This window comes from Ursus arctos, unplaced genomic scaffold (assembly GCF_023065955.2).
Source record: "Ursus arctos isolate Adak ecotype North America unplaced genomic scaffold, UrsArc2.0 scaffold_3, whole genome shotgun sequence".
Lineage (NCBI taxonomy): Eukaryota > Metazoa > Chordata > Mammalia > Carnivora > Ursidae > Ursus > Ursus arctos.
The window spans coordinates 61,832,076-61,959,450 of NW_026622985.1; the positions used below are offsets into that span (position 1 = coordinate 61,832,076).

At 40.8% G+C, this 127,375-nt stretch overlaps 1 protein-coding gene and 1 long non-coding RNA gene across 6 annotated transcripts; one reads left to right on the forward strand and one right to left on the reverse strand.

The window, feature by feature from the left end:
* Positions 1 to 58,558: 58,558 nt before the first annotated feature.
* On the reverse strand, positions 58,559 to 87,593 carry HERPUD2 (HERPUD family member 2). Its single transcript, XM_026509173.4, has 9 exons — positions 87,278 to 87,593; positions 86,702 to 87,101; positions 77,146 to 77,223; positions 73,999 to 74,112; positions 71,782 to 71,936; positions 63,780 to 63,902; positions 60,927 to 61,250; positions 60,101 to 60,218; positions 58,559 to 59,422 (listed from the first exon to the last, which is right to left on the reverse strand). Exons 2-9 carry the CDS (start codon positions 86,846 to 86,848, stop codon positions 59,261 to 59,263), a joined length of 1,221 nt encoding a protein of 406 aa, XP_026364958.1. The 5' UTR covers positions 86,849 to 87,101; positions 87,278 to 87,593; the 3' UTR covers positions 58,559 to 59,260.
* A 68-nt stretch (positions 87,594 to 87,661) lies between these two features.
* LOC123001538 (uncharacterized) lies at positions 87,662 to 121,270 on the forward strand. Of its 5 annotated transcripts, XR_007188110.2 has the most exons (6): positions 87,681 to 88,008; positions 89,014 to 89,148; positions 91,807 to 92,011; positions 116,698 to 116,826; positions 118,329 to 118,377; positions 118,978 to 121,270. It is a non-coding gene; the product is annotated as an uncharacterized LOC123001538 (long non-coding RNA). The 5 variants fall into 5 exon arrangements; XR_006410528.3 differs by lacking the exon at positions 118,329 to 118,377 and having other exon boundaries at positions 87,662 to 87,937; XR_006410526.3 differs by lacking the exon at positions 118,329 to 118,377 and having other exon boundaries at positions 87,674 to 88,008.
* The last annotated feature ends 6,105 nt before the right edge of the window (positions 121,271 to 127,375 follow it).

Here is a 127,375-nt window from a genome sequence, read left to right on the forward strand (position 1 = left end):
TTAAAACTAGGATACCTGGACCCCACCCTCAGAGATTATAATTTAACAGACCTGCAGAACCTACCCATTGATATTTTTTTTAACTTTCTGGAGAACTCAAGTGTGCATCATCTAATGTGATAACCAGTGCCCTCCAGGGCTGGTTTCATCCATGGGTTTGGAGCTGGCGAGCTGAGAAGTAGGGAGCTCTCCTGGTGGACATCCCCTCAATCCTGCCTGTGGAGACTACAACACAGCAGGAGACTGAGATATTTTATTTTCTAGCAGGGAGGCTAGGCTGTGTCAAGCCACCCTCAGTCACATCATACATTATGGGGCAGTGATTCCTTCCACCATTAGATTCCTAGGGCTGGCAAAGAACATGGAAACCATGAAGCACTAGGTAGCAGGCAGCCCAAACCAAGACTCAGAGTGGTTCTGTGACCTCCCCACCATCAAGTCACCAGGGATAGAACACACCAGGAATGGGGGGAAGGTCCTGTGACTCCTAACCCAGGGCTCTCTCCCTCAAGCCTGGGGGGACTCCCTTTTGACCCTCACATAAAAACCTTGGCAGGTACTCTCCAGGGGAAAAAACTACCCTGCCATGCCCTAGCTCACTGGAGCACAGGGAGAAGAGAAGACTAGACAGTGAGTCTCCTTGATTAGCTCTTCTAGATCACACACCTGGCTAGGAGCACTCACAAGCTTGTCTCATCTGACCCTCCCAGCCAAGGTCTTGAATGGTGGGTCTGGACATGCCCCCCAGATCTACCTGACTAAGGCCTCAACGGGACTCTCTAGTGTAAAGGTCAAAAGCCCAAGAGCTGCGGTTTCTATCTCTCAGTAGGGAGACGCACTCTGCCATACTTTGCAGCCCACCCACGACCGAGAACCCACCCAGTCAGGGGTTCTCCTCCAACTTCTGCCCCCAGTTGCACAGCAGCTTAATTTCATTTGGCCAACAGAGGACTCCTCGGTCCAAAACCATGTTCTGTGGCAGACAGCAGATTCCATTAGAAGGTCAAGATGAATTATCGGTTATTATTGGCAGCTCTGAAACCCACCAGGCTGAAAATCTGCCATCTCTCATTGAACATGAATTAGGTTTCAACAGTTTGGCAACTCTGGCCTGCCCTTTTGACCTGCCATATTACCGCCTATGTACTGATGGGGTTTGGCAAACAGAACAAACTTCTAGCCAATAGGCCACTGCCCCTCAGCGGGCATGGGACCCAAACCCACACCTGAAATCAGAGAAGCAATAATCAGGGCAAGAAAGTCCCCCTTGTTGCCAAGACAAGCACCACTTTTAGCAACTAAGGCCACAGCAGTATCTTACATGAAACCCAAACCGTGGAGAAAGAAACCTATCTCAGGTGAGGAATCAGAACTTCACAGGGCAATAAAAGCAAGTCTAGTGGGATGGCACCTTCCCTCCACACCCCTGAGGAAGAGTGGGAATTGAAGGGGTGGGGGAGGGAGGGAGACAACAAGTGATATTTATTGATCACTGCTCTAGCCCCAGTACTGAGAAGGACCATTTCATATATGTTACCTCAGTACATCTTTGGGCAAAGTAGATGTCCTAATACCCAAATAAGGCACAGGGAGCCTAAACAGCCTGCCCAAGGTCACAAAGTCACGCAGATGAAGAGCACATGACAGTTGGGAAGTGCAGGATGTGCTAAGGGAACCGGGTCAAATAGATACTCAGAAGCCTGAGGTCATGCCCGCTGGCCACCCAGCTTCTGAACTGCAGGGCTGAGCCATACCAGAACACAGGCAAAACCCACACACACGACCCAAAACCCAAAGAAACAAGAGGTCTGGGGTTGCAGGGCTGTTTTCAGGATCGCCTCTGGCTCTGGGCCAATGACCTGGCGGCAGGACATGGAGGACCACCCCCCCTCCCCCGCCCAAGGACAGATGCACTTTCGGAGGTGAGCTGCGAAGGCCCTGCCACTCCTGGGCCCGGTGGGGGTGGGGGGCACATCAGAAGCGTGCAAAGGTGGAGGGGGCGTTCGCGGGGCGGGGGGGGGCACATGAGCGCAGGTCAGGGAGTGTCCAGTGGGGCATGGGGAAGTGTCGAGGAGTGGGGGGGGGGGGGCTGTGGCACGTCCGGGGTATGGAGAGCGCGGGGGGCGGGGGGCTGCGAGCACATGGGGGACATGTGGAAACGTGTCGCAGCAGACAGAAGGCACACGTCGTCCACTTTTCCCACTAAGGGCTGCCCCTTTGCGGTACAGACTCTGCCACCACTTGTTGCCGTGTGAGGAGTGTCCAAGGGCAGATCAGCTAGACACTGACGCCATCTAGTGTTAGAAGCATTTTAATGGCCACTTTCCCAAAACTTGCATCTGTACTCACCAACTTTCACAAAGGCTCCCTGGAACCCTGCAGCTCAAAGGACATTTGTCCGAGGACACGCCAGAAGTGGGCCAAGAACCGGGTCTCTAGGGCCCACCCAGAGTTACCTGGCTGTCGGCTGTGGGGGGCTGCAACACCAAACACAGCCACCTTTCCCAGCAAGGTGAGTGCAGGTGGACTGCTCAGCCCCTTCCTTTGGTCACCCACTGCGCTTACCTTCTCCCTCACTAAAAATGTATCCACGGGTTACTTGAAAAGGTTTAAAAGAACTACTTGTAAAGTTTAAAAGAAAATAGAATTGAAAAGAAAATAAAACTCCCTACAACCTCACAACTGACACACCCTAACTGCAATTGGCACAACTAATGTTTCAGCAGTAAAATTGCTCCTGTGGACTCAGAAAATTGAAATGTCCGCAAATCGTGCATAGTTCCTGGAAGTCCTAATCCCCCCCCCTTGATCTCTAATTCTGGAAAGATGACCACGAAACAAGTGTGTAAGGGTGCAGTTATTATACAGATAGCTGTACGTGTGTCCACTTATAAAGCAAGTAAATCATCCATAAGCTTTGGTCCTTTAGCACCAAGGACAGATTGCTAGTGGCCCAGCTCATGGCTGAGTGCGTGGCCTGGAGGTGCCCTACTCTGTGCCCTGTGGCTCTCCCCCATAACACAGAGTTTCAAAAAACAGGCTCTGGGGACTTGTGTTAGAAGCGGTGGTCTGATAATTCCTTTCTTAGGAAAGTGAACGGTGATTCCCACTTGGTTGGCACACTACTCCCTCTTGGGAAGAGACAGCTTGAACCCAGGCAAAGAAACAAGGCTTTGCCACTGTGAGCCACTACTGGGGCTGGAGAGAGCGGGGTGCTCTCTCCCCAGGCCTGCCTCCTGGGCTGCCCACCCTCTTCCTGGAGCCCCCCTCACCAGGGCCCCTGTTCACCCATAGCATCTTGTAATAACATTCAGTCAAAACAGAACCCTCCATTTAAACCATCGTGTGGCTTTCTGTTGCTCCTTGGATGGAAAGCAAAGTCATCTACAAGGTTCTGCCTGGTCTGGCCCTTCCTACCTCCCAGCTCTTTGCACACACCATACTCCCCTTGCTCTCTGCTCTCCAGCTTCATCTGCCTTCTGCCTTCTTTCAGGTCCTAGTTTTTGCTTCTCCAGCATCACTGCACATTCCACACCCTCTGCCTGGAAGGTTCTTCCTTTCTCCTTGAGGAAGCCCTCTCTGACCTCCTTGACTGGCCAAATCTCTGTGTCAGAGGTTCTTTGGGTACCTTCATGGTACAGATTCTAATCTGACCAATGCCTCTCTCGCTGGCAAGACGGCAAGCTCCACGTTGGATTTTGCTCATCTTATACCCCACAGGTGCTGTGGCATTCCATAATAATAATGGTGACAACAACTACCATTTATTAGGCGCCTACTTGAGCTGGGCACTGTGGAAATGCTTCCAACTCTCCATCTTGGAGCAATCTGTGAGGCACACTAGCCTCACTACACAGACGGAGACAATGAGGCTTGGGAAGGGTAAGCAAGTTGCCTCACTGTTGTTAAGTAGAGGAGCTGGGATTTGAACCCAGGGACTTCTGCTTGTAAAGCCCATACTCAACCACTACTCTATATACCTGACTGACTATTATAGCGTGCACGTGCGCGTGCACACACACACACACACACACACACAGCCATACACCACACTTCTGCCGTCTCTCTGCCCTCTTTGCTCCATCCCCACCCACTCTGCATAACTCACGGCTGACCCGGAGCAGGGATTCAGTAAATGTCCGCTTGTTGAAACCTGCCCTGCTAATCTGATAGCAACGCTCCTTCTACAAAGGCACAGTCAAGTGCAGGATTACCATCGAAAATCACTTAACAGACACATTCAGTCAGCATCAGTCAGATCCCCCATCCCAGGCATTTCCTCATGAACAGGTATTAGAAGAAGGGACGGAATGACCCAAAACATTATTTGCCAAAGGCATTCTGGGGAACAGTATCCCCTTAGGCTGTCAATAAGCACAAAAATTGGGTTCTATCATCAAAGTTGGGAAGGCATGCATTGAAGAGTTCCACAGGGTCCCTGGTGGTAAAATTTCTTCTTCTTTCATGAACTAACGTGTACTGACAGTCCCCCAAAGGGGTTGGGTTAGGCACCTTTTCTTCAAACAATTCTGGTGCCAGAACCTTCTTTTTAGGGAGCCTCACAGCGGCTAGGGTTCCACAGAAATGCTTTGAGCATCACCTAACCCGTGGTACAATTCTCCTCTTCACTTTGTCGGTGAAGTCGGGATGGCTCTGACATCCTCAGTGCCGCACTGGTCCCTTGTACTTGGCAGTGGCAAATCTAATAAATACTTGAGTATTCAATAATGCTTAGCTACAGGGACTCTATCAATACTTGCCAGCTTTAAAGTCTGGTATATTTCAGCCAGAAACTCACATGGCAACTGCCTTTGTTATCTCCCTTCTCGGCAGTGGCTCTCAACTTTCTTGGTTTATGTATGATCCCCATTAGGTGCAAAAGTCCCCATGGGCTTCTCTTCCCAGGTACCATGGCCATCAACACCTCAGTGGAAGGTAATGAGAACAGGGAATCTGCTAAATGAAGCATGGGGGAGAAATATTAAGATAATATCTAGTTTTTAGGAAATAGTGAACAGATCTGCCAAATGACCATGGTAGAAAGAAATCTCTCTACTGGTTAACTGAGGGTCTCAAAGGCTCCTCTGACCTTGAGCCCACTGAGGGAAGAATTCATTCAACCATTCATTCAACACACATTTAACTTAGGGGATGACTATTTTTACATTGCTAACGTCCGCATCCTACCTTTCTCTCTTTCAGTATATAATTTTAAGAACTCTATGTGCAGGGTGCCAGTGAGTTGATTGTTTTCCATACCTGGCTTTTGAGAGCTTTGAAAGAATTCAGTACAATTTGGGGAATAAAGAGAACGTCTGGCCAAGAAACAGACTGTATTTCTAAGGAGGGTTTGTAAATTGTTTGGAGCTCGGGATGTACCTTTTGGAGGAAATCTCAGGCTGCTGCTGCTGCTGATAATAATAATTATAGATAATGGAAATAGTAATTGAGTGTTTATTATGTGCCTGGCTCTTTACTAAGCACTTAGTACTCATTTTCTCACTCCAGCCCTGCAATCCTGCTGAGTTCTACAATGGTCATCTCTGTTTTCCAGAGGAAGAAACAGAGGCTTGCAGAGATGGGGTAACTTATTTCGGGTCCACATTTGGTAAGTGACAGAACTGGAACTGCAGCCCAGACCCAGCCCAGAGCCACACCAGCAAAAGGCTGTGCAACTCCAAGGCTACGCTGACATACGGCAGAAATCTGCACAGTTACAACTGCAGCATCCATTAACAAGGAAATAATAGCATTTAGTAAGCAGGCCTCTTTTTTTATATTGAACATTAAGGATTTAAGAAGTCTTGGTTCAAGAATTTGGTTTTCTACCAAACATTTAACACATAGTTTGCATTTCCCAATTCCTGATTCCTACCACCCTAGGCAGCTTTTATTCCGGTGCACCATGGTTTATCTCAGGAGCTGTGAAAACAATCCAAATACAAGCAGACTGGCCAAAGGACCACAGGCTAGCTCTGCTCTCCACACTCACAGCCAGGTTCCTGCAGCCATAATGGGAGGAAAGGACACCCCCTCTGTCTGCACAGCCCCAGCTAACCAGGGGACGAATCAATCAATTAATGGATTCAAATTAATTGATAACCAAATGGATCAATCCAAATTATTCAAAGAAGAACATTGCAGCAGAAAAATAAACAGGGAACATGAAAAGCCAATCCACAAAAAAATAAACGTGAATGGCCATAAGCATATAAAAAGACTGCTAAATTCTCTAGGAATCACTGAGATACCAATAACAATGAAATACACTGGGCCATTACATTTATAACATTTGGATTTGTTTTGTTTGTTTTTTAAAGGTGGCAGTATTTCTGAGGATCCATGGGGAAAGGAGCTCCCATTTTCTGCCAGTGAACAGTGGTTCAACTTTTCTGTAGAGCAACTGGAAATGTGCCCCAAACACCATCAAAGTGCATATCCTCGGGGTGCCTGGGTGGCTCAGTCGTTAAGCATCTGCCTTCGGCTCAGGTCATGATCCCAGGACCCTGGGATCAAGCCCCATGTTGATTTCCCTGCTCAGTGGGGAGCCTGCTTCTCCCTCTCCCCCTGCTTGGGTTCCCTCTCTAGCTGTCTCTTTCACTATCAAATAAATAAATAAAATCTTAAAAACAAAAACAAAAAAACAAAACAACAAAGAAAGTGTATATCCTTTGCTTAGCAACTTCACCTCAAGGAGTCTATCCTGAAGAAATAAACGGGGATGTACCATATGATTAGCTGCAAGTGATGTGTCCTGTATGACCCCATTTTTTGTAAAAAACAACAAAAAAGTATACACACACACACACACACACATCTTTAAGACTATGTCTAGGAGAATATAAACCAAAAAATAAATTGTGGCTACCACTAGATTACAGAATAAGGACCAATTTTATATTCTTTATTTTTTTATTCAATGAATATGTACTAATACTGTAATTTTTCAGGTTGAATAAATATAAGTTATATATATGTATGTATATATGTATGTATATATATACATACATACATATATATATTAGGTTGTGTGTGTGTTTATATATATGATTCAAGCCAATGAACCCACTCTGCATTTTTTGTGGGGCGGGGGGGGGGGGGGGGCGGTGGTATGTTTTGTCCTGAGCAGTGGTCTCCAAAGTAGCTTATGTGCACACCAGGCTGTACAGAAGGTGATCCATTGAGATGTGGGGAGAAAATATGAGCGCTTCTATTTATATTGTATTTTTCATCAAAAACTGAGAAAGGGGTTAAGTGTTAGTAACATTTAATTACCTAGCTGACACTGGCCCCTTACTGGGTCTACAGGTGAGCCTGGCATGAGTGACACGTGACCTGAGGGGTCCCAAATGAGGTGGGGCTCCTGGGGCAGAGGCCTCACCAACTTCCTTGCTTGCCTTCAGTACCTATGCTGGGCCGCAGTTGACACAGGCCCAGTGACATCGATTTATGACTCTAGTATTCTGATTTAACGAAACCGGCCCTCAGGAAATAGACAAGTAGCTTTAAAAGAGTCCTGCCAAGAAATGGCAGATTGCAGACGATAATGATGATATTGCAAGCACAGCAAACGGCAAGAGAAAGCTCGCCGTGACACTTGTGCTCCCTGTGAGAGCAAGTCCTCAGCCACGTTATTAGATAAAAGTAATGACAATCTAATCAGATCTGACAAGAAGTCAGCCAGAAAGAGCCAGAGCGTATTGAGGTGGAGGTGATGCTTTAACAACAACGAGGATAAGGAAGACAGAAACCGAGTCCCAGCTTTGAGGAAATTATATTGCTGCGTGAAAAAGCGAAGTGCACAACAGGGAGTCATAATCACCAACCACGGTAAAACGGGAGGGAAATGCTATCTGTACTGGCTTGTACATGTGTTGAAAAACAACATTGGAAGGATAAAGCAGACACAAACGGTAGCGGTAACTTGCTTAGAAGAGCAAGACCTGAGGAGACTGGCAGGGAGGGGAGGAGATATTCCAGGGTTTACTTACAGCTTTTGAAGTTTGCACCATATGAATGTATTGCCTCCTCGAAAAAGTAGAAGTAATATTTTAATTCCCCTTTTCCTTAGGCCCTTTCCGAACATTTCTGAATAATATACTACTGAAAGCCTTCTACTCTTAGAGTCTGCCCTACTGGTTTATGAGATCTAGTTTAAAAGCTGTGAGAGCTGATGAGAAGTGCCTCATCCCTAACACTTTCATATTCACCTCCAAAAATCTATTCCTCAGAACATTTCGGAATGTGGCAAAGGAAAGAAAGGGAGGGAGAAGGGGAGGAAGGGAGGGAAGAGAAGGTTTGAATGGGTGCCACCCGCCTTCAATTCAGGGAGACACCAATCTATTCCCTCCCAACCTATTCCATCCACCACCATCTGTGACGAACTTTTGCCTCTGAGTTTTTGGCAGAAATTGTGCCACTCCCTTCTAAATGGCACACAGGTCACTGGATTAGAAATGCTACCCTTGGACAACAGAGCCCATCCCAGCCCTGGAATATCTGATTGACTGAATAGGCAAGCCTCAACCATCCACTTGGACAACATTTTTAATACTGTCTTAGGAAATGGTTTAAAACGAAAATATACTGAGACCAGAAGTCTTAAATCCCCAGACAACTTCTGGTTTCCAGTCCAGCACGTAAGGAGCTTCAAAGTTTTGTCATTGCTTGCCAAAGCAGGATCCAACCTCTACAAAATGGTCCCTCACCTCCAAAAGATTTCCAAGGGTCTTCAGGAAATTATAAAGAGGTCAACAAGTCCAGAACTAATGGAACTTGTGTCAGGTGTTCTAAAAGTTACAAATCAAACTCAAAAGAGATTCCCAATACAATCATCCTCTTTGTCCTTCTAAGCGAACATTGTGACTTTCTTTCTTTTTGAATGTACATCTGAATCTCTTTTCCATATCTATGTTGCCACTTTTATTGTGGTTGACAGTGTTCTTTAAAGGTTATACTTAAATTCCTTTTCAAACAGAATGGCTTTTACAAGCCCCCCACCTTTCCTATGGATTCCAAATCAGTTTTTGGAAGGAAGAAAATCCCCCAGGTTGACATGTTAAGAACTGAGGAGTGTACTCGACATCATTAGTCATCAGGGAAATGCAAATAAAACCCACAATGAGATACCACGTCACACCCACTAGGATGGTCATAATCAAATATATGGACAGTAACATGTGTTGGTGAAGATGTGGAGAAACTGGAAACCTGTACATGCCAGGTGTGAATGAAAAATGGTGCAGCCACTGTGGAAAACAGTTTGGCAGTTCCTCAAAAAGCTAAATATAAAATCACCATATGTGCAATTCTACTCCTAGGTATATATCCAAAAGAACTAAAAACAGATATTCAAACAAAAACTTGTACTTAGAAGTTCATTCAGCACTATTCACAATCACCGAAAAGTAGAAATAACCCAGAAGTACGTCAAAAGATGAATGGATAAACAAAGTGTGGTATGGCCATTCGATGGAGTATTATTCAACCATGAAAAGGGATGAAGTGTTCATACATGGTGCAACATAGATGAACTTCGAAAACATTTAGATAAGTGAAAGAAACAAGACACAAAAAGACACATATTTTATGATTCCATGTATATGAAATAGAATAGGTAAAATCCAGAAAGATAGATTAGTGGCTACAAGAGATGGGGTACATGGGCGAGAAGGGAGTAATTGCTTAATGGGTATGGGGTTTCTCTTTGAGGTCATGAAGAAGTTTTGGAACTATCTAGTGATGGTTGCACAACCCTGGAAATATACTAAATGCCATGGAATTGTAGACTTTAAATATGATTAATTTTATATTACATGATTATTTTGATTAAAAAAAACCCTAAGGGGTGGTTGTCCCCATCCTGTGGTTTGTGGTCTCCTCATTTCTTCTCCATGTGGATCTTGGGTAAATGACAAATCAATCTGCAAAAGCTTATGCCTGTGGTCTTGTTTCCACACCAGTTCCCACTTGTGACCAGGAGCAAGCCTGACCAATTACTGTGCCTGATCTAAACTTCACCCCCTTCCTATTCTAGTTCTTCACAGACACTGCTGATTATTCTGCTAGGTAATAATAACTTACACTGAGCACCTCCTATTTTCAGAGTCACTAAGCTGAGCACTTAGCATGCATTAACTCATGTAATCCTCATCATTGTCCCCACTGTACACTTGATGGAACAGAGGAGGACTTTTCTCAGGCAACTGGGCAGTGGCAAAACTGAGCCAGGAAGGCAGATGGCAATGATTCCAAAGCCATGACATAACTCTATTCTCTAAGATGTGAATGGTGTTCCTCAAAAAAATAAAGTGGGAATTTCTATTAGTATAATAAAGGCTCTGATAAAAGTCCTGCAGGAAAGAAACTTTTGAATGTCTTTTTCCCAATGTTCTCCAAAAATAGTTGACCAAAGGGCTCTCTCTCCCTCTCTCTCCCCTCCTGCTCCTCCTCCCTCTTCCCTCTCTTCATCGCTCTCATTCAGAGAACTCTTCTTAACATCCCAGGGGACATTCATGTTTCTGGGACCATAGAGTGGAAAACGCTGCATCAAAAGGGTGCACTGTCCAGCCAGAGCAGCCTTTCCAGTGAAGTAATGTCAAAGAAAACCCTAGTCATAACACTGACTAAAACAGCAAGGCAGACTTTATTGGATACCACTGGGTTGGGTATAGGGACCACAGCAATGGGCTTCTGCAGTACGGGACAGAGTCTGGGTCCAACTCCAACATGACAAGGAAAAGTGAGAAGGTATGGCCAGTGGATGGAAAATTACTAAAAGGAAACATCTGGGGTCAGGGGGGATCCTGACTAACCCGACTGAGCAGGATTCTTGCTAAAACTAGATGATGCAAGATAGACACAGAAGCCCAAAAGTCAAGTCCTAGTTGGGAAGAAGACTCAGAGGAGCCTGGCTAAAGTTTGGTCAAGGAGAGACTCTGTCAACAAACCACCAGCTGAACCCCTGTTCCAGACCCTGAAGAAATATCAGGGGGAAATGCAGAAAGACAGAGTAGGAGGCTAGGGAGCAGCAGGACAAATCAAGGAAGATGTTATAACCCAGGCCTCTGGCAGGGATTCTCAGCCCTAAAACACATGGCAATCCCCTGCAGAATGTAAAAACGAGCAAAGAAACCACCTCCCCCCTCCGAGGCTCTGAGTACAGATAGAGCTCAGGCATCCGCACTCTTGTCAGTCTCCCCAGGTGAGTCTAGAGTGCAGGTGGGCTGGGAACTTACTGCACCAGGCTGGGTATCCCTCCCAGTTATGGTCAGAGAGGTTCCCCCAGGAAGACACCCCTACAAGCTGCAGGTTTCTTGAAGAAAAAGCTGTCCTTGGCAGCTCTGACATCCAAAAGCTAAGATCCTGACAAGGCCAGGATGAGGAAGGAGGGAGGAAGCACATCTTTCCCATCTTCACTGGAGCCAGGGCCATTAAACAGAAATGGCTTCCTCTCCCCTGGAATCCCCACGCTCACCGTCAAAAGCCAGAAACGGGATGAGTGATTACAGTTCCTTACAATCAGTCCATTTCATAGGACCTCCCTTTCGTTTATTTCCTAAATAAATGGATTTTTAGAGGGATGGATTTATTGCCAATCAATCCTGTCAGCTCTCCATATCATAAATGTGTATTTTCTTTACAAAGAAAATATATTGCTATATTCTGATTTTTGAACGTGGCTTGAGATATGTGCATCCTGGAGACTTTGAGAAATTCTGTTTTATTTTGTTGTTTTCCTTCAGGCTTTCTGGTGCCTATTTCCCTCGTATCTCTGCCTTTATAGTAGAAGTTTTCAAAATGTGTCCCAGGACCACCACCACCAGCAGCACCAGCAACAGGAAGCATGTTAGAAATGCAGTTTCTGGGGCGCCTGGGTGGCACAGTGGTTAGGCATCTGTCTTTGGCTCAGGGCGTGATCCCGGCGTTGTGGGATCGAGCCCCACATCAGGCTCTTCCGCTATGAGCCTGCTTCTTCCTCTCCCACTCCCCCTGCTTGTGTTCCCTCTCTCGCTGGCTGTCTCTATCTCTGTCGAATAAATAAATAAAATCTTTAAATAAAAAAAAGAAATGCAGTTTCTTGGGCTTCATCCTGATCTACTGAATCAGAAACCCTTGAGGGTGGGGCAGCAATCTGTATTTTGACAAGCCTTCAGGTCATTCAGATGCACAATAAGACTGCTTTCCATTATTTTGCTTAATACCCTAAAAGCTCACGCTTTGCAGGAACTAATTTGTCATTAAGCACCTCCCTTAGATTTCTACGCTTCAGTTTAATCAGATGTGCAGGGGAAGGCAACAGCATCTATTGAGCACCTACATGGGCTGGACTTGGAAAACTTACAACACCCCAAAAAGGCTTGACTTCATTTTAAGATGGTAGTCAAGCCGCTGTCAAGGTCTCAGCTAGTGAGGAGCAGAGCTGGGTCTCAAACCACATCTACCTGCAGCCAAAGCCACAGCACCCCCTGAGCCCCTCCCAGCCTCCAGCTCCAGAGTATCCCAGCTCCCAGGGCAGGCCTGACAACAGGAAGATGCCCAACCGCAGATACTCCAGTTCTTTAAAACAACTGATCTTGGCTGAATGGAGGGTAAGTGGGGTGGTCAGCAGCAGTTGAATCTGTTCAGAGAAAAGATAGTACAACAGACCTCCTCCTGTTCTCTGTTAAACAGCAAGCACCCTTTCCCTTGAAAAGACACTTCCATGCATTCAATTCATGCTTCCTGAGGACCAGATGGTCTGCAGAGTCTCGGGGTAAGCACAGAGAACAAGACAGAGTTCCCTGATCAATGGTGATAAGAGCCTGTACTTGTTGACACTTGGCCCAGCCACTGCGCAAAACAAGTTCATTTCATCCTCACGCCAGCCTATGAGTTAGGTCACTAAGACTTTGAGTGAGGTCAGGTCTTTGTGGTGCACAAGAATGGCGATGCCCGAGGGGCCTGGAGGGCAGGGGTGAAGGTGCATTCATAGCTTGCAAAGAAAGAAGGGAGTTCGAAGCAGCAGGTACAGGTACATAGTCCTCTGTCCCGCTCTGACCCATGCATTTCCCAGTGGTGGGACTGTGAAAACAGGACATTTCTGAAGGCTTCAGAAGGGAGAAGGGTGCTCAAGTAGCTCTGGTCTGCAGAAGAGGACTTGGACTTGTCCTATCCCACTCCCCTCCTAGCCCCAGAGCCTTTTATTTATTTATTTATTTATTTATTTATTTATTTTATTTTATTTTTTTTCAAAATGGTGGTTTATTAAAGCATGGTGACAGGATCCCTGCGCAGAAAGAGCTGCTGCCCTGGGGTTGTCAGGGGTGGCTGATTATATACTATGGGGTTGGGGGAGGTAAGGGAAAAGGGAGGTGTCAAAAGAACTTTCATATGCTAAAGAAGACCTACAAGATACTGGAAGCCTTGCCATTGTCAAGTTAAGGTTGCTTTTCCTTCTAGTAAGGCATTAAAGGTAAGATAGTTGAACAACAAATACTGCTAACAGAGGTCACCTGCCCTCAGTGTGCAACACAGGCACCTGACCCTCCTTCTGGGCAAAGGCCCTTTCTCTCCAGCAGGCCTACACACCACGCCACCTGGGCCTCTCCCACCTCTCCCACCACCCCAGCCTCTGGGGTTCACAGCCCGGGCCACCTTGGCCTCCCACAGCAAGGGAAGCCCAAAAAGATCACAGAGCCATCTCTGGGGAGCAGGGGCAGTGAAAGCTAAGGGGCACATGCTTTTGGGGGGTCCAGCACACAATCCATCTTTGACAGATTTTGTTCCACTTTCGGGGTGGCAGTTACGGAGTACCCCTGAGGATGTAATTTTTAACTGATGCAAATTCAGTCTTCCCTGCTTCATTCCATGAGACACATAATACAATTTCAGGGGTGTGGAAGCATGTGCGTTATGATCAGAATCACAAACCAAGCCAGTGCTTGAACGGATGCCAGGAGACCAGCACCCTCTCCCCCCAGGAGGGCAGGGCAATAGTAGGCAGAAGCATTGGGTTCAGTCTCAGGCTTTTGTTACAGGACAGATGCCTCCGAGTCCACGGTGCTACTGGCATCGTCGGACCCACTCCTTCACTCGCTCCTTAGTGCATTCTAATCAGGACTGGAAAGCAAAGACCGGAAGCCTGTTCTAGGACATCTATGGAAGGGAAAGTTGGGTGGATCTGGTGGCCAGTCCTGGTGATCTACAGGCCCAAACCCCATGGTCGAGATGAGGCTGCTAGACCACTACCACAGCAGCAGAAGGGGTCTGGGTGGGGCACGCAGGGAGGATTCCTGGGTCCCGCCAGAGTTTTAGATCTTGCCCTGGGTGAGGTGACATGAGTGTCCTTTTACTTCCCCAAAGTTCATTCAGCTGTATATCTACATTTTATCCAGTGGAATGTTTGTCGTATTTCATAATTTTTTTGAAACATGGCTTTAAAAAAAAAAAAGGCATCCTGAGCCTTTCCAGTTTAATCACAATATTGCTGCCAAGGTCTCCTGAAAGTGATGCTGTGCATGAGTCAGGGAATGTCTGTGAAAGGGAAATGTCACTCTGTAAGCACCGCCATAGAGAGGAATTTGATTTCATTCTGTGGGAGGTGACAGACGGGAGATTTACCCCTTCGAGAGTGCAGGAACCCATGTCTCCAGGTCCAGAGGGATGCAGAGCTGCGGACAGCCTGGAGGAGGGGCCTCGGGGCACCCCGCTGGGAGTCCAAGCTGGTGAGTGCTGGCACCACCACAGAGAGAGGCAGGGCGGCCATGCTGGCAGCTGCTGAAAGAAGGAGCCGTCAGGGGCCTCCACAGGAGCCCGCCTCCCTGATCTCTGCTACCATCGCAGCAGATTATGCGAGGTAAAATGTGTTTTTATAAAGCCACTCCCAACTTTTCATTAGCTTGCTTTTTTCTTAACGAGAAAACTAATCAGGAGAAACCACAAGAAAGCCCCAGCTGGATCTGAGCTCTTTCCAGTGTGGCCAAATGTGGCTGAACTCAGACCAAATAAAGATGTTTACTGACAGCCTAATAAACAAATGGGCCCCTTTGGATGTAACCTTGATGAATGGAGCATCCAGGTGTTTTCAATAATGGCAATAAGCACTACAACTCAAAGTATTTCTGATTCAAGTATAATGCATTATTAGGCCATTAGAGGCTGAGCACGGAGGACCATTTGGACACAGCCCTATCAATAATGCTGCTTCCCAGCCTGCATTTAGGCCCAGGGAATTAGTCATCCTGATATTCTATTTAATAAAAACCTCAAGAAGAAGCATCAAAAATCACATTACATTTTAACAGGGTTACAGCAGCCCAGGAGAACCACAAGTTTAATTTTCATAAGAGCATTCATTCCTCAATTATGTCAGACATGAAAATGTAAATGGCAAATTTAATGCTAACAATATCCCTCAAAGCACATTGGCAGGTAAAGGCACATTATGTTGAGTAGATGCTGGCTGCATATCAAGCAGCCCCCAAGTGAGACTTGGGGTGCAGAGAGGAGGAGGGATTCAGGCTACTTAGCTGGAAGAGCTCCAGCCCTTTGGGTGGGGGGAGGGGAGGGAACACTTACGAGTCTTAGGGACATGGGCTCCCTGGCACCTACTCATGGCATTTCTAATGGGTGCCAAAAGCCCAGTCTGTTCAATGGCAGCAGTCAAAAGATGCCAATGAAGGGCATTCCAGGGCCTAAAAGTGAACAGAACTCCCAAGGGATGACCAGGAATTGCATGGAGTATGTGAGATGGGCGTCGGTATTTTCAACAAAAGCCATGTTAGAGATTCCTCCTCCTTCAGAAGACTAGACCACTTTTCTGGTCAAGAGTGTGATACAAAAAGGGGAGTATTATTTCTATTTTTAATGGAAGCCACTGACAACAGCCACCAAAGAGTTTCACTGCCTTTTTCCATAAAGAAAATTGCGTCTGCAAGATGTCCATGATATACTGATAAATTTTTTAAGAGGAATAATCTAAACAAGAAAATACCAGATATTAATTGTATAAGTACATGCATGGGAAATCATCTGAAAGATTATACACCAAATTAAAGGAATCTAATAAGCACACATTATTTTTATAAGCAAAAATAATAATGTCAAAATTTTTTTTAAGATAAAGACCCCATTAGAATGTCCTTTCATGGATAGAGCCATCTCTCCAGTGACAAGCAGTTATACCATTCCTTCTGAGTTTCCCTGTGTCTGTAATTAAATCAGAATCATAAACCGTGGTAGCAGAAAGAAGGCTCAGATGCAATCTGGTCTTATCCTTTCCCTCACTCTGGAGGAAGCTAAGACCCAGAGAGGTTCATTCCTTCAGCAAGGATTTGCCAAGAGTCCAAAATGTGCCAGGCAGGACTCGAGGCTCTGGGCTTCCCTCCAGGGCTTGATCCAAGAAGATCTTGGAGCAGATACGTCACTGATAACTGGATCCCATGGAACCTGATACATGACAGCAAATTTTACCATTCTTTCCCTTTGGGGAATGTTCTTGGAAATTGGCCATTCCAAAGATCTACTCAAATGTTTTTATTTCGAATAATGTAATGAGTCACTGTTATAAATATTCTTTGTTCTTTTCATATGAGAAAGGCTTTATAAAGATTAAAAAAAGAAAATTTTCAAACTGTTATTTTATATGTGAATGGTCCTATAGGGAAAACATAGGAAGGCAAAAACATAAGTTGATGCCAATAAACTTTGAATAGCCCAGGTAAGAAGAGATGAGGGTCCACACCAGGGTTGTAACCGAAAGGTGAGATGGGAGGAAACAAATGAAAGAGACGTTTAGGAGGTAAAACCTTCAGAATGTATCAACTGAGTGGATGTGGGGATGAGAGAGGGAAGAATCAAGGATGAATGTGGGAAGATATGGCTTTGCAAGCTAGGGAATGGTGATGTACCTAGGAAAAACAAGAGAGACGTTTGGTTAGGGTGGAGTAGGGAATTAATTTATCTTTAGGCAAGTTGAGTTTGAGAAGCCCTTGGTACATTCGAGGAAAGATTTTTGATGGACATGAAGTCTGGAGCTCCAGAGAAAATTCTACGTGGAGACATAGACTTGTAATATGATTCCATCATAGGACAGTGGTGAAAACTGTGATAGTGAATGAGTTTTTTGGCCCAGGCAGAAAGTGAATGAAAAGAAAAAGTGGTTGCCATTGTCTACTAAGGAACGAAAATGCTAAAGCCTTAGTCAGAACAAGAACTGATGAAGGTGACAGGGAAAGAATAGAGAAGAAGTAAAACACCAGGACAGTGACCAAATTACAAACACACAGAGCAGTTTCTGGGGAAGAGCTGGTGGGTCATGCTTCTCTAGCCAGGGGAGGACTCCTATTCTAATATGGGGCGTGAGCAATGGGAGAGGTGTCAAATTCTATAAAGGGTAATGGAGCCCCATGTCCAAAGGCCATGCAGACCACAAGAAGCCAGCAACCAAAGATGGGGGCATCCTTAGCATAATTGAGTAGGCATGGCCCTTTGGGTTTCCTCGAATAACTTAAAATTTGACAAGACTCACCAAATCATAGAAAATTCACCATATCATAGGAAATTTTATAGATGCCTGACTTCTGGCTGGACCCCAGGGAAGCTGAGGCAAAGTGTGTAAAGCCCCAGCTCCCAGACATTTTGAACAAGGCTTAATTCTTTTTTTAATTTTTTCAAAAGAAAACACTCTTCTCCCATGACAACACACCATAACCCACTCCCAATTCTCAGCTCCTCCCCAACACTTAACAACCCACACCCTTTGACAGGGGTAGTGAAAGCCTTGTCAGGAGAAATGGATGATATCTGCCGGCCACAGCAACCTTCACCTGCCTTGGCTATGTCTGCCTTCTCTCTGTCAGCACTGAGCACCTGCCACATGCTGATATCTTGACTCTTGGGTCCCTTCTCTACGTCCAGCAGCAAAAGAACAGAGGAGAATGAAATCACATAGATCCTACATGTCAGCTGGATGAGAGGGTAAAATATGAATATTCTAAGACAAAAAATGACACATTGTCTCCATGTGGTGGACCAGAAGACAACACAGGCAGGACAAGGCAAGAACCTAACTCGTGCCAGTAAATCAGTGGGGACATTTTAACTAGACGTTTGACTCTGGGTTCTTGCCACATAAGCACCTCCCCCTTCCTCCTGGAACCAACATTAACTCTCCCATGTATGACTGCTGAAGAGCGTGGTGAGAGAAGAGAGGGGTTAAGAACAAGGAAATGACGCATTATAATAGCCAAGTTCAAGGATGGCAAACCCCTGGTACTGGGCTGGGAGGTAACCTCGTTCCCTCTGGCTTCATGTTTCCACATGAGACCATGAGTGACTCTCTTGGCCACTCCTTCCTCCTGCGGAAGACAAGTGAACTATCACACTGCCTAATTGGAAGCAAACACTTGTCTGAGGCTGCAGCTGTGTCCCCAAGAGCCTGTAGAAATCCCCACCAAAAGAAGGCACTGCTGCTTTTGTGGGTTCCCTGCAGAAACACGTGGAGAAACAGACTGTGCTGGTGGCAATTTTGGGGAAGCGGCTAGAAGGGCTCCACTTTGCACAAAATAAATCCGCAATGCAATGTAAGTCGTGACATGCACCTAGAATTAGCTTCTACTGGCCAATACACTGATGTGGCTAGGACACTGGGTTTGCCCAGGAGAGACTGACAAAAACAACAAACAAACACACATTAACTGAATGAGAATTGGAACACCGAACGAGAGGAAGAAAATATGTGTTAGGCCTCCCTGTGTGCTGAGCCCTGCATTTTATATACGTTATAACCATCTCATCTGCACCATAATTCCCGTGCACAGCTAGGGAAACAGCATCAGAGAGACTGGGCAACTTGCCCGAGATCACACATGAAAAGAGGCAGAGCTGGCATTTGGAGGCCTCAGGCCTGTCTAATTCCAAAGCTCCTGGTCTGTCCACTCATGTGTACTGCCAAGAGGCAAGCAATGTGTTTTCATTTTCTCTTCGCTTATAGTTTCAGGCCTACGCCAGAGCAGAGAGCCTATTGTCCAGGCATGGCAGAGCAGAAGTGTTTGAGTTTGGGGTTTAGCTGCCACTGCAAGCGAGGTGGCAGGAGCATGGGCTTTGAAGAAGACAGGCCCAAGTTCAAATCCTAGCTGCCACTTCTCAGTTGAGTGACATTAAGCAAGATCCTTTAACCTCTGAGCCTCAGTTTCCTCATCTGGAAAATGAGGCTGATGATAGTTGCCTCAGAGAATTGTCGTAAGTGTTAAAAACATATTTAAAGTTAAAAGTGTGTGGCTTTTAACCACTGGGTGGCTCAGTCGGCAAAGCGTCTGCCTTCGGCTCAGGTCATGATCCCAGAGTCCTGGGATGGAGCCCAGCATCAGGCTCCCTGCTCAGCAGGGGGCCTGCTTCTCCCTCTGCCCCTCCTCCTGCTCGTGCTCTCTCTCTTTCTCTAGCAAAAATAAATAAGTAATCTTAAAAAAAATAAAGTTAGGGGCACCTGGGTGGCTCAGTTGTTAGGCATCTGCCTTCGGCTCAGGGCGTGATCCCAGAGTTCTGGGATCGAGCCCCGCATCGGGCTCCCTGCTTGCTGGGAGCCTGCTTCTTCCTCTCCCACTCCCCCTGCTTGTGTTCCCTCTCTCGCTGGCTGTCTCTCTCTCTTTCAAGTAAATAAATAAAATCGTTAAAAGGAATAAATAAATAAAGTTAAAAGTATACTTACGTGCCATCGTACACCTGCGTGCTACAGTGTACGTGCACCTGCAGCTGTAGTATACCTACAAGCTATGACACGCCTACAAACTATTGCACACCTCTATGCTGTATACTGTAGTCTGCCCTCAAAAATGTTAGTTCCCCTTCCTAATGTGAGAAAATGATAGGAACCAACCACAATGACAGGGGCTGCATCTTGAAAACAGTAGTTAAAAGATGACACTAACAGTTCAAAACTGTTAGGAAGAACTAAAGCCAGGCTTTTTTCATGGAGGCTCACATCCTGGTGAGAATCAGTTCCTCATCAACTACTCAGGAAAAGTCTATAGGATCCAAACCTCATTGGAAGTGCCAAGCACAGTAGACCACCTTCTGGGATGATCCCCAATGATCCCTGTCTCCCAGTGTTCATACCCTTGTGTAATTCTCTCCCCTCGAGTGTAGACTAAACTTGGTGCTTACTTATAACAAACAGAATACAGTAAAAGTAATACAATGTCATTTCTGAGATTAGATTACAAAAGACTGTACCTTCTCTTGTTGGCTTGCTCAACTGTTCTCCACCCTCCACTCCCCACTTAAGTAAAGCCAGCTGCCATGTTTCTCTTTTCCGTTTGTGATTATATTTGGTACAGGTATTTTTGAGCTAGAGATGTCTTACATACTCATGAATTACCTAAGGGTTTTATCCTACAAGCCACATTATTAAAAATAAGAATGTCTTAAAAATAAGAAATAAAATAATAATAATCGTAAAAAGAAGAATATCTCAGGCAGGAAGAATGCCAAGTTCTACCAAGACTGAATTTCTCAAGGCCTTGCTAACTAGCCAGTGTCTGGTTGAAAATTTGCTACAGCCTCATTTGGGGCATTCAGATAATTCTGAGTATACCCTGATAGGCTGTGCAGAGTCATTATCTCCCCTAAGTAGATCCAGTTCCAAGAGCAGGAAATTAAATAGCTTATTTTAGCCAAGAAGACTGCTGTAAATTAGCTAACTCCATTACCTTCATTGTAGTACTTATCTTGCCCTAAAGGACAGCCTTGGGGCAGCACAAGAAGCTCTTAACTGCTGAGAGCAGGCGTGCCTCGCCCTGTGAGAAGGCTGAGCCTCACAGTGTCTGTAGAGAGAGAATAGTGCCATTTGATGCCCCAAATGCCACCACTTTGGGTTCAAACAAGAACATCTCAGGCTATTTTCAACAAGACCGTGAGCTCTGTAAGGACTAGGATGGTATCCTTTATTTCTGAATATATTGTAAGATGCTCTGTTTTTAGCTAAACCAAAATTTTTATTCTCTAAAATGGGGGTAATATGTGCACACATTAGGAGCTGCAGAAAACATGACAATTTGTGCACATTGAACACAAATTGAACAGTTTCCGACATATAGTAGCTACTCAATATTAACGAATGGGGAAGAAAGTATCGCAAGAGGGATAATGGAAATAAAATTAACCATAAAAACATATCTTTATAATTACATATGCGCTTCGTCAGTCACCATTTTCAGACAGAGCGTCAAAATATATAACAGAGAAAGACAGTATTTTTACCATCTGCAAACTTAATATAGTGAAAATAACTGATTTTATAATTAACTGTTAACAATTTATTATCATGACCATTTTATGGGTAAGTAAACTGAATATTTCAGAGATTAAGCAATTTGCTGAAGCTATTCACAAATATATAATAAGGTTTTTATAATAATTGTACTTTTTGAGTACATACTATTTGCCAAACACTTGACATACGTTAGCTCTTTTAATATTTTTGGCAACCTCATTATTAAGCTAGAGACTATTAGCCCACTTAACAGAGTAGGAAACAGAGGCCCAGAGAAGTGTCAATGATCAGTAAGTGGTAGAGCCCATTTGCCTCATCCTGACAATATCCCTGATGATTATGTATACAAAAATTTTCAACAAAGTTCTAGCAAACCAATTCAAACAACACACTGAAAGGATCATACACTCTGATCAAGTGGGATTCATCCCTGGGATGCAAAGATGTTTTACACATATGCAAATCAATAAATACGATACACCACATTAATAGAATAAAGGATAAAAGTCATATGATCCTCTCAGTTGATGAAAAGAAAACATTTGACAAAATGTGACACCGTTTCATGATAAAAGCTCTCAATAAAATGGGTACAGAATGAAAATACCTCAACATAATAAAGGCCACATATGACAAACTCAGAGCTAATATCACACCAAATGGTGAAAAGCTGAGAACTCTTACTCTAAAATTAGGAAAAAGACAAAGATGCCCATTCTCACCATTCTTACTCAACAAAAAAAAAAAAGAGAGAGAGAGAGAGAGAAGGAAACAGTCAACCTGAATTGACATTTAACAAGGGGCCTAATGGGGGGGGTGGGGAATGTGCACTTATAAAGAAGGGTGACGTGGTGGAGAAAACAAAGAGCTCAAATGTGAGTCTTAGATCAAAATTCCCAAGGGCAGGTGTTCTGAGGATGCATATTTGCAGCTGGACTTCCCCTGCCCCTTAGGCCACCCTGACATTGTGATGAGCAGTAGCATGGAGTCTGTCAGTTACCAGGGGTAGAAGATCCTCTTTAACAACATAGGAAGCCAACCACAAAAAGGAGAAACAATTCCAGGTGGTAGATACCACAAAGAAGGAATGAATGAAGAAAAGGGATAAGTAGACCAAATCTCTTTTCAAGTCAGTGAATCAAAAATCAATCAGTTATGGTTCTTGCCCCCTCCCAATTAAATTTGTGTGTGTGTATGAGTGTGTGTAACAATTCTTAGGAATAGAATAACACTTGTTAGAGGTAACAGAAAGAAGGGTTATCTTTCTCAGATGATAGAAGGCTTGCAAAAGAAATAGGGTGTGCACAGGCACAATTAAAGCACATTTGTTAAATAATTTACTTTTTTAAAGATTTTTTAAATTTATTTACTTATTTCAGAGAGAGCATGCGTGCATGGGATGAGGGAGAGGCAGAAGGGGAAAGGGGTAAGAAAGGGACAAGCAGACTCCGTACTGACCAGGGAGCCTGACATGGGGTTTGATTTCACGACCCTGAGATCATGACCTGAGCCGAAACTAAGAATTAGACGCTCAGTTTACTGAGCCACCCAGGCACCCCTAAAATAATTTAATTTCAAGATTGGATTTTACATAGTTTTCCAGAGAAATATCTTGTCTGGGCTAGAAGAGAATTTTTCTGCCAGCTGGTAGATATTGCTTAATATAGTTCAGCCTGATCCCTCCTGATGGGACAGTTTATTGTCCCTATCACGGAGTTCTGGCAACAGGGGTATGACCGGAAGCTAAAGACTGATCAAGAATCTAGAATCCAGAGGAAAAATACCAATCAGTAAGATGCTTTGAATGACTACAGTTTCCAAGTTGCATTGACTACGTGGTATGTGCCAAAAGTATCATGGTTCTGTGAGTTCAGATCAAAGCTCTGAAGGGCATGTCAGAAGCAGTTCAGTTTGAGAGGGGTCTCAAAGGGCAGGGAGGGAGAGTAAGAACACTAGCAATTGTTGAGCTCCTGCCATAAACTTGATACCACGTGCTGATTTTCATGCCCACTGGGCACTTACTTCAATCTGTGGTTTCTCCAAACTGCCGTATCTTTGGCCTCCCCAGGAATAACCATCTTAAGGAAACTGAGGCAACACAATAGCAACTAAACAGCTGGGAGGAAATGAGTTCTTGCCATCATGGGATAAAGACCCCCGAAGACACTGGTTTGGTTGCTGGAAAATATGCAGCTCAGTTCAAGCCTAATGTGGGAAAAAAAACCCAGTATCAGAATGCTGGAAAGGTCAAGCTCTTTCCACAGTGGGAGCTGCTATGGTTGGCCGGCCAACTGTTAGCTTCAATTCAGTAACAAGAGATAAGGAAGGGACAGTCAGTGCAAACCCATAAATCTCTCCACCATCCAGCCTTTTATCTGAATATGTCAAAAAAAAAAATCTAGACAGGAAATATGTAACCCTAAAGCAGTAGCCTGATACATTTATTAGCTATAACTGGGTTTTCCAAACATGCAGCATAAGTTAATTGAGACTTCAAGGGAGGCCTTAAACTGCTAGCCTCTTCTACCCATTTAAAATTTAAAAAATCACAGTGTTCCTGATGAGAATCAGGAAGCAAAAGGCCCAGAAAGCACTCAACATGAGACATCTACCTGCAGACCCCAACAGCTGATCCCTGCTTGGGTACCATTTTGCAAATGGTGAGTCAAGTAAGTAAGACTAGTCCATGTGAAGGCACTAAATGTGCAAATTCATGTTATTCAGTGCCCAAATAAAGCCCAAGATGGCCAACCCTGACATATAATTTGTCTGCCAGTTCAGAACTCTCCTCTAAAGAGTTTCTTTTAACTTAAGAAACTTAAATACACACTATGCAACTATATACACATTAAACTACATGTCTATCTTTCCATCTTTGTATCTGTTATTGAAGGTTAATGTAAGCATAAATGTGTACATTTACAAATTCAAATACCATGTAAGTCTGATATGGTTCTGGAATTATCTACCAGTCCTTCTCACTAGGGAGTTTTGTCAGGCATGATTAGGCTAAACTGGTTCTCAACCAATGCCTCCTAGAGGACATTTGGCTATGTTTGGAGACATTTTTGATTGTCACAATTTGGGGTGAGGTGCTACTGGCATTTGTGGGTAAAGGCAGAAACGCTTCTAAACACCTAGCAATGCCCAAGACAGTCCCTCACAACAAATTAGCCAGTCTGAAATGTCAATACTGCTGACGTCAAGAATTAGGATACTGATCGTCTTTCCTTCATCATCCTCGTTCCACTTCCAATAGCCTGGCCCATCTGTGCCTCACAGCTCTACCATCAGTGAAAGCAAGCGATCAATTCTGAAATGATAGCAATTTCCCTGACTCTCCACCTGTCAGATTCTTAGTTGCAAACTTCTGAGTCCACACTACGTCATTTAAACACAAAATGAATCTATTCAAGACTATCAAGCAACTTGCAGAATTTCCTGGAGAAGGGAGTCGTGTCAGTGAATCGGTGTTGCGGGCTAGGCAGCTGGAGTAATTCCCAACCCACAATACAACAAAAACACCACACACACACACCAGAGGTGCCTCTGCTACCCCCCCCGCCCCCGCACACCCCCCCTCACCGCACCCCCCCCCCCACCGCACCCCCCCCCCCTCACCAAAAGATCGAGTCCAGCTAGCGCCAGCTTTCTCTTGTGGCCTACTTCTGCAGTAAAGGTTCATACAGATGGCCCTAGTTGGCAGAGAGAGATTAACACAACACCTAAGGTGCTCGATGACAGTATGGAAAAGATGGAAAAGCAGCTCGACTTGTGGATTCATAAGAGGATGACCAATTCCGAAAAAGCATAGTAGACAGCATTGTTGTCAGGCTGAAAGCCAAAGGAATTTGTGATCCCTACTATAATTAAAATATAGTTTCATTAGAGAACACCACATTTAATTCATTACGTATAAAAATATATATTAAATAGTGTTTTTAAACAGAAACCCATATAAAACCAGGTTATGGGTTGATCTGTGACCAGAGGCGTGCCTGAGCCCCACCCTGTATTTATCGCCCCTAGGAGCGATGACTCCATGCTCACTAATTCAGTATTCATGGCAACTATACAGGACATAATTGCCGCAAATAATGAGAGAATCGACTGCATCTTAGGAAGGCACCTCTCAGAATCAATGTCAGGAGGAAGTATAAATTCCTGATGGTATATACTCGCCTGAGGGCACACTTGAAAGGCTTGCTGACAGGCTGGTGTGAGGTTCGCTGCAGAGAAAGAAAGGCAGATCCAAAGGAAGGACAAACGGGAGGAAAAGACAAACTCCTCCTACTTCCTCATAAGATTATGGCTTTGCCAAAGATCCAAAAACTCAGCAGCTCCTGGAGTGAAAAGCCAGTGCAATTAAAATGATTTGCCAAAGACCAAATAGCTCAGTGACCATGGCGCTTGTACTTGGAGTTTGGTTCTGTCTTTTCTGCACTTGCCCCACAGGGTTACAGAAAGATTTCCTCATGACAACGAGTGAGGCCAACAACACAATATACACTCATGCCTGTGGGCACACCAGCCATGTCAGGACTGCCCATCAGCAGCTAGCCACCAGCCAAAAGTCCTGGAAAGGATTAGCACCACACAACATGATTCGGCCTAAGGGTATCTTATTAATTAATTAATTAAGAGAGATTTAAGATATCTTAGTAATTAATTAATTAAATTAGAGAGAGAGTGCAAGCAGGGGGAAGGGCAGAGGGAGAGAGAGAAAATCTCAAGCAGAGATTCTCAGCACAGAGCCCGATGCAGGGCTTGATCTCACAACCCTAAGATCATGACCTGAGTCGAAATCAAGAGTCAGATGCTTAACCAGCTGAGCCACCCAGGCGCCCCTAGCCTAAGGATATTTAAGAAAATAGCCAGACTGACAGATGAGCAAATCCCTGCCAGGGGGACTGGCTATTCTAGGGCTTAAGACCATTACAGACTCACTCAACAAAGACAGACATTTCTCAATCCCAGGGAATACACTCAAAAGTATATGTCTAGTAAGATTAACATCAACAAAAATGATAACAGCAATATTTATTGAGTACTTCCTCTGTGGGAAGCATTGGATTCAGTGCTTAACTTGTTACAAATTGTAGAGCTTAGTGTACATCAAAGTCACGCCAACTAGGGCAGCATTTTGAAGAAATGGTTTCTGTGGACATGGAAGTTTCTTTCATATTGATGTAAATTTAGGTAGTTGTCATTTCCGAAACCCTCACCTCAGAGATGTGTGTTCTGGCGGGAGATGATCATTGAGACCTTAGCAATGATCGTATTACATTATATTTATTCATGGAAAACTATTTCTGAAGCCCCCAATGTGAAAAAGGGAGCAGGCTGGGTGTCAAGCACATGCAGTACCACAGGGTCTCTGCCTGCAGGAATTACAGCTGGCAGAGGACAGGAGTCATGAACTGAAGTAACTGAAAAGGAAGCGATATGACTATAAGAAGCAGTAGACATGTAGACACGTTGCTAGAGAGGTTCAGAGGACAGAGCAATTTCTCCTGCATAGGAGACACTGGGAAGGTTCTTGGAGGAGATGATGTTTCCACTGTAAGTGAAGAGAGAGACGTGGGATTGGGGTGGGAGAAAGGCGGTGGGGTTCAAAGGCAGGCAAAAGCTAGAGAGAGTCAGTCTCTGGACAGCACCACACAGCAAGTGTAAAGAAGAGTGACCAGCATTCATCATGTTCCGGGCGCCATGATAGAACTCAGACCCAAAGATGGTTAGACTAAGGCTCCAGTCTTTGAGGCGCTCCTGCGCCAGAGCAGTGCTTCTCCAAGTGCAGCCTTTGGTGAGATAAGGAGCACTGACCGGAATGAAAAGCAACCCGCTGATTCTTTTATTAAGTCTGGTTGGAAACAAGTGAGCTGATACAGGAACAGACTTGATTTACATGTTGGCCCAAGGTCACTCTACCGCAGGCCAGCAGCTGATGTGCCATACTCGGAGTCATACTTCTCTAGAGCAACAGTCTCTAAAACGGGGCACATGCAAGCAGCCATCCTGGGGCACAGAAAGAAAATACTACAATTTCTTCTCATACAGGGCCATGATCTCTTAGCTACAGTCTTTGGGGCCAGATGTGTTTTGCATTTTCTTTTGGGTGCCAGAAAAGCAAACGTGCACACACTGTGTATTACATAACACATCCCACTGGAGCTAGGGCAACACAGCCACGTGAATATTTCTACAGCAGAATTTGTGACTGATTCTCAAACAGCATAAATACTGATTCCAAATAATCTTTTATCAGTGCAGGTCAGGTCTTGCTGATGTTGGGAGACAATTCTCCCCACATTTCCTGTCCTACACAGTCTGGTTCCTCTGAGCAAAGGCATTGACAAGCTCTGCTCAGAAATGACTGAACAGCAAACATGCCTTGGAAGCTGGAAAGAGTGAGCATGCATGACAAAGATAGAGAATATCTCCCTCCTTGAAGACATTCCAGGATTATAAAGCTTAAAGATGCCTCCTTCCTCAGAGAGGTCCCAGGGGAGTAAAGATAATGTCTTGTCTTCCTCAGAGGCATCCAAAAATAGCAGGCGCCATCATTACTCCACCCCAATGCCCCTTCCCTGGAGCTTGGGCTCAGCGAAGTTAATCCAGCAAGGTCACACACCCAACAAGCAGTAGAGCTGGGTTGGAACACAGTTCTAAAGGGTTCTGCAGGATTCCCAGCTCTGCTCTTACCCTCTGAACTCAGATGAGGGTGTGCGAAGAGCACTTGGAAAATCACGAGCTATTAAACCTTATATAAGGCATATCTCTTAACCTCTCTGTTTCCTCACTTGTAAAATGGGGCTAATACTTTCCTATTTCTGAAAACTGTATGGATGTGGTAAGATGATCATGAGATAGTGCAGGCTGAGATATTCTGGAAATTAAAAGGCAATGTAAAATGTAAGGGATTATAATTTATGTCATCGAAATCACTATGGTCCCAAAATACACAAAATGGAAATGAGTTAAGTGACTTAAGAGTCTTGCCACTGCCTCCCATTGCAGCCAAGGCCAGCACAACACCCAAGAGCCAGCCTTGGTGAGTGGACAGGCCTTGGCCGAAAAGACCTCCAAGAGCATGACCAAGAAATCAGGGGAAGGGAGCTTTGGCCCTGCAGAAACAGAATTGTCCTGCTTTCCATTTCTTTCATTCCAGAAATAGCAAGACCTTCTCAGTGGGGAACTGCTATGTTTTGATTTTACCCAGAAGTTCTCCAAGGAAAAGAGCAGTTCCAGAGCCCCTCTGAGCAGGAATGAGGATCGCGCACTTAATTCCTACTTAGCCAAACACTCTCCCTTGACTACTCTGACGGAGTTTAGAAAGAGTAAATATTTTTTAGAGGATTAAGCAAGTGATTTTGTTTTCTAAATACATGCTGACATACGGTCTGGATAGAAGAAATACAGAGTCAGATTAGGTCTAAGGAATAGGAACTCACATTTGAGCCGCAGCTGTGTATCAGTCACAGAGCTGGGCGTGTGCACAATCCTCTCCTTACTCTTCCTAGCAGCCTATGAAAGAATAACCGTCACCCTCATTTTATTACAGATGAGGGAAGAGAAGCTTGGAGAGGCTAACTGGTCTACCATAGACACAGGTGGCAAGTAACAGAACTGGGGTCTCAACCCAGCTTGCCTGTCTACAACACCCATGCTGTTTCCAGCACACTCTGCTTGCCTGACTTATTTCTGATCCCCCTTCATTGCCAGATGACCAAAGAACAGACACTGTCACACAAACACCTCTTCATCTGTCCAAAACCATAACTATTTTTCCCTTGGAAGATTAGAAAAATAGCTCAAGACAATAAAATGGTGCTGTTGCCTTTTCCATCTTACCCTAGAATAATAATAGGCAATACCTTTAGAAGTTGACAGAGATGGCCTGCTTTTTGTGATTTCATTTATTACTCAATTGCTAGATTTGATCTGCACGTGTGATTTTGCCAAAAGATGGAGGGTGGAGATATCAGAGCAAGTCAGCCAGTTACCAGAGGTGGTGCACCTGAGATAAGGTCCAGCCCCAGCGAAGGCCACAGGTCCCGGGAAGAAGCCAGGCTCCTCCAACAACAGCGATGGCTTACTGGTCCCTGTTCTTGTAACCTGGAAGCAACAGAGTTTCTCCTGCTCATGGTCACGCACTTCTGTTTACTGACACCCCCCCTCCAAATTTTCCTTGCTGTGACTTATACTGTAACCCAGCCCTAGAGGTTCTAGGTCCAGTTTAGACTTGAAAGGGAAGGAGAGATTTGAAAAAGTTCTGGAAGAAAGCATTAAACATTGTTAAAGAGTTTGAAAATCTAAGAGATGGAGGAAGAAAGAGATGGAGAAAGGGGGAAAGAAACAGAGAGAGAGAGAAAAAGAGGGGGGGAGGGAGGGAATTGTCACTTTGCCTAGAGAAGGGGGCTGCGGTGGAAACACAGTCAATTCTTTATTTTAGAGTGCATTGTTTTTGTTGCAGAAAATCCAAGGAGAGATCATCTTTGTTACATCATTGGGCATCTACTAGACAGTAGGACTGGTCTGGCATACTATCCACATTATCTGGAATAGGGTGCTCCTTCCAGCACACCCATACTACATATCCACTGATGCCTTTAGAGACAAAACAGGAATGGAAATGAGGAGGAAGAGGAGGGAAGGGAGGAGGAGGAATAGGGCAGGGGAAGGAGGGGAAGGAAAAGAAACTACTGTGGACGTGCGTGTTCCAGCACTATGCCTGGCATGTTACAGCATTTCTCCCAGCATTTCTCCTCACATCCACTCTGCAAACTGCAAAGTGGGCATGAATAGTGCCATCTGACAGATGAGGAAACTACAGCTCACGTACGGTCACACGGGTGACCAGCTAGCTGTCACTGAACCATTACACTAATTTGAGTCAGAGCTGATGAGTGGACCAAAAATTCTTCTAGGAGAAAGAGAGGAATAAAATTCCTTTGTTCCCAAAATAATCTTGTCACTATGGCCAAAAAAAAAAAAAAATGAGTTTTATTAGCTTATTGGGATACTTGACTTCATTCTAAACTTTATATTCATATTCTGTAGAGACAGTCCTATGTTTTAATTCCAGTGCCACATGGGACAGTTGTATCCAAAGCTGTACTACCAAGTCTAGTCGCTTTATAGCAATTAATGTTTTTTGCAGGTTTTGTTGAAGCATAACACACTTGAATCCTATACTATCAATGGAAGTTGCAACCAACCCCACAAGGCCGATGAGGCCTTGACCAGGGTTGCATAGTTTGGAAGGTGAACATCAAAAGGCTTCCTGGGGGAGGGTCTAAGATCAAAACCAAGTCCATGCTGGGGTCAGAGAAGCCCAGGCACCAAGGTCTAGAGCCAAAAGAAGGAAAAGAGGCAGAGAAATAGGGAAATGAAGGGCTGGCTGGAGGCAGTCTCAAATTACCAGACTGAAGATAAGTCTGCTCCTTGTGACATGTATTTTACCTGTTCCAAGTGCACAGTGGATGAATAAAGCACAATTATGTAAAGGAGCCCATCCCTGACACACTCTAGCCTGTTGAAGCTCATATTTTTCTTCACGTATCAATAATTTAACATTCTGGTTTCTATCCAGCTCTCAGTGTTATGCTTACTATATGGTAAGCGTACAATAAATATTTGTTGAAGTATATGAATCAACAAATTTTTTAATGTACCCAGCGAGTGAAGTTTCTAGATTTACAAACCTTGACCCCATCTGAGAAGAGACGCACCTGAGTGTTCAGTTGGCAGCTCATGATGATACCTCTGCCTCTTATCATCCATACCACTGTTTCATTTCTTAATCACATACCACAGCCTTGCAACTTCATTTATTTAACTGATTTATAGCATTACTTCTTGTTCAGGATTTTTATTTTCAGTGTGTGCCTTACAAGGATTGTAACAGAAGAGAAGTGATCACGTACATCAACTAACAGCTATTAAGCCGGGGCTATGCGTCTGGAGATACATTAGCCCATCAAAAGTTTTGTGTTCCCTATAGCTGTGCTATTGAATTTGCAGTTTACAATCAGTAATAACACCAGCTTAGCGGCCTGACCACCTTTTTTGTTAATGACATAGTATAAAACAGAAGAGACTAAAAAAGAATGGCAGATAGCAGCATGCTTCCCACATTTCAGGGTGAGTTCAATTAAATGAAACTTTTTTTCAGTGTGTGTGTGTGTGTGTGTGTGTGTGTGTGTGTGTACAGAGTGGTGGAGCCTTGGAAAATCAAACAGAAAAATATATGACAATGATTAACATCCTAAACTAATTTTTTAAAATGCACGTTAGTTATTTGCAGGACTAAAACTCACAATCTCTGATACTCAGGCACTTTATAACTCACTAATAGCCACTAACTGTCCTCTACACCTGCACCCCTGTGATCCTGATTGTGATTAATGAGGTCATTCATTCTTGCTGTTATCCATATAGTATATACAACCCATTTATGGCTTGGACTAACTGAAATGAGGGGAACAGGGCCACACTCAATGTCTGCAGGCAATCTACATAGTGGTTCAGTAAAATGAAGCATCATATTTCGCTACAACACACGCACAGTAGGAATGCTGAGAAGACACAAATAAAATGATTCAACCAATCAATATTTGGTAAGTACAAGAAAATTAAATATGCTACCATACGCTAAGTACAAGAAAATTAAATATGATTGTTTATACTATGGAATTATAAGAAAGTTCCACTTGAATCAGTGGTAAGTCAAAGGAGGTCACTAATTGTTATTTGGGTACAAAATGATGAAATTTGGAGCAGAAATTAAAGTAATTTGAACAAATTTTAAAATACTGAAAATTCAGAATGTCACAAAATGTGAGAAACCATTGAAGACAAAATTTCATAAGCCACCAACATACCTGACTCACATCAAGACAACAGACTTCAGGCAAGGTTATCTGGGGAACTACCTGCATGAATATGTATTGATGGATAGAATTTATAGACATGTATAATGTGTATCTGCATCGATTATGTGTCTTTCTCAAAATGTTTACAAGTGAAGGTAATAATATCTGGCATACCTGTTTCCTTATGAAGTCATTACAACATTTTCAGATAGTTTGCTTTCCAAATCAATCTTCACATGAGTTATAAGAAAATAACCTGTGTGCTCCAAGGTTTAAACTGTAGTGTGGATGCTCACTGGCCTTCCTTCAGGTAAGAGGCAATAATTGGACAACAGGCTTTTCTCACTGCAAAGGGAAGAGTACTGTCTTTGTGGAGTGTGTTTGCCATCCACTGTCCTCCTCTCTGCAAACTAACATTTGCCAAATCCTTAGACATAGCACGATAAGCAGGAGTGCTGTAATCAGAAATGAGCTCTGCAACACCAAAAAATAGCTTTCTTATGGAGGAATATCATCTTGCATTGAAAGACCTGATGAAGGGTTAGGAGAAAGATTTGATAATCACTGTCTAGGCTAGTTGAATTCTTCCTGGAAGAACCAACTTTGCTTTAGAGTTTTGTTCCTCAAAAGACAGGAGGTTTTATTCTTGCCCAGTATAATCATGGTCTTCCAGCTTTTATCTCCTTTCCAGTGAAAAGTAAGATACTGAGATACCAAGCACCCATTGGGCTATTTTATCAATATTTGCTCATGTATCTTGTTTTCAGTTTCTTCCAGAGTTTTTATTTCTTGTAACTATTGTTTTTCTGTTCTGATTATAATAATTATAGAAATTTTCAATAATATTTTGTAATTGCAGTTCAATTCAAGATCAATGTAAACTATAGTCCACATTCAGCATGTCGGTTCAGTGTCCATGAGAAAAGGCCACAGGCTGGAAACCAAGGGATCTGAGTTCTACTTCAGCTCTGTCATGCTACTATGTGATCCCAAGCAAGTCCTTGGCCTCTCTGGGCCTGAGTTGTCTCATCTACAAAATAAAGAGCTTAGAGGAGATGTTTTCTCCTCCTTTAGATGTTTAAACCTCCTTTAGTGCTAAAATTATACAATTTGGGCTTAGAACTGTCTCACCTGCAACACCTTTGTGCTAGACTTTGTGCATTGGCTATTCACATGCTATCCACAGCCCCCTTTTCTCTTGCCTTCCTCAGTCATGGGCTAGAAAGCTAACATTCTTGATTCCCAGACTCCTTTGAACTTAGATGGGATGGCCATGTAAGCAAGTTCTGGCCAGCGACATTGGCTGAAGTCTCTAATAGGAAATTCCAGAGTAACTTTTTAAAAAGAATAGACTTAGCTATAATATCCCTTCCTCCTCTCATCCCTCTTCTACCTTCCTGCTTGGATGTGGCTGTGAACCTGGAGCCATGGCATGTGACCACGAGGCACAAACATGAAGACTAAGGCCATAAGCTAATGCTAGCAAAATATGAAAGGAAACTGATTTGCGAATGCACTCCCAAACTATCATCCCAGACCCAGCTGGTCTACACTACCCTCTTGTTGCTTGAAACAAATAAATCCTTGCCCAATTAAAGCACTACTAATTGGGCTTTCTACGTGCTGCAAAAGAATGCAGCCATAATAAACCTTAAAAATTATCCTTCCCAAATAGTAATGATTTTAGAACATACTGCAGTACACTTTAGAATTAATCCTCCTCCTTGGAATCAGTGTCCACTTTGAGATGACTTCCCTCACTTTGTTTAGAGCTTCTATGACTCCTCCTCAGCATTCAACACCCTGCTCATCCCCTTCCTCCTATAGAAGTGCTCTCAGACTCTTCCGAGTAAAGTCCATCACAGCCATACCTGGCACTCTCCTCTGTCTTTGCCCCATCTCATTGTACTGGGATTTACTTGGTCTAGCTTTCCTCCTTACCAAACCATGAGCCTCCAGAGGACAGTCTTACACAGCTTCATTCACTCCAAGGATAGCTTTGAACCTGATATACGTAGACATTCAATAAATGGCAGTTTAATTATTTAATTTCGGATGAGTGCATTAATTTATTAATATCATTATCATTCGGCAAACTCATTGTTTATGTGGAAGTGGCTGGAGACAATTGGACTTCACGTGGATTGTTTCACGTAGACACTGGATATCCTATCTAGACTGTATAATTGACTGTATAATTCGCCTCTACATGCATTACAAACTTACTTTGAAGAGGAATTTCTTTTCTTTTTTATTTATTTTATTTTATTTTATTTTATTTTATTTTTTTAATGATTTTTTATTATATTATGTTAGTCACCATACAGTACATCCCCGGTTTCCGATGTAAGGCTCGATGATTCATTAGTTGCGTTTTTTTTTTTTTTAATAATGATTTTTTATTATATTATGTTAGTCACCATACAGTACATCCCCGGTTTTCGATGTAAGGCTCGATGATTCATTAGTTGTGTATAACACCCAGTGACCCATGCAATATGTGCCCTCCTTACTACCCATCACCGGTCTATCCCATTCCCCCACCCCCTTCCCCTCTGTAGCCCTCAGTTTGTTTCTCATAGTCCATAGTCTCTCATGTTTCATTCCCCTGAAGAGGAATTTCTTTCCAGCATCAAATATATGTCTAACGCAGCCAATCTCCCACCTTTTCTAATGCAGCAATAAGATTGAGCCTAAAATTGTTTATTAGTTTAAGGGAAATAAAAGATGTTATTAAGGTCCTGAGACTTATAGGAATGAAAAATGGGGGGCTTTTAACAAACAACAAGTAAATATTTATAATGTTACATTTATAACGCCTAGGAGGCATGCATTATGCCTTTTCTGGGACAGCATTATAACAAATGGAAGAGATGGCAAGACATTCATTCTTTCTGATCTATTGATTTGCTTGGCATAGCACGGGGCAGACATTCAGAACTACAGATTGTGTGTGTTTTTAAGGCAAAGACTACCCTAAAAAGGTCAAAAAAGTAATTGGGATGTAATAGGATTGTGTGAGATTACATTAAAGCCTACAGTTATTCAGTTTATTACATTTTGCTATGAACCACTAAAATGTCTATCTATCTAAGCAAATTGAAGCTGATTCAGTTATGCTTAAGAATGCTCAGATAATTAATATTTTAGTGGACCTCATTCACTAAAGCTATGGATAAAACATGTTTTCTTATAGGGAGTGATTTGTCTAGTGAAAAGCACCATGGTTGAGAAAAGCATTCCAAAACTTTAGTAATTCACATACCAAATTCATAATTTGGGTTACAATCTTTGCCGGTATTATCATACAACTAGTGTACTGGTTGTTTTACTTTGGGAAATTTACTCTTTTTCCTTTTCTACTTAAGTAAATTTATTTTAAAAGGAACTGCACACATTTAAATAAATATGTGTGCATACACACACACACACACACACACACACACACACACACACACACAGATATCCTTCAAAGCTCCCCAGCCTTGGATAATATATATGTATATACTAGAGATACTGTTATCTGAAGGCTCTGAACATGAGGACTGATCTTTCTTTACTAAGAAGTGAAATAAGAACACCATACAGACTCTATGTTAACTAAGTAGAATTTAAATAAAAACTTGAAACATAAAAAATTAATTAATTAGTTAAAATAAAAAAGAACGTAGTAAAAAGGTGAATGGCGTTCAATATGGGACTAACCTGAGACTTCTTCATTGACATATTAATACAAATAATTGAAAAGGGAATAGCTTTCTGTGAAAATGCAATTTAGTATTGTATCCACATGCCACATAAAGTCTGTTTAAATACCATCAGATGTACACACCCTACACCTTGGCAAGTATGAGTATAGTAGAAAGAGCACAGATTTTGGAGTCAGAGAGACCCTACGTACAAACTCCAGGCCCACCGCTTCCCATGTAACTTGGACAATTTCCCTTATCTCTCTGTGCTTCAGTTCCCTCATCTGCAAAATGGGCATAACAAAGTACCACAATGGCATATAGTTGGAGAACAGAATGTCATAATTTGCAAAAGCATTCTGATGTGTGAAGATATCTACAGTTTAGGTCAATAAAGAGTTCGCATGTAGGGGCGCCTGGGTGGCACAGCGGTTAAGCGCCTGCCTTCGGCTCAGGGCGTGATCCCGGTGTTCCGGGATCGAGCCCCACGTCAGGCTCCTCCGCTATGAGCCTGCTTCTTCGTCTCCCACTCCCCCTGCTTGTGTTCCCTCTCTCGCTGGCTGTCTCTATCTCTGTCAAGTAAATAAATAAAATCTTTAAAAAAAAAAAAAAAGAGTTCGCATGTAATGTTTGTTAGAAAAAAATTTCAAACCTCACCAAAGTAAAAAAATATGGTGAACACCTATGTACCTATTTCTTATATTCAGTAATGTGTTACCGTTTTGCCATTTTGCCATTCTCTTTTTTCTCTCTCTCTCTCCCTCTCTCTCTCAATCTATGTGAGTGTGTGTGTGTATGTGTCTTTAGAAATTCATGGATGGAATAGAAAAGAGTTTTTTGGGGGGAACAATAAGTTTTGCAAACCTCTGTCCTTAATCTTTCAAGTCTTGTAAATCCAACTGTTGACTCAGTTTTCCACTGGCTGTCTCATAAGCACCCCAAATGTAACAGAAATCTTAATTCATCATTTGCTATCCCAGACCTGCTCCACCCACATCTTCCTCACCCTAGGAAATGACACTACTATCCACTCTGTTGTTCAGCATGAAAACCTTGGAATCAACCTTGATTCCCCTCTCACATGGGACCCTTTGCAAAAAAAAAGATTTAGGGGGAAGACCCAGAACAGGGGTGACCCTGATAGCATGGGGATTATGAGTATGGATGACCTGAGTTCACTGTTGGGTAGACAGCTCATAAGCTTTGTGAATGTGGGCAAGATACTAACCTACTCCAACATTCAGGTTTTTCCTATGAAATATCAAGATCACAACAGTATCTATGACCCCACAGTTGCTGTGAGAATTAATGACCTCAGTGTGGCAGCTGTCCAAGGTCAGCTCACCCAGGGCACTAGAGAGTACGCCTGTTTCTGGTTCACGGTCTCCTTGCAGTGATGGCGGAAAGAATGAGAGCTACATGACTTTCCATCTACAGTGAGTTGAGCAGCATCAGCAGGGGCAGGACACATTGCCCCAGAACCTCCCTCTATAATTACACTTGGATTTACATACTTTTACCAAACCAAACCCTTTCCTTTGTTTATTTCCTCTTCTGTTTACATTTCCAACCAAAGCCTCTCTGGCGGTGGGATTCGTGGTGCCACCCCCTTCCATACTCACATTAGGCTTCAACACCCACCTCTCTGTGTCATGTGGCCACTATGATATGGACCCTAGTTTAGGGTCCTTTCCTGCCTCACTTGGAACCTGTGATGCCTCCTCAGTGGATACGATTTAATAGCCTGCTTATTAAAATGAGTGTATTCAGATGATAAATCCAAAATTATAATGACTTCTGGCTTACTCTCAACCATGCAAGAAATAAGTTTTCTAATTTGATTAAGTGTCAGAAGCAGATGTATTATCTTTTAAGGACCGAGTTTCATGCTATTTCACTCACTGATGAAATAATCATTTAAATATACATAAAAGACAGGAAAAATGTTTAAAATAAACCCAATATAATATATATACTGTTTTAAAATACACCAATGGGTTAATTATATTTTAAAGCTATAGTTAAAATATTTATATTTATCATTTATTTTTATATTTATATATCTGTATATATCTAAATACAGTCAGGAAAGGTTATTAATAAATCCTTCACTGCAAATTATTGCATGAATAATTTATAAAATGAGTAAAACGAGAAGTAGGGTTTTGTTATTCAATAAGGTCTGTGTCCCTTACAATATTACTTTCATGTGCACATTATCTCTACTCTGAAAACCAAAGAAAACTAGTTAAGTTTACTAGGCAAGGGGGAATTTATGCTAAGTTAAATACCTCTTACTTTGCCAGCATGAATACAATTGGTGAAATGAAACAGTCTGTGCTTAGACTAAAAAAAAGAAGTGTGACTTGGATCTCTGGAGCAGACCCACCTGGACTTTGGGGCATGTTTTCTTGGCCTGGGATTAGTCATCTGGCCCTGGCTTTACAGCTTATTACAAAAACTAATGTTGTCTTTCATAATTGCCTGTATCCCACTTGACTGGCGCATTCTGTACAGTCAAAAATGCACAAACACTGTCAGATCAGATCATTCAACAATGCGTCCTGCAAGGAAAGGAGCAAGAAGTACTAATTTGTGCAAGTACAAATAATGTTTTCTAGACAACCTCCTGATAAACAGAATCTCGGGAATGGTGAAAATCTCAGTATTGTGAATTAATGTCCTATGGCCTCATTTTATCCACCCTTGACCAGAATGAGAATTAGAAAAATAAATCTCTGAAAGCCAACAGCTGGCACTAACAGCAAGACCATGAGGTCCTACTAAAGATTAACCATTTAACAGAACACCAACATCAGATGAGGTCACTCTGGGAGCATGTCAGTGAGATAAAAGTGAGACTCCTTTGAAATTATTTCTGAGCACAGACAAGAACAAGGATATTGGGAAAACCATGAAAATAATCAAATGTCTCCCTCCTTCAGCTAGCATGAGTGACCATGGCCTCTCTGCCAATTTCATCTTTAGCTCCATTCCATTTCTCCTACCTCCTAGATAAAAAGTATTAAGTTATCCAAGCGTAGATTTAATTTGACTTCCTTCCAGTATCCAATCCGGAAGAGTACTCTGCTTCTCTGAACACTCCACAAAATCACCTAACACCAGCTCCGATCCTGAGTTGTTTCCTGGCGTTCTCTGTTGTAGTAAGTAATACAGGCAAATCTGTTCCACCACAGATAACATTCTTAGGGAACTTTGGCTCCGGACGGTGTTAACACCAAGAGCTACACTGAGTCATTTGACCCAAAAATGATCCAATGACAGGGGAAACAGGAGAAATTGGAAACAGAAATTGCAATTATCACTCACTAGATGTGTGCCAGAAAGAATTTTCACACGGTTGCCTTTATTTCACGCACCAACTCCGTGATTTTTTTCCTTCCCTCACAGCCTCTGAGCAATCCAGTGACAGGCGTCCTTAGCTCCCCTCAGAGCAGGTCCCAAACCTGACCAGGCCTCATCACCTCCACTGCACACACCAAGCCCAGCCAACCTCAGCCACCACCTGCCCTATTGCCATAGCCTCTGCCATAGTCAGTTGTGGCCCCCCGTCCCCTCCCATGGCCCACTTGTCCCATCACAGCCAGAAGGCACTTTACAAATAGGATATATATACACATATGTAATATTGAGTTTACGAAAAAGCGCTCAATGTCAACAAGCACCTCAACGTTTTCAAATTAAAGTAACACGATGCTCAATGTAGTGCTTGGCACAAAGTGACTACTCAGTGAATATTTATTGTATACACGAAGAACAATTTTTCATCTAACAACTGGCAAAGATTTAAAAATAGAAATTCACAGTATTGGCAAGGGCTCACAGAAACAGCACTCCATGCACTTCTGGAGAGACTGTGCATTTTATCAGAACATTTGTCTCAAAACCCTGAAATGTCCATACACTTTGAGAAAGCACTTTCATATTTAAACTTTTGATTTAGGGATTTAATTAAGATGTGCACAAAGCTGTATGTACATTCAGTAGTCCAGGCATTTTCTCTCTCTCTCTTTTTTTTTTTTTAAGATTTATTTCTTTGAGAGAGAGAGAGAGAGAGAGAGAGAACAAGTCGGGGGAGGGACAGAGGGAATCTCAAGCAGACTCCACGCAGAGCCACCCAGGTGCCCCAATTGTAGTCTAGGCATTTTAACTGGCTGTTTAACCTTACATGTTAAAGAAGGGATTTTTTTTTAATTCACCATGAAATAAAAAGATGCTGTTCTGTTGTTGAGCAGTGTATTCATTCCCTACTGCTGCCATAACTGTTTACCACAAACTTATGGTTTAAAACAACACAAATTTATTATTTTAAATAAGTGGAGGATGGAAGTCAGAAACGGATCTCACTGGGCTAAAATCAAGATATCAGCAGGACTGTGCTCTGTCTGGACACTCTAGAAGAAAATCCATTTCCTTGCCTTTTCTAGCTTCTACAGGCCTCCTACATATAGGATGCCTACATTGCTACATTTCTTGACTCAGTGGCCTTTTTCCCCCATCTTCAAAGCCAGTAGCTCATTAATTTCAACTCTTTGTGATTCTGACCTCCTCTTCTGCCTCCCTCTTCCACTTTAAAGTACCCTTATAATTACATCAAACTCACTTCCATAACCCAGAATAATGTCTCAATTTTAAGGTCAGCTGACTGGCAACTTAATTCTTTCTGCAATCTTAATTCTCCCTTGCTATATAACATAACATAGTCGGAGGTTCTGGGAATTCAGCTGTGGACATATTTGGAGAGCCATTATTCTGCCTACCACAGGGGGTAAGAAATTTTGATCGCACTTCTAAGAAAATGATGACCCTTCTGACCTAAAGGTTGGTTTTCAAACTTCAAAAGAAGGCTGGAGTCTGCAGCCTCAGGCTGCAGATAATGAACAAGACTTATCAGCACACTCCAAATACCTTCAATGATGACCGTAGTCATGGTGGTTGGGAATCAGCATTGCTCTTATTGTTTGAAATCCAAATATTCAGGCAAATAAGGAGGTCTGACCAGAGCCCTGGTGGGTATTTGAGACTCAGACCCCAGGTTCAGTCTACATGAAGTAATCGGGAGAGGAAGAAGGCCAGAACTCGAGTTCTTAGGCCATCTGAGAGTCAAAATTGAGGGAACAAAGTTCAAACACAGAATCCATGCAGCAAAAGTAGGGCTGATGCTGTGAGACCAAGCCAGTGGCAGAAGCCAAGTATAACTGGGATGGAACTAGAATTAAGCATCCAAAAATTGAGCTCATTCAGTTAACACACCCACTGTATGCCTATTTGCCAACTGCTCTCATGGTGTTTGGACAGGTCAGCCCGGCTTAAAGGTATGTTTGACTGACATCATTTTTCTGAGGAGAAATTAAAACTACACCATTGTTTTTTGATTAATTTTCCTTTTTCTCCCACAGATTGAAGAGTCTCAGTAGTTAGAAGATAACTTTGACCCCATGCCTAATAGTAATCCGAATGTGGAAGTGGCATTTGGAGCCACTGGCTGAGGTCTCCCCCCCTCCCTCACCTGGCACCTCTGTAGGTGACTCACTTGGAGTGCATATGAGCAGAAGGGTCACAAGATAGGAACCAGCATCTACTGCACACCACTCACACGTTTCCGAAGAATCCATACTGCACTGATCCCCCTTCCATCCAGGTTTATCATCACATGTTTTCTTTCTGGCAATAATGGAATGCCATTGGTGAAGGAAACAATGCATGGAACTTCAAGCTTATCCCACTGTGGTTCAGAGAAAAGAGCTTTAGTGTTCAGGCCTCTGACTAATGTGCTTCCTCGATTTGAATGAGTAAAGGAGAAAAAAAACTATAGCTAACTTCATTCTAAAACATGGAAGGTGGGAAGGATTATATAGGATAGAGATAAAGGAAGAAAGGCAGCTCGACTAATTCTATTTTTCGCAACAAAGGATCAAGAAAACAAAAGCCCAAATCTTTATCATAAACTACTGGGTGCCAGACTCGTAAAATTTTTAGGACTTTTGAGGCATTACTAATAAGCTAAAAGAAACCAGGTCAGTGTAGAACAGTCTTGAGACCCCATCACAAACAATAGTGTCCCTTCCTATACCCTCTGATGTGACTGGTTGGTAGAAAAAAAAAATTCTCTCCATTTGACTGCGAATGAAGCTCACAGAAGAAACATTTCCTTTGACCCCAGCCCCAGCTTCATCCAGTGCTTTTGATTCACTCAGGGCCAGGGCCCTGGGGCCCACCTCAGGGGTGAGACTTCTCTTCCCCCTGCATGAAGGAAGCAGTGTTGAAAGCAAAGTATTTGATTTCAAGAGAGTAAGGCCTGTTCTCAAGGCCTAAACATTTAACTGTAAAATGTGTAAACGGTGCCATGGAATTCTGGCTGTGGTATGTGTCAAGCTAAGAAGGCAACATGCCATCTTGCCACTCTGTGTTACACAGAGGTACAGAGAGGCTGAGATAGATAAACACATACAGAACATTGTTCATTGTGATATTCAAATAAGGGAGCCACTCGGAGAACTTCTCTGCTGCTGAAAAATTAGAGCTACCATTGTATAAAAGCCATAGACTTTTGGCTTGATATCATCATCAGTTAAGCCATGGTTATAATAATTTGTTGCTGGAAATGTATAAAGATAAGGGAGTACCTTGTTTTTCCACTTGACAAGTTTCTGAAAATGTGGAAAGTATTTTGTAAGCAAAGTCATACTAGGCATATCACTATTTTAATATTTTTTCTATAGCACTTACTACTTTCTAGTATATAATTCACTTATTTGTTGCATTTATTATTTATTGATTCTTTCCCTCCTATTACAACACACAGATCTTTGCCTATAGTGGCTGCTGCCCCCGCTGTGGTTGTTGGCCCAGGACCCAGCTAAAACTTCACACCCAGGGCTTCCTACTCCACATCTGCGTCTCTTTCTTTACCACTCCACCCTGCAAGCCTAGGTGCTAACCCTAACACTTCATTATCGTAAAGGCATTACAGGGCTATTTAGTCCCCAAACAGAGAGGAGGCTCTCCCTTTTACCAACCCTTCCCTGCAACCACCAGCCCAGGTTAGCATGATGTTCCCCCACACAGACATGCCCTGATTTACTATTTCAATCTCAAAATTTTTCAACAACTAATACTTATTGAGCACCTACTATGTGCAAGGTACTGTCCTGGGTGCTTGGGTTATAAACAGAAAAAGTAGACAAAAATTCTTGAATTAATTCAACTAATATTTCTTAAGTACCCATTGAAATTGATCCTGTATGCAATGTCTCTCTATAAATTTACCCTATATGTCTAACTCTGTGCTTATAATCAATCCCACATTAAAATCTCAACCTGACACTAATTTCTGATGTTTGCCTTTAAGATAAGCAGACAATAGGGCTTATAATACTCCATATATTTGTTAAAATATCTTACTTCACACTTATTATAAATGAACAGGTGCTCACCTCCCATACGGCCTTGAGGAAAAAATCATTGAGTGTAAATATCACAGGTTGTACAAATCTCATCATCACTTTAAGGAGACTCCTCACACTCCCAAAGTAACCAAAAAGCCAAAGTGAATTATTACAGAATTCTGGAATAAATTTCCTAAACCTTTCAGCAATCTCTGCCAGTCTGTTTCCATCTCACCATTCTGGTCCATGATCCACCCATACGGAGACTCTTGCCCAGGCAAACCATTGGACGTTTTTAGTTGGAGTGTAATTTATGTGCCAAGTCATAATAACTATCTCGAAAATATTATGAAAAGTCAATATAATGAAAAGCTTTCCCTTGTCTCATTCTTGAAATTCTTCTCCAGCTTAACCCAATTGCATGAGTCACTTAGAGGCCTTTAAACAAAATGAAATCCTAATGACGTCTCTGCCATGAATAATTAATTGTTCATGTATAATCTTCTCAACAAAATCCATTCTCATTAGATTAGAGGTTTCCTTGAGATGCGTGAGTTCATTATGGACATTTTTACCTCCTTCTTGTATCTTTCTTTCTTTGTCCATCTTATCTGTGTCTGTGATCTGAGATTCCATCACCCTGGCAGCCTTTCAAAGAGGAAGAGTTAGAAGGCATTTAAAGCCCTTTGAGAAGTGGTCAAATGTCTTACTGTTTCAGAACACAGTGGCTTAAATGAGAGAGTAAACAATAGATAGTGAAGAACTAAACTTACCATGGTAAGGAAGGGTAGTTTGCTCTTCCAGTGGGAAACAAGGGGAGCAGGGTAGATATGCTTAGCCATCTTCTTAGAAACTCAGCATTTTCATCCATGAGTCTTCTGTCTTCATGGGAAAATCTTGATGGTCGAAAAGCCTTGGGAAAAAAAAAACATAATAAAGTCTTATAATTTCTTTTCAGATGATGGAATGCAAGGTCAGAAACACAATGGGAGAAATTTTAGAGGTCATCTTCCACTCATTTGACAAAGAGCTGAATGCTGCCATCTGTTACAGTTCTAGCCACTGGACCATAATGAACCTTGTCCCTCACCCCTTCACAACCTTGCCTTTCCACTCTTCCCTCCTCCAGCTTCACACACAAATGGGTTCGATTCTTCCAGCTGTATTGCTAAATTGAATGAGATTTATCAAATCCATGTCTGAATTTTTCTAACTATTCTAGAAGAAGAAAAGGATCTCATCTCCAACTTCAAACACATACTATGTCTATTTTCCTCCTAAACATAAGATATACACATTGGATGATGCCTAAATTATCATTGTTGTTCACAGTAATGGTCTAAAGAACACTTAGACATAAGACAGACTTGGCAGATACTAGGCACAGGGCTTTTTGTTTCACAGTTTTTTAATATAACTATATTTGTTCAATAGACAAGATTTTGTATTCTGTCCTTTATTCAGCTAGCATATCATATGCATTTTTGAGGTTACGAACAGGCTTTACAACCATCATTTAGAAAAGCTGAGTGACATTCCTTGGGTGGACACACTGTACTTTAACAAACCATGTTCTTTTCTTTCCATTTTTCATTATTATTAATGATACTGCAATGAGCAACATCTTTCTGCATAAAATTTTTCCAATATTTAGTATTATTTTCTACAGGTTCAGCTCTTAGAAGTGTAACTACTGAATTAAAGGATAATATTTAGGTTGTTGAGATATATTGTGAAAGACTTTCCCAAAACACTACTCCAATTTATACTCCTACCTATCCTGTTCAAATTAACAGGATCAATTAACTTTCAATTCAAGGTGGTCAACAATGTACAGTAGGTGACTTTAGATGTTTATTGTGAAAGGCATCTTACATTCAGAAAAATATATAACATATATGCAGTTTAAAGAATAATAATAAAATTAACACTCATGTACCCATCACCTAGTTTAAGGAATAGAATATTATGAATACCTTAGAAGCCCCCTTCGTATATTGTAGCACCTACAGACAGATCTCATAATCTCATTCGCTTAAAATGTATATACAGACACATACCATTATATTCCATTCACATCACAGCCCATGCAGCCTAAGGAACTCTCCTTGATGTAATTTTGGGGCGTTTCCATTTTACAATTTTGCCATTTGGACTTTTTTTTCTGCCTCTAGTCAAGTATGACAAAGAAAAGAGACAGCATGGAGAACTCACATCTGTTTTTAACTGCCTTTCTCAAGAAGTGACACATCTCTGCTTTCTTTGTGAGAACTGCCACATGGCCTCAACTTTACCATAAAGGAGGTTGGCAGATGCGGCCTCTCTTTATACCCAAATGGTGCTGCCCATCGCATACAGCCTCCGCAACAGCACCCTTCCCCAAGAGACAACCCCTTCCTGACTTTCGTGGTAATCACTCCCTTGCTTTTTTTTAGAGTTAAAAAAAAAAAATGCCTGGGAAGCGCCAACCTAATTGTGTGAGAAAAGTACACAAAATCATATTCATTCTAGACAGTCTATTGTTGATCGAATTCTCAAATTCATTCCTTCTTTCATCATTTTTTTAAAAATTACTGCCTTCTATATGTAAAATCTAGAAGGAAAGATACAATTAATTTTCATGATAACATATACTATTGGCTCCATCTGTCCATCAGCAAACTTCCCTCATGAGAAAATTCTAACTGTAATCAAGGAAGTAACTATCTCCCAAGAACTCCTGGGAGAAAAAGCTGATTGTAGGGCTGGGGCAGGACACACACAAGATGAGCCTGCAGCACCTTGTTATGCCAGGAGGTAAGGGAAGAAAGAAAAGAAAAGAAAAATCCCAGTGATGGGAATATGTCAAAGGGACACAGGACCCAACTAAAGGCCCTCACAATGGTCAAAGCTGGAACAATTTGAGCAACAAAATAAAGTAGTATTGGATTAAAACCCAAAGTATAAAATAGGTAAAGATCCATGAGGCCAACGGACATAAATAAATGATTGGAAAGATAAATGGGAGAGAAGAGACAAATCTTCCATGTGGAAGAATTCTAAATAATTTATGTAGATACTCCATCTACAAAGTGGTAGGGCAGAATTCCCTACTATTTAAGTGTGAGCTGTACATGGTGACTTCCTTACAAAGAGCACAGTATGGAAAGGGAGTAGCTTTACAGTGAAGAAATCTGACAAACACTACCTCAACCAGGTGATCACAGTTAACGTCAAGAGTGATAAGTCATGTTGATAGTATGTACTCTTTTTTTTTTTTTAAAGATTTTATTTATTTATTCGACAGAGATAGAGACAGCCAGGGAGAGAGGGAACACAAGCAGGGGGAGCGGGAGAGAAAGAAGCAGGCTCATAGCAGAAGAGCCTGATGTGGGGCTCGATCCCATAATGCCAGGACCACGCCCTGAGCCGAAGGCAGACGCTTTAACCGCTGTGCCACCCAGGCGCCCCGATAATATGTACTCTTGATATGATGTGAAGAAAAGGGCAATTTACCTCTGTGATCATCCCCCAAAACACACATAACCCTAGTCTAATGAGAAAGACATCAGACAAATCCCAAATGAGGGACATTCTACAAAATACCTGACCAGTACTCCTCCAACTGTCAAGGTCATCAAAAACAAGTGAAGTCTAAGAAACTATCACAGCTAAATAATTATAATGTGATATCCTAAGAATATCTCATTTTCTGGAATAGAAAAGGGGCATTAGGTAAATATTAAGGAAATCTGAATAAAGTATGGATTTTAGTGAATAACAACAAATTAATATTGGTTTATTAATTGCAATAAATGTACCATACTAGCGTCAGCTACTAATAATGGGGGAACCTGGGTACAGGGTACATAGGAACTCTCTGCACTATCTTTGCAATTTTTTCTGTAAATCTAAAACTGTTTTAAAATTAAACATTCATTTTTTCAAGTTAAAGAAGCTAAAGGAAAAGATCAAAAGAAACATCAAGCAATCATGGCCACTTTTATCTACGTGCTTGAGTCTTAAACAGCAATAATTAAACCCCTGTAATAAGAGCTGAGGACTGAAGAAAAGTGTCTCCCAAGGGAACTGTGATGTAAGGCATGAGGCAGAGGGTGTTCTCTCACTACCAAAAACTGTCGTCTTATTGGTGGGTTTTCTGTGAGTTTGTCCAAAGTAGAGGCTGTCAAAAATTTAAATGACCCTTGCCTGAAAAATAACGGTCTGATTCAACCACCAGGAGTCAACTCTGGACACAGGAAGAGAGTGAGACAATGCTTAGCTCCCTCAGGAGCCACTCGCCTCTCTGACGCCCCCCACAGCACTCTTGTGGCATCTGCACAAGTGGTGGTTATCCTCTGTATTTTTCTGTATGTTTGAAATATTCCATAATAATATTAAGGTCATGTTTTTCTAGATTTTTTTTTCCTATTGAATCTTCAATTTTGAAATAATCCAGGCAACAAACTGCAAAACTAGTACACCCTTCACCCAGCTTCCCTAAATGTTAACATTTTACATAGCTGTAGTACAGTGATCAAAACCAAGACATTAACTTTGAAGGAATACTATTAATTAATCTACAAACTATCTTCAAATGTCACCAAGTGCCCCACTAATGCCCTTTTTCTGGTCCAGGATCACACTTCGCATTTGGTTGCCACGTCTCCAGTCCGGGCCAGTTCCTCTCTCTTTGTCTTTCATATCCTTAACACTTTTGAACAGAGTTTAAAACAGTTAAACCCATGGAGTTTATGGCAATCTCCCCAAAACAGTTTTATTGAAGGCAGCTCTTCAGACCATTGCCAGCACATCAGGGAAGACCCATAATATGCGTTCTTATCTGAGATGATTCTCTCACCTCAAGCAAATCCCCAGAAGGAGCAAGAGGAGGATAAGGAAGTGGCTGAAAGGGGCAGGACTGTCCTGCACCAGGATTACAGACAAACTGAGTTTTTAAATCAAAGTTCTCCTGAGCCTCTACCCCAGTGCCAAGTTCCTAGATGCCCACAAACCTCGCCTCATTTGCAGGAACTTCTGAGGTAGGGGGGCCCCACTGTGGGTAAGTGCGTGCCCAAGTCCACTCACCAGGGCTTGGTGAAGTTCAACCCAAAGCTGTCTGAGAGAGGGGCAGGCTGTCAGTACCGTGCATCCTGGAGCTGACTGGGGGCCACAGGCTCCAGCCTTCCCCGCGGTGAGCATAAAGATCAGACTGTCAGGGCCAAGAGAGGGGTTCCTCTCTCTCATGCTTTCTCATGCTACTGTGAAGTAACATCCTTTTTTTTTTTAATAATATTTTTTTAATTATATTATGTTAGTCACCATACAGTACATCCCTGGTTTTTGATGTAAAGTTCGATGATTCATTAGTTGCATATAACACCCAGTGCACCATGCAATAACATCCTGCCCACAGGACCCCCAAGCTCTGAGTAACCGTCCTCTAGGACTCACAGCAGCAGAGATATGCGGTGGGACATCACCATCTAGTGCTGAAATAAGAAAGTGCAACAATGCTAATCCCTGCCTCTGTGGTCCCTGTTATGGCGGGCATAAAACTAGTTATTTAGCAGAGGTTCACAACCTTGAAGAAGCAACATGCCAAGATTTAATTAGTTGACTAATTTCATAAGATGACAAGCCAATGTGGTTTATTGGGCAGAGAGATTTTGGAGTCAGATGGACCAGGAGAGATCCCTTCTCTGTTCGTCTTCAAGGTGGCTTGTTCAGCCTCTGAATGTTGCTGACCCTTATTTGCCTCATATTGAAAGTGAGGCTAATAGTAGTTACACTTAATGTTGTTATAACAGACCTCAATGAGCAATGGGTTCACAGTAGGCCCCCAATAAATATGTATTCCCTCTCATGCTCCTCTCTAACCCCTTGTGCACAATTTCCATGACAACCTTGAGTTATTGAAATGGAAGAGACAGTTTATGAGAGGTATGATAACATTTATCCAAAAAGCCAGACACGTTGTAAAATCCAGAAGCCATACTGCATAGTGCTTAGAGCAGACGCTGTGACAGGCAACTGCCTTGTTTTGAATACCAGCTCTGCTGACTGCTGATTTTTCCATCTGCAAAATAGAAACGGTAATAAACATACCTACATCCTGGGGTTGTTGTGAAAATTAAAAGAATACATGCAAGGAACTTAGATGAGTCAACATTTGAAGAGTGTGATCTATTATTAATAATATTTCTTAATGTTGCTGACCCAAAAATGCCGGGCTGGGAGTGGGGAGGCCCAGAGCCAGCGTTTATTTGATTTATAAAAAGAAAATGTTACATGTTACGTTTCTTGTCCTTTCGAATGCTACTACTCCATCCCGTGTTTTCCCGTAAAACACACACACACACACACACACCCCTGCACTCTATCTTCAGATAGTTACTTTGAGTCTGGTCCTTCTTGACTGTTAGCTTCCTGGGCCAGACCAAGATGCAGCAGGGCCTGGGCAGCCTATCTGGGCTTCATAAACAACCCAAACCCCTCAGAGAGCTGCACCTTCCTCGTAAAGTGAAACTTCTATCACTATGAAATATCCCTCTTACTCCAGTAATGCTTCTTACCTTAATGTCTGCTTTGGATACCAAATACACCAGCTTCCTCTTGGTTCATAATTGCATGGCAAGGCTTTTTCCACTCTTTTACTTTCAACCTTCCCATATCCCATACTTCAGGTTTGTTGTTTTTAAGTCTCATAGAATTAGGTTTTGTTCTTTATCCAGGCTGGCAATATTGTCTTTTAATTGTAATATTTAGTCCACTTATGCATGATGTATAAATATTGAAGCATTCAGGCTTAAATCTACCTTCTTACTGTTTGCTCCATTTGTTCCCATCTGTGCTATGCTCCTTTTTTCTCCTTTCTTGCCTTCTTTTGAATTTTTAAAATGTCATATTCCCCTTCCATCATATGTTTGGTTTACATTTTAATTATTCTTTTAGTAAATACCATAGAAATTAAAATATACACCCTGCTTTATTAATTCCTAATATAAATTAGTGCCCTCAACATTTCCATTTCCAAGACAATTTAAGGACCTCGGGATATTCAATTCCATTTACCTCCCATCAGACATATAGGCTACTTCTGTAGTTCATTATACATGTAAGACCCCATGAAGCATCAAATTCCTATTTTATGGCATTATCTTTTTAGATTTATACACATATTTACCTTTCCATTGCTTTTCGATTCCTTTCTGCACCTCCAAGTGATCTGTGACCATTCTCCTTAGCTCAAACACGCACTAGTATTTTCTTTTGGTACCTTTGGTACTTTCAAATGGTGACAAAGTCTATCTTCATTTGCCTGAAAATGTCTTTTTGAGGGATATTTGTGTTGCATATAGTCTCCCAGGTTGGCTGTTGTTTTCTTTAAGCTCTTTGAAAATATCACCTATTAGGCTTACTTACTGTTGCTTCCTCGAAAGTTTTCATCTGGCTACTTTTAAAATTTGTCCTTTTTTTTTCAGTTTTACTAGAAAGTAATTTTATCTTGCTAGGAGGTTAATAGCATTTCTTACATCTGTAGCTCAATATCTTTCATCAATTTTGGAAAATTCTTAGCCATTGTGTCTTCAAATATTGTGTCTGCTCTATTCTCCCCCATTCCCTCTTCAACGGTCTGGATATTTGCTGAGCTTTGGGTTCACTAATTCTCTTTTAAACCGTGACCATCAAAGCCATCTACTGATTTTTAAATTTTAGCTATATTATTTTTCATTTCTAGAATTTCCTTTTTATGTGATTTCCAGGTCTCTGCTGAAATTCCCCCTTCTTGTCATTTACTTCCTTGAACATTTTTTTATTTGTTTTTAAACGTTTTTATTTGAGTATAGTTGACATGCAATGTTACATTAGTTTCAGGTGTACAACAGATTGGTTCCACTTCTCTATACATTACACTCTGCTCACCACAGTGTAGCTACCATCTGTCACCACGCATTATTACAATACCATTGACTATATTCCCAATGCTGTACATTTATCCTTGTGATTTATTCATTCTATAACTGGAAGCCTGTGTCTCCCTCTCCCCTTCACTCATTTTGCCCATGCCTCTACCCACCTCCACTTTGGTAACCATCGGTTTGTTCTCCGTATTTATAGGTCTGATTCTGCTTCTTGTTTACTTATTCATGTCTTTTTAGATTCCATGTATAAGTGAAATCATATATCTTTCTCAGTCTGACTTATTTCACTTAGCATAATAGACTCTGGGTCCATCCATGTTGTCACAAATGGCAAGATTTCATCCTTTTTATGGCTGCATAATATTCCTCTGTGTGTGTGTGTGTGTGTGTGTGTGTGTGTGTGTGTGTGTTCCATATCCTTTTGTCTATCAATGGACACTTAGTTGCTTCCATATCTTCACTATTATAAATAATGTTGCAATAAACATTGCATATATCTTTTCAAATTAGTGTTTCCATTCTCTTTTGATAAATACTCAATAGTGGAATTATTGAATCATTTGGTATTTCTCATTTTAATTTTTTGAGGAGGCTCCATACTGTTTTCCACAGTGGCTGCACCAATCTGCATTCCCACCAGGAGTGCACCAGGGTTCCTTTTTCTCCACATCCTCACCAACAGTTGTTGTTTCTTGTGTTTTTTATTTTAGACATTCTGACAGGAATGAGGTGATAGCTCAATATGATTTTGATTTGTATTTCCCTGATGATTAGTGATGTCGAACATCTTTTCATGTGTCTGGCCATCTGGATGTCTTCTTTGGAAATACGTCTATTCAAGTCCTCTGCCCATTTTATAACTGGACTGTTTTTTAGTGTTGTGTTGTATGAGTTCTTTATATATTAGGATATAAACCCCTTATCAGATATATGATTTGCAAATAGCTTCTCCCATTCAGTAGATTGTCTTTTGTTTCATTGATGGTTTCCTTACCTAGGTTAGGGAAATTTTCAGTTATTCCTTCAAATAATTCCTTCAAATAATAGTTTTCTGCCCTTTTTTCTCTTTCTTCTCTTTCTGGGACCCCTATAATGTGAATGTTTGTTCACTTGCTGTTGTCTAAGAGATCCCTTAACCTATCCTCATGTTTTTTATTCTTTTCACTTTTTGTTATTTAGCTTGGGTGCTTTTCATTACCCTGTCTTTCAGATTGCTAATCCATTCTTCTACATCTGCTAATCTGCTGTTGATTCCCTCTGGTGTACTTTTTATTTCAGTTTTGTAGTCTTCAATTCTGATTCTTTTTTATATTTTCTATCTCTTTACTGAAAGTCTCACTGGGTTCTTCCACTCTTCTCCCCAGGTCCCAGGGCTCTCCATGCAGCGGGTGCCCTGAGAGGGCAGCTAAGGCTAAAGTGAGTGCAAGCCGGGGTGTTCTGAGGCTCTACACACATAGGGCACTTTGGCACAACAGCCGAAGCTGAAGTGGGTGTTATCTAGGGTGTTCTGGGGCTCTCTATGTAGAGGCTGCCCTGGCAGGTTAGCTCAAACTGAGCCAGGGGATAGGCCAGGAGGTCCTGGGCCTTTCTGCACAGTGGGAACAGGCAAAACAACTAAAGGTGGAGTGGGTGCAAGCCAGGGTATCCCGGGGCACTCTGCACGCTGGGCACCCTGGCAAGACAGCTGAAGCAGAAATGGGTGCAAGCCATGGTGTCCCGGGGTGCTCGGCTCAGGGAGGACTCTGGCCTGACGACAGGAGCCAAAGCCAGCGCAAGTGGGAGTGTTCCGGGATGCTCCGCACAGGCGGCGCCCTGACAAGGTGGCTGGAACTGATGTAGGCACGGGCTAGGGGCTCCCAAGCACGTGGCTCTAGGGGCACCCTGGCAGGGCAGCTAGATCTGAAGGAGACGTCAGCGGGAAGGTTCTTGAGCGCTCTGTGCAGGGGTTGCTCTAACAAGCCACCTGAAGCCCAAGTGGTGTGGGGCTGGAGCATGCCAGGGTGAATGGCGCCCCCGTCACCTGGGCAGGAAGGCTGGAGCCCTAGTGAGCACTACTCAGTGGCGTCCCAGTGTGCAGCGCCCTGGGGCCGCCCTAGAAGACGGCTGGGGCTGGGGCTGGGGCTGGTGCAGGCCGCGGACCCGGGCTCACGAAGCCGGCAGGCGGGTTAGGGCGCCCGGCCCGTGCACCGCTCTGCGCTTTCAAGGTGAAGAAGGAAAGCGGACCCACAGACCCCCTTCCACGCCAGAGAAGTCCAGCGGCTCTCCCGCCTGTTGGCGGAGTCCTAGAGCAGACTTTTCTATGCTAGTCGCTCTTTTAAACTCCTTTTTCCCTGTGCCCCTGGACAGAGGGGTCTGCTCCCAGTTCCTCAGGACTAGCCCTCCCCGTCGCCGTTAGCGGCGCTGTCGGCGTGGGGTTCCCTCCTTACCTTGTCTCTGGCTCTCTTGCTGTTCTCTTTTGCGTTCTCTCTTTTTTGTGCCGAACCTGTTGAGTGGGCCCTCAGTTCTTCCTCAGGAGGAGCTGCTCTGTAAGTAGGTGAAATTTGGCGCCTCCGGTGGAGTGAGTTCTGGTTCTCCCTAGGCCGCCATCTTGGACCGGAACCCTTAATTCCTTGAACATTCTAATCCTAGCTATTGTTAAGGTCTGTCAGATAAGGCTAAATATCTGAATTTTCTGAGGGTCTGTTTCTATTCACTTTTTCATTTTAGTCAAATCTTAGGTTTCTGTATTCTTAGTTAACTTTTATTCATGAAAAGACTTCAAAACAACTATAGAGAAATTTGAGAAACGCCTGATGTTATCTTCCTTCCGTGGGGATTTATTTTTGCTTCTGGCTGTTACTAGGTTTGGTGCAAATTCCTACATTCAGTTAGGGGCTGAGGTGATTTGAGACTGGGCTTCAGTCCCTATGAGAACAGGCCCATTTCCAGTTTGTGTACTGGAGGGGTAGGTAGCCCTTTTGGGTCCCAATAGAAAGCCTGGGGTGTTCAAAAGCACTTTCACTCGTTGCATCGTGGACTTTAATTTTTGTTACCTATGAGTCTCCCCAAAATTTTTGCGCAGCTTCCCAGCCACTATGCTTGATGAACAAGGCTTTGAGGTGGGAAAAAGTGGCACCAAATGTAGGTCGCATCTGTCTGGAAAACTGGCCTTTGCTTTCTTGATAGCTCTCTGATGTCTTAATAGATACACATGCTCTAATTTTTCTAGTTTTCTCAGCGTAAGGGTTGGTGCAGAACAGGCTAATCACCCATTGCTGGAAGCTGAAGTCTCCAGGTGCCTTACTTGAATAATTAATTTTAAAGAGTTCAAGTTCTGATGTAAAATAGACAAGTTCAAATCTTGACTCTGTCACTTACTAGCTATGTGACTTAGGTGAGCTATTTAACTTCTTTGAGTCTTAGTGTCCTCATCTAGAAAAACAGAAGTAACAGCAGCACCCACCTTGAGTTGTTTTAAGGATTTTTTTTTAGATGCAGGTAGAGCACAGAGCCAGGAATGTAGCAAATATTCAAATGTTATTCAAATGTAATAAGTTTTCAAAGTACTATAATAATTTGTATTATTAATTACATAAATTAACACAAAACAGCTGCTTTTCTCCAATGCACTCTCTGTGAGGAGTGGTAACTGGTAAAGACCCAACACAGATCTTAATTTTTCCAATTTTCCTGTGGCTTTGGAACCCTTGGATAGAATGGCTCACTGTACCGCATGAAATAGTTTACACAGGTATTGGTATGTTCGTTTTGGAAAGTAGATCAATTGGAGTAAGAGAATCGGAATTTCGCAGCAGTATCAAGGAAGTAAGCTTTGCAAAAAGACTCAGGAAATTAGCCCTCCTGGACTATGACCTCGAGGGTGTATCCAAATATAATGAGAGACAGTAACCACCACCATTTGCTCTGGAAAAGGGAGACAGATCTTTTGCTGTCCTCCCCATATTAGAGCTGAGCTGTCATTGTGCTGGGAAAAGCTTTCTGCTTACTATAACTCCTGGACACAGAGAAGCTCCAGGTGCTAAGGAACAAGAACCCGAACTAATTATTCTGGGCTCTCTTTATAAGAAAAGCCTTTATTTCAAATATTTCATAGTATTTTAATAAAAGGCTTACATTGCTTCACAACACATAAATTCAAGAAGCATTTTAAATGTCTTAAATGTTTTTAAATGCTACCATATTGTACACTTAAAAATCTGCTAATAGAGTAGATCTCATGTTCAATGTTCCTACCACATAAAAAATTTCAAAAAAATGTTTAAAGTACTTTTAATTGTTGAAGTATTGAAACATCCAAATTATATTTATGTAAGATATAAAATACCAGAAGCATGCTTTGTACTCACCATGCGGCCAGTTTATTTCACTTTCCCAGGTTACAGTTAGAGCACATGATGCCACATGGGGAGGTGAGTCCAGCCACATTGGGACTCCCAGGAAAGATTCTGTGGTTGAGAACACCACATTCCAGAGCCTGGTGCAGTTTTGCAGACCCAGCAATGCAATTCCAGATATGACAGTCTGACTTATACCAGACTTACAGAAAGCTGATCTATAAACCAGGACACCTTAGTCTTTCCACAGTGAAGCAAAAACAGCCACTGGAACTACAGAACTGAGGATCCAAACACAGTATTTTCTCCCCTCATTTGAAAAGCCAAATTTCAATAGTGATGATGGAGCCAGAAAACCCAGTTAGAATAATGATGAATGATGGCATTGAATAATGCGTCATCAAACGATGGCGAGAATGGTCTCCAACTCTCCAGTCCTGAGGATCACCCTTTCCTTTTACCCACCTGACATAATCCGACCCTCTCGCCCATACTGTTTGTACAAATTCTAGTCTTTATTGTGATGTGGAAGGAACAGAAGTCCTAGGAAGTGTTTATATCCCACAAATCCTGGCTGTCGCTAGTCAGCATTTGGCCTAAAGACCAGTGTCTGGGCTTCTGTGCTGCTCTTTTGCCATCTGGAAACCATCTCTAAACTACCACAGACCCCTAGGCACCATCTGGCCCCAGTATGGACACAGCTCCTCCCTTAATCCTCTAAAGCACAGCTGACACTGGGCTGTAGGTTTTCACAAAGACTTACCAAAATTGAGCCTAACATGAGGGAATTAATAATGTGGGGAAAATCATTAAAATCCAGCAACACATTCCAGTGTTCTTCGAATCCTTAGCCACACCCCTTCAGAGGGGGTGTCTATGACTAGCATTTTTCTCGTTAGCCCCAGTCTGCGACTAGGATACAGAGACCTGTTCATTTCCTCCACATGAGTGTCCCCTACAATGCTATTCCCTCTATGAATTCTATGGCTCCAAGTCTCCCATCTCTAGCTCCCAACAGAAGAAAGACCAATCTGTCTCATAATTATCTCTGCATTCTTACCCTACCCACCCATTCTGGTTTAGGATATGACCCATGAAGCATTTCTTGCAGCTTTGACAGTTTATTTATTTAGCTTTCAGGTTAAAATCCAGACCCTCCCTCTGGATGCACTCATTCTATCAGCCCTGAAACAAGCCATCCCTAATCATGACCCAAACAGTATACAAATGTACTATAGCTCACCCTGTTGAACATCTATCAGTTCTAATTCTTTCCTGTTAAAACAATGCAATGAATATCTTAAAAGCTAAATCTCACACATGCACCATACCCTTTCTAACTCTTGCTGATTCAAAGGTTATGCACATTTTCAATCACTCATTCAGTATCGAACTAATTACTGGGCACTCTTCTAGGACTGGGGATATAACAGTAAGCATAAATATGTCCCCAACCTCATAGCCCTCATATCCTGTGGGAGAGACAAAAGGAAATAAACGTAAACTGCAATGGTGTAATCTGCAAAGAACAGTGCTACCAGGGAAAAGCTTCTCTACAGAACTGGCCATTAGCTGAGATCTCATGAATGATTAGTAAGTGTTAACAAGGAAAAAAAAAAAAAAAAAAGGAAGAGACTGTGATGCAAGCAAAAAGAATAACAATTTTAAAAGTCCTGGGGCTGGAAGGAGAGAATACTAGAATTGGAAGACCAGACTAGCTAAAAAAGAGGCATTAATGGTGAGCACAGATTGAGAGGGTGCAAGGATCCAACCTTTCAGAACTTTGTAAACAGGTTAAGGAATCTGATCTTTATTCCAGAAACAATAGGATGACACTGAATGATTCTGTGCACACTTTGAAAATTTGATACTTGCTGGAAAGGCTATATACTATTTTATATTCCCCTAGAGCTTCACCGACACTGAGTATTATTATCTTAACAATTTGATAGTTTTAACTTGGGACTCATTACATCTGTTTCATATTTATTGCCCATATTTGTATCTGTTACAGACATGTTTGTGTGTGTCCCCCCCCCCCAATTCATGTTGAAATCCCAACCCCCAATGTGATAGTATTAGGAGATGGGGTCTTTGGGAGGTAATTAGGGCATGAGGGCAGAGTCCTCATGAATAGGATCAGTGCCCTTGTAAGAAGACATGGCAGAGAGCTTGCTTCTGCTCTGTTCTCTGCTGTGTGAAAATATAGCAAGATGGCCATCTACAAGCCAGGAGGAGGGCCCTCACCAGACACAGATTCTGCCAGCACCTTGATCTTGGATTTCTCAGCCTCAAAAACTGTGAGAAATAAATGTTTGTTGTGTAAGCCACCCAGCCCAAGCTGACTAGAGAGTATCCTTGCCCATTTCCTACTGGGATATTATCTTCTTTTAACAAAATTTAAGACTTACTTATCTTTTTTCCCCTAATTGTTTGCCTTTTTCATTATGTATGTCAAAATATTATATAGATAGCAACCTTTTCTTTTAGGGATTCTGCCATAAAGGCATTTTGTCACCCCAATATTATAGAAGTATTTGTCTGTATTTTCTGTTAGTATTTGAATGTTCAGTTGCTCATATTGAATCATGATCTCTTGATTGACATCTATAAACAGAAACCTAATTTTACTTTTCGAAGGGTTAACCAGTTATCCCTTGAAATGTCACTTTTCTCATTATAAATAAACAACTTAGAAAATCATTTATGAATGTTTTCTTAATCTTCTGTTTTGTTCTATTATCTAATCATATATTATCAGATCAGTACCACATATAACTTTACAAAACATTTCATGCGAGATAAAGTTCTTGCACACAAAATTCTCCCATCCTCATTTGTCCAATTTTAATTTTTATCTACCCTATGAGAAACTTACTACTTTCTTATAAAATACTAAATTGGCTTTCACAGGGATTTTTAAATAGACTGTCAAGGTTTCAGACTGAGAACTAAGAGATACCCATCTGGAACACAAAGAGGTGAAAATGACCTTGAAGACTTCAGTAACCTTTCCCAACAACTACTGAAATTTACATCAATTTTTACATGTAATGGGTACATTACTGAAGGGTCTGAACAAATGTCCCATAAGACAGTTTACCATAATTGACCTTTTATTTAAAAAAATCACAGGGAGCAATTTCCAGCATATTTTATAAAAGTACTGCCTGTATCAAACATTTATATCACTATTAATTCCATTGAAGAGCTGCCTTTTTTTTAAGGTACTAATTCCAATTGATGGGATACATGCCCTTAAAATAGAAAGTTTCCATTATTTATCCAAATGTCAAAATTAAGATTATTGAGAAGTTTATTGCTTTATGGCTGGGCAAGATGCTGCTAGCACATTTTAGGTAAATAATATTCTTTATTAAAAACTATGAGGTCATTCTGTTTAAAACTTTCAGGATAATTCACAGAAAATAGATATATTTATTCAAATTATACACTGAAGGGCTGGGCTATTGGCTATAGACATTTATATGTGAAGCAGCTCTTTAAAGAAGTAAGACACACAAATAGATCTGCCTTGATATAATACACATAATTGAAATTAACAAAACCTGGAAGACCAATATTGTTATACTATGTTCTGTTAGAATCTTAAAAAAGAAATCACACATTTAGTAGTCCATTTGTGCTTAAAATATTCATATGCATGAGAAGCTTAAAGAAAAAACACCTCTGTACATGATGATGAAAAGAAAGTAATAAATTTTTTTGAAATTGCACTGTTATTTAAAACACTTTCCTAAAGTCAGACCCTCCTTTGTAGCTGGCACAGTTTTTCAGGTCTAATTGGCAACCTGGGGAGGCCCCTCTGGTATCAGTGAAGTAAAGAACGTGGTAATGAAAGACCAAGCTGATGCCATTAATCCAGGCCTTTGAACCGCACTGGCATCTTCACCTGCATCTTCTCCACTCTCGTCTTCAAGCCCATCATCCATAAGACGCTCCTTTCAAACAAAGCAAGAAACATACTCCTAAGGGATTTGAACAGTTAGCATTAACTCATGACAGAAAAAAGAATTAAATTCTTCCCTACAGAAAGGAATATGAGCATGTAATAAGGAAGTGGTACATATCAGGTCATTAGAAATCTTTGTTAAATCCAAAATTGATAAATTCCTCAGTATTCAAGTTTGAAGGGATAACTGCCAATTTAATTGAATAAATTCTCACCAGGTGCATAATTTTCTTTCTGGGCTATTTTCAGGTATCTTCCTGCTTAATTCTTTTTGTTTTTTGGGGGGTTTTTTGAGAGAGAGAGAATGCACGTGCGTACAGTAGGGAGGAGGAGAGGGAGAGACAGAGAAGCCTAAGCAGGCTCCCCACTGAGTGCAAAGCCCGACGCAGGGATCTATCTCACGACCCTGAGATCATAACATGAGCCAAAATCAAGAGCCAGACACTTAGCCACCCAAGAGCCCCCTGCTTAACTCAAATATATGACTGACTCAGTATTATATTCTAAGTTCTCCCAGATAAAATCACACAAATTATATATGTTAACTTTTCCTCACGTGCCATTCCACAAAAACTTGTGGAATGCCCAAGATTCTTTTATCATATTGGTTCCTTACACTGCTGAGGAACATCTATTTTTGAAGTATACAAAAGCCTCATTAGCATACCATTTCTTCAAGTTCTAGGTTGTTTGCATTTTGCCCATCGTTGTTAACTTCGGCATTATTGTTGGGAGCCTGTTGCTGACCTCCTTCTTGCCTAAAAGGAAACCATCCAGCTTGGTGTCTGTTCAGTAAAATAAAGAGAAAAGAAAAGAAGTCACCACTGTTTTTATTTGTAATGCTGTAAAACATTAGTGTCCTACGACAGAAAAATTGTTTCAACTATAATAAATAAGAAGACCAAATTTTCTACTTTGGGCCAAGTACTGCCCCTCTCAAAGCAATGACAGCAAAACAGGAATGGTCTTAAGTCTAAAAATCTATCATAGGCTTTACCAGCTCTATGCTAGATATCTTAATATCTAATCTAGCTATCTTAATGTCCTAACATATTGAGAGTCATAACATCTTTTCCGTGATTTTTCAGATTGAAATTCAACTACATATTTCTTTGCCTCTTGGGGTAAAGGGGGCAAGAAAATGTCTACTTAGGAAAAAAAGTCCAACCTATTCCTATAGGTCTTACTATTGATAACTATAACTAAAAAGAACATCCTTATGCAATAGTGCATCAGACACTTCAAGTTCTAAATAATTGATAGAGCATATCTAAATGAATTAATAATTTTTACAAAAGACAGTAAAAGAAAAATCTGCTCGTAGACAGTTCCGATAACGTTCCTACTTTGCTTTTGGTACTAGATACCTGGAGTCCAAAACTCCTATTCCTTCACTCAACAGTCATGACAGACTACTATATGCCAAATTCTGTGCTGAACAGTTTTAGAAAGTAATTAAAAGAAACCACAGAAAGTTAACAAGCAACACTCACAAATAAACCAGCAGCATGGCTCCCATCACCATGATAAACCGACTAAAAGAAGAATAGAAGTATACAATGCTAAGGAGAATCGCAGCTCGTGAAAACGTGTACATCCAGTCTAGCCAGTCTCGATTGAAGTCTTCTTCATTTAGCACTGGACCTCCCTGTGCATTCATTTGAACATTCTCATTCATGGGTCGATTTTCTTGGGCCACTAGGTTTGGAGCTGGTGGGGGTTCTTCTCCAGGAACATGTGCCAGATTTAGAGGCTGTGAAGCAGCAGGCTGGGCTGGGTTGGCATTTGATGTGGCTTGAGCTGAAACTGCAGCTTGACTGAAATAGTCACCAAAATAAATATTAAAAAGAAAAGAAAACTTTATTATATACTCTATTGTATTTTACAAAACGTCCTTGGGAGTTACATGTATTTTTCATAAACCTACATGGAATATCACAACTCCCGTACCACATTTCTTAGGTAAGCACGAATCCCAGTGGAAAAGTGGAGCCAAGACTGATGGTAGGAGTGAGTAGCTGAAGAAAGGATGCTCCCTTAGCCTCACAGTCTAAGATGGCAGGGGAGAGGTGGAAGAGATAAGAAGGCCGTGGTAATCACTATCTTTTCTCTCTTTCATTAAATTACTTTATAAGGTAATGACCAAATATTTTTCCAAATCTTTTCACTAATGGTCCCCTTTGTTTTTCTACATGGGATGACTACCGCCACAGCTACTACCTCTCCCTTAGAGCCATGTTTTGAAAAATATGCCTAAAAATGTACATTGATCATTACCCTGTGTGTCCACTGTCAGTGATAAATAATTTGTATTTGTGTTTTAAGATATTAACTAGATCTCAGATAACAACTCCTCAACCCCAATCCTGACTTTTGGGAACTCCATCTGGGAACCACTGGAATAGGTACTCGTAAACCTATGAAGACTTGTGATCCCGAAGTTTGCTTATAATTAGATTGCTTGAAAGAATAAATTTTCCTATATGAGGCTCCCAGTAAAATGATAATATATCTGGGATTTGCTTTAAATTATCCAGCACAGGAGGGGCAAGTTCTAGAACAAGAATGCCATGATTTGATAAATGTTGAGGCTGGGTGATGAGTACACAGGGATTCATTTCACTATTCTATCTTTTCACATGCTGAAATTTTTCTACAATAAAATGTTTAAAAAGCCACATAGCAAAAAAAATAAAACAGAAGTTTCCCAGGCTACGAAAGCCTATTTAATTTAGTATGCTTATAACTTGTATCTGTAGGGGGCTTTTAAGTTTCCAAAACACTTCCTACCTCACAGATATTCTGATTCATAGGTGAGTTATTTCATTAAAGGAGAGAACCTGAGGCTCAGAAGTTAAATAATGTACATAATATTGTGTGATTTAGTAGCAAGCTACAGTAAGCCCCACTTACCTTACACAGTTCTCAGGAGGTTATAAATGAGACAAGGGGTGTAAAGCATCTAGCACAGCACTAAGCACAAAGCAGTCACTCAGATAGGAACTATTACCACAGCAATAGGTAAGGCACAAATAGCCTGTTTGCAGCCAAGGGATCATGCAAGAGAACATTAGGATATGAGGTTCATAAAGCACATCAGCTTTATGGGGTATCCTTACTCCAGAGTAAGGATATGGATACAGCCTTCACACTGTAGGCAAGGGAACCATCAGATATTTGGGAGGATGACTGGCTCAACTTTGTGTTAAGCACATTAACCAGGCAGCAGGATGAAATATAATAAAGAGTCTAAAAGGAGAAAGAACAACTGCAGTAAAGTAGGTCCAAAATGAGAAAAGATCTGGGCAAAATACTGAAAGTAAGATATAGGGGAAGAACAAAAGTTAGAAACAACATATTAACCATCTTGGTTAACTGCTGGGTTCAGGGAGGATGAACAAGCAGAGACTATGTCACTAACAAAGAAGTCGGGAAAGAGCACACTTGTAAGAGGACGGTGGTGTCGAATCCGAACATCCTGAATTTAGAGGAAAGGCAAATTTCCCTATGGAAATCTGCCAGCAACCAGGATGAAGTACAGGAGATAAAGAATAGAGGTCATCCACAGAGAGCTAATGACTAAGGCCACAGAAGAAAGAAATCCAAGAGGACTGGTCCAGGATGGAATCCTGTCTTCCTTACCAGACTGTCATAAGGTACACAGCAAGTACACAGATATCTAACTAAACAAGCAATGTTACCATTTAGAAGAAGGGAAAAAATGAGCCATCAAGGACGCAAAATGAGTGATCAGAAAAACAGAAAGAATGAAGAGGATAACGAAATCACAGAAATAAGAGAACATTAAAGAGAAGCTAGAAATGTTAAATGAATGCATAAAAGTCCAGAAGAATGAAGGCTGAGAAGCTGTGCTCGGTGCTAAGATCCATGCTGACCAGAAGCAAGACTTACTAAAATGCTGACGGTCCAGAAACCGTATTAGCCCTATGTCAACACGAATCTCCCTGACATGGGATTCCCCTTCATTCAGCGTCCTATCTCTTCATGTAGATGTGCTGCCTTCCAATGAAACGTTCCTAAGTTTTCTCCTCTTAAGTAGATAAAATGTTACAGAAAGCATCTCAATGCTAAATGTAATTAGGGGAGAGAGGGAGAAACAGAGAATAGGTTTAGCTAATGTGAACTGGATGTGAACGCTTTTCTCTTTAGCCAAATAATTTAAAAGAAAGTATCTGCTGAAATGTTGGCAAATTCTTCTCCCAGTAATTTTCAAAAACCAATAAAATACATCAGTAAATGAAATCCCAAACCAACTCACCAAGGATGAAAAAGAAAATAAAGCAAGTAGCACACTAAGCAAAAAAACCGAACTCAGATTCACTTACTATTGCCTGTAATACTGATGAGCATACATCTGCTGCCACCACAGCATCTGCAGGGGGCTGAAAGCGGGATATACTGGGAATCCAGCTGGAATAGCTTGCCCCGGAAGCTGGTTATCCACATTTCTGCAATAAAGAGATAAAGAAATGCCCTTTCATGCTCTAGAAGTTGAAAGTGTTTCTCGGAATTTTCATTTCTTAAGTGTAAGCCATCCGTTGATAAAATATACTAAATCAAACTGAAAAGAAAAATACTTATTTTCAACATTCTTCAAATAAGATATTATGGCTTACATAAGATGACCCAGGCCCCAAATATATAGAACAACTAACATTTCAGTCCAATTTTAATAAGAAAATAAAGCAAATCACCCACAAAATGTGTGGCAAGCCTGAACATTTTCCTATCTTCTCATTTCAGCAGAAAAGGCCAAAAATACTTTTAATTACGTTTTAAGTACATTCTCCTTAAGAACCAAAAGCCCTAAAATAAACTTAATGACAAAATATTTTGAGGCATGGGGAACCTACCAAAACGATATTTTATAATTTGTAATATTATTAAAAACATAGCATCTATTAGCTATAAAATAAAAAACATTATAGAAATCAGTAAAATAATTTTTTTAGTTAAAAAACCAAGATTGGCAGAACATATTTATACATGCATTCTTAAAGTAGGTTAAATGCCTATTAACTCAATAAAATTTGTGAAAGGTCATATTTAAGTTCTCTATGACTCAGTTTCCTCACTTCTAAAATGGGGCTAATAATAGAATCTCCCTCATAAGATTGTTAGTCTGCACTCAATAAATGTTAGCTATTTTTATTTTTACTGTCCCTTAACCCTAAATCTGAATACAACTCCAAAGTGTATAATGTGAGATTTCTAGAAATTCACATATATCAAGACAACTACAGGGATAAACATGTGAATAAATGCAGAATTGTGTATTTGCTAACTTTCCTTTTCTTCATATTACATGAATTTTATCTTTAGCTGATATAAGCTGGGTCTAACCAGAATGAGACAAAAATCATTAACAAATTCATGAATTTTTAATATGATATTGCAAAGACTGTTAATGTATAATTGGCAATAATTGATTTCACTGCTAACAGGATGAACTGGAATAAGGCTTTAAAAAACGATTTTACAAAATTAAATACCTTTAAAAATGTTCAGTTTACCCAACTGCCCAAGTAATTCTGCTTCTGAGAATTAAAAAAATACAAAATATGGAGGAAAAATTCACATCTCTGCCCTACCTAAATGATATTTTATGTTAGCAATATTGTTAAAAACATAGCAGTTACTAGCTATAAAATAAAAAAATAAACATTATTAAAATCCGTAAAAAAAAAAAAAAAAAGGAGGGGGAGGAGGGAGTAAAGGATCAGAACAGCTTTAAGAAACATCAACCAAATAAATGTAATCTGTGAACCTCTCTGAATATTGATTCAATCAAGACAACTATAAAAAGACATTTGAGATAATGAGGAAAAACTGAATACAAATAGGGTACTTGATGACAGTAAAGAATTTCTGAGTATTCTACTGGTATTTTGATTAAGATTTTCTTATAGTGCATATCTGTCATATCCGTTACAGATATCCAGTATTTACAGATGAAATGATAGGATATCTAGGAAAAAAAGGAGGAACAAGAGGGAATAAAGAATGGTTAACAGTTGTTGAAGCTGAGTGTTAGGTAAATGGGGGGTTCATTATAATATTTTCTGTACTTGTGAATGTTTAAAAAGTATAAGCAAATTTGGTGAGGAAACTGCTGTTATATTACCTGTGGGAGGAAATCACTTGATGACACAAGTTCTAACAGCTTTTTTTTTCCTTTTCAGATAGACTATACCAGTTAGTACTATTTGATAAAAACTAAACAACAGAAAAAAGGGGTGAGGGAAATTCACAGGAACACATGGAAATGGTTGAGTACAACAGAGATCGTGACAAAAACCAAGAACTTGAAAGACTTACATTCACAAACAAATACTCGAAAGCTATACAACAATACACTCATTAGTACATTTTTTAAGTTAAGAATTACAAAGGAAAGAAGATAAAAGGAACTGGAATCTTCAAAATTCAGGAACAAATTCTTTCAAAAAAAAACCTATGAAGTCAGCCCCATTTCCCTTACCACTCTATACAAATATGCAGCAACTGCAAGGAATCCCCACCTTGCTCCCAGAATATGCCTTCTCAAGACTCTCCACGCTTGCTTTGGTCAACCTGCTGAACTCCCCTTAAAATCAGCTCAAACATTACCACCTATGAAGCCCTCCCCACTCTTCTAAGCAGAGACAGTCACTTCCTTCTCCAGGCTCCTGAAAAACTCTTTTCAAGACCATGATAGCATATCAGCAGATGGTAATTTGTCTATCTGGCCTACTTCCATCGAAGGCAAGTACATAATTCATTTTCCTGTCTTCAGTGCCCAGCATATAGCAAATTATAAGGTAAACTTTTACTGAAAAAAGTCATAAGGTTCTCATAGAAACAGATTTCCTTACTCAGTCACTTAAATCTGACCAGATCTGACTAGAAAAAAGTTTTAAATGGGAGGGGAGAGGGGAAAGAAACACCATTATAAATGAAGTCAAATACAAATGTCAACCTACTAAAACAAATGACAAAACAGAGAGTCACTTCAACAAGACTGTTAAGAACACAGACTTTCAAGTCAGATATGGATTTGAATTCTAGTTCTGCTGCTGACCACTTCTGTGAAGTTAGGTAAGCTAGGAGCCTTTAAGCCTCCTTCTTGTCTATAAAATGGGAGAAAAGAGTACCTAGACCACAGAGTCAATGTAAAAGTCAATGTATAGCACTGAATTATAGCACGTGTAAGTGCTTAACACAATGCTTAGCACCAAGTGCTCTATTAGTATTATTAATATTCTTTTGGATAGAGAACTGTCACAAATGAATTTTCAAAAGTAGCAACACACCAACAAATAAGTATTTCACAAAACAAAACAAAAAGAATTTCTCTTTATCATGACTCAAATTAAAACAGGAACATTCCAATTTATCACACTGGCAAGTACATATTTGTATGGGGAATCAGACTCTTTAACAACTGTTATTGTGAGAATAAACTGGTACAACTTTTCTTCACTGCAATTTTGCAATAGTCTTTAAGAGTCTCAAAAAGTCTTAAGAAACACTTTGACCCAGGAATTCTCCTTCTTACAACTTATCCTAAAAGAATAACTGCTAACATGTAAGTATTTAAGAATATTGATTGTAGTGAGGTTTAGTGGGAAGAAATTAAACAACCCAAACATTTATAATAGAATATTGTCCCAATTCTTCACTCTTCTATAACAGGATTATACATGCATACTGTCTGGCATACAGTGGCAAAGCTGGCTTTTGCCAGCGAATATTGGCTCACAGACTTAATTGCTCAAGTTCAGGAATTTTGTGAGCCAACCCTTGGTATCTTGAAATCAGCCATGGTGAAAGTACTTAATACCAGAGAAATCAGCAAATGCTACAAATCACTTTATTCGTCCCCCTCCCCCACAAAAAGCCAGTTGGTAAGCATTTACCAGCACACCACTGGTAACTTGCCAATACCTCAGTGCTATTGAGCATGGCCATGTGACTTATTTTGGCTAATGGAATATTAGTGAATGTGACACATGCAGAGGTTGTAAATGTGTTCAGGGGTTAGCTTCCCCTCTTCTGTTCCTGTCATTTGTCATAAGAACCTGTCCTAGAGTTTCTAGTTCAAAGAACAAGAAATATGAAACAGACCAGAACTCAACCTACAGCCTGAAGCAGAGCTGTCCTGAGTGACTAACAAGACTTGTGGACAAGAAAAATGAAGCATGTTGTTGTAAGCCACTGAGATTTTGAGGTCATTGTGGAGTAAGACCAACTAAAGACATTCTTCATCGATAGAAGAGTGAGCAAACTGGCATATCCACAAGACGAAAAATCATAAACTTTTTTAAATATATGGACACCAGGTGCTGAGACACACAGAGATAAAGCTGGGAAGAGAAAATGTCCTGCACGCATCAAAGTAGTCTCCCTGGAAAGAAGGGCTTTGAATTGGGTGGTGCGGAATAAGAATATGATTGGCAAAGTGTGGAACAAAGGCTGTTTCCAACAAGAAGTGGGTACAGAAGACGACTCAGGGGGAGCCAACCAGTATGTTAAACTAAGGCATTACCAGAACATAAACAAGTGGAGAAACTTGTACTTTTTGGATCTTCTCTCAGGAGAACTCCACATATGCGGAGGGAATATTTCAATAAGCTGCTTGGGGTGGTGCGAAAGGGATTAAAGGCCTTGTAAGCATGTTCATGTTCAAATAATAATACTTATCTTTGAACTTCCTGGTTAGCTGCAGGGCTTTTATTTTGCTGTTTGGGCACTGCCTCTAATGGTCTTTCTCCCTGCTCTTTATCCCCACTCCCAACTCCACTCCAGAGCTAAATCACCCTAAATGAATGCTGAACAAAAGTCTAAAAAACATTGGTGTGAATATAAGAATTCATCCAGAGTGCCCTGTGACTTAAGACTTTAAATGTGGTAGATTTATATTTGAACTGGAAATATGTCCTGGCTAAATTATATTTTTTAAAAAGTTTACTTAGAGGGACGCCTGGGTAGCGCAGTCGTTAAAGCGTCTGCCTTCGGCTCAGGGCGTGATCCCGGCGTTCCGGGATCGAGTCCCACATCGGGCTCCTCCGCTAGGAGCCTGCTTCTTCCTCTCTCACTCGCCTGCTGTGTTCCCTCTCTCGCTGGCTGTCTCTCTGTCACATAAATAAATAAAATCTTAAAAAAAAAAAAAAAGTTTACTTAGAAAAGTGAAAGGATATTAAAAAAATATTAGTAATAGTTATTTCTAGGTGGTGAGCTATAAGCAATTTTTACTTTTGGGAGGGTGCGGAGGGAGGGAGAATATTAAACAGGCTCCTCGCTCAGCACGGAGCCTGATGAAGGGTTCCATCTCACACCCTAAGATCATGACCTGAGCCGAAATCAAGAGTCAGACACTTCAAAGGGCTCGATCTCACAACCCTAAAATCATGACCTGAGATGAAATCAAGAGTCAGACGCTTAACCGACTAAGCCACCCAGTCGCTCCTGCAATTTTTACTTTTTAAAAAAAACAGGCAATATGGAAGGGTACAATGAGTAGGTTTTATTTTTGTTAATTAAAAAACAAAGCTGTTAGTATTTCAGGCGGAAAAACTGATGTACACAATAGTGGGTATTCTATAACCCAACCAGTAATTTTTGGAGTTAAAGTAAATAAATGTGACAGCACAACAGACTGAGTCCAAAACAGTCAGGATTTATAAATGTGACATTATAAATAGACAGCCAATGTGTACGTGTACTGCTTTGGTCTTCTCATATTTCCTCAAGACCTAGATTATGCAAATAATCACCTGTATAGATTTCTCAAAGTGAGGTTCCCACAGTATTAAGTTGGCAAATTCCTGAGCACCACCCCAAACCTAGTGATTCAAAATCTCAGGAGTAGGGACCAGGATTTAGCAGTTTTAACAAGCTCACTAAAGACTGAGAACACTAGCCTACATGGGGAAAAACATGTGACTGGTTAAATGTGAGCTGTACTGAATTTTGAAAAAGGAATGCAGAGCTTATATTTCGTTGGGTGAGTTCAGTAAGGTCACTAAATCACTGCTCTTGCACATTTAAGGCTAAGGCTTATATTAAACAAAATCTACTTAAAGATAGATTTAAAGTCTTCATTAGTAAAAAATTACACCTATGAGATTAAGTTAAATTATATTCATTATCAAACTGAATAATCTATTAAACTTTCAATAAATTGCTTGTTTATCAGAAATTGCTCTTCCCAAATATATGTATTTTCCAGCACCTAGAACTGGCATTCATTCATTCAAATTCACTTGCAGAATCAATGTACAACATTCTCTTGTAAGTATGAATGAATTTGTAAGTAATTGCTAACACATCACTAAACACTTTACATACATGAACTCTCTTAATCCACACTGGAACCCTGCATAAGTACTAGTATCTCCAGATAATGAGCAAACTGAAGGAAAGCAGGGAAAAGACTTGCCCAAGCTAGTCAGGAGATAGATCCGAACCAAGGCAAGCCTGCAGAATCTGTACAGTCACCACACTGTACCGCCTTCCCGATCTGACACCAAACATGATCATCTAGTAATAGATTCCCTAAGTAAAGCTGTAATATCTTTAAAGATTTGACTGCTCATCATTTTAATACTTACATTTGGCAAAATAAACACTATTTCACATTTTTCTGATCTGTTTAACACATTGTTAAGAGCTGAATGCTTTCATCTCATGTTGATTTCCTCACTAGAAATTATTAGAGAAATTATTAGTCTTTTCCCAAGATATCTATGGTATCATTCTGAAGACCTCCAACTTATAAGCTTTATTATAAAATACATTCAGTATGAGAGTTAAAAATCTTATTTTCATTATTAACATGTCATTATATATTCTTTCAGGATTATTATATGCATTATACTCATTATACTTTCCAGCACTATCACCAAATAAAATAAGTAAAATCACTGTATAAATTGACAGGAACTGAAACTGTCTTATTCTGCAAAAAAAGAGAGGAAATGAATTACTGTTGTAAGATAGAAAATATTTTAAGCTACTATTCCATGATGTAAACCCTGTGAACGTTACTAAGTTTTGGTTCACAATAATCATTTTCTAAAAACAAAAACAGTTTCATAGGTCCTTCATAAAAGCCTACCATCAGCCTTATGTAAATACTTACTTTTACAGAAAAAATTTCACATTCAAGAAATAGGAGACAATGAGTTTTCTTATATTTTGCTATATATTCAGAATAGCTTTGTTCTTCAACATTAAAAATTGAGTTTTGCTGTACACCTTAATTACATAATGTTTTACGTCAAAAATAATTCAATATAAAAGAAAAAGAAGTGAATTAAGTCTAAAGCTCTAAGTAAAAAGTATCTGAATGTTTATTCTATCCTGTTTAACATGGCCGTCCATGGCTACTCCTTGGTTATGTCGCTTCTACCATTCTGAGGTCCTAGCTATTTCCTTATTTCTAGCCTCATAATCACAGATCTGGAGCACTTCCACACACAGCAGGACCACAGCGTGCTGTAAATACAAAACGATCTCACTACCTATTACTCATGTTTCCTTTACTTCAATAACAGATAATAGTACCCCAGTTAAATACCTTGGTTTCATACATAACCCAGGCCCAAACCGTATTCTCCAGGATCCTACTCTTTGAGGTGTCTGAAGGATGTGCTGTGGCTGTTGGCTGCATTTCCCCCTAGAACTGCCTAATCCAAGAGGCCTGCTATATTTGCTAATTATAACGTAGCCATAGCAAGCCTCTTGAGTAAACTTCTCTAACAAAGACTCTAGATAACACGCAGTGGTTAACATATCTTTATAATACACCACAGTTTAACCCTACCTCAGTTGTTACCACACCTGACTGATCAGAAACACCTGTGGAACTCTTTCAAAACAGAATACTGGGCCTTAACTCTTCCAAGAACACCCTCCCTTACCCATCTGCCTCCCAGAAAGCTAATTTGAGTAGATCCATAGTGAAACTGACTAAAAAAAATTTTTGTAGTTACCCAGAGCCTTGCTATTCAAAGTGTGGTCAAAGCCTCAGAAGCATCAGCATCACCTGGGAGCTTGTTGGAAATGCAGAATCTCAGGCCGATCAGACTTACTGAATCAGACTTGCAGCTTAACAAGATTCCCGAGCGATTAGTGCAAACATTACAGACTGAAAAGCACTGCCCTAGATGATCCTGAGGTATGGCCAGCTTTCAAAAGCACTGTTCTACTTAATCCCCTAATTCTCAAAATGTATAAGGAAGAATATGAATAAATTTCCAATATACTTTGATTGTTGCAGAGGGGCTACCCTGAAAGTCAGGAGTAACAGATTTTTAAAAGGCCCACAACTACGATTTCACTCACCCTTGCATTACATAGGGGAACTGATGACTCTGTGCTGGGTCGGTTTGTGCTTGTGGAAGGGTCCGTTGCCTCAATCCTTCTGAGGAAGAACTGGCAGCTAAAGACAAGGTTTCTTGACTGGATGATGGAGTTGTTGATCCTGACTGATCTGAACTCTACAAACAAAAATGTAATTATTTCTTCAAGGAGATTTAATTCATAGCAATCATGATATTAGAGACACAGTGTTAAAAATGTATTTATGAAATCCCTCTGCAAAAAATGAATTTTAGAAATATACTGATTTGAATCTTGTGTCCAGCAATAATAGGCCAGTATTTTAATTCTGATGAGATTAAGAGTTCAGAAAATCAAAAATATGTTTTTTTACAAAATGAACAAGATACCAATCAAGATTTTAAAAGTCTCATGTTCTGATGATGTCATTAACTCACAGATTCAATAACTTTAAAAATATAACCACTTGAAGACCACCCCAATTTGTTGCTGTTTGAAAATAGTTTGTCACACATTTTATGTAAATTTAAAACATAATTACATTTGATATATTAAATAGCCAGACACAATATAATTTTAACATCCTTCCAACTTCATTAAAATCATATTTTGCCTGTACTGCCTTCCTATTGACTGGATGTCTTTTTGTATGTCTATCTTCCTAAGTCCTGCTATGTAAAAGGTGCCTGCCTAGGACAAGTGGTCTTTTGCAAAACTAACAAAGCTTTTTTTAAGAGATTATTCCATATAAAGTAGACACCAAGTAGGTGTCTACCTAATCAGTCTAGGGAGTCTGATTCTTAGGGACATAAACCGGTAAAGGCTTCCTTTTTGTCAAAATTTCTCATTAAATGGACCAGCATAATATGGTAGTCATTTTTTTAAAAAGTAACAGAAGAAAGGCGTAGCTATTTGGCAGCACAGCCTAATTTTGCTAGAACTAATTTTTTCTGACCTTATTAGATAACTCTTTCATGACTAGATTTTTAAGACATCTCAAATCCCATTGAAATTTCTCAGCCATAAAAAAATGAAGGGTAATTCAGCTTAATTTTCCCTTGATACTTTCAGATTTTCATAACACAGCCTGCAAAAACTGAACATATATAGTAATGACATGAAATCATGGCTGAGGAACCACGAGACAAGTCAGGAGAGGTCTTTCTTAACAAAAACTGAAGCAACACAACTGTGTCCAAAGACTATATCCTGAACTCTGTGCCAATGCCAAAGTTTTGTCCCTTCTTATGAAAGGTAGGAAACATAGAAAGACCCTTGGGTTTACTGATAAACCAAACTTCAGTTTACTGAAAGCTAAATTCCCATAGCTAGTGCTGGAAAATACTTACCACTGAGGCCATACTAACTAAACATAGCAACTGAAGGATATAGTTTCTTAAAGAAGCAGTAAAATAGTAATAACTGAAAGATCCTTCAACTAGTTATCACCTCTGCCATCCATCCCCTCCTTCAAGTTTTGGCTAGATTCTTAACAAGTAGGAAAGTATACTTAGCAGTATGTAAGTTCTTTGCCTGAGAGGTTTAAAGCAACCTTCCACTCATCCAATCCTTTTCTCTCACCTCCAAAGGTATCATACAAAAATTTAATGGGAAACCAAAAATAATTTCACATAAAGAATTTGTCTTTAAAACTTGTATGAATATGTCTAAGTTGAAAAATTCAACATTTTAAAAATTCCCAAAACAATTTCAGGCAGATAGAAAAATAAGAAGGAAAAAATGAATACCCAAGTCTGAAAGAACTGAGTAGATGAAGTAATTTTTCCTCCTGAAGTTGAAATGTATGCCCAAATCCATTGATTTTAAAAATTCTTGACCAATCTACTTCAAGAAGATTTAGCATACTCAAAATTTAAATAATTTAATTCACCTTGAATAAAATACAGTATATCAAGTACCTTTAATATTTTTGAAAATTTACTGGTCCTAGATTTTAAATTATGTAATCATATCATCACTCTGTTTTCTGAGTATTTTAGTATTTAACCCCTGAAGATTGGATCTTCGATCCATATAGCAAATAACTCAAGTTTCCAGAGATAACACTATGCACTGGATCTCTTAAAAAAAAAAAGTTTAAATGACTAACTCAAGCTGTTCAAAACACAATCTCACAACCCACAAGCTCCAATTGTTCTGTTTTTCACTTAAAAGGATAATCAGAAAACTTCAACATTTACTCCTCCCCAAACAACTCACAGAATTGCTGCTGGATGCCAATGCTTCATGACTTTCTCTAGTGGTGCTGGATTTTGGAGAACTGGGAGGAGTCCGAGAAGTACATACTAGATGAACCATATGATACTCATCTTGCTAAAATTAAAGAAGATTACATTGAAAGGGTAGTACTGGAAAATGTATAGTTCAAAAAGTCAGTAGCTAAGCTGAAATATTTGACTCAAATTTTAAGTTCCTTTCTAGCATAGCAATTTATTAGCAATAAATTGTTGCCATTTGAAGGTATGATAATTTACCCTTTTAGCATCTGGGGCCCTTCTGAATTCAATATACTCTCCACGCTTAGAAAACTACCTAAATATGCAGTACCTACTATATGAAAAAATTACTTTGTATATCAAGGAGTCTTGAAGCAAGCAGTTGCTGCGAAATTGCATCAATGCAATCTACCACTTCCACATAAAGACATCTAGCACCTTAATATCAAAACTAATAGTCACACTGAACCTTAGGCCTACAAACTTTGAGTAGTGAAAATTACTTGAGACTTTGCAGCCATAATAAAGAAACTCAACTGCACCTACTCTCATTTGCCTTAATTTTAGCAAGCTGATGTATAGGTCGGTTTTTTTTTAATTCAAAAACTAGCTTTACCTATAACAATTATACACAGATTTAAAGTGTATGTTCGAACTACATTCTGTACATATTCCATGTGTTTCCACATAAACTTACAACTATGACTAAAGGAAAATATTCTAATAACGATTAGGAATGGCATTTAAGCTTAGTGATTTCATGAATCTACCAGGCATTAAGCTAGTATATAAGATGGAGAAAGGAGAGAAAATAAAGGAGGGGGAGAAGAACAAAGGATGGCTCAGTCACTTAAAAAAAGAAAAAAGAAAACAACAGAATGATAAAGAAAAGGGGGCAGGAAGAAAAGAAAGATTCCCAGTTGTGAGAAAGAGAAACAAAGCTACCAGAAACTAAGAATTTATCAACTGCCTCTCATTAATCTAGAATTGTGCTTAATTCTGAGGTGAACTCCAAAAAGGGTAAGAGTCAGCCCCTCGCCTAAAGAGACTCATGATATTGTTAAAATATCAGAACACCACAATAGAGCACAATTAGGGAATATATAAAAAAGTCTTTTGCACAAAACTGAGAAGCACAAATTACAATTGCTTAACAAGTTAATAGGATTAGAATGCTAGAGAAAAGGCATTCCCAGAGACAGCATGACATGAGCTATACCTGGAAGGTAGATAGAAAGCACACCTGATTTAATGTCCTCTTAGCTTCAGAATACAGAATACTAAAAAGCATCCAAGTATAAGATGTTTATCCTTAGAAACCTAGTTTCAAAGGTCATATTAAACACAATTAATAGTTTTCATTCACCTTTGGAGAATGTTTCTGCAAAACATTTTATAACTAAACAGGTAAAGCTAATGGCAGCATCTACCTGAAAAAAAATAAAGGAGTACACTGACTTTAACAAAAACGCTTTTAAGATCTGTTCAAAATATAAACATAGTGTTCAAAATGTTTTATATAAAGGGCCCAACAGTCCTTTGAAGCATTTTTATTTTAACTCTTCTGGTCAGAAATCATTTATGGGAGCAAAAACCTTTTTAAAAATATTCATATGCATACTCTAGCCATTCTTGGATTAAAATTATAAATAGATTTGTATTTCAAAGAGCATATAGCAGAAATGTTTTTAAGCACAAACACAGGGGGAAAGATGAACAGGTGAAGCACAGAGGATTTCTAGCGTAGTGAAACCATTCTTCAGGATATTATAATGGTGGATACATTGTCATTATTTATTTGTGAAAACCCATAAATTGTACCACACCAAGAGTGAACCCTAATGTAAACTATGGACTTTTGATGATAATGCTGCATCAGTGTAATAAATACACTGTGTACAATGTCAGTTGTAACAAATATACCACTCTGATGTGGAATTTTGTTAGTGGGGTAGCCTAGGCATGTGTAGAGACATAGGGTATATGGGGAATCTCTATACCTTCTGCTCAATTGTGCTGTGAACCTAAAACTGCTCCGAAGACTCAAGCCTATCAGGGCACCTGGCTGGGTCATGAAGTAGAGCATGAGACTCTTGATCTCAGGGTCATGAATTGAAGCTCCACATCGGGCGTAAGGGCTAACTTAAAAAAAAAAAAAAAAAAAAAGTCTATCAGAGAGAGGGGGAAAAAAACCTGCTGCAATTCCACTATTTGGGGGTGGGCAGGGAAGAGAGGTTGTTAAACCACTTTGGCAACCTGAAACTACCTGATTAAAATGAAAATGACAGCAAGAAGTCACACTGGCAAAGCTAAAATTTCAACTATCTAAACAGAAGAAATATACCAGTATATGATTTTTTTAAAGTTTGCCACAGGTGACCATAAACATAGAGGAGAGGATATAGATCTTCTAAATCAGATTAGGGATATCCAAAAGAACATTAAGAGTTAAGTCAAAGAGTTAAGGAGAAACATGAAAGCTAGGTATTTGATTTGCTATATTCACAAACAAAAAGCAGCATCTCAAATGCAGAAAAGTTCTATAAGTATAATTTCACAAATGAACATGAGCTAAGAGCTGCCATTATAATAACTAGCATTCAAGCTAACTGTCAAAAAACCATGTTGAAATATATTTTAGCTCTTAGCACCAGCATTCAAAGTTTGCCAACTGATCAACCAATTAGACTTCCTTTCATTTCCTGTCCTGAAATTAAACTCCTACCTCAAGCAACTTGTATTAAAACATCATGCAGTTTGGTCAAAAGGGGATTTAAGAGAGAAGAGATTATCAATGAAAATCCTTCACCACTACTTGAACACTCTACTCCTGCACTACTGATAAGTCAATACTGCTTTCTTACATAGGATGACAAATACCTGGACAGAACCATATAATCCTATTTCATATTTAGCTATCAGATGGGTATACAAAACTATTACCTAAACTAACTAGAATCTATCATTAGGTTCCTTACTCTCTAATTCATGTTTACCTGTTATGCTACCAAAAAGGGTTGATTTTAAGTATCTAAAAACGGAACTAGTTGGATATCGATAAGACTTCAGAACACATCTCTTTTCACACTCTGAATGTATCTGGTATCAAACAGTGGTTAGAAAAGCTTACTTTTCTGAGAATGTCTTTCAGCTGCAGATGATCGGGAAGCAGTCTGCCCGAATACACCAATCTCTGATCCTTCGTCAACTAAGAAATGGGACAAAGAAAAGAATTCAACTTTTTCTAATTATACAAACTGGAAGTTGGGAATAACATGCCTAAATATGAGTAAAGTAAAACATCCTTTAGGCACAGATAAGCAGAAAACTGACATAATTTAAGAATTTTTCCCCCAAATTCTACTTAAGACATTAAGAGCTCAGCAAATGGTAGTCTATAATAAAATACAGATAGGTAGATATAATAAAATACAGGTAATTACCATTTTTTTAAAAAACAAGGGAAAAAAGGTAAACTGGAAGTTTGCCTTTTAAGCCATAATGCAATGCATGTGTGACTATCATTAAAAACCTTTAACACTATAAATGAGAAGATGGCTGGCCTTCTAGTAGTAACAGTCAACAATGGGATAAAACTTCAAGGTCACCACGGTTATTTCAAATTGTTTTGTCAGTATTTATAACCAAAAAGAACACACAAGATTTATTTTCTTCTTTACTAACATCATACAGAACAATTTATTGGTTTTAATTCAAGAGCAATTTGGATTTAGTTACAGTTTTATGTAACTATTCTAGTTTTTATTATTCCCGCCATTCTCACAAATACCTCTATACATTTTTCAAAAACACAAGACTAAAAAAATCAACTCAAGTGCACAAAGATTCAGCTTCCATCTCTATATGAAACCAAGAATAGGAAATACGTGCTGGTTACTTCTGCCCTATTTTGTACGTATGATAAATCTGCTAAGTGCTCACACTGCTAGTATTAAAGTATTTAAGATCAAAGTATTTATGTACGGTCCCCATAAGACCTCCTAAATAGGCAGATGTTCCACGAATTCTATTAAAACAATTAAATATTAGCTATATCAACAATCGTTAAATATGCCAAATCCAAGCAACAACTGTAACAATTTTCAAACAGAAGTATGTATTCAGCATGGCTACTAAAAAGGGTCTTATATTAAAAGTAATCATAATAGAAACTATCATACTGAATAAGATCTGTGGTTCAGGATTTCTTAGGTACCCAAGGTGAAGGGAAAGGTATAGCTGTCTTTCCAAGATACTTCGCTGTTAGGAATAATCTAGCTTCTCCTGGAACTATTTTTGAGCATGCTGTTCCTAAAATGCACAAGTTCAAATTCCTGTATATAAACAACCAAATCAACACAGGAGGTGTTTTTTTAATACATATCACAGATCTTGAAATTTCAATCAATACATATAAATATTGAGTGGGGAATGAATAGTGAATTATATAACATAAAAGCTTAGTAGATAATAATTGATTTAACCCTTGGACAAAATGAATTCTATAATACTTTATAAGTTTCCATAATATACTTATTCATTTAGCTGGAAACTAAAAAAGTTTCTTTGATAAATACTACAGTCATCATAAACTATCATTTTTCCATCAGTCCAAACACTTCATAGATACTTCTATGCCATAACATTCTGTATAAAGGACATCAGTTTTATGACTTTTTTTTACTTTACTATGAAAATTCTCAAACATACCCAAGGTGGAGAGAATAAAACGAACCCCGAGGTACCATCTTCAAGAACTCCCAAATATTCAACTCTAACAATTATCAGTATTTTGCTATTCTTGTTTCATCTATCCTCCATTGCCTTTTTGAGGGGAAAGAGAGTTTTAAAACAAATATCACACATCATTTTTTTTTGCCTGTGAAAACAGTATGTATCTGGAACAGGTTTTTTGGGTTGTTTTTTTTCCCCAAATAACTGCAATGTTACCACAGTCAACAAAATAAATATCAATTGGGTCAACTTCGAATAAACTTTTATCTTTCCACAACAAGGGAATATTAATTTTCAAAAAGGCAGAATACAATAATATAACAAAATTACATGGCATGCCCCCCACAAAGTACATAAAGCAAAAACAAGTATGGATGAGAATGTGGAGAAATTGGAACCCTCACACACTGCTGGTAGGAATATAAAATGGAACAGCCTCTATGAAAAAGTCTGGCAGTTCTTCAGAGAGTTAAACAAAGAGTTACCCGATGGGTGACACCTAGGTGGCTCAGGCGGTTAAGCGGCAGACTCTTGGTTTTGGCTCAGGCTATGATCTCAGGGTCATGAAATCGAGCCCCACGGAGGGCTCTACGCTCATCACAGAGTCTGCTTGAGATTCTCTCTCCCTCTCCCTCTGCCCTTCCCCCTGTTCATGCTCTCTCTCTAAAATAAATAAATTAAAAAAAAAAAAGTTACCCAATGTCTCAGGATATACCCAATTCCTTCCACTCCTAGGTATATACCAAAGAAAACTGAAAATGTAAGTCCACACAATAACTTGCATAAGAATGTCCAAAACAGGGGCGCCTGGGTGGCACAGCAGTTAAGCGTCTGCCTTCGGCTCAAGGTGTGATCCTGGCGTTATGGGATTGAGCCCCCACATCAGGCTCCTCCACTATGAGCCTGCTTCTTCCTCTCCCACTCCCCCTGCTTGTGTTCCCTCTCTAGCTGGCTGTCTCTATCTCTGTCGAATAAATAAATAAAATCTTAAAAAAAAAAAAAAAATAATGTCCAAAACAATATTAGTCACAATAGCCAAAAAGTAAAAACAACCCCAATGTCAATCAACTGATGAATGAATAAACAAAACATGATAAATACATATGATAAATATTAGTCGGCCATAAAAAGCAATGAAGAACGCATACATGCTATAATGTGGGTGAACCTTGTAAACATTATACTAAGTGAAAGGGGCTAGACAAAAAAAGACCACATATACTACGATTCCATTTATATGAAATTTCCAGAATAGGCAAATCTATAGACAGAAAGTAGATCAGTAGTTACCAAGAATGGAAAGTGACTACTAGTGAGTATAAGTTTTCTTTTCTGAGGTAAAAAAAATGTTCTGAAATTAGACAGTCATAATAACTGCACAATTTTGTGAATTAACTAAAAACCACTGCGTTGTACATGTTAAAGAGCAAGTTTTACAGTATGTGAATTATAGGTTCAATAAAATTGTTTCTTGAAATTAAATATTCAAATGCCTTCAAATAATCAGAAATTTTAAAAGGAGAAAGGAATTCTTTAATTTTACTGTGATTGAAAACCAGAGAAAAAGGAATTTTCATGTGCCTAACTTAGGTGAGAAGATCTGAAAATTTTTCTATGTTGCTAAAAAAATTGCCTCTTCACTTTAAATATCAATAAATTAATTTAAATATCTGGAAAACCAGTAGTTAGACATGATAACAGACAACACAGTAATCAGCTGATTGAACTTTTAACTAGCCGTTTTGGACCATAAACTAGAGTATTAGGAAAAATACAGATTTTGAGATCTCAATTCAAATTCAATTTCACTTATAAAAGTGACACAATTTTATTTATCCACACCTGCTAATAACGCATCATTTATCTTGAGTGAAAATCCATTTCTGTATTAGTTAGGTTAAGTAATGCTACCTCCTATAACAAACTCCATAATCTCAGTAGCTTAACACAAGAAAAGTTCGTTTTTCTCTCAATTAAAAAAAAAAAAATCACGTGGTACCATTTCAATATAAAAATCCAGAAGACTCAGGATTGGTAAATCTAAAACAAAGTACTAATTAAATTGCCAATTAAAAGTCCACTGTTAAGACACTGGCTACATAGATACATATATATTTGACCATCTATGTTACCACCACCACCATTCTTCCTGTTGCTCACACCCTACATCCAACAGTCAGCAAATCCTATCAGATAACGCTACTTTCACTGCCTCTACTGCTCACCACTAAACAAAGCCTAGTGATACATGGTACCTGGTATTATATGGTGGAGCAGAGGCAGCTAAATTACCAAGTTAGAAACATCCTGATGGTACTCTGAGGAGCCCCGAGACAGAAGTCCACTCCAAATAAATACCTGCTTAACTAACTGGCCCCCAAAATTCTGCCACCCACTTAACGGACATTGCTAAAAACCAAAGTGAGGAAAGCTCATCAGCTAGTATAATATGCAAAATAAACCATAAACTGGGGAGATTTTTTCTTTCTAAAAGGTTTACATATACTATCTAAAGTATCTGGCCTGTTTAATGTTTAATCAGGTATCAAAAACAGACAAAATACTATGCATCCCTAATGCATTTAAAATATTCACAAGAGTCCTATAGCTGAGTTTACAAAACCAACAACAGATTCATATTTCTAGAAATTCACCTTGTTGGTGATTAAATTTGTATATGAGATTAATAGATTAATAAATAAATTATTATTAATAAATTATTTATATAATTAATATAATAAATTAATAATAATAAATAATAAATTTTGTATATGAGGAACTAAATACAGTCTCTCATTATGGATGGCTTAAAAAATCATGTTCTTAATATATCTGACATCGACATAATCAAATAGCTTAGTTAAAAATCTTCAAATTATATGTTAGTTCGAAGAACTAGAATTCAAGTCCTTTGAAAGTGGTAATCATTAGTATTTCAGTACTTACATATAGCTCAGTCACAAGTGTCAAATAGCTTTAAAAAGGTGGTTCCCAGAAGGTATACAACATATCGTTTCTGTGGGAAATGAATTCTATGAATTTGTACTGCAACAAATCTTCCTCCCACTCCCACTAAATTCACCCAATTTAAAGCCCCAGAGAAATCAGAAGCACTGTAAATGGAAGCCTGGTTTACCCAAACTGCCTCTACCTCTTACCTCCTTGCAACCACAGTAAACAAAACCAGCATACAAGAGCTTAAAAATAAGTTCCTCTAGAACTCCAAAGGGACATCCTCTGCTTAGCTGTTTCCACTCACGGGCCATTTGCAAATCAGGTATACATACAACAGAGAATGCCAAAATACAGGACTGCTATGGTTCATACAAACAAGCAAAGCAATGCGCTTTGAGGTCTTAAGATATTAGGTTCCCATATCTTCCCGAAAATTTATCAAAATAAACAAATAGCACACACTAACATGACACGCATTAGAACACTATTAAGGCTATGTTATCCATTCATCTACAGCCTTTAAATGACAAACCATCTAAACACATACACTTCTTTTTATAGTTCACTTCTTTTTAGTTTGTAAGTATAAAGCTAAGATGGCCAGGTGCCTAAATGCCTTTCTTCATCTTATTACATATAACCGTTATATACAATGTGAATTAATGGTTTAAGCACTGAGGCTTCAAAGTCAGACCAACCTGGGTTCAAATTCCAATTCTATTACTTAAGGAGTTCTATCATCAAGCCTCAGTTTCCTTATCTATAAAACAGAGCTAATAAAACCTACAACATAAGGTGTCTATGAGGAATAAATGTGATAAAACATAAAGTACTTAGTAGAATGCCTAATATACATGGCAACCACTTAGTAAATGGAAGTTTAAAATTTGAGCACCAACTATGACAGTTAAATAAAAGCATTTGAGACCATGAAATCACTGTTTGTTATGTAGAAGTGAGAAACGTAAAGTTCTAGAAAAATCCTATTTTAAAAAGACTGATGCATGATGAAACAAAACATAGGAGTTAAATAAAACAAATTTAGTCAACACTCATTCAAAACATAACTTTTCATCAATCTTCACACTCAATTTAATAATAACCTCTGTTCGAAGAGTTTTAAAAATATGAACTATATTGCTACGTGACATGAAACCCCCTTAAACATATGCACTAAAATTTTAAGGACCAGTCTTATAAAACAAAAATTATTTATGTGTATGGATTATAAGCCCCTTAAGTCAACAGTTCTGAGATACTTAAGTAAGTTTTAAAAATGACCTGCCTTAGTAAGGTAACAGGGAATTACAAAAATGAGGCAGATATAAACCTCAAATTATATTATTCAAGCTATTTCCACTGCTAATGAAATTAAGACTTCCATCTGAACTGTAGGCAATTTGGTTATGGAATGTTATATTCTCAGAAAAAAACCTATACAACTGGTTCTATTCCTATTTCTTTAATTCTAACAGAATCGCAGAGCAGAGGAGCAATTTGAAAGCAGAACAAACCTCCTTAGCTGAGCAGGAGAACTAGAAGATGTAAGTAGTGAAATTGACTGCTTTAGTTTAACAGTACAAAGCACCCAGACAAAGGAAATCTACCCAGAACCAAAGGATACATTCAACAGGCATTCTGACCTCAGAATGAAAAACGAGGAGCCAAGGCAAGCCCCAGAATAGTTTGCCCTCAAAACTGAATTCACGGTGAGTCAGGTCCATCTTAGTTATTTTTTGTGTATGAGAATAGAGAATAAGAAAGAAGCAATAATGGAAAAGATGCCTAATCAGATTTAGAGATCCTTACTTTTTAAGTTTTCTCTAGGATAGTCTATTCCACTGAATAACACTAAATTCAACTATTTTGATATTTACATCTCTAGCAAATAAACCTAAACTACATCAAAGTCTGAAACTACTCAAGTAAAAGTGGCCTTCTTGACAGGTACCTTCACATCCCAGGGGCAATTACCTAAATTACAGAATAATTATTTCACACTACAGGCCAATTTCAGGATCTGAAAATCTTAAGTCATGAAGTAATGACAAATGTCATATCAGAACATAATTCACAATTATCTATATTTACTATCAACATGAACTGATGCACTTTCCAGTTCCTACACCAAGTACTAAACCAATTATCAATACCATTCAAAGTTAAACAAAACTACAAAAGAGTTCAATACCACATCTGAGGTTTTTAGTGATGGCACTGTAAAGTTTTGCATAAATATGGCAACTGCCCTATTTCCTAACTGGAAAACACCTTCCCCTCCACAGCCCATTATGAATCTATAATCTTTTTACATAGTGCTATATTAAATAGAGAATCATCAGAGCAACATTCTCTGAAATAATAGGTTAAAAAAAAAGAAGCTATCATCTTGTCTTAAAACTGTTACCAACTCTTTAAGAAAAATGTCCCTGTGAACCTTTTCTTAAAACAGCTACACATTCCCTTACCTCCCCTTCAGAGCTGACCATTCCCACCCTATGCTCCCACAGCATTCAGTACATCCCTCTTGTTTAACACCAGTCACATAATATTACGGATTTTTACTTACATATCTGTATCCCCCACTAGACCTGAGCTTCATAAGAGCAAAGGAATCATCATCACCTTCATACTTGGCATACAGTCAGCAAATGCCAGGTCAATAAAATTCTAATTAAATAAATAAATGAAGCCCAAGAAAATATGCTTTTGTGGGAAAGGGTATATTTGCTGTGGGTTTATTGATAGATGGAAAACTGAATTTAAAATATCCATGTGGAGATTATCTGTGATTAAGTCAAATCGTATCTGACCATCAAGCTAGAATCTTAAGACCATACACACTCTTGCAGAGTTTAGCCAGAATTCTGTTAACAGCAGTAGACATGTGACCTATTTTAGAGATCCTAAAAGGACAACTTCAAATCTCCCTCCATCAGCTCCTACTTTCCTAGAAGTCACTGCCCACAGGGACCAAGGCCCTCCACCCACCCTTCGCCCATCGGACCCTATTAGAGCAGTATTGACCAGAGCATCAACTTTTCTACTCCTTATTGGAGAACACCTGCTTCTACAAGGCACTGGAACCGTACTCTGCTTCCAAATCATCCACCTCCACCAGGCAGATGTACAAAGAATCAGACATAAGAAATAATCTCTGTTAAACACCAAATAGCACTTAAGACACCTAAACACAGAATTAGTGTTACGCAGTCTTTGTGGGCGTGCATAAGAACCCAAACTTCCTTCATAATACGTTAATATAATATTGCCTATATTACAAAATGTTCTCTGTTCTGAATAACCATCTTATAAAGTTAACTTTCAGTACTCCAATTCCTATACTGAAGACTACCTATGGGGTATCATGAAACAGTCAACAACTAAAACACTTTGAATCAGTTCTCTTGTGATAAGTTAGAATGTAAGCCTGGCAAATCTAATAACCACAGGAAGTTTTCAGTGAAGTTCTAAGACTACATCACCCCCAGTTCTACCAACTCTCATTAACCTAGAAATAAACTTCAGTATACAATTCACTTGGAGGGGTGCCTAGGTGGCTCAGTGGGTTAAGCATCTGCCTTCAGCTTGGGTCATGATCCCAGGGTCCTGGGATCCAGCCCCACGTTGGGCTCCCTGCTCAGTGGGGAGTTTGCTTCTCCCTCTCCCTCTGTAGCACCCTCTGCTTGTGTGTGCTCTGTTAAATAAATGAATAAAAACTAAAAAAAATAAATAAATACAATTCACTTGGAGATGACTTGCTGGAAGACTTGCCACAGTTAAACCTGGAAGTCTGTGTATGAGCAGCAGGTGGGTTAGGGAGATAGGGTGTAGAAAAGTTTGTAACTGATCTGTCCTCAAGCAGCCAACTGATCCATATGGGTACTAGAGATTAGTACTAGGAGGGCAGAACTCCTGCCAAAAGCTGGCTTCCTCTGGGTGCAGGTAAGGTAAATGGGTTTCACACCACTCTTCTCTTAGATACTTTTTGAAAAAGAGAAAGTTTTAGAAAAGTGGTAACTCTTGGTCTATCATAATGCAAACCAAGTCCCTTTTGGTTAATCATACAATATAAAGATCTCACATAAGCACATACTTGACCATACATCTAAATGTATACATATAAACGTATATATATTCATATATATACTTATATGTGTGTATATATATATATGTATACTTATATATATATAGACACACACTTAGATATATGCTCAAGTATATACTTATATACTTAGGAATGGTATTCTGGCTATGGTATGAACAGTACCATGAAGTTTATGACTTCCAATTCTGACTATTCTGAAAAGCTATTTTCCACTTTGAAAATGCGTAAAATAAATCGTATGCAATAGGAAATCCTCTGTAAAGCATAAAAATTTTAAACAAATCTGTTACCCCCTGTGTAAATCTTAACTTTCAAACAAAAGATCTGAAAAAAAAATAAGAGTTCCACCTAGTTTGTTCCAAGTACTTAAATACCTTAGAGTTTTTATTTCCTCTACTAAAAATATTTGTATCAAAAGTACTGACAAACAAATAAGGCCAACTAAGAGTTGTTTTTCTAAACCTCCTGTTTTTGCAATAACTGCCCTATTTCTGTGGTTCTTCTAGAAGTCTCAACACCTAACTAAAGCAATAAAAGCTTTAATATAGGTTGCAGTGTTTATCTTTTTTTTTTTTAAGGATTCATCTGTCTCTCCCATATTAGGGTAATGACTTAAGTCCAATGAAAATGGTCCTTCTTTATGCCTGTCAATTCTTATGTCCCTTGATTTTTGTACACAGTACTCTTACTAATTAACTGAACCTCATGAGGAAGATATTAATGATGGTTGAGACACTCAAGAGACACACACACCTTGGAACTCAAAATACTTCGCATCTAGCAAGAGACCTATTTGACTCAAGAGGGGAGGGGATGATCAGAGAGACGGGAGTGCATGGCACGAAAAGTTGCTGGCCAGAGCAGCTGCGCCCAGCTTTCAGACACTTACTGGTTTGCTAGGGTACACGTTAGATAGATGCGTTTTCAGTTTCGCCACGGTCCAGTTCAAGAAGCAGCTAATAGTCTGGTCACTGTATTTCTGATTCGGTGCTTTAATGATGAGGGTCACAGGAATCTCCATCCCATTTTGGTCCATGGTGCCCCCAAGCTGAACGGAGTCAAGAGGAGCAGCCCAAATGAGCAGAGGTGGTAACTGCCGGCGCGACTGGTACAGGGACGGCAGCAAGTAGGTTCTTAATATTCCGTGTCCAAGTCAGTCACAAGTGCATCGGGCGATACAAAGGCCATTGCCGGTACCAAGGATGATGGACAGTGGCGGCGGCGGGGTCCGGGGACCCGGCCGTGGGTGCAGCTTTCCCCGCCAGGTCCGGGCTCCGCCTGGCTCCGGACTGCGGAGAGAAGCCGGGAGGAAGAGAGAGAAAGCAATGATAAGGGAGGGAGTCACCGCCCCGCCCCTGCCGCGACCCCCAAGCTGAAACGCAACAAGGCCCCTACGCGACGGCCCTGCCAAGCGGGCCGGAGAAGCGGCCGAGCCGCTCAGGGCGACCCGCCGGGGCAGGGGTACCTGAAAGAAGGCCTCGGGGCCCGCCACCGCCGCCCTCCGCGCCCGGGCAGGGCCGCCGGCCGCACAGTCCTGCCGGGCGTCCTCCGCGGCGGCCGCTCCCTTCCTGCTGCTCGGCTGCGGCGGCGGCCACGGCCCGGCCCCGGGTCTCGCGAGGCGGCGCGCTGGCCTCCAGAGAAGTTGGCCAAAGGGCGCGGCCCGCTCTCCGCCTGACCCCCTTGGGCAGGACACGGCAGCGCGGCGCAGGGCCGGGCGCGGCCGAGGCGGCGGCAGGTGGCAGGAGGGCGGGGACTAGAAGCCGAGGCGCCGGGCGCGAGCGCGCTGGTTTTGTTGTTGTTATGAGGGAGGTCTGGGTCCCCTTTAAGCCGGAAGGCGCAGGACGGAAGTGCGTCACGCGCGGCCCGCCCCGGCGCCCGGCTCTGGCGGTCCAGCCGGAGCCGCCAGCAGCGTCCCGACCGCAGGAGGGACCGCCGGCTGAGTTCCGGGTCGCCCCGAAGCCGCTGGGCTGTGCTGGAGCCCACCTGGCCTGACCGCTCGCTCGGCCCCGTCCCCCAGCCGCGCTCAGGCCTCACCACTAGCTGAGCTGGCGCTAGCACATCCTCTTTTGGCCACACCCTGAAGATCTGAGAAGTGTTCTTCCACCCTAAGAGTTTCTCTGCAAAAGTTAGTGTCCTTCCAGACGCTGAATCAAACTTCCGCCCCAAATGTCTTGTGTCGACTGTCTACAGAGCACGGTACCAGCAGCTTTGGCGGAGGGGAGACCGTGGGGTACACTGCGTAAGGAGCAAAGCCTTTCAGTGAAACCTGAAGTCAGCCTCTATTCTCCGTGTGACCCTGGCTATCCTTTCTGAGCCACAGTTTAGTTTTCCAAACGGTAATGGCTATCTAACTACGTGTTGAGGACCAAATGAGACGTATGTAAGCCATCCGGTACAGTTCAGGCATATGACAGTCTCTGAAATGTTGATTTCCATCTCTTAACCCTTAGTCTTCACAGAAGTTGGCAAGTATTCACTGAGTCCCTACTCTGTGTTTAGTTCAGTGGGAGATGAAGAAGGATGGCAGTGTTATTTTTCTGTTTTACAGCTTAGGCATAGAACTCAAAGGTTATGTCCACTGCCCAAAACTGACTTATTCTCCTTTTTCTGCACGGGTTTGGGGGTCAGTATAGCAAGTTAAAGTTAGACGTGCATTCTCACGGGCTTCCACTTACAGAAGAAGGCAAGCAGATAATATGGAGAGCTAGTACTTTTCCCTTTCACCTTCAGAAGGGCTAGTGAAGGTTAGCTACCATTGAGTTAGTGACCAAGGAGAAAGAAATTCTTCCTCTGTATAGCTAAGGCAGCAGGATCCCTTACACCCTCACTTTCATCTCCTTCTTTGTGGTAGGACATCTGCCATATCTGAGCCATACCCTCTAAATGCTCTTCAGAAATAAGAATGAGGCCCCCTTTATTATTTGTCTTGTACTGAGGACAGCTTGCTACGACTCAGGTTTTCTGTAGCAGACTCTGGTTCTCTTTCTACCTAGCATTTAGTCATCCTAATGGAACTTTAACTTAATTCTAGCTAAAACTACTTTTTCAGACTCCTATACATCTAGGGGTAGACGTTTGACTCAGTTCCAGCCAGTAAGACAAAAGTTGAAGTTAATACTGGCCCTTTCAAGAAAGCTTTTAGATGGACATGATCTGCAGGCCAGAGCTCATCCTGTCCTACACCTGTTTTTCTTGCTTGAGGACTATGATGCCAGAGGTGCAGCAGCCATAGTTCAGTGCTGAAGCAACAAACAGAACAGGGGCCTTCGTTCCAAGGATGGCAGAGGAGAACAATTGAAAGAGGCTAGATCCTTTATGGCATCATTGTGCAACCATGTAAGTCCTAAGCTGTCTGCCCTAAGACTTTTTTTTTTTTTTTGTCCATTTCCTCTTTGAGCCAGGAAGTTTCTACAGCCACAACCACCTAACCCTATAACTCTTGTCACTTATGCTTATGACTCAGACTGGTGTGGTCATCTCACTTGGCACTGTGAAATGTACATTTTTAGTGAGATATACATTAATAATTACTAATATTAAGGCAGAATGTGCATTTCACTGTGCGTTTCACTATTTAAAGCAGAGGTTCACTAGTATGGACAAAAACATTTAAAAAGGTAATGAACTTTCAAGAGATTGAAATACATGGGTATAAAGATGATACAGACAACAATGATTTTTTTTTAAATTTCACAGCCACCTGATTGAAGTGCCTACAAATGCTTTTGATGTTTTTGAATTTGGCATAATAAATGATACTGGAATGTGATCCCATTTTTCTTAAGTATATGTGTGTATAGAACAACGTATGAAAGGGTAGTCCCCAAAATATGGATAGTGTTTACCGTGGAATTTGGGGTAGAAAAAATTGTTAGCATTGAGGAAACGCAAGATTGCAGCTATTTAAAGGCTGCTATGAGCATTGAGCTGCCTATTTAGACCATTGTACATGTTACCGATAAGTGGAAATGTGGAAGAACAGTTGCACATCTCAGTTACCATTCATTGCTTAAAGACAGCCTCCAATGAGAATACTTAAGGGTGTGATGCTAATAGATAATAAAGGATTTGTGGTGGTTAAGACTAAATCTACTTGAACAATATTAACTATTCAGCACGCATAATCCTAGTAGCTAATTCAGTAGTTCAGGGTGACTTCTGCCCGTGAAGTAGCTTTGTTAACAGAGTAAAACAAAACTAAAAGAAAATTATTTGTAAATCATATAAGTTGATTGCCAGTATTTGTGGGACGTTTTCCAATTTTTTCATCTTTGGGTTGGAAAGGAGGATAGCTAGAAAAGCATATATTGACTTGTTCTGAGAGATTCCAGTTTCTTCTAAAAATCTAAAGAAGATAAAGTGCTTGTTACTGAACTTTTCTTAACTGAAATTTAGAATATCTTCCAGGAAGGTAAAATACTTACGATGTCGAATAATATAGTTTGTAGTGTTTTGGTATTTTGTTGTTTTTTTTAAATAATCTTGAGAGGAAAGACTTTAGTCAAGTGATGATCTTGCAATTGCAAATTTCAAACATGATGTTGGCCATCTGGTTTCTGATTCCTTCTATTTGTACTTACACCAAACTTGTCTTTTTTTTTTTTTTTTAAGATGCCATGCCACAAAGTATCTAATCAAATCTTAATCAAGTTCATTGTTTCAAAACAATGAAATCCTACACTTGAAGCCTAGGAAAATTAGCTCATTTCAACACTACACTTTCAAAATCTTAATGGGTCCCAGATGTTTGATTATAAACCATATTGTGGAAATGGAAGGAAGAAAACCACACATGCATTAAGTGCCAAATGGGTGATTTAAGGGATGTGTCATCTAATGAGTTCTCAGAACAGCCCTGAGAGGTAGTGAGGACAGCGAAGCGCAGAAATACTAAATGTCTTGCCCAAAGTCACACAGCTAGTTCTGACTCCTCTATAATGGAGGCTCTTCCCACTACACTGAACTTTCTTATTTAAAGGTATTCACACATACCAAAACACATTCAGGAGGAGAAGGCTTTCAGGAACATCATCTTAGAGGTTCTCTAGATCAGTTTTCCAATTACTGCCAGAATCACCATATCTCTGAAGGGCAGTCAGCCAACTTTGGCTTGAACCCTTCCAAGGAGAAGGAACACTCTTGTTTTCACTACAGCATGACCTGTTGTGAAACACCCTTGGTGATTATAAGCGAATTAAAATCTGCTTCCTAGTATTTGTTATTAGGCAAATTTTCTCCTCTTGATGACTCTAAAATATGTTTACTCTTATACTACATGCCAGCCCTTCAAATGAATAAATGCTCTCTGTGATTTCTCCAGACTAAAAAGGCCCAGATCCTTCAGTCATCCTTAAGAATAGTTTCCAGATCACCCAGAATACTGACTAACCTTTGGACACAGTAGTTTGTATATCCCTCATCGATTATGGTGACTGCAATAAGCATTAGACACATGATTTCCCTAGAATAGTCTTCATAAGGACATATCTGTATTTTTATTAATTTGTGTATTAGTAGAAATCTTCATAAGTTGGATTTCTGCTTTTCAGAAACTATCTAGTCAATACTTAGAGTGACCATTTGGCTAAGACTGAAGTCTCTCTCTGATAATTCAGTCTAGTGACTTACTCATGACAGTCCTTGGAGAAAATTGTAGCCAAATAACATCTCACTGACTTCTTTAGGTGACCAGAGAAGCAGGGAGGGGCAAATCCCTTATACTTTTCACTCTTTAGAGAATTTTGACCTAAATGTATGGATTGTCTATTGCTGCAAAATAATATACTCCAAACTGTGGGTCAGAATTTTGAGAAGTCTAGCTAGTGATTTTGGTTTGAGTCTCTCATGAAATTGTAGCCAAGATTTTAGCTGGCATTCAGTTATCTGAAGGCCATGTTGGGACTGACCGGAGGTCCTTCTTCCGAAGTGGCTCACTTGTAAAGCTGACAAGCTGGTCTGGTTATTAGTGTGAAATCTCACTTCCTCCCCATGTAGGTCTCTTCATGGCACTGCTTGAGTGTCCTTACAACATGGCAGCAGGATTCCCCCAGAATGAGAGGTCCAAGAGACAAAGACAAAAGCAGGAATGCCTTTCAACTCAGAAATCACACCATATCACTTCCATGGTGCTGTATTGGTCACAGAAACCAGCCCTGAGTCAATGTGGGAGGAGAGTACTTACAAGCATGAATACCAGGAGGTAAGGACAATTGGTCTCATATTAGAAACCAGCTACCATAATGTACCTTATCAAAGCATAACAGATCGTAATAGACACTCCATTCCTTCTATATACAACCATCCAAGTCCAAATCCCAATCATAGTCTTGCAGTTATTTCACAACTGCTTGTCTTTCCTCTGATATTCTTTCTCTCTCTCCGCAGAGATCCTTCATCAATCCCCCCCCCAAATTAGAACCATCCTTAGCACTATTGGCTCTTTCTCAAATGTTTATAAATGTTTATTTTTGTTACCAAAAGCAAATATAGTTGAATTTGGGGATATTACATTTGCTATTCTACATTCAAATAAAGTTAAGAATAATCACTAAATTGAACCTGGGGAATGGTCATTAGGCCTTACCCATGGCCTAATCTTTTAATCTGGGTTCAGAGATATACCTTGAATCATCTGCAGAACTGTGCACTTAGGTACATGTGTGCATTTATCCAGAGGGAGAGTCCATGGTTTTTATCAGCTCCTCCAAGGGGCCATTTGTAATGCCTTCCAGAGCCCCCAGTAAAATCCAGTCCTCATTGTAAGGTTTTTCCAGTTAAAGGAAATGGGTTTTTGAACCAATTACCAAATTTTTGCCTCAAAAGTCCAAAAATACTCTTCACTGCCTGCTTCATGATAATAGCGATAAATCCTGTAAATATTTCTCCTTCTCTAGCTGTCATGAAACTAAGCTTTGTCAGTAGAGGGCACTGGAGGGACACTGGAGGAAGAAGAGCCATCTACCTGTGTACTGTCATATGTTCCTTTAGGTAGGCTCTTGCAGCATACACGGCTTCTGCGGCTCCGGGTTCCCGCAGCACCTGGAGGCCCACGCTGTGTAGCACTCCCCATGAGCAACTTCTCTAGGTGCCTTCTCAGGCAACTTTGCAGGCAACCCTCATGAACAGCTTCCCAAGTGGCTTCACGGTGGAGCACCACCAATACATCACCCTCCAGAAACAGCTGCCCGTCACACCCCTTAGGCAGCCTTGCACCTTCAGCAAACCCCTCTGAACTCAAATGAGCCATAGTCACTGGACTTCTTTAACAAGGGTCAGTCTCAGGCCTAAGAGCAGTCAGATGAGCCCTATATCTGATTTTCCTATATTCTTTAGAATTCTCTTTGCTCCTACTAACCCTCTTTTTATCATTCCAATTCCCTGTTATAAGGAATAATTCTTTATATTTAACCTTCCATGTTCAAAATATGTTTGATTTCTCTCTTGATTGGACCCTGATATACAGAATTGGCATCAGTAGTGGTCCCAGGAGATAAACGTACAAAGAATTTAAGAATTGCTTTGGTCATGGTCTATGGCTGAGCTCCTCCCTGTAGGAAAAGAGATAAGGGCATTACAATTAAACTATCACTTGTGGTTGATTGTGGTGACATACCAGCTGTAGCAAGGGATTGCTCAAGTGTTGCTGCACTTGACCATATGGCAGTTAAGATGCCCATCAGGACGGTGATATGGGACAGATTCTTCTGAGTGCACTTTAGCACTTATCAAAAGAAAATGACAAGCTCATCTTTGAACTCTCAGTTCCAGTCACACTATAAGACCAGAATGCTTCCATGATAGCTGTAGAAGAATCTTTTAGTTCTTGCAGACACAGGGATGATATTGATGAAAATCAAGCACAAAATTTTAAGAGTTACTAAATTATAGCAATAATTGAATTCACAGTCCCATCAAATTTTTCACTTAAAAGTTAGGGTATTGAATGGGAAAGAGTGGGATCCTGAAGTTGGAATGGGGACATCTGCTTAGACCCAGATGAAACTGATAGTCTTGAAACTACACATCACTCTAAGGTTCCTCAGTGAAAGTAGCCTGCCCTCAGGAGACTAGCCTTATTCCTTAAAAACTCTGTGATAACCTCCTCTGGGGCAGAGTCCTTAAAAAAAGAGGATGTTTATTCTCCTCAAGACCCACCATAACCATCCCCTGTTGCCTAGTGTATGCCCTAGACCTACAACTAGGGTTAAATCTCAACATGTTTCATGGGGACAGGTACACACCATGGCGCAGGAAGAAATCGCTTACATACCAAAATAATGGCATGCCTTTGGTAGCCTCTATCAGCAGAAATTGGGAACATGTATGGCAGTATATTCTAAGAGTGTTAGACTGAGAAGGATGAAATATAACACTAGATTGGGACAAATTATTGACTATGAGTGTACTTAACTAGAGATTCCAGAGTTAATGGGCTAGTTCATAAAACTAGAGGTGGCTCTCACAATTTATTGATTGACTGAAACTTGGACTCAACCATGACCTACATTTAATACAGCTGAAATACCAGAGCTTTCCTGGCATGACATAGATAAAGGAACCCAAGGACCTAAGGAGATAGGAATGTTAAACTCTATCATGTGTTACCTACACACCCACCTACCCCCTCCAACGTTCCATGAGAAGACCCAGAAAGCACTCACTTCACTAAGGTATTGAGAAACACATTAGTGAGGGGAGCGCCCACATGCTTGTAAAGCTCTGTGGTTGCTCTCATCTGTAGACCAAGTATGGCTGAAAGGGATGATGCCACTGAGATGAGCTCCCTAGTTACAGTGCCAGATGGGAGACAGCACCCTGAAAGCATGGGAATGTTTTCTAGGACACAGTATGTTTTGAATCAGAGGCCATTATATGCAGAGAGACATGTGGATTCTTAGCTCAACTGCAAAGATACTTAATGTCCACCTTTTACATAATAATTGTGCTAGTCCCTATTAAAGAGGACAAGAAGAATAGCCAGACGTACTCGCCTTCAAGGAGTTTGCAGTTTAGTAGGAAAAAATAAGAAGCACGTAAGTGACTATAAGACACAATACGTAAGGGGGTACCCCAGGCCCTTCTGCACCCCAGCCAGTTCATGCCTCAGCCAAAAGTGGAAGAGGAAAGGGAGGGAACATATGTGATCTGTTATATCAAAGTGGGCTGGGGGCAATTTGCAAAAGGCAAACAGTAATTTGACATGATTATTCCTTTCCTTGGCCTTTCCCAACTTTTCCTCACATTTCCCCAGATTATATGTTCATTAAAACCCCATCCACTGCCTTTCCCCAGGCCCAACTGAGACTTTTCATTTCAGCCACTAGGGAGCTAAGAAGATGGACCCCACACTACCAGGCATGCATGCCTACCTCCCCCTTACTAATGCCTGTTTTTCACTGTGCCATTCTTAAGGACAACCTCAACCCCTTTCTCCACACTCTCTACCATCCCTCCTATTTCAATTCCAGTAAGTACGGCAATTTCATTCTGTTGGTAGTGGCCTCCTAGTTAATTGTGTTAAGATTCTGAGGCCAGATCTAGGATCAGCAGAATAATTGATCAGTTTGACTGAAGAGAGTAAAGGAAAGAGAGAATGGCAGCTAAGTCAAGTATTTCAAACACTGCACACTAGAAACCCATTTCATTCATTCATTCATTCTATGCATTTTCATACTCCAAAGATTTTGTATTTCTTATCTTGAAAAGTAGTTCCAAAAACATGTATAACAGTTTTTAAATAGCTATAAAAGTGGTTAGGGGAGGGGTGCTTGGGTAGCTCAGTCAGTTAAGCATCTGCCTCTTGATTTTGGCTCAGGTGCTGATCTCAGGCTCAGCAGGGAGTCTGCTTGTCTACCTCTCCCTCTGCCCCTCCCCTGGCTCACACCCACACACACTCTCTCTCTCTCTCTCTAAAATAAATAAATCTTAAAAAAAAAAAAAGTGGTGGGGGAAAGGACATAGTTCTTGAGAAAAATCTTGGCTGAGTTCATATTTTTTACCCTTCTTAGCTTATTTATGTATTTCTCTTCATGACTCCCTATGGTTTGTCAACTAGGTGGAGTCTTTGAAACAGCAAGCTAGCTTTAACTAAGAAAATTTGTTAAATTCCAGGCTTTAGAGAGTAATAGGACAGCTTCTTGAGTATAGTCTATGTAACACTCATTCTTAAAGAATGCAGGATTTTATCTCCCTGAAGGGATTTATATTTCACAACTTTGATGTTTCCCAGGGCAAAATGCTCAGTTCTGTTGCAAGAGTTCGTAACTAAAATCACTTAAGAATGAAAATAAAGCAACTTACCATTACCAGAATGCCTCTTACAAATGTGGAGTGTGCTAGGTGCTTTTTTACAGTGATCTCTTTGAATCCCCTCAAGATAAATCCTGAGACCCTATTTTCAAACTTTCCCCATTCTTAGATGCTTTCTTTGTGCTTCCATGTGAAATCTATCACATTTACCATGTGACAATTATCTCTTGATAAGTGTGTCTCTTTCCCTAGACTGCAAGCTCCCTGAGGCTAGATATTATGCTGTAATCATTTTTTATCACTATACCCAGCACAATTCCTATTGCATAATAACAATAAATATTATCAACTAAATGATAGCACTCATTTTACAGAGAAGGGAAAAGATCTGTAGAGAAGCTAAGTAATTTGCCCAAAGTCACTCAGTTAATAATTGATAGAGCCGTTGATACGAAAGTCCATTAATTTTATGGCATTTCCTATTTGTTCCTATTTAATACCACTTCTAGCTTCTGATTCTGTAGGATTTTTGTGTAACTATCCACGTGCTCTTTCATGTGTGTGATAATAGTAGAGTGTCTGGTAGAATTACAGGATAGATATCTGGGTCAGTAAGGAGATACACTATGAGATTAGCAGAAAGACTACAGAATTGTCACAGACACAAAGTTTGAAGTGATGCGGGGACATGACTCTTCATACATCTGCTGAGAATCTGTGGTAGCTAAAAGCAGCATCCCTGATTAACTATAAACTTGTTTGTTATCTACCCAGGAAAAACAGAGAAAACAACCACAGGAATTTCAGCATTATACCTAATTCTTATCTCTTATACACTTCCTTCTGTCATTTAATGATTGGCCAGACCCCAGGCGTTTTTCTGATAACTCCCCTGCCAAACTCAATATTTTAATCTGTTATTTGTTATTTTACATGTAACTGGAATCTCCTATAATTATTATATGCTTGTAGCCTTTTTATTTTGTGTCTATGAAAGCCATTCCTTGGTTAACACAACAATCTTCTATTTACTCTTACTCCAAAGTACAGCTTATAGAGTAACGCTTCAGGAAGGGAAAAGTTTGAGGCACTCCCTATAAACCACCCACGTTTGTGAGGATGCCAAGGAATTAATGAAATAAATAAACTTAAAGAAGGAAGAGCGTGTTCTGCATAGTTTGGTACTTTTTCTCAGATTCATGTGAGACGTGATCTTTGCTCCCCACCAGTTTGTATTGGTTCTCCAGTTTTTTTCAAAATTCCTTTAGAAGCCTCCATTTGGATACATGGTTTCATCTTGACTTCTTATTAACAGAAACCATTTTTAGATTGCTATTTTATAGAAATATCATAGAAAAAAACAGCTATGATTTTTTTATTAAAAACTTATTTTTTTAACTTTATAAGAAATTTTAGTCTGATTTTTGTAATCTCACTGTTAGCAACTATCATTATTTGTTATAATGTCATCCAATTTTCATTATGTATATATGCATATTTATAATTAATTTGTGCATATGTATAATTTTATAAGGTTGTAAAAATAGTATATATACACTATTTTAGAAATGCCTTTTTTCACTTAAAAGTGTTTTGTAAATTCTTTTTATTTCTATTTGATTACTTTTTTATTTTACAAAATCATATTATCGGTGCTGGAGTTTCAAAATATAATACTGTATTAACATGCCATAGTTTTATTTAGTTGTTTGTCAAGTGATAGGTGAGTTCGTAATTTTTCATTGTTAAAAATAATACTCCTATAAATATCTTGGTATGCTTAGCCCTTATTGTTGAAACATATTGCTAGGAAAATGATTACTAAGTCAAAGGAACTGAACATTTTGTCACTCTTAATATTCATTGGCCATTATATTTTTAAATCAATTGAAGTAAAGTTTGAAACGAAAGTAAGAATTTGGCATTATTTTATTGCTAACTTGCTTTAGTTCAGCTGTAGATACAAAATGTGTAGTCATCAACATTTTGAAACTTTCTGAAAATATGCCATTTTGTCTATTTTCTTGCAAGTGATACTAGCTAACTCAAAAAGGCGTGGCTGAAATCAGTTCTCTTTCCCATTCTTTGCTTACCCAATGATATATGGGTATCATTCCTTAGTGGGCATTCTCACAGTAGAAAAGATGGCCTACATCTTTAAGACTTATGACTTCCATATATCAGATCTCATTGAAAGATTCTGATTATCCTTGCTTGGCTCTGATGCCTACCCTGGACCAATCATTATGCCCATGAAGATGTAGTACTCTTATTGGTCCATCTTGGTCACATGTTGATGGAGGGGGGTGAGGCACCAGGCACTTTGACTGACAGCCCTCCTTAGAGTCATGGTTTTGGAGAGGGGCTATTGGTAGACAAAAACAACATATCCATTGTATACATGACCTATATTGTGTTTAAACTTCTTTAAATTTATAATGTAAATTTAAACTTGACCCTATTTAAGATTATAAAGTAAGAAATTTTACTTTCTCTCTTATCTCCCCTTTACTGCATCCTTCTTTCTCCTTTCTCTCAGACCTACCCTCCACTGTCCAGTGACCTAATGTTCTTTCTAACTGTTTCCTATCAAAACCTAGTTTCAGTTAGCAGAGTTGAAAACAAACAAAATTCAAATTAAGACCCAGGATTCAAATTCCTATCTTCTTTAAAGTTGGTTTGTTTTTAATTGAGGACAATCAGAAAGGAGTAAGAAAGGCAGAATTTTCGGGAGAGTAGGGACATCTGAGCACCTTCAGATACTCCCCTTATACTAGGAATTCATTTTCCCCCTTTATTTTTTTAAAATATGTTATGTATTTATTTGAAAGAGAGAGAGAGCTCATGAGCTGGGCGGGGCGGGGGGGGTTGCCGAGGGAGAAGCAGACTCCCGGCTGAGCAGGGAGCCTAATGCGGGGTTTGATCCCAGGACCCTAGAATCATGACCTAAACTGAAGGCAGATGCTTAACCGACTGAGCGACTGAGATTTCATAAAAATCTTTTTCCCCCATTAAGATTACTAGTCTTTGGAGAAAAGGATGTAAGAGCTGCCTGGGACCCAGGATCTCGAACCCTTGAATTCTGTCCATTCACCTAGTCCCCAGAGAAAATACGCATGTGGAAGGAAAGGCTAGCCAATACATGCTCTCTATTCCCGTGGCACTATTGTGCAACAAAGTAGTAGGTGTTAAGAGCTTAGGCTCTGGAGTCAGACCAGCCTGTGCTCAAATGTGGCTCTATCACTTAGTGCCTATGTGATCTTGGGCAAGTGAGTTAACCTCTAGAAGTGTCAGTACCTTTGAATATAAAATAGTAATAATAATTTCTACCTCATGGGTGCTGTGAGGATTAAAAGAGATAAGGCATGCAGACTGCATAGTTCAGTGCCTGGCACATAGTAAGCCCTCAATAAATGAGAATTGCTTGATGATGATGACGAAGAGGGAGGAAGAGGGGAGGAGGGGGAAGAAGAAAAAGGGGGAAGAGGAGAAAGATAGGAAGAAGAAGGAGAGGAAAGGAAAAGGGAAGGGAAAAGAGGAAGGAAAGAGAAGGAGAAGGAAGAGGGCATCATCTTCTGACTTCACTTGGCTACAGGTGGGTCTTCGGGCCTAAAATAGTAATCTTCAAAAACTTTTGTTCCTACATCTCCAAAATAATTTTTTTAAACTATGAAACCCCTCATGCATTTTTAAGTTGACATCTAAAGTTTTTCATCGTGAGTTTAGTTACAAAAATATATTATTCCTGGCATTTTAGAAATAGTTTTATCTTCAAATAAAACTATTATGTTGTTTTTAGCTACTCAGTTATTAGAGTCATTCACTTATTATCACAGGGTAATCACAAAAGAAGCCTATACCAAGACATCAAATAATTATATCCATTTTTCTTTCTCTTGGAAGCAACTTGTTAATCCACCAGAATCAGAAAGGGAAACTGAAAATGTGTTAATTTCAATACACTTTTGTCATTACCGTGCTTAAAGTATATTTTCATAAAAATCTTGGAGCTACAGATTTCACTCACTTATTTCACTCCTTTATATTTTAATTACCAAAGCCGGCCCAAACAGGTATCAGACTTTTTTTCTATAGAAAAAGATTAACTTCCTATTCAACTGATATATACAGATTGACAAAGAGAAGTGAATTCTAAGTGTATGAGGTATGTATGTATACACACACACTATACATCTACATACATTCACACATATGGTTTGGAGATCCAGACCCCATAGCAATAAAAGGAGGCTGTCTTCCTTTCATGGGCCCTTTTCATCTTAAAGCCACTTCAAAGTCCAGCACTGTATCAGTCTGACACTGACAAGTGATCAACCCAAGGGAAAGGACACGAAACTGAGAAAATGTTCTGAACTACAGCCCATTCCTGTACCCAAACTGTGTTGCTCTTGTGTTAGACTCCTACTTGGGTGGGTGGGGCTTCCCTCAGAGGTTAGTAAAGGCCCAAGATTTGCGTATGAAATATCACAGTAGGGGCGCCTGGGTGGCACAGCGGTTAAGCGTCTGCCTTCGGCTCAGGGCGTCATCCCGGTGTTATGGGATCGAGCCCCACATCGGGCTCCTCCGCTATGAGCCTGCTTCTTCCTCTCCCACTCCCCCTGCTTGTGTTCCCTCTCTCGCTGGCTGTCTCTATCTCTGTCGAATAAATAAATAAATAAAATCTTTAAAAAAAAAAAAAAAGAAAGAAATATCACAGTAGAAGTGAGCTGAAATTCAAACCTGATTTAAGTTTCCAAATACTGTAGAGGAATCAAACATACAATGTAAGCATTGTCAATGTGACGTGTGATGTAATTTCATCTGAGTTTTTACTATTGGGTTCATAGACCAACAGATTGTAGTTACTGTGGACACCTGACATACTGTGTGCGGGAGTGTAAACGAATTCCACATTTCTGGGGGCGCAATTTGAAAATGCATATCAAAATTTTAAAAGAGGACTGTAATCGGGAAGGGGTAGGATGTATTCTGAGGGCCAGTAATGTTCTATTTCTTGACTTGGAGGGTAGATACACTGTTGTTTATAACTGTTAAAGTATGTCAATCGAATGTATTTTTTCTCTATTTTATGTTATATTTCACAATTTAAAAATGGTTGCTAAGTATACCAAATAGGTATCCGTTAAAAAGGATACAGGAATGATTCTAGATCATTGTTTATAATAGCAAAAAATGGGGGCACCTGGGTGGCTCAGATGGTGAAGCGTCTGCCCCTGGCTCAGGTCATGATCTCCAGGTCCTGGGATCGAGCCCCATGTTGGGCTCCCAGCTCAGCAAGAAGCCGGCTTCTCCCTCTCCCTCTGCCTTTCCCCCTGCTTGTGCTCTCTCTGTCTCTCTCACTCTTTCTCTCTCAAATGAATAAATAAAATCTTTAAAAATATATATATAAAACAGCAAACAATGAAAACTAAAAATCCAATACTAATGTAAGGGTTTTGTTAAATAAAGCATAACATAGCCATACACTGGAATACTATACAGCTTTTTTGCATTACGTACAAGTAAATATGTCCTGAGATAGAAGTGGGTCATGGCATAAGGTGAAAAACAAACGGCAAAAATTATGTTTGGTAAAATCCCTTTTCACTTAAAAATTACATAATCCCTATATGAAGAAAAATTTGTGGAAATATGTTAACCAAAATATCAATAGTGGAATTATAGTGAATATTTTACTTCTTTCTGCCTATCCGTGTTTTCTAATTTTTCTAAATAAATTTGTTTTACTATTTTGATAAGAAAAAAAGTTATTTTTACCTTGTAAAAGCTCACTTGTCCTTTGATTCAGCAGCAAGCCTTGTGGGCATTGTTCTCAGTTTTGGCCTTTCTTATTTTTAAGTAAAATACACATTTTACAAGGACAACCAGTTCTTTTCATAAACCCTTATATTTTGGGGCGCCTGGATGGCTCAGTCGGTTAAGCATCTGCCTTCAGCTGGGGTTGTGATCCCGGGGTCCTGGGATGGAGCCCCATGTTGGGCTCTCTGCTCAGTGGGGGGTCTGCTTCTCCCTTCCCCTCTGCCTGGCACTCCCCCTGCTTGTGCGTGCTCTCTCTCTCTCTGACAAATAAATAAATAAAATCTTACAAAAAAACACCTTACATTTTAAAATATTAATGTATTTTGTTTATTGACAATCTGGATGGAGTCAGACATCGTGAGGCTTTAAGTTAATTTCATGTTTTAAGTTTTCATCTCTATAAGGAATATTTTCTAAAATCAAAACTGGTACTAAAAAAGGAACCTACTTTGGTGGTTTAAAAAACCACTTTTTTTAGAAAGTAGGCAGGATTAAATGATATTTTTATTTTAAAAATTTGCTTGCTCACAAATTCTTCAGTCTTTTAGATGAAGACCTAATTTGAGAGCGGAGTTACGGATTTCATATTTACTATCACATTATTAAATTTTCTTTTTAGAGGTACTTAATTTCATATTTTCATGAAAAAATATACTCATTTGTAGAACAGGAAACAGAATGAACCATGAAATGCACTATTGCTGCAGTTAACCACATTAGCCACTGGGTGGCTCTACTGTTTCACTCCATTCGCTCTCTCCGCTGGTGGAAGTTCCCAATAAAACCGAAGATGAAGAGTAAGCCTTTATTTACAGAATGCTTAGTTAGGAACTGATGCAGCATTTACATTCTCAACATTTTATTTAGAAACAGTTCTGCTCATGTATGCAGTATTTGCGTGTATTCTTTGATAACTGGGCATTTGATTTGCCAAGGAAAGGAAGGGGAAAGCTTTTTTTTTTCTTCCTTAACTTATCATCATTTCCTACTCCAATTTTTTAATCAGAACCAAAAATTCTTCATTTGTGACATCTTAGCTACTTTCATAGCTATCATTTTCAGAGTCCCGTAATAAAATAATGCCAATAAAAACAAGAAAAGTTACCACTAGACAGGAACTTACTATCTTTTTTGGGAAAGGTAAAAAGCTACCTCTTTTGGAAAGGTAGCTTCTGCCTCTAAAAAATGTCATTGTGTTCTGGTAAGGACTTGTGAAAGAAGACAGAAATAACCCCAGAGATGCAGAATTAGCCTCTGAGTACGGAGGGATCCTTAAGGCCAAATCTCCCTGGAATCACAGATCTACACATTGGGTCTAATCATAATTTAGAAACCTGACCTCAATTTTTATTTCTTGATGCCAGTATATTTGCATTTCATGCATTTACGATAAGCTTTTTCTCCATCCTGCTTTCTTTTAGTCTAATTTTTCAACCCCAAAGCTATCACTTTCTTCTGTGTTCTTGGTTCCTTTTCAATTTCCTATCCCCATCTTTCTCTTTTTTTGCTGTCCCTTTTCATTTGCTAGGTTGAGCATATAATTTTTGAATGAGAGTCATTGTTTTAAAAATTCTACTTTAGCCCTGAATCATTCCTCAGAGGAAAGGAATTCTAGGGGCGCCTGGGTGGCACAGCGGTTAAGCGTCTGCCTTCAGCTCAGGGCGTGATCCCGGCGTTGTGGGATCAAGCCCCAGATCAGGCTCCTCCGCTGGGAGCCTGCTTTTCCTCTCCCACTCCCCCTGCTTGTGTTCCCTCTTTCGCTGGCGGTCTCTCTCTCCATCAAATAAATAGATAAAATCTTAAAAAAAAAAAAAAAAAAAGGAATTCTAGAAATCTAACATCAACGGTTCAAAGTTTCAGATGCCCCTAAATGTGAACACAATTACATGAATATTTGATTTAGTAATCACTGCTATTTAATAAATTAGCCGTATAACTGATTTACTAATCTGCTTAGGAAAACTAATGAATGATAGGATCAGATAGAAAAAAAAAACATTTGAATTCAAACAGCAGTGAAATTAGAAAGAGAACATATTTTTTATTCCACACACTATAAATAGAGTAACTAAAAACAGAACTTGGTGTAGACTACAGAACTCCAAGGGAGAAAGTAGAAATTAAATAACAAGTTCACCTTATCAGGAAAAAAATACAGTCATGATTTAGAGACTACACCATTTTAAACATATTCAAATAGATAAGGAAATAGAAGTAATGTAGGATCTTGGATCCCAGGTTTGGGAATGATTTAATCTTGTGTAATAGAGTTCTCTGCAGAAGGGGAGAGGACTAAGGAATCTGATTGGTGATCAGGGAGAGAGTAAATCACAGCTATCGTCCTACCCAGAGAAGATAAATGCACACAAAACCCTAGAAGCCCAGTCATGCAGTACATGCCAAGGGTGGGTCAAATCCCTGTGCGGGCTGTCGCATATGTCAATAGTACTACCTCCCCAGTCAAGAGCAAGCATATTTGCATAGTGTGGGAGCCAAATGGCAGCAACCACACCCACCCCAGAGGCTTCATTATTTCCCAGATCTTCTAGGATTAGACTTAATATTTTTTTGCATGAAACTTTGCAGTGGCTGAATCCCATGGGACACCAGTTTATATTTGAATTACAACTCTTAAATGGGGCTAAATCTATAATATTCTTCATCCATAAATAGACTTTTGTCAACAAAGTTTTAGATCAAAAATGTATTTAAATATTCCTAAATGTCTCATGTATTTGTGCAAATATTCAGTTTCCTCTTGCTGCAACTTGAGTCCATTGTTATTTCTTTTTAATAATGAGGTGTTTCCAGGATATAGAAAATTATAAAGAATCATAGAATGAACTTCCAGGTGCCCGTTACACAGCCAAGACAAATTTTAACATTTTCCTTATTTGCCTGAGCATTTTCCTAAGAATTTTTTAATACAACGAAAATATTTTAGATACAGGAGAAATCCCTGGTACCATCCCCACTGCCCATCATCCTTCCCTTTAAGTAACCACTACCATGAATTTGGTGTTTATCATCCCATGCATGTTTTTATAGTTTGATACATATATATGTATGTATTCCTAAATAAAATATGTATAAATGAACACTTTAACCTTTCCTAAAAAATAGCACCATATTGTATATAGCCTTCTGCAATTTGTTTTTTTACTTAACATTGTATTTTTAAGATTTACTCATTTTGAGAATATTACTTAGCCGTAAAAAAAAAATGAAATCTTGCCATTTGCAACAACATGGATGGAGAGGGTATAATGCTAAGTGAAATAAGTCAGTCAGAGAAAGACAAATGTCATATGATTTCATTCCTATGTGGAATTAAACAAAATAAGCAAACGAAGAAGAGAAACAAACCAAAAAAGAAACAATTAACTACAGAGAATAAACTGATGGTTACTAGAGGGGAGGTAGGTGGGAAGATGGGTGAAATAGGTGAAGGGGATTAAGAGCACAGTTACTGTGATGAGCGCTGAGTAATGCAGAGAATTGTCAAATCACTATATTGTACACCTGAAACTAATACAACACTCACTGTATGTTAATTATGTTGAAATTTAAAATAGAGAGATAGGAGTGCCTGGGGGGCTCAGTCGGTTATGCATCCGCCCTCGGCTCAGGTCACGATCTTGGGGTCCTGGGATCCAGGCCCACATCGGGCTCCCGGCTTAGCGGGGAGTCTGCTTCTCCCTTTCCCCCCTGCTCATGCTCTCTCTCACGCTCTCCTCTCTCTCTCTCTCTCAAATAAATACATTTTAAAAATCTTAAAAATTAAAAAAAAATAAAAATAGATAAATGATTTATCCATTTTGCTACATTCACCATCAGTCTTTGTTTGTTGTAATTTAGACCTGCAGCTCAGTTCACTCTGATTGTGCTTATTCATTAGGCAGTTTGGCTTACAGAAGTCACCATTTAGTAGAGAGAATGAGGAATTGCAAACAATTTTTGAAACAGCCATGATTTTAATCTTACCTGTTTACCATGGAGAAACAGATTAAGAAAAATGGTCTGTTTTCAGACTTTTTCATATAGTTTCTAAAGATGACCTGAGCTATTCAAGTAATTAATACCCCAAAAGTTTTTCTGTGTGTGATGAACACCAATAAATGCATTATGGAGCTGTTGGGCTGTACGGTAAAGCAGAGAGTTCTTGTCCCTAGGAGTTAGTGGTCTCACAGTCTAGTCCTGACTCTACTGTCTTCGGCACTTTGTCTAACTCCTCTGGTCTCTCTTATCTCTCATCTGTAAAATGAATCAGTTGGACCGTTCCTCTCGGTGTTAATTTCAGTGATCTGTGAAATAAATAAAAATTATAAAGGCTTAAAACTTATTTTAAGTCATATGCTTTAGTAGAATTTCATTTTCTGTCTGAAATAAAATTTTATTACAGTATTTTGATAAGGAAACTGCATAATGTATGAATACCCATTTTTTTAGGACATAGAGTGTATTTAACTATTTAAATTAGTATGTAGGTGTAGAGTTACAATTTCGACTTCATGACACACTTTGTTCACATCTGTAATCTGTTTAGTAATTCTGAGTCCTTGGTTATAGGCCCCTGCCCCAATTATGCCACTGCTCTTGGGGGGAAATAGGATCCACTTCCATGATCCATCTCATCATGCAGATTCAGGAGCACGCTGTAGGGACTCTCTATATATGTAGGTAAATTGTAAGGACTGCAGATGGGAGTGTATGGTATTAGAATCACCTGCAGGTTATTTGGCAGTTTCAATTATTTTTCATGGACCCTTCAAATACAAGAGTAAGGTCTTTTATGAAAGCTGCAACCTGCAGAATGCGCCCTCAATCCTTTATCAGAAAAATAAGTCATGTTAGAGGATTTTTGAATTTCTAATTGCAGATATAAGTAACTATCAGTCTGGAAAATGGCTGGGCGTAATCAAAAATGTAATCTTATAACACTGGAAGCCTTATGATAACACAAAAATGCCACTCCTCTATCTCCCTCCTCCTCCCACTCTTACCAGCTCCTGTCCACAATTTCAAAAGAGACATGAGAACATCCTTTTAAACTACCATTTACCTTGAAGTAAATTTAAAAAGTGTGATCAGGAATAGAAACAACATAAGTGCTAAAAGTGTGAAAATAAATCTTGATGATTGCCAAAGTATCTTATAACTTGTCCACCAATACTCTGTTTAAAAAATACTAATTTTCATGAATACTGGATTATAATGATGATTTGCCTTTCAACAGCCTGTTTTCCACTCCTTTTTAGTGTAGGAGAATTCCTCACTTATTGCTACGGGGAATTGCCCTATTTTCCCTTGTTTCAGAAAGAAACCATCTACTTTTGTGGAAGATCATCCTCATCACATAATGTTTTAGTCCATTTTTTTCCAAGATTTTTGCACTCAAACACCAATTATATCATCTCTTGGGGATATGATAAAATTACGTTAAAAACTCGTGCTAAAGCTGCAGATTTCCTTTACTGCTCTACATAACAGCCTTACTCCCAGAGAATTTACAAATTACAGTTAAGGAATACGGGAACGTCCTTTCTTCATTTTATTCTCATTAAATCTTCTAGGACATTGATTGATTAAAAAGGATTGGCCTACTAAAGTGTGTCCATTAAGTATATAGGGCATGCTACTAGTCAGATGCCAGGGCTCTGAATGGGTAGGATTTCATGGTCAAGGATAGCTCTCTTAATACTCACAATCTCCTTCTCATGCCGCCTCACTCCCACAGTCTTCCATTTCACTGCTCTTCGTTCTTACTCCTACTAATAACTCCACTTAGATTCTCGCATCTCACCTCCTTTCCCATAACTCCTTCGTCTCAGTAAGTTTCACTTTTCCCACCTACATTTAGCCACATCTGCTCTGATCTGTAGGCATATTTTGCCTTAAACCCTGGGCAGGTGAACAGAGGCAACACTATCAACCTGTCCAAGAAATGCTGCAATTGTGGAGGGTAGATAAGCAGGTGGTAGCAAGAGTATCCAAGTGAATCTGGGCCAGGCCTGGGGACCTGCCGGGCTGGCCCACTCGCAGGCATTAACGAGAAGGCAACGTGAAACAGGAGGCATCACCACTACTCTAAGTTCTGAGAGCAGGAAGGAGGGGGCAGCAAGGGGGTAAGAATTCTCAAAGAAGAAGTAGAAAGCCAAGATTAGAATCCCAGAAAGATCAAGTGCCAGTAACACGTCCAGCAGGTTGGGGGAAGGACCAAAGTCAGTGTGGTAGAGCCAAGAGTTTACCTTGTGCTTTGGCTTTATCAGTACGTGGGCGCATACAAGTGCCAGCAGCTGAGCCGATAGCTGCCAACACAGGCAGAAACCGAGCGCGTCAGAGAAAACGTGATGATGGAGGAGCCCACCACAGGAGCTGTTGAGGCAGAGCGTGGGAAGCAGCCGGCAAAACCGGCAGAGGCTGCTGGGCAGATCAGGTACCAGGAATGACAGAGAGGCTGGCACAGGTGAATGGCAGCTGCCGGGCAGGACAAACCAGCTTGGCCAGTACCACAACTGAGGCCATGTTGGGCTTGGATCAGGGAGGTTGAGGCAAATATGAGAAAGTAGAAGAGACCTAATAGATAAGCCAAGGTAGTGAGTGGCCAGGATAAACAGACACAGGGCAGGCTGGATGGCTGTTACTATGTGTCCAGTTTTCCAGCTGTGGTCAAATAGCTGAATTAAAATGTTAAGTCACTTGAGGTCAAGGTCAGTTTGAATTCTGTGCTTTGCTGGTGAAACAGGATCATTAACTATATCAATAATGCCCATGCTAAACCCGTTCTGAAATGGGGGCGATTGTATCCCTTATTGTTGGTCCGGATGTGTTCAGCAGAAAGGAAATGATGAAGAAAAAACCATGCAACTATCATGTATGTATGTATGTATGTATGTATTTTTAGAGAGCGACTACACACGCTCACAAGCAGTGGGGAGAAGCAAAGGGAAAGGCAGAGAGAGAATTTTAGGCAGACTCCACGCTGGGCCCTGCTCAGTCTCACGACCCTGAGGTCATAACCCAACCCAAAATCAAGAGTCAGACACTCAACCAACTGAGCCACCCAGGCGCCCCACCATGCAACTATTTTTAAAACTGATGCTCATTAATAAGGTCTAGGGAATCTTGAGGAGATTGAACTAGACAATGTTGAGATTCGTGTAACTTTATGTGGAGAATTCATTTTCCAGAAATAATTTATTTCAACTAGTCACATTTTTATCTTACACTAAAGTGTAAATTTAATTTAGTGTAAATATCTACCATTTGAACACTAACATAATCTTTCTCCTTACACAAAAAATAAAAGAACATTTATGTATGTGCACATCTATGTGTCAAAACTAAAAATTAAACATAGGTTGAAGTTTTGGCAAATTCACAAGTTAGAACTTATAATTCCATTGTGAAGTTAACTAACTTGTTAGTGTAAATAAGATTGTCAGCATAGAAAAAAGGTAATCCTGTCTCAATTGTAGCTACAGATTGCAAATCTTGGGTCAGTTCAGATTTTTACCAACAGATGCCAGTGACTTTACTGAAAATAGAAAATAATAGAATGGAAATGGAAGTGTAAACACAACCCTAGTTGATTAACATGCTCATTGTACTTCCTCAATATGATACTAACAAATATTCAGCTTTTGAGTTGGTCAGTGATATATTCAACATATTACAGGAGCATAATTTTTTACATGATTTGTCCGAAGTTTCTATCAATCCATCCTAGCAACAGAGCCAAGTGTTAGAGTTATTGCCGCCTGAGTTATAACAGCTGCCCTGGGAATCTTGCCCAAACAGCCAGTTAACTGCTATTCACGGTACTATCTGGTCTTTCCCACCCCCAAACATACACAAAAGATTTTTGTCATTCTTGGCATTGAGCAATAGAAGTAGCAAGACATGCCAGTAGAGCTCTAAAGGCAGAATGTCCTTCCACCTGTTTTATGCTGTAAGACAGACTTCCAAGTGCGAGGCGGTGTGGAGGGCTGTTTCCTTGAATGGCAGCTGAATGCACCAGCAGGATCCTTGGCAGCAATGCCCAGGCACTGAAGCTGGGCATTCAGGAGAGCTAAATGGAGAAAAGAAACTTGAGCAAACTGCTTCCTGGAACACTGAGAACCTAAATGGGAAATTAAGAACTACCAGATTCTCTCTGTCCTTATACCAGCCAAGGTCAGATTTCCAAGCTCCTATTTAATCTTTCCCCCAAAAAATTGCTATGGCAATTTATGAAGATAATAAAAATTATTTTTTTCTTTGAGAAAAATGGTGTTTCTTACTGTTCTATTATGTTCTTACTCGAGAATTTTCTCCCCCATCCTAAAGTAATAACTTTGTACCACAAAAGAGGTTCATCTAGGGAGACCAGTGACTTACTCTACATCTCAAAGGGACAGCTCCTTAGGTAAAAGTCATCGGATATTTCAGTTTGCTTTTTGAACATCGAGGTATCACATTAACAGAAAGCCAGGGCAAAAGTCAGGCCTCTGCCTACTTGGCAGACAAAAATCTCACCACCCAGCAGGACACCTAGAGAGGGAGAACTTGGGGCAGGAATAACTCCCACAGTGGAGCACTCGTTACCAGGCATAACTGATAGCAAAAGACCTACAAGTCACAGGCTTGTGTTAATTTTGAGCTATCTTCTGGTGCCATCCGGAACACTACTGTCAAACCTAGAAGCTTCGTACTGTCAAACCTAGAAGCTTCGCAGTTTCAGAGAGTAATAACCATAGTCCGAGGGGGCAGGGGAGAATTCCTCCGGCTACTTTCAGTTTTTCAGGAAGCTTGAAAGTAATTGTTTACTCGAAGCCTCAAGGGTGACTTTTAGTTAGGAAAAAAAAAAAAATCTCGATTCCTCGATTTCCTTTTGGGAAGATAAATTCATTGTTATTTAACAAATATGTGTGTTTGCTGCTGTTCAAAGCAGGGATTCTGTGGGGGGAAATCACATTAAAAGGGGTTTTCAGTGGGGAAGAGATTAGAAAACACTGTCCTACAGAAAACTGTTTTAGGGATGTAAATTTTCAAGTTGTTTTCATAAACATTTCACAAACAGTGGCTTACTTCCCATTATGCTTGCATCTAATTCAAGCAAAGTACTGAAGATTTACAAAGCTTGTTGAAGGAGTGGCTGTGGGAAATTCCAGAGCCACTGCCGCCTGTGGAGACTTCCTTTACTCAGTGTCTCAGATCCCAGACACTCAGATCCAGATCCCACGGTCCTATTTGCCAGAACTGCAAGGAAATGATAGAAATTCAGTAGAAGTAGACCTGGCTGCAGCCCGGCAGCCTTCTCATAAAGTTTGGGATTTTTCAAAGAGGTTTTACCAAAGCAGAGGCAGAGCGTGCATATGGACTTAGATTCAAGAAATGTGGGCAACAACGTTTCTTACTTGCCCTCCTCTCGTTTCATCAGCGAGAACAAAATCCGTTGTTTTCAGTTGGCACCAAAGTGTATGTATTCATTAACCCACCAGGCGTTGCTCGTGTACCCGTCATTTACCAGGCTCTGTGCTAAGTGCTGGGGATATAGAGATGAATAAGACTCACAGTGCCACAAGCAGGATTGTCAAAAACTGACCTCATTCTGTTTTGTTTGGGACAAGCCAGCTGGGACCTGGGCTCCTCGCTTCCCACAGAAGGGACTGCACCCAAACTTCTAATGGAACCGGTTTCTCCCTTCCATAGAACCAAGGTCATCGGGTGCCGGACAACTGGTTGTCCCAGGCAACTCCCATAAAGACATAACATCTAACCCCTGACTGGATGATATCCAAGAATTTGATTAGCCCCCCACCATCTATTCTCACTCTTGTCATTCTCACTCTTGTCCCATAAAAAGAGCAGCCAAGGGAACAAGTGCCCTTCCCTGGAATGTCCACCCATAGTGTGTCCAGCAGAGAATTATGATCCATCTCTTCTGTTTCCTTGTTCATTCTTGCTTTGTAAATTTCCCAGGTAAAGCCTATGAGATTTCATGGAATTCATCACGATCCTTGTTGCATGACACGTGATAAGCATGAAAGCATCCGTCTTACAGAACAGTGCTTCCCAACTTCTGTAATACTACTCACCACCATGCTGCAATCACCTGTTCCAGAACAAATCCCGTCCTTTGACACAAAGGATTTAATGTTCTGGTGGGATCTGGCCAAGGGAGGGAGTTGGGAAATGGTTCAGGGGGTCAGCACTAACATCCCAGCAGAGGAGTGAGGAGTTCATGCCATGGAACTCCAGGGTTCCTTCTGTGCTCAGCTCCTGGGGACCATGCCTGCATTAAGCCTCCCACAATCATTGATCACATACATGTTTGTTTCATGTCTTCATTGGTTTAGTCACACAATCAGAGCTGTTTTAAGACATAAGAAATAAGGTACCTGGGTGGCTCAGTTGGTTACGCATCTGCCTTCAGCTCAGTCATGATCCCAGGGTCCTGGGATTGAGCCCCACATCGGGCTCCCTGCTCAGCAGGAGAGTCTGCTTCTCCCTCTCCCTCTCCCTCTCCCTTTGATGTTCCCCTGCTTGTGCTCTCTCTCTTTCTTTCTCTCAAATAAACAAAAAAAAGGACTTAAGAAATAATGGGCTGGAAGGGGCCTTGAGAAAGCCTAATGGAACTCCAGCATTCCAAGTAATATTATTTGGATATCAAAGGTATACTTACCATAGACTATCAGTTCCTTTTTGTTGTTGTTTGTTTTTAAGCTAAAAACTTATTCCCCAGATGAAGGCTTATAATGAAGCTCAGAATATAAAATACACATATGTAACCTCCTCCAACTGAAGTGAGGTGGAGGGGTAAGACTCCAAGGATTCCAAGGAACACTGTTTGAAAAGCACTGTGAGAAGTGCCAAAAGGCTACAAGAGTTTAGAAGTTTCTTGAAAAAATAAATCCCCACTGTTTTGTAGCTTGACTACAGAATGCACAGACCTTCACGTGGGATAAAATTGCATTGAACAAAATAGGCTCATACACAAACGACATGTAAAACTGGTGAAATCTGAAGGTCAGTGGAGTGGATCAATGTCTGTTTTCTGGTTGTGATATTGTATTATAGCTTTGTAAGATGTCACAACTGGGGAAAACCGGCGGAAGGGTATACCAGGTCTCCCTGTGTTAGTTTTTCCAACTACATGTGGCTCTACAATGATCTTTTAAAATTTTCTAATTAAATAAATAAGTCCATGGCACGAATTTCTCATCCTGACCTTTTCCTCCTTCTGAAATCACAGAAATGGTCAACAAAAACTTACCGATGACCACCAGCTGAGATTCTTTGGTGTTCATATTAATGGTGTAGGCAGGTGTATCAGGAAGCCTTCAGGTATAAGTAATGGATAATGCTGACCCAACCGACTTAAGCAATAAGGAAAATGTAGTATGTTGTATAATAAGAAGTCTAGAGTAGGGTGGTCCCATGGTCACTTGGATACAGTAGCTCACCATCATCAATTAAGGACCCACCTTCTTTCCATCTTTCTACCCTGCCATCTGCTACATGTTAATTTTGTCCTTAGGTGAGCTTCCTTAGCAAATAGCTGCTATCATACCATACTGTATCATTTTCCTAAGTTTCATGTTAAGAATAAGGAAACATTTGTGGGTCTTTCTACCACTTGCTTCACCCACTTACTTTAATTGACCAGGATCAAGTCACAAGCACTTCCCTACATGAATCACTGGCCAGGGGGATAATTTTACCTAGATAGAGTCCCTGATGGTGGGGATGGTTACATCTGAAAAAAATCAGCACTCCACCAATGAGTAAGAGCCGGGGGGGGGGGGGGGATGGGCGGTGGATAGGCAACCCATTACCAAGGAGCCACAGCAATGTAGGGTTAGAATTATCCTAGAAGATTCCAGGCATTTTTCAATAGCATGACCATCGAATCTCCTAGAAAATTTTGAGGCAAGCTCAGAAGGTGGTGAAGATGTAGCAGGCACTTTCCAGCACCCGGAACGACTGGAAGGAACATACTTTTACAGCCAATTCCTGATTCCACACCAAGGATAATGATGAGTCCAGCTTCCCATGCAAGCCTGGGGAACTCAGAACTAGGAGGAGAGAAAGGGAAAGAGGGTGCCAAAGCAGAAACCCAGAGAATGAACCTCCTGCCAGCAGCTGGCAGAGCTGTCCTTGCCTTGAAGCCTGTCCTGGGTTTAAAAGTGAGCAATTTTTTTGCTTTGTTTTGTTTTGCTTGAGTGAGGGTTGAGTTAAAGTAAGATAATGTATAAGGGTTATTTTTTAAAATCAAATTATTTTAAAAGGGAGAAAATGTAACAGCTGCCTTTCAGATGAGTGACTTCCTGGTCATCAGAGATTTCCTTTTTTATTTACCCCAAATTTCTGACCTATGAGCATAGCACCCAATGCAGTATTTGTCATGGAGTCCTTGCTTAATTGTTGTGTAAGATAAAACTCCTTGAAACTGGAGGTGGGGTTTGAGGGACATGAAGACCAACCAGAGACAAGGAAAGCCGCTTACTTCTGGAGTTGGTGAGATTAAAGGACAGAACAAGGAGTCAGTGTGTATATTTGAAGATATGACCATATTTGGTGCGGTTGGAGGGGTACAAAATATGGGGCAAATGACGGGCTTGTACTGCCTCCCCTCCCCCCTTTTAATGTCAACCTCAAGGAGGCAGAGACTCAGACATCTTCCCCAGGGTCTATCTGTATGCCCAATGCCTAACACATAATACATGTAAATATTCATTTAATTAATCAAAATTTTCCATGTGTACTTTCAAATTATAAAAGGCTAGAAGGGTATGTTCTTTCTGGACCATGGCCTCAGGAAGAAAGGAAGGGAGCTGAAGATAGCTGTTTCAGTCATTCTCTGTCATACCCCCTGCATTTGTGGTCCTCTATCAGGGCATCCACTTGCTGAACCCCAGGCCTAGAGCAGGAAATGGTGGGCAAGATGGAATCGCCCAACTCAGGAAGACCTTCTCTAACCATGCTCTTGAGTAAGGAGTGGGGGTGGGGGACTATTACTTACAGGGTCTAAATCTTGGCGCTGGAATTAGACTTCAGTGCTACGTCTGCAGACCTGGAGGACCTGCCATCTTGCAGGCCAAAGGCTGTTCTTCCCAAGTTCTGGGCTGTGGAAGCTGTGTGAGCTAAATAGTGAGCTCATCTAAACTTTGAAAGGATTGGAAAGACTGTTGTTCCTCTCCCTGTGAAAGAACCTTACAAATGACCTTAACAAATAGCTCTTCAAAACCCACAGAACAAAATTTTTCACAATCCTCTTTATTCCCCTCCTTCTATTTTTTTTCCTCCTTTTTCTTCCTTCTACATTTCTTTTCTCCTTTTCCCTTTCCCTATTTATTCTTGTCATCGCCCCTCTCTCTCTCCCATTTCCCCAATTCTTCTTCCTCCTTCCCAGTAAAAGGGATACTTGGGAACTGAAAGTATACTTCAAGATTTATTGAAAGCAGTTATCTCTTTTTCATAGGAGTCTCTGACCTTTCATAGAAAATGATTCTTCTATCCCAAGGTGACTTTCATAATAATTCTATGAAGACTAAAGAATTTTATGTAAATTTAATACTTTAAGAGGGGGAAAAACATTTAAATACTAATATTTAAGCATTTTGGCCTCTGTTATTTTAAAACTAGACTTTGACTTGGTGCCATTCATGTTAGAATTCCTAAAACTACAACCATCATCTATGATTTACAGGCTTCTTTTATCTACACAGACATTTCCTATTCCATTTTCTCTTTTCCCGGAGACCCATAACGACTTAGTTATTGCTGATTTCAGGTTTCTTTTGGGAGAGTAAGGGGAAAGAAGCCATTTTAGACTAACGTGAAGCCAAACTTTTGAGGAGATGTGGAGGACAGCATGAGATGTCAGGCCTCACCTCATCTGGCATGTTTACTGTTGCCTGACCGCGTTTAGTTGAGAATAAAAATGTCTTCCCACTTGATCAATTTAAAATTACTTTCTTGAATATGTTTTCCAGAACTCAGGGTGCCCATGCACAATTGTGTATGCCACACTTTTTTTTTTTTTTAAAGATTTTATTTATTTATTCTACAGAGATACAGACAGCCAGCGAGAGAGGGAACACAAGCAGGGGGAGTGGGAGAGAAAGAAGCAGGCTCATAGCGGAAGAGCCTGATGTGGGGCTCGATCCCATAACGCCGGGATCACGCCCTGAGCCGAAGGCAGACGCTTAACCTCTGTGCCACCCAGGCGCCCCTGTGTATGCCACACTTGTGCACAACATCACAAGTTCTCAAAACCCAAGTCCACCGATCTGGGGTCAGCCAGGCCCACTAGCCCTCATAAAGAGCCTCCCAAATGTTGGGCACCGTGCAAATCTCTTCAGGTGTATCGGCTCATCTAATCCTTCAACAACCTTCCAAGGGAGGTGTCTTAGTCCACTCAGATGACCGTCACAGAATACCGTAAACGGATGGCTTAAACAATAGACATTTATTTTCTCACAGTTGCAGAGACTAGAAGTCCAGAGATCAAGGGGACAGCAGCAGGGTTGGTATCTGGGAAGAGCTCGTGTCGGGTGGCAGGTGGGGCGGCCTGCTTGCTGGGTACTCACATGGCCTTTCCCCTGTGCTGCTGCGGAAGGAGAAAGTGAGCAAGCACTCTGGTGTCTCTTTTTACAAGGACAGCAATCTTATCGGATCAGGGCCTCACCCTTAGGACCTCATTTAACCTTCGGTACTTCTCCAGAGGCCTTGTGCCTAAATATAGCCACACTGGAGATTAGGACTTCAACATGAACTTGGGGAGAACACATTCAATCCATGACAGCTGGTAATGTTGTTCTCATTTTTCAGATTGGGATGCGGAGATCTAGCCGGATTGAGGAATTTGCCCAACATCACAGAGCTAGTAAATGGCAACACTGGGATCTGAACACTAGCATCAAGCTCTTCAACACCCTGCTGTGTGTGTCTCTTCAGCTGGTAGGAGTCCTAATATCATATCTAACAGCCCCGATCCCTGGCAGACAACTTACACCGGTCCTAGTATTACCAGAGCATTGCCGTGCCTTTTTAAAAATTGCTTTTCTTGCAGAGACACAATCTCTCACTATTATTATTATTTTATTAGAAACAGATTTTTATACTATCAAATTTAGAGAAATGTGTAGTTAATACAGTCTAACTCTTAAAATGCTTGCACATCTGAGTTAATCATCTAGTAAAAACTTCCTCTGTCTGTATTTATATTCTAATGGCTGTAAGTATTGCCAGTAGTGATATTTTATTTTTATTTATTTATTTTTTTAAAGATTTTATTTATTTGTCAGAGAGAGAGAGAGAGAGCACAAGCAGGGGGAGCAGCAGGCAGAGGGAGAAGCAGGGTCCCCACTGAGCAAGGAGCCTGATGTGGGACTCGATCCCAGGACCCTGGGATCATGACCTCAGCCAAGAGCAGACGCTTAACCAACTGAGCCACCCAGGCGTCCCCAGTAGTGATATTTTAAAGGCTCTATTACACTTTAAGGATTTAAAGATTTTTAATCCAAATTTCTACTCAGGAAACTGGGGCATTGTAATTTGGTGAGGCTGCTCGTAAAATTCTTACCAGTCAATGAAGAAAATATTTATATCAACTTACGGACTTTACGATGTTCAGATCAAATATGTACTGAGGGGAATGTGATGACTGGATTGGCAACAGTACTAGGATTTTTAATGGAAGTATTCGGCGTTAGGGAAGGTGGGGAGGAATGATGCATTGGGTAGGAGCAAAGATTCTGGAAACTGGCTCTCCGGGTCTGAATGCCGACTCCGCTGTGTGCTGGAGCAAGTCACTGACAGCTCCAAGTTTCGTTTTCCTTATTAGTCAAATGAAGCCAGTAGTAGCTTTTACATTATGTAAGGATTAAGTGAGATAATCCTTAAGTGTAAATTCAATAGTGCCTGGCTTACTAAAAATAAAATGTTTTTCTGCTTTATAGAAACATAATTGACATATATCATTGTGTAAGTTTAAAGTATACAACATAATGATACATATATATGTATATATATATATATATAAATGATTACCACAAGGTTAGTTAGCATATCCCTGACATAGTCATAATTTTGTATGTGAGAACTTTTAAAATCTTCTCTCTTAGCAACTATCAAATATTCAATACAGTATTGTTAACTATAGTCACCATGCTATACAATACATTCCCAGAATTTATTCATCTTAAAACTGGAATTTTATACCCTTTGACCATTTTCCTCCATCCCCCCCCCCCAATCCCTGGTAACCACCAATCTAGTCTCTGTTTCTATGAGTTTGTTTTTTAGACTCCACATGTAAGTGAGCTTGTACAGTGTCTGTCTTTCTCTGTCTGACTTATTTCACGTTGCATAATACACTCAAAAACATAATCTTTTAAAATTGTAAACTTCTAAAGAATATGTTTTATACTTCTAAAAATTTTTCCAAAATTCCCCTACAGGAAGGGACGCAATGAGTGTGAAGTGAAAGAACTCTAAATGTCTTGAGAGGTCAGTGTCCCACTCTGGCCCATTCTCAGTATTATTAGTTTTACCAGGAAACAGGGGGAGCCTGTCTTGAAGTGAAACAGGGCCTCACCCAGGCAAGAGCATTGCTAGACCACAGGCCTTGCTCTTAAACCGCAGCTCTGCACCCCAGCCACACGTGAGGTGGGGGCGGAGCTCTTGCTTCATTCCTATGATCAACAGGTTCTCACCTTTGCAGTTCTTCAGACTTTTTTTATATAGATGTGCACATATGTTCAGTCTTTTTTGGTGATGGCATTATGACAGGGAGTATTTCTCTTCAGAATCTATTTAAAACTAGGTATTTCAGCTGTTGGAGTGAATTAAGATTATTAAGTACTACATAAAATATATTTTGGTCGGCTGAGCCTAATTTTAGACCGTGAACACAGACAGCCATCAGCACAGCTACCACCCCCACAGACAGCGTGGCATCTGCTTGCCTCTACTGATGTGATCGGGAACTTTGGTTCTGTGACCTGGAGTGGAGACCCAAGGGTAGCTGCTGGGATGGCTGAGAACCAAAAAGGTATGAGGGAGGGTATGGATTCTCTTCCCACCTAGCTTGTTGGACTTGTTTTTCAGCATCCGCGGTGAGAGGTGAGGGCCAGGAAGTGGGGGAACGATTCAGAAGAAACCTTTATGATTCTCAGTTCCAAACATCGTCGCTTCAGATCCCAGGGCATAAAGTGTCGTGCACAGAGCTGGGAGGCAAGAAGCCATGTTCTCTGCTTGTTTGTGGAACGTTGCTCTGCTCTGACCAGCTAAGGGCCGGTGGGCTTGGCAGCACGGGTGGAGACCGTGGGCTTGGCACGAGCAGCGTCGCTTTCATGATGGGCAGCTCCGGCACTGACTCTTTACAAGTGACCCTGCGGGAAGCAGACCAGAAGGAGCCAGAGCAGGAGGGAGAGGACCGGGTGGATCCGCGTGGTTGCGGCAGCTGGGGTGGAAGCACAAATGACACATCCTGTTGGGGACGCCCTGAAATAGCTGGAGGACACGGAGGTCAAGCTGAGATCCCATCGTTACCTTTGTAATTTGGACATCAAAAGGACACGTAGCCTGGTTTTACATAGTCTGGGAGAACTGGACATGCTGTAACTAAACTATAATTGCAGTTAATGGGCTGCTTTATAAGTAACCTAATTTCACAGAGTAATTGGTGGCTTACAATAAAATGAGATTGGTGACTTACAATAAAATAAAGAGATTATAGCCATTGCCCCAAACGCCTATGAATTGGAAAGATTAATACACAAGCAAAAATTTTGAAATAAGTTATGCAAAAAAGAGAAACATACAGAGCTTGGAAAGAATGAGACTTGCTTCATGGATAGCTTATTACCACAAGATCCAGCATTTCTTTTCAAGAAGAGCTTAGGAGTGGAAATGCGGATGGAGGATGGACGGAGGACTGTCCTGGCATTGGCATGGCACTGTACTTTTTTTGGGGGGGGATATATTTTTCTTTTTCTTATTTTTCCATTTAAATTCAATTTAGTCAACATATAGTATATTTTTAGTTTCAGGGGTAGAATTTAATGATTCATCAGTTGTATACAACACCCGGTGCTCATTACATGACATGCCCTCCTTCATGCCCATCACCCAGGTACTCCATCCCCCCACCCACCTCCCCTCCAGCAACCCTCAGTTTGTTTCCTAGAGTTAAGCATCTCCTATGGTTTGCCTCCCTCTCTGTTTTATCTTATTTTATTTTTCCTTCCCTTCCCCTATGCTCATCTGTTTTGTTTTTTTAATTTCATATGTGAGTGAAAACATATGGTATTTGTCTTTCTCTGACTGATTTATTTCACTGAGCGTAATACCCTCTAGTTCCCTCCATGTCGTTGCAAATGGCAAAATGTCATTATTTTTGATGGCTGAGTAATATTCCATTGTGTATCTATATCTTCTTTATCCATTCATCTGTTGATGGACATCTGGGCTCTTTCCATATTTTGGCTATTGTGAACATTGCGTGCCACTCTTTAAGACTGAGAAAATGTCAGTTGTTTTCATCAGAGGATGGGGTGTTGATGGACATGAGTACCTTTGGTACCACTGATGACTCCAGGGTATCCTTAGGTTTTAAGCCACTTCCAAACCAGGCTTGTCACTACCACAGACACATGGCATTGGCTTCCTTTCTTCCCAACAAGAGCCACCTGGGGTGCAGGTAATGGGTCCAACACTGGGGGAGGCATGGCCATGGTACTAGGTGACACTCCCACACAATCTCTGCCCACTTCCAGTTGACTGACATCCCACTGTGGATTCCAGTGAGAAACATCTTCTAGCAAACTCTATCTATCGTTAGAGCAGTTTCCCTAAGAACGGGAACCAGGGAAGCCCTCAGTGGTAGCCCAGCTTACCATCCCATTCTGTCTGTCCATTTCCCTCCAGCAATGAAGCTTTCTCTACTCATCCTTCACCTTTCAGCTGGTAAGTCACTTTCTCAGGGAAACCTCCCCTGGCTAGGTTAGGCCTTTCATCACCCTGTTTACTTCTTCATAATTAACTAATACTGACATAATTGTGCATTTAATTACTGCAGATAATGTGGGCAAGGATCAGGCCCATATTGTTCACTGATGCACCCTCAGTTCCTGGCACATAGTAAATACAAAATATCTGTTGCATGAGTGAATGCTGGTGTCATCTGCAGAGCTCTCCCTGTGTGGCTTAAGGCTTCAGCTAAGGCACTGGGTGTTTTGCCTCCTGCTCTGAATATTTTTAAAATGTTTCTAATATTATATAAGCAATATGTGAATACGTGTTCACTGTAAAAAAAAATCAAAGAACACATACACATACATATGAAAGTCGTGGTCTTATATATGTGAATTAGGCCACAATAAAGCTATTTTTAAAAAGCTACAATTCTCCTTCACAATTCCATACCATCCCTCTCCCCATTCCTCTCCCCAGTCATAGAACCACTGTTAACATGTCAACTTCCAAATCCTCTTCTGTGTGCTTTCATTAATATACGTGTCTTCATACATGTTTATTCATCCACATATTCATATTTTCATGTAGGTATGTGGGGTATGCAAACATTCAGAGTCCAATCAGAAGGCAGAAGCTATGCTAGAAACTACAGAGGTTGTTTAACACAGGTGAGAGAAGAGTTAAGAGACCAGACAATAGCAGGGAGCCACCCTCAACCCTGGGACTGGAGGGACAAGGGAGAAGGCAGTGTTATCCTGGTGCTGGGCCCACCTGGAAGGATCTGGAACCACTGCAGCACTTCCAGGCTAGGGCTGGAATCACAGAGAAAGGGTTGTAGAGCTGGGGCTGAAGAATCTACAGGCTGCTGCCAAACACCATCTGAAACAGAGAGAAGGGGAGCAATAACCTGGCTTCTCCCTTCCTCTCTCTCCAGAGTTCGATCACTGGCTCTCTTTGGCTGGGTCTGTAAGGGAGCCTGGGGAAAACAGTTCCCAGGGATGTTAAACCCAGGATAGAGGATGGTAGAGAATAGATCTGAGAGCAAACAGACAAAAGCCCAGCATATGTGGTTTAAAATAAAGCACATAAATAGCGTCATGGTATATGCAGTGTTCTAAATTTGTCCTGTCATTTTTGCACGGATAAAATCTGCTTCAAATGGCCATTCAGAGCAGGCTTGATCCACAGAATCGAGGTTACAGCAGTAGACTACAGAGGAAAGCAGCAGAAGGCAGGGGTGTTACAGGAGAAATGCACTCCCAGCCAAGGAAAGGCATGTCAAAGTGGCAGGTCAGAGGTCTGGTGTGGGTCCAGGTGTGTTCTATCCAGGCTGACCTGCTCTGCAGACAGGTGGGAAGAGAGTGTTATGGGCTGATAATCACCCGTGAGTAGGCTGAAAGACTCAGAGATTTTAGAACCAGAAGGGCACAGAAGTCTCTTATTTCAACTTCTGGCTCTTATAGAATAAGGAACCAAAACACAAAGAAATGAGATGATGGGCTCCACAGCCAAAGGATCTCAAGCCTATTTTTTGTCATTTTTTTGTTTTGGGGGGCATGGTACAGAGGTGTCAGGGGGACAGTTTAGCACCAATGCCTCCTCTTCCTGTGGGCATTGGGATTGCCGCCGCGTCACGGAGTAGCCAAGCAGAGGTCTAACAAGAAACAGGGAAGTCTAGAAGCACTTGTTCCAAGATGACCTGTTTCGTAAACGATGATTGGCACCTGGCGTGTCTTATGAAGGAATTCACCCAAGAAGATCTTTTCCTTAAAAACTCTCCCAGCCTCCAGAACCTGGTTTTAATTACCTTTGGCAAAATTTCAGACTCTTCAGTGCGCTCCAGGAGCTGAGCTGGATATAAAGATGCACAAGATACACTAAAGAATGAACCATGCACTTCTAGGAGTGCTAACTCTCACCAGGGTCCGAAGTGAATCAAAGGATTGTGATAAAATAGGATAAATATAATATCGGTGGCACAGAAGAGGAAGGCAGTAATTGCTTGCGGGGGGGGGGGCTGGGGAAAATGGACTGAGAAGACCTCATGAAAATGACATGACAGAAGGCAAAGAAAGAAGGATAGGAGCTCCTCAGACCTCCGAGTCCAACTCTAAAATAACAGCATTCAACCAAACTTCCCTGAAACACCACTGTTATCCCTCAAGGATTGACAAAGCACCTGTTGTTGCTCCCTTTCCTTCTATTATGTAATGGAAACCATGCATACATGTAACACGTTTGAAAGTAAATGATGGATAAAATGAGTCCACCGGCCCCATCAGTCAGGATCAGCAGGGCCAGGCTGACCTTCAGAGACGGTGCACCGCAAAGTGAATGATGCTCTTCACATATAATTTAATATTGCAACAACGTGCTTCTAAGGAAGGCCTGAACAGTTCTCTTTTCCCACAATAACGCCTTCTGTATGTTTTTGAAAATATCACATAGCCAACCATGACCCGGATGATGCTATTCTCCTTGTTGTGCCCCTGCTTTGCTTGCGCCCCAAGCACGTGTTTGGCCTGTTGGCAGGTGATCCTGCTCTGAGGAGGCAGCCCCTTTCCACTCCAAGACACCCCGGACGAGGTTGGCCTCAGGAAGTTCATGTTCCTGTTCTTAAGCAAACGGACGGAGAGCTGTTCTTTCACTTCCCCACACAGCCCATGCGTTATGACTCTGTGCTTTACCCCTCTGTCAATACCTTGCAACTCAGGAAAGCCACCTGAAGCCTTGTGGTCTGACTAAACATGAAGAAAGGCTGCTGTGAGAAACTGTTTCCTTACCCTGAGCTCCGCGGCTGGTGATCAGAGGAAGACGGTATCGCAGTGGAGCATTTATGAGCGTGGGCGTCTGAAACAGACAGGCCTGAGTGTAACACTTGCTGTTTCACTTCCCCACGTGATCTTGGGCAGGTGATTTCACCCTGGTGGGCCCCAGTTTTATCTTCTATAAATGTGCTTCATAAGAGCATCTACCTTGTGAGGTCATTTTTTCGACGTGTACTTCAAATGACCCTACTATGTGCCAGGCACCATTCTTGAGGAAAGAGATACAACAGTGAACACACAAAAATCCCTGCCCTAGAGTTTACATTCTAGGGGAAGAAGAGAGACAACAAAAATAAAAAGAATACGTATTATGTTAGAAAGGAAAGGGGCTAGGGAGCGTTGGAAGAGATGCCATTGTAGATAGAATGACCAGAAGGGCCTGAGTGAGCAGGAGACTTGGTAGATGCAAGATAAGCAGCAAGAGGACGTTCGGGGGCCAGCCTTCCAGGCAGAGGGAACAGCCCGAGCGAGGCCCTGAGGCAGAAGCAGGTCTCCTAGGTCTGAAGAACAGGGAGCGGGTCTGGCTGAAACCAGCTGAGGGTGGGAACAGTGGAGGGAAATGAGGTCAGAGCGCAGGAGAGCGGAGGAGTGGCAGGCTCCGACATGCATTTGAATAGCTCCCTCCCGGGGAAACCAGTTCGGAGGCTACTGGAGTGATCCAGGTGAGAGAGAAAGCACACCATGTCCTGACCTCGGCGCCTGGCACAAACCAGCTCTGGATAAGAGTGCCCACTGACCTGAAGCCGCACAGGCGTATCTGGCGAGGGAGGACCTCAGCTTTGTTCTCCTTTCTGCCCCTCTCTCAATCATCCATCTACTGCCTGCGTCATCATCTTCCTCAATCACCCTGCTTGTCATCTTCCTGCCCTTTTCTTCTCTCTCTGCTTCCTGTTCACTCTGCTGTCTGCTTTACCTTTCTTTCATGAATGGTCTGTCCTCCAGGGCAGAGTTGGGGGGGGGGCGGTTGCATCTTGGGGAGAGAGCAGTGTACCTCCTGGCCTGTCAGTTCCACAGGGCTCATCAGGGGACAAGAGGTGGGGGCGACAGGCACAGAAGGTGCCCAGAGAGGTGGCTCTGCCATGCAGGTTGTACTGAGGCCACAGGCAGAGTTTTGTAACCGGGTCAGAGTTCAGCCATGAAAAGAGAGGCCCCTGTCAGTGTTTCAGGCAATTCCTAAAAGGACGCTGATGCAGGGAGTTAGAGGCTGACACCACCGCAGCTAGACCAGGAGAGCAGAGATCAAAAGGCTGTTCTCAAGGAAATCAAGAAGTATAGGGATTATAGCGAAACCACCACAAATAACCCCAAACCTTCAGCACCAAAGCGTGTGATTCCCAGAAGGAAACTCATTGATACCAGCTACTACCTTAGTGTCACAAACTTAGGTAAACGGTCCCAGTAGACAATAGGGGGATTCCCAGAAGTCATTCTGACAGTGGGACCACTGGCCATGATGTAACTAGGCATCATGACCCAACTAGACATGACGTAACACAGAAATGTCTGCAAATCACAGGAACATTTTCCACTAAAGTCAAATTCAACACGTCCCTGGCTCAGCTTTCCCTCATCTGGAGTCCCAAGATACCCAGGGCCACTCTCATCCCCCTGATGAGGTGACAGAAGGGAATTCAGAGTGGAGAAACACAGGTCCTTAACTAACTGTGATTTAAAATATCTTACTTTTGCTAATTTTACAAAAATATCTGGCCCTGTGCATACACACGTGGCTAGGACCCCTCCCAGGGCCCTTGAGGCTGTGCTATGAATGGGGGTTCCTGAAGCTTTAGCTTCTCCTGGAAAATCTGCCTCTGCCTGGAACAGAAGCAATTTACCTTCACTGGCCAGAGAGCTGATTCCATCATAAGAAGGGGCTTTGGGCCGGTGTGAAGCTTCCTTGGGAATTGTTTGCAGCAGTAGTGTTTTACTCTGCTTGGAAACTGCTAATAACACTACTAGATGATTTATTAAATTGATACACATTTGAATTAGTAGAAAATGAGCCACTGTGTGTAGCCTTTACTCTCAGACTTCTGAATCACTCCCCTTTAAGTCAATAAGACCCAAATTTGTCTATTCAACAAAAATTTATTAAGGGCATACTCCATGCAGGTACCGTGCTAAACTCACAATGGGAAGGAAAGTAACCATGACCTCTGACTGTAGGGGGCCTTCACGGGAAGAGACAAATAATCAAATAATCAATAATCAGTCAAGTCAAGGACAAGAGAGGGTCCCACTGAGAATATGGACAAGCGATCCTAAGCTAGTGCTCTAACAGGAAAGACTGAAGGATTCGTTCTTTCTACAATTTTGGGGGCTGCCTATTCTTTACTCACACAATGCTAAGGGCCAGGATAAGGGTGAGCAAAAAAGCTGCAGCATCCCTGCCTTTCTAGAACCGTCCCCTGGAGGAAACATTATCACAGAATCAGATTGCATCTATCCATACCGCCAACCCAGTGATGGCCTCCGTGAAGCAGTGCACCAGGTGCACCAGTGAGCATATTTGAAGAGGGTTGGTGCAGCACGACAGACTTTCAGGAGGGGCCACAGCGCACTGAGAACCAGAGGCGAATTAACTGATGAATGAAAAGGTGGCAGGGCTTGTGGGAGTCTCCTAGGCAAAAGGAGCTGCAGGAAAAAAGGCCTCCAGGGGTGAAAAGTGTAGGAGGGAGAAAAAGACAAAAAGAAGCCAGTGTGGCCGAGGCAGCTCCAGCGGAAGACAGGAGAGAGTATGGATACGTGGGGCTGGAAAAATCGGAATGGGCTGGTGTGCCTTAAACCAACGGGAGCCCCAGAAGTTTCTGAGGTGTGGCGAGACATTGCCCGGTTGGCATGAAACGGATGGCTGGGGCTGCAGCGAGAATACTGGATTACGAGGTTGCTTTGGCAGTAGCTGCATCCTAATTACTTCCCCCTTTCTCACTTTCCTTTCCGGGAGCCACAGAGATTGAAATAAACGCATGCCAGATACTCAGTTCAAAGCACCCGACAATGAAGGGCTCTGTGGCTTGGAGAAGAACACACTGCCTTCAGTCAGGCAGACGCAAATTAGATCTTCCCTCCACCTCCAGTCAACTGGTGTTTCCAGCGAGTCACTCGCCCTCTCTACAACCCACTTTCCACCCACTCTGTAACACTGGCAGAACAATGCCTACCGCGCGGAGTTAATGAGGGACAGAAGGGGTGTGTGCAAATTACCTGGCATTTGGCAGAACTCTGGACGCACCAGCTACTATTGGAAGTGATTGCAGCGTGGGCAAGCTAGTCAGAGGAAGATTTCCAACCAGAGGTGATACCAGCAAAAGCCCTGGGAATACAGTGCAATCTCTCCTATTAAAAAAAGAAATGTATGGGGCGCCTGGGTGGCACAGCGGTTAAGCGTCTGCCTTCAGCTCAGGGCGTGATCCCGGCGTTCTGCTATGAGCCTGCTTCTTCCTCTCCCACTCCCACTGCTTGTGTTCCCTCTCTCGCTGGCTGTCTCTATCTCTGTAGAATAAATAAATAAAATCTTAAAAAAAAAAAAACCCTAAATCCCGAAAAAAAAAAAAAAAGAAATGTATGCAGTAGCATATATTTATGTAAATAGTACATTTTTATAGGTAGCTGTCTTATGAAATCTTCCTAACAGCATGTTGGAAAACAACTCTATGTTATCTATGCAATTAAAATATATACACATATACAATAAAGTTTCA

Bases quoted from the DNA above. Each gene is read 5' to 3' on its own strand.
- HERPUD2 (XM_026509173.4), bottom strand. From the start codon at position 86,848: ATGGACCAAAATGGGATGGAGATTCCTGTGACCCTCATCATTAAAGCA. The intron at 77,224-86,701 runs GTAAGTGTCTGA...CCCATTTCTTAG, and splicing joins ACGTGTACCCTAGCAAACCA to TTGACGAAGGATCAGAGATT. The intron at 71,937-73,998 runs GTGAGTTGTTTG...TTTTGTTTGTAG, and splicing joins TGGCATCCAGCAGCAATTCT to AGTTCAGATCAGTCAGGATC.